The sequence below is a fragment of the Zeugodacus cucurbitae genome, chromosome 4 (assembly GCF_028554725.1).
Source record: "Zeugodacus cucurbitae isolate PBARC_wt_2022May chromosome 4, idZeuCucr1.2, whole genome shotgun sequence".
Taxonomy (NCBI): Eukaryota; Metazoa; Arthropoda; class Insecta; order Diptera; family Tephritidae; genus Zeugodacus; species Zeugodacus cucurbitae.
The window spans coordinates 36794624-36938802 of NC_071669.1; the positions used below are offsets into that span (position 1 = coordinate 36794624).

General features: G+C 38.9%; 4 protein-coding genes across 5 annotated transcripts; 3 read left to right on the plus strand and 1 right to left on the minus strand.

Moving 5' to 3' along the window:
* Positions 1-27743: 27743 nt before the first annotated feature.
* On the plus strand, positions 27744-107781 carry LOC105211553 (fringe glycosyltransferase). 2 transcript variants are annotated; one of them, XM_011183050.3, is made up of 7 exons: positions 27744-28502; positions 47809-48426; positions 73023-73071; positions 83669-83771; positions 106856-106994; positions 107062-107254; positions 107378-107781. In XM_011183050.3, the coding sequence occupies exons 1-7, from the start codon at positions 28374-28376 to the stop codon at positions 107611-107613; spliced, it is 1467 nt and encodes a 488-aa protein (XP_011181352.2). In that variant the 5' UTR covers positions 27744-28373; the 3' UTR covers positions 107614-107781. The 2 variants fall into 2 exon arrangements, with proteins under 2 accessions (XP_011181352.2, XP_011181351.2); XM_011183049.3 differs by having other exon boundaries at positions 27746-28502; positions 47806-48426.
* Positions 107782-125350: 17569 nt separating this feature from the next.
* On the minus strand, positions 125351-126622 carry LOC105211600 (uncharacterized). The gene has a single exon (XM_011183117.3). The coding sequence runs from the start codon at positions 126516-126518 to the stop codon at positions 125469-125471; it is 1050 nt and encodes a 349-aa protein (XP_011181419.2). The 5' UTR covers positions 126519-126622; the 3' UTR covers positions 125351-125468.
* Positions 126623-127103: 481 nt separating this feature from the next.
* Positions 127104-128505, plus strand: LOC105211554 (uncharacterized). The gene has a single exon (XM_011183052.3). It carries the CDS (start codon positions 127232-127234, stop codon positions 128387-128389), a length of 1158 nt encoding a protein of 385 aa, XP_011181354.1. The 5' UTR covers positions 127104-127231; the 3' UTR covers positions 128390-128505.
* Positions 128506-134129: 5624 nt separating this feature from the next.
* On the plus strand, positions 134130-135131 carry LOC105211601 (uncharacterized). Its single transcript, XM_011183119.2, has one exon. It carries the CDS (start codon positions 134130-134132, stop codon positions 135129-135131), a length of 1002 nt encoding a protein of 333 aa, XP_011181421.2.
* Positions 135132-144179: the final 9048 nt, after the last annotated feature.

Sequence of the window (144179 nt, forward strand, 5' to 3'; positions counted from 1 at the left end):
AATTTCTCCCTAAAACGATACGAATTGTGCAGACTGCTTCGTACATACCATACGAGCTTTTAAAGTATCGCTAAACACGTGAGTGCGATGTTCTTTGTTGCATGATTTAGCAAATTACTGCAGGCTTAGACGCAAATTATTGTGTTTAAAAGTGGCCTAAAAGAACCGTTCGCTACTATCGCATCCATTTAACTACTTCATGTGTGGATACATACACATATGTACATACCTATCACATGTACATACATATGTATGTATGTATGTATATATTACTCATTGCTTATTTGAGCTGCTTGTATTCGGAATGTAAATCAGATTTTTTTTGATGCTGGAAAGATTTGGAAAGACTCGCTTAGAGAGCTGCAAATTGTGTTGACTGACGTTCGGCCGCAGTCAAAATCACTATTAACTTGAATTCATTATTTTCGTCTGCATATTTTATTAGAATTACGAAAGTTGGGCCACTTGCTGCACGCAATGGTAATCAAAGCGGCTTTTAAGTTTTTAAATAATATTTAACCAATTTATTTCAAAAACTCTGCTAAGGATCATATGGACACATCACATATACAGCCAGCCAGCTTAAAATGCAATGCCAAGGTATCTTGACTTATAGACAGAATGATGATTTAAAAGCCAATAAAATCACTAGAATTACGTTTACTTCAAGGAATTATGATATACATGGTGGCTGATGAATTTTGCTACATTAAGAAACTCAAATAATTTTTTTTTCAGTGTATGGAATTCATTTTTCTTTTATTCATGTTAAAGCTCATTCAATTTTATTAAATATAGCTTAATTAGTTTTAAATATAATGGAATTTAAATGCCCCCCTGCTCGTTGATGCATGTGCGGCATTTTACCAAAAAGTTGTTCATTACAGCTTGGAGAGTTAAGACAGGAATAGCCGCAATTGTTTCTCGAATGGATTGCCTTAGTTCATTCAAATTTGTAGACTTACTGTTTGCAATAACCCCACAAGAAAAAGTCAGGTGCAGTAAGGTCAGGCGACCTGGGTGGCCAACGGAATGTGGAGTTTATGGATATCAGCTTATTGGGAAATTTTCGTCGCAATTCTGTCATAACATGTTGGGCTATGTGAGGAGCTGCACCATCTTGCTGAAACCACACAGAGTTGAAAGAAATTCTCATTCGGCGTAATTCTGGATAGAAAAACTCTCTCAACATGCTCAAGTAACGGTCTCCAGTAACCGTAACGGTGTGGCCGTTTTGTTCGAAGAAGTTGGGCCCGGCAATGCAGCGTGATGGAACTGCACACCACACTGTGACACGAAGTGGATGCAATTCCGTCTCATGGAGTATCTGTGGGTTGGAAGCACTCCGTATTCGACAATTTTGTTTGTTTATGTTGCCGTTTAAATCGAAATGGGCTTCGTCAGACATGAAAAGATAGTTCAACATGTTTCCATCCTCTTCCACCATTTAAAGCATCTTCTGGCAAAATTTCAAGCGAATCGGCAAGTCTGCAGCGTTCAGTTTGTTGGCCATTTCAATTTTATATGGCAATAAGTCCAAATCTTTGTGCATAATTGACTGTAATGACTGCTTATGGGTGTAAGCAGATAAGCTTCTTCTCGAAACACGTGGATTGAACTGAACTGAAGGGTTTCGATGGTAAGGTATTCTGTTGACTGCCCCATGCTCGGCAAAATTGTTTACAAGTCTCATTATGGTTCATCTGCTCGGAGGATTGCCGCCAAACGTGCGCCTATACTCTCTTTGAACTGAAACTACGGACTCCAGTGCGTGATAGCGGCGGACAATCCAAATTCTTGTTTTCAGTGTCCCAGTTATCAATTTTTGTTAAATGTAAAAGTCAATCTGCAAAATAAAAAAAAATTAACCAGACTCATTAAATAGAAAAAAAGTTATTTAATTTTTTTTTTGGTAGCGGCTTTCATCAGCCACCCTGTAGAAGGTCATGAAAAGCTCATTAATTTAAAAAAATAAAATAAAAATCTTAGTTGATAAACAACAAAGGCTTTAGAATAAATATCTTGAAACTGCGTTCGGCTTATAAATCCAGCAGGGTCTATTTAATCTTTTATTGTATACTTAAAGTACTTATTAAATGTAATCATTTGGGTTAAGTTAACCGGCCAACATATTTCCAAAATACACGTCTTTCCTTGCGTATTTCGGCGCTCTATACTTTATCACCGAACGCCTTTCTTATACCTGTTTGCAAATATTTCTACGTAAATATGCATATGTATAAGAGTATGTATATGTAGTAAAGGGTTGCATTGTTGGCCAAAGTGTTTATTTATTATGCGGGTACGACATGCCTCTTATGGCAGTGTCGGTGCATTTGTTGTGACATAAATTTATGACAATCACCGCTTCACGAAAAGTTCTAGAGCCCTTTAAAGTGTAAGTGTTCAATATGGTGTGCTGGTGTCACGCTGGTGGCGGGTGGTGGTTAGCCAGCACACAGGTTACATGGCTAACATGGTGTAAACACGTGCAGCGATGCTTCCGATTGTGATCGTTAATGGAGAGGCCGAATGATCGCAGCAGTGATCGTCTGCAGTAGTTCGCCACTAGCTTATTGGGTGAAGGTATGTATGTTGTAAGTGTATGGATCATAAATTATTTTACTAACTAAAATAGTTTGCCTGAAACCTTCTAGGTATAGAAACATATGTATATAGTACCTAAATGCTTATGTATGAAAGAGGAAATTTATTTTCAAAGCGCTACAATGAACGCATATTTTCTTCAAAATGCAGTAGAACTAATGTTTGATCATGCTTTTCAAACCTACATATATCCTGACAATATATCTTAATCTATTTTTATAATCTCATAGTGTATTGCATGTTTGCATACAGTGTTATATGGTTATTCGCATAACGGTTATTCGTAGCACCTGAAGCTAATCGGATTCTTCAGTAGCACGCGGTCAAGTATCCCTGTTACAGATGAAAAAATGTTCACTAAAGTTTTGAATTAGCAAAACGACAAAATCTATGCAAAAACTTTCAAAGACGCAAAAAATGTTATTTCAAGGGTTCAACTGGTCATCATCCAGCTGCTGGAATGGTTTGGTGGGCGTTACACCTCTTTATATATATATATATTTGGCGCAGGAACCGCTTTAAGCGATTATAGCCGAATCCACCAGAGCGCGCCACTCATTCCTCCTTTTTGCTTTTTGGCGCCAACTGGAAACACCAAGTGAAGCCAGGTCACTTTGCACTTGGTCTTTCCACCGGAGTGGAGGTCGTCCTCTTCCGCGGCTTCCTCCAGCGGGTACTGCATCGAATACTTTCAGAGCTGGAGTGTTTTCTTCCATCCGTACAACATGACCTAGCCAGCGTAGCCGCTGTCTTTTTATTCGCTGAACTATGTCAATGTCGTCGTATAAATCGTACAGCTCATCGTTCCATCGTCTGCGGTATTCGCCGTTGCCAATGTTTAGAGGACCATAAATCTTGCGCAAAACCTTTCTCTCGAAAACCCCAAGAGTCGTCTCATCGGATGTTGTCATCGTCCACGCTTCAGCGCCATACATCAGGACGGGAATAATGAGCGACTTATAGAGTTTGATTTTGGTTCGTCGAGAGAGGACTTTACTTTTCAATTGCCTACTCAGTCCAAAGTAGCACCTGTTGGCAAGAGTGATTCTGCGTTGGATTTCAAGGCTGACATTGTTGGTGTTGTTAATGCTGGTTCCCAGATAAACGAAATTATCTACAACTTCAAAGTTATGACTGTCAACAGTGACGTGGGAGCCAAGACGCGAGTGCGCTGACTGTTTGTTTGATGACAGGAGATATTTCGTCTTGTCCTCATTCACCACCAGACCCATACGCTTCGCTTCTTTATCTAGTCTGGAAAACGCAGAACAAACGGCGCGGTTGTTGCTTCCGATGATATCAATATCATCGGCATACGCCAGGAGCTGTACACTCTTGTAGAAGATTGTACCCTCTCTATTTAGTTCCGCAGCTCGTATTATTTTTTCCAGCAATAGATTGAAGAAGTCGCACGATAGTGAGTCACCCTGTCTGAAGCCTCGTTTGGTATCGAACGGCTCGGAGAGGTCCTTCCCGATCCTGACGGAGCTTTTGGTGTTGCTCAACGTCAGCTTACATAGCCGTATTAGTTTTGCAGGGATACCAAATTCAGACATCGCGGCATAAAGGCAGCTCCTTTTCGTGCTATCGAAGGCAGCTTTAAAATCGATAAAAAGATGGTGAGTATCGATTCTTCTCTCTCGGGTCTTTTCCAAGATTTGGCGCATGGTGAATATCTGGTCCATTGTGGATTTTCCAGGTCTAAAGCCACACTGATAAGGTCCAATCAGTTCGTTGACGGTGGGCTTTAGTCTTTCACACAATACGCTCGACAAAACCTTATATGCGATATTGAGGAGACTTATACCACGGTAGTTGGCGCAGATTGTGGGGTCTCCCTTCTTATGGATTGGGCAGAGCACACTAAGATTCCAATCGTCAGGCATGCTTTCTTCCGACCATATTCTACAAAGAAGCTGATGCATGCACCTTATCAGTTCTTCGCCGCCGTATTTGAATAGCTCGGCCGGTAATCCATCGGCCTCCGCCGCTTTGTTGTTCTTCAAGCGGGTAATTGCTATTCGAATTTCTTCATGGTCGGGTAATGGAACATCTATTCCATCGTCATCGATTGGGGAATCGGGTTCGCCATCTCCTGGTGTTGTACTTTCACTGCCATTGAGCAGGTCGGAGAAGTGTTCCCTCCATAATCCCAGTGTGCTCTGGACATCCGTTACCAGATTACCTTCTCGGTCCCTACATGATAATGCTCCGGTCTTGAAACCTTCCGTTAATCGCCTCATCTTTTCATAAAATTTTCGAGCGTTACCCATGTCGGCCAGCTTTTCAAGCTTTTCATACTCACGCATTTCGGCCTCTTTCTTTTTACGTCTGCAAATGCGTCTCGCTTCCCTCTTCAGTTCTCGATATCTATCCCACCCCGAACGTGTTGTGGTCGATCGCAACGTTGCGAGGTAGGCAGTCTGTTTTCTCTCCACTGCGGAACGACAATTCTCATCGTACCAACTGGTTTTTTGGCGTTGCCGGAGACCAATTGTTTCGGCTGCAGCGGTATGCAATGAGTTTGAGATGCCGTTCCACAGCTCCCTTATATCGAGATGCTGATGAGTGCTCTCAGAGAGCAGGAGTGCAAGTCGAGTAGAAAATCGTTCGGCTGTCGGTTGTGATTGCAGCTTTTCGACGTTGAACCTTCCTTGTGTTTGTTGACGGGCGTTCTTTGCTGCACAGAGGCGAGTGCGTATCTTTGCTGCTACTAGATAATGGTCCGAGTCAATGTTTGGTCCTCGGAGCGTACGCACGTCTAAAACACTGGAGACATGTCTTCCGTCTATCACAACGTGATCGATTTGATTGCGCGTGTTTCGATCAGGGGACAGCCACGTTGCTTGATGAATTTTTTTATGCTGGAATCTGGTACTACAGACAACCATATTTCGGGCCCCAGCGAAGTCGATCAGCCTCAGGCCGTTTGGCGATGTTTCGTCATGGAGGCTGAATTTTCCGACTGTTGTGCCAAAGACACCTTCTTTACCCACCCTGGCGTTAAAATCGCCAAGCACGATTTTGACATCGTGGCGGGGGCAGCGCTCATAGGTGCGTTCTAGGCGCTCATAGAAAGCATCTTTGGTCACATCGTCCTTCTCTTCCGTTGGGGCGTGGGCGCAAATCAGCGATATGTTGAAGAACCTCGCTTTGATGCGGATTGTGGCAAGACGTTCATCCACCGGGGTGAATGCCAGGACTCGGCGACGTAGTCTCTCTCCCACCACAAATCCAACACCGAATTTGCGCTCCTTTATATGGCCGCTGTAGTAGATGTCACAAGGACCCACCTTCTTCCGTCCTTGTCCCGTCCATCGCACTTCTTGGACGGCGGTGATGTCAGCCTTTAGTTGTATGAGGACATCAACCAGCTGGGCAGAGGCACCTTCCCAATTAAGAGTCCGGACATTCCAGGTGCATGCCCTCAAATCATGATCCTTAGTACGTTTGCAGGGGTCGTCATCAAAAGGGGGGTTTCTCATCCGAGGCTCGGTGTTTGTTTTCATTGGGGAGATTTTTTTTTATGTGGTGGGTCCCAAGCCCTACGCACAACCGCACAAGCGGGCTTCGCCTTCTCACTTTAGCTCGCCTCCAAACGGATGTCTGTTAGCTACCCAGGGGATACTTGGTCTAAAACCGGAAGTCGTGAGCTGCTTGAGTCATATGCAAAAGAATCGTTCCTGGCCACTCCCAAGTGAATGGCAATCAGAAACTTTCCTCACTTGCGTGAACTTCTACATATGACCCCATCATACACCTCTTTACTACTTTGAGAAAGGGGTTAAAACTAGGGGAAAAAGTTACAAGCAAACTATTTTAGATGGCGTGCTGAAGCATTTAAGTAATACTCTTTTCGATGGAGAGCACTGGATCTTCCAGCAAGATTTTGCTCCAGTACACCAGGCAAAAACCGCTGCTAGCTTAAAAGTAATATTGCATTTTTAAGTCCAGAATTGAATCCACTGGACTACAGTTTGTGTACAGAGTTGGAGAACAAAAATTTGGAGAGAATTAAAAAAATGGTTAGAATAGAGTCATCAATTCCAATATAAACTGTAGGTGGCGCCATTGATCAAAGGCCAAATGGTTTGAGGGCTTGTTGGAAAGCAAAAACATGAAAGATTATGGCAGGAAAATGTTTAACCCTTTTTTTGTCAGATGATGTTAAAAACAATAACTTAGTTATCATTTAAGCTATAAACTTTGTATTTGGTAAAATAAATCGGATCAAAATAGAATTGCTTTAATTATAATTAATATATAACTATCATTAATATTGGTGAACCCGCTTATATATTTGGGTATACATATCTGGACTATAACGTCCTGGTATGGTCTTCACCAATTGTTCTAGTTCTGAACTTAAAAAATACTCACTTTGTATGCCTGAAAACGTACACGAAAGCACAAAATGACTTAGTGATTATTCCAACTGTCAATGTGGGCATGTACCCCAGGCCCACATAGTAAATGCCCTGTTGTATATGTGAAATGCGTGTGTGGCAATTAATCACAGCTGCAAATCGTCGCGAGAAACTGGTGAGTTCCACAAAAGATTTCTTCAGTTCTATATGGGCAATATCGATGTATGGATGTGTGTATATCTGTAAAGTGTATATTAATTTATCGATTATTTTGTTTGTGTTAAATCGGCGAGAAAGTAAGTGGGAACAGAACAGCAGTTAAATTAGCCACCAGTTTGTCGAACGCCTCCTTGGCCGTCTGTTATCCACCGCCTGCGGCAGTTCGGAAGCCTGCTTTGCCTACACACGTGGTACACACACACACAGGCGCATCAAAATGTATATGTACAATATATACGTATTGGTAGTATGCCATTTACCAGTTTGAACAGAAACTATTATTCGGTGATATGCGCGATCGACGAAGCACATTGTGCCATTTCTGGAAAAATGTTAATAAAAAATGGTGAAGCCAGAAAATATTGCTTCTCGGTCTTCTCATAGGCCAAATTGTACCTAGTTAGCGACATTTTCCAGAGACTCATTTGTTTCAGCAAATAGGCTTCACGCCCTTACTCTTCACTTATTAGACAGCTAGCTAAGCCGAATACTAGCTTTATTGATAACTTTTCAGCCCATATAGAGAAAAATCACGGTTTCCTTAATTTAATCATTTTTGTAATTTTGGAATCTCTAAATATTATTTTATCCAGATGTCAGAGCGTAAAATTTAGCTAGTTTTGACAACTGTTGAGGCTTTCAACATATCGGTGTCAAGCATAATATATTTTTGCCCTCTCTTAAACACAAGCTATGCCTGAATCTGGTCCACTTAAATAAATTTTGTGTGCCACAGTAATGAAATCGACTTCTTTTCCGCTTTTCATACGTGACAGAATAGTATGGGTCCGTTCGCATTCCGACGATTTACTTCGCTATCGAACTCGCTTCGAATCAGTTGAATGACTGCTATGCTACTACTACTAATTTCCTTACCAACTTCATCCGTCGTTTTCATGGAGGATCCCGTGCAGCTGCGGAGTTTGTCGTCGCTATCACCGCGCTGCTGGTGGGCATATCACGCACTTCAATTGACACCGCACAAATAATGAGCTAGTGGAGCAACTTTGAGTGAAGGAGAATGGGAATATATGCATATTTGTTGTTGGCGTTTCTATCGATGATAATACATACATACATATATACTACATTTAGATAGATTTGTAGCACATAGCTCTGGTATCTACAGTTATTAGTCAGAAGTTTTCGAAAACATATCTCCAGAAACCAGGCAAGGTTTTCAACGTTTAGAAAGAGAAAATTCTCTTCCTAGCTGGAGAACTCTCAGATAGTTTTTAAGATTCTTTTTTTTCTAAGGTTTTATATTTTTTTAGAAAATGTAGAAATGAAACACATAATAATTTATTCATGGCTGTGTAAAATGGGTCAAGTTCAATCTCTCCTATAAATATAATTAGTTCCTAATAAGACACATATATTCTTTCCAAATAGACTACCTTTCAGAGAGCTATAACTCTACCTTGGTAATCTTTGCGGTTCTACAACATTCCTTTGAAAAAAGGCGCAACGTCCTAATATGTAACGGGTTTGTACCAGTTCGCCTTCTAGTTCTCCTTACAGAAGACTTAATTACTTAGAGCAAGTGGTCACACAAAGTATAATATCTACATATGGTATACATATATAAGTATTATATATAAGCATGTATAAGTGCCCACTTTTGGTATGCTCTCAGCACGCAACCATGAAGTTTTTAATTGGCGCTGATTGGCAAAAAAAGAGAAAACAAAATGTGTTAAGTAAACGAAAGAAAATTAGTACGAGCACAAATGCACAAACGCACAAATGAACAATGCGAGGCTTTGGTTGGTCCGGTCCAGCGACCAGTCTGCTGATTGCGCATGCGTTCATCAATTTTGCAGGCGTAGCCGCGTCAGAGCGTTCAAAATGCGAAGTGTGCGAGTGCAAATATATGTGTTTGTGCTTATTTACGATCTCACATTGAAGTCCAGAAGTTATTGATTCAACGTTTCGCGTTTGATGTGGAGTATGATATATGGGCATGTTCGGAATTGAAGGTATGTATGTATTATACTATATACATATGTATGTATGTGTTTTAACTCATTTACCTTATTTAATTAACTGTGACATGTTGGAAATATTTTTTCAGGCATTTCTAAATATGTTTCAGGAAATATCTATCTGTATATATTCCAAACACGCAAGGTTGCTCTCTTTGAGGACGCATTTCATTCCTGTTCAGGATCAACTGAGTTTGATCGACCACTTTTGCTATTTTCGTTTCCATCGTTTAAATTGTTACATTAGGGCATTTAATGAGAGTTATCTCTCCACGGGGAGTACAAATAATTACATTAATATTAGAGAGTAGAGTAAAGAGTAGACACACGCCAGAAATACACATGGAAGAACACTGTTTGTAGTTGCCCCAAAGGAATATCAAATTCTGTGGGAAAAACAGATATATATTTCGAGACGATTGATACCAAACTTATACATTTGTGGATAATGGTCTAGTTTTACACAGTGTCTTTCACATAGGCGATCATTGCACATAAGCTCTAGCTAATTGGTCGAATGCTTGTGGATGCTACACTTACGAGCATCTGAATGCCACAACTGTCGATTGGTGGACTCGGCAGTTATTTGCTTAGTAATTGTTAGGCTCCTCTACAGGCATTTTCATACATACATGCACTCATAATAAGAAACGTGTGCTCATAAAAAAAAAAAAAACAAAGTCAATTGTCTGTAAATCTAGTGCCGTCTCACTCGGCTAATCCTCCATCGGATGCACTTAAAGACTCTCGCACCGAGTAAATAAACTTCAATCAATGTTTGCGCTGCTTGGAAGACACCGACTGGCAGCCTAGACACACACATTCTATTTACGCTATCACACACACACACACACACATAGATATGCACCACATTGTTGTACATACGCTGAGGCAAGGAGAGTGTTGTGATTTCTTTCATTCGATTTCTTGTGAGATACACCGATTTATTTATGTACATATGTACATATCTAAGGTGTATTTGCCTTTTCATTTGCACTTTTATGCGCCTGTCAGTTTGTTTAATAAATTTCCAGTGTTGACTGTGCTCTCAAGTGCATTTTGGTTAAACGGCTATAAAATTCGTGTTAATTAGTTTTGTAAATTAGCAACATTCTTTTATAAGAGAAATGCCGCAATGTTTTCGGTCAACATTACGGACGCGATTTCGTTATTTGCTTCGAAAATTAACGAGTTTTATTTCAATAAATTAAGAACATTTTGTGCTTGTGGGAATTTACCACAAAGAACTCAAGAGTATGGTCTGCAAAAGAAAACAATAAGAAGTTCAACAACAGTTTTCGGGATATGTTGTTTTGGATGGTAGTCATAGCAAATGCAGGGCATTTGAGAATAAATAATAATAATTCTTGAAAAACTTTAGAACTGATAAAGGATGTATGTGTATATATGTATAAAGGATTTATATTATGTAAGTGCGCCATTAATTTCTCTTTCTCGCAATTTGGCCTCAAGCGACATCAGGTCGCTCTCCACTTGATCTCTCTACGGGATGGAGGTCTTACTCTTCCTCTTCATCCACCGGCGGGTACTTCATCGAACTCTTTCAAATCTGGAGTGCTTTCGTCCATTCAGACAACATGATCAAGCCAGCGTAGTCGCTGTCTTTTATTCGCTGAACTATTTCAATGTCTTTGTATAACTCGTAAAGCTCATCGCTAAATCGCTCATAAGTTTGCCGCAAAACCCGTCTCTCAAAAACTCCTAGAGCCGTCTCATCGGATGTCAACATCGCTCACACTTCTGCATCATAAAGCAGGACGGCAATAGTGAGGGACTTGTAGATGTTTTTGTTCCTCGAGAGAGGACTTTACTTTTCAATTGTCAACTCAGTCCAAAGTAGCATCTCTTAGCAAGAGTGATTCTGCGTTTGATTTCAAAGCTGACGTTATTGGTGTTAATGCTGGTTCCAAGATAAACGAAATTATCTCGATCACCACCAGGTACCTTATAATTTATTAACATTGTATTATTGTTGCAAACCTCCAAGAGTGAAATGTGAGTGAGAGAGAGGGCTACAGCAATGGATATTTTGTAAAATATTTTCGAAACTTCTAATGGTTGAAGGTCTTGCCACAGGATCTAGGGTAATGATCTCAAGCATAATTAGCGCGGATGAATTTTAAGAAATTTGGAAATCATCGACATAATTCATTTATATCATAAGTATTTCTTTTTTATGTAATCTCTAAGCTAGATTTAGTAAAAATCTACTTTTTGCCACATCACTCATAGGTAATTATGTTTTTAATTACTTTGGCCTTTCAATCAGAAGCAACAGTGGCACATCATTCTTGAAAGGTCTTCGCCAGTTCAATCAATGAACTTACCACCTCGCTGTTCGGAGAGCGTTTTCAGCTGACTGTGCGTTGCTTGTGAACACAAAGCCAAAAAGCAGAGAGTGAAAAACCAATTTCAGATGCGATCACCTCGAATAACGATAGCGATCAATAACTGTCAGCACAGCAGCAGGACCAGCATCGAGCTACAGCTCGTTCCGATCCAAAATCAACCTCACCTAAAACAACTAGCGAAAAGTAAACTTGTGAACCTTTGAGATGAGGTGAGCTGCGTGGAAACACGAAGGCGCTAGCTGCCGCTGCTCCCTCCTATACGGGACGGACGTGGTGAATTATTGAGGTCACAATTTGACGGGGACCACCTGAAGACATTCGTAGCTAATTGCATGAACAATGCAGCGCCAAAGCGAAGCAACAACAAACAAATCACAATGTGGCTCGATAACACGGCGTGTAGCAACAATAAAGAAAGTAAGAAAATATTTAATATTCGAATCGACAGCATCATCGCCAACAACATAAGACAACACAACACCCGTGTGAGGCAAATCAAAGCCACAGCGAAGGTGATGATTTCATGATGATCGCGCAGGAACGCCGAATTGTTAATTATTAAAAGTACGTGAAAATTCTGTAAATAACCGTGAAATATGTTTCTACAAACAATACGGTAAATGGCGCAGCGTTCCATTGCGGCAAGAATTTTGATTTCTAATGGAGGAAGCGGGAAGAGGTAGAATAGTACAAAAAGACAGCAGAAATCACCAAATCATTGTTTGATCATCATTACGTGCTTGGAATGAGAAAACAAAGTACTTACTTTGTTCATCAATGATTTTTGTGTTTCTAATCACGCGGACACATATGGAGGCATGTGTACCAGACCGCCGACACATATGTATCTAATTAATAGGATTTATTTCATCATTGTGCTGCATTACGGGCTATTTTGGCGTGGTAATTGTTAAGCGGCTTATGGGTTTGCTTTCCGCAAATCACAAACCATTCTGCGGAAGTCTAAAATATCATAGACCAGATGTGCACATGAACAAACTGGTTGACTATATAGACGACCATGCGTGTCAGTCACTTTGTAAGTCGTTTTTTTTCACATTCTAGCGATTCAAAACCACAGTGATGAAAGACTATTTTGTTAAAGTGATAGTTATATGATAAGGAATGTGATCACTTGTAGGAAGGATTTTCATAAAATCTTCGATTTATACACAACGCACAGATATCAATAGCAAGGATAACTGATATGAATTATATCAAATATTTTTTATAATTTTTTTGAAATAAAAATTCCGAACTGTAGTATACTTATATATATATTTGGCGTAGGAACCGCTTTAAGCGATTATAGCCGAATCCACCAGAGCGCGGCACTCATTCCTCCTTTTTGCTTTTTGGCGCCAACTGGAAACACCAAGTGAAGCCAGGTCACTTTGCACTTGGTCTTTCCACCGGAGTGGAGGTCGTCCTCTTCCGCCGCTTCCTCCAGCGGGTACTGCATCGAATACTTTCAGAGCTGGAGTGTTTTCTTCCATTCGTACAACATGACCTAGCCAGCGTAGCCGCTGTCTTTTTATTCGCTGAACTATGTCAATGTCGTCGTATAAATCGTACAGCTCATCGTTCCATCGTCTGCGGTATTCGCCGTTGCCAATGTTTAGAGGACCATAAATCTTGCGCAAAACCTTTCTCTCGAAAACCCCAAGAGTCGTCTCATCGGATGTTGTCATCGTCCACGTTTCAGCGCCATACATCAGGACGGGAATAATGAGCGACTTATAGAGTTTGATTTTGGTTCGTCGAGAGAGGACTTTACTTTTCAATTGCCTACTCAGTCCAAAGTAGCACCTGTTGGCAAGAGTGATTCTGCGTTGGATTTCAAGGCTGACAATGTTGGTGTTGTTAATGCTGGTTCCCAGATAAACGAAATTATCTACAACTTCAAAGTTATGACTGTCAACAGTGACGTGGGAGCCAAGACGCGAATGCGCCGACTGTTTGTTTGATGACAGGAGATATTTCGTCTTGTCCTCATTCACCTCCAGACCCATTCGCTTCGCCTCCTTATCCATGCGGGAAAAAGCAGAACAAATGGCGCGGTTGTTGCTTCCGATGATATCAATATCATCGGCGTACGCCAGGAGCTGTACACTCTTGTAGAAGATTGTACCTTCTCGGTTTAGCTCTGCAGCTCTTATAATTTTTTCCAGCATCAGGTTAAAGAAGTCGCACGATAGTGAGTCACCCTGTCTGAAGCCTCGTTTGGTATCGAACGGCTCGGAGAGGTCCTTCCCGATCCTGACGGAGCTTTTGGTGTTGCTCAACGTCAGCTTACATAGCCGTATTAGTTTTGCAGGGATACCAAATTCAGACATCGCGGCATAAAGGCAGCTCCTTTTCGTGCTATCGAAGGCAGCTTTAAAATCGATAAAAAGATGGTGAGTATCGATTCTTCTCTCTCGGGTCTTTTCCAAGATTTGGCGCATGGTGAATATCTGGTCCATTGTAGATTTTCCAGGTCTAAAGCCACACTGATAAGGTCCAATCAGTTCGTTGACTGTGGGCTTTAGTCTTTCACACAATACGCTCGACAAAACCTTATATGCGATATTGAGGAGACTTATACCACGGTAGTTGGCGCTGATTGTGGGGTCTCCCTTCTTATGGATTTTGCAGAGCACACTAAGATTCCAATCGTCAGGCATGCTTTCTTCCGACCAAATTCTACAAAGAAGCTGATGCATGCACCTTATCAGTTCTTCGCCGCCGTATTTGAATAGCTCGGCCGGTAATCCATCGGCCCCCGCCGCTTTGTTGTTCTTCAAGCGGGTAATTGCTATTCGAATTTCTTCATGGTCGGCTAATGGAACATCTATTCCATCGTCATCGATTGGGGAATCGGGTTCTCCATCTCCTGGTGTTGTACTTTCACTGCCATTGAGCAGGTCGGAGAAGTGTTCCCTCCATAATCCCAGTATGCTCTGGACATCCGTTACCAGATTACCTCCTCGGTCCCTACATGATAATGCTCCGGTCTTGAAACCTTCTGTAAATCGCCTCATCTTTTCATAAAATTTTCGAGCATTACCCATGTCGGCCAGCTTTTCAAGCTTTTCATACTCACGCATTTGGGCCTCTTTCTTTTTACGTCTGCAAATGCGTCTCGCTTCCCTCTTCAGTTCTCGATATCTATCCCACCCCGAACGTGTTGTGGTCGATCGCAACGTTGCGAGGTAGGCAGTCTGTTTTCTCTCCACTGCGGAACGACAATTCTCATCATACCAACTGGTTTTTTGGCGTTGCCGGAGACCAATTGTTCCGGCTGCAGCGGTATGCAATGAGTTTGAGATGCCGTTCCACAGCTCCCTTATATCGAGATGCTGATGAGTGCACTCAGAGAGCAGGAGTGCAAGTCGAGTAGAAAATCGTTCGGCTGTCGGTTGTGATTGCAGCTTTTCGACGTCGAACCTGTCTTGTGTTTGTTGACGGGCGTTCTTTGCTGCACAGAGGCGAGTGCGTACCTTTGCTGCTACTAGATAATGGTCCGAGTCAATGTTTGGTCCTCGGAGCGTACGCACGTCTAAAACACTGGAGACATGTCTTCCATCTATCACAACGTGGTCGATTTGATTGCGCGTGTTTCGATCAGGGGACAGCCACGTTGCTTGATGAATTTTTTTATGCTGGAATCTGCTACAGCAGACAACCATATTTCGGGCCCCAGCGAAGTCGATCAGCCTCAGGCCGTTTGGCGATGTTTCGTCATGGAGGCTGAATTTTCCGACTGTCGTGCCAAAGACACCTTCTTTACCCACCCTGGCGTTAAAATCGCCAAGCACGATTTTGACATCGTGGCGGGGGCAGCGCTCATAGGTGCGTTCTAGGCGCTCATAGAAAGCGTCTTTGGTCACATAGTCCTTCTCTTCCGTTGGGGCGTGGGCGCAAATCAGCGATATGTTGAAGGACCTCGCTTTTATGCGGATTGTGGCTAGACGTTCATCCACCGGGGTGAATGCCAGGACTCGGCGACGTAGTCTCTCTCCCACCACAAATCCAACACCAAATTTGCGCTCCTTTATATGGCCGCTGTAGTAGATGTCACAAGAACCCACCTTCTTCCGTCCTTGTCCCGTCCATCGCACTTCTTGGACGGCGGTGATGTCAGCCTTTAGTTGTATGAGGACATCAACCAGCTGGGCAGAGGCACCTTCCCAATTAAGGGTCCGGACATTCCAGGTGCATGCCCTTAAATCTTTATCCTTAAAACGTTTGCAGGGGTCGTCATCAAAAGGGCGGTGTCTCATCCGAGGCTCTGTGTTTGTTTTCATTGGGGAGATTTTTTTATGTGGTGGGTCCCAAGCCCTACGCACAACCGCTGAAGCGGGCACAGTGATGAAAGACTATTTTGATAAAGTGATAGTTATATGATAAGGAATGTGATCACTTGTAGGAAGGATTTTCATAAAATCTTCGATTTATACACAACGCACAGATATCAATAGTAAGGATAACTGATATGAATTATATCAAATATTTTTTATAATTTTTTTGAAATAGCCCCCAATCCTGAGGTGAAAACATCTAAACAATGTTATTAATAAAATTCCGAACTGTAGTATACTTGGGTGTTAAAATAAATAGCAATTTCAAGTGATCACGAGCTAACTGACACCGAGCAAGAACTGCTAATCTCAAGTATGATAAAATGCTATAAAAAGAGTATAAGAGTATATGTACATATATACATTCACACTATTGCAGCTTGAATAATTTGGAACTCAGGACTAAACTAAACCCTTACGTATTAATATTTCTTACCCGCATCTACAGTTATATTGTCTGGGGTTTAGGTGGGTTTTAAAATTTCAAAATTTTGAAAAAACGTTTTTGTGTTATTAAATAGGGCAATAATATATGTAAAATATTATCAAAAAATATCAAATCAATCCGAGTAATATTCTAAGAGATATACCCTCTGTAAGTTCCGCCAATCAGGCTACGTCAGTACGAATGTAGAACTTTAAAATCATTTATCTTAAAACTCGATTTTTCAACAGTTATCTAGTTAATGAAAGAAGGATTTTTATATTTTTATTACAACCATTTATTTTCGAGCCAATATACATATGCTGAAAATTTTATAAAAAAAGTAAGTTTTTTGGTAAAAATTATGTCAAAAATTCAAATTTCAATATTTTCTTTTTTCCTTCGTTCATTAACTAGATTTATCCATATACTATCGAAATATTTTTGTTTTATTCTTTTTAGATGAACCAATCCACCGCAAGACCTTATCTTCTTTAAATATGTACCTTTGATGCGCTGCATTGTTTAAATGAAATATATGTCTGTATATATTTCAAAAAAAGTTGTAAAAATACCCTTGTTTTAACCTCTGAAATCTACCTAACCCCTTAAATAGTTTATGAATTCTTACGAACTAATGAGTCTCTCAAGAAGAAGATGTAGCGATCGAAATTGAGATGAGTTCAAATTATTCACAATACAGTTAGATGCCTAAGTTCTAAGTTCGCTCACATATGCAAACAATTTACAATGATTGTTTTATTATACAATATGTCAACGGTATTCAGCCATTAACATCTTCTTAAGCTCCCTCCTAGTAAATTACGTGTTTGGAGTCAAACCATCACCTATTGCAGACTGTGAGCTCGAGTTGTTTGTCGAAACAATAGCGACCCTTGGCCACCTTTGTTCTGACTAAACTCCTACTTATTCAATGCAATGAGTCGCCGCATGGTACTAATAACCTCTTTTTATGCCCAACGTTTCCTGTAGCATCTCGTTTCCAGTTGTTGACCGTGATGACAATTAATATCGTATTTTACTTCCAAATAGGGGCTAGATATTGGTGAATTTTCGTATGTATTGTAAAGTGAAAACTTCTCATCATATCGTGTTTCGTACACTGTGGAGTAGTACAGAATATTGACAAATTGTATCTTTAAATGCCTATGCTTAGTAAAGTAGTTTGCCATTTATGAATTTATTTTATTAAGTTTGGTTTTTATTAGGTTAAAATAAATGACAGTTAAAATTAAATAAAAAATGTTAATATTTTTCTAGCGACTTATTGGTTTGATTGTCATTGCTACACTTGGCATAAATCATATATGTATTTACTGGTTAATCAAGTTGATGAGTGAAACTTCGTATTAATCTAAAATGTGCTAGACATTGTGGGTGAATACAAAATTTAAATCGGATTTACGATATATCACAGCGGCATCTGTCGGTCTGGTCCGATAAATGTTCTTCAACAGTTCCAGTGCTTGCAAAGTATGTGCATCGAAACTAATCTTAGTAATGTGTTCATGAGAGCTTCTTGGCGGATGGACATATTTAACAGAAATACACATCTTCAACATTTCGTAAGCTGACGATTAATTTTACAACTTATAATCGTACATGCAGGTTGATATAGTGTTTGCCACTTTTCTTACACGATTTTAGTATTTCCGACTGTCTCGCAAGGCAATGCGTTACATTTGCCGAACTTATTACCGTAGAAATATTCGAGAAGCGCTTGCCATACAAGCTCTCATAAACACTTAAAATGTAAACTACTTTCAACACGACCCACACGTCTTGACGGTGACTACCGACAATCGTAATGAACGCAAGCCATTAGGCGCTGAGGCAGCTCATCAAGTTGTCGTATTTTTGCGTACACAACCGCTTCCTGGAACATGTGTCCAGCGCCGAAGCTCTTTACAAACAAATATGATGCGGCGAGCGCAGGGTCCGCGCTGAGTAAGCGGAGCCGAGTTGGACAAGGAGTGATGCTCTGATATTAATCTGAAGCTGCTTAGTGTCAAGTGCGCGCATCTCGAACATCAATCGCGCGCAGCATCAGCCAGTCGCATCATCGAGGTGAGCAGCAGTAACAAAAATTTCGCTGCAAATAGCTACACAACAACAATGCAATGACAGTGAAAGAGTACATGTGCAACAAATGGACTGCCGGTAGGATTGGTCTAAATCCGAAGCGAAATAAATGCGTTGTTGTAAGCTTAAAACCTCCAACGTCCACTTTACATTTGTGCAACATGTCTAATGACGCACTAAGCCTTCGCGTTCGCTTGGGCGTCAAAACAAGTTTCGGAACAAAGCGCTGCAATGCGCTCGCCCTCCGCCCTCCGCCACCGCTGCCGCAGACAAATGCACTTAGATTCAGCGTTGGCTCCACAAAATGTGTATGTGCAACAGCCTGCCAAGTAAATGATTCAGGTGGTTCGAGTCAATTATTTCTGTAACTGCAACTAGGCCCCTGCCGCTAATGCAGTGGACCGACCCCAATCGATATGCTCGTACGGCAAGAGGAAATTACATTCGCCGGCGTATTGTAGTGCAATAATTTAATCCGCGTCCATTCGCCCAGTTGAATTTGCGGTCATTTAAATTGCAGCTGCTCGAATGCACCAACAAAACAACTACAACTTACAACAGTAGTTAACGTGTGTAGTTGGCGTAGCGACGGTGACGACTTGGCGTCTTAGCGTATGTCGGTCGCACTGCTCTGCTTTTGCCACTCCAAATGGGCAAATTGCAATCGCCGTCGGTGTCCACTATTTTGCGCACTCGCAGAACAGATTAGAATAATTCACCTTCTGGGCGGTTTCTGATTTGCCTTTCGAACGCGTTGCAACTGAGCAACAACACCAACACTCATACATGCGCCTAGCTACATTCATTTAATATTGTAATGCATATTTATGTACTGGCAAAGCGGTAGTTATGCGCGCAGCTGCTCCGCGCTGTTGCTTGGCTGCATTTGCATTTGAAATGGCTGCGCATGCGCAGAGCTCCGCCGCATTCGGGGCAATCAACAGCAATTGCCAACTGCGGCAAAGCAAGCAAGGTAGACGCTCTTGTTTCGTTATGAGACATGCGGCAGAGCGGGCGCATATTTAGCGCGTGGTCGATACACAATTGAACCTCGCCAAGTTTATTCATCGCTACCGGGGGTAATTTGGAACCCGTTGCTATTGAATCACCAAGCCGCTTGACTGGCTGGCCGTCGGTGCTCTCGACTACCCACCGCCGCCTGCACATTCACTTCAGACTGCGGTCTAGTGCGCGAGATTTGTGTGGGTTTGGGTCGTCGCTGAGGCGAAAAATGAAAATGTACTCCGCATAATCGTGTTGCACTTTGGCGTGTGTATGGGTGTATGCCATGTCGCGGGGTGTATGCAATGATTTTTGGCGAACACGAGTTGGAGCACGCGCAAGGGCTCAACCTAACCGCAGGGCAACAATAGCAAGAACAACGCTATATTTTTGTTGTTGTATCTGTTTGTCTCCTCACGTAATGCTATTGTCTTAGCAGTTCAGTTGTTATTGTTGCTGTGCCACTTGGGTTGTAATTCAGTTGTCCATTCGAAAAGTGTGCGCTGGCGTATCGAAAGGCTCCATCGCCGCGTTAGACATTCACTTTGTTAGCAACGTACGCCTCGCCTGCCACACTTGCCTGTCCACCTCTCCGGTTAACGAGCGGTCCTGTGCCCCGTGAAGCGTGTCAAAATTGGAGCATGGCTGCAATGGTACGAGATGAAGTGAAATATTGCTTTGTTTGCCTAGTGCATTACAAACTCACAGTGGCTTACATTACATATGTACTTACTTATATAAGAGCTTTCTTGCTGTACTGCAACCAAAATTACTCCCGATTGATTTTGCGGACCAAATACATACAGTTCTAACTAATAAAAATTGAGACCCACCCAGAGTGTAAACACCAGTTAGGTAATATTCTCAAGCGATATTGCTTCGCTCCATGGGCTCTTGAAAAGTTCCAAGAATATCTGACATTTTCGAGCTAAGTTCTGTTCAGCGGCGAGGCCAATTATCGCTCAATGGGGATGTAAACAAGCGAAATTGCCACATTTGGGACAAAGAGCAACCTAAAGAGATTCTGAGAGCTGCCATTTCATCCAGCAAAAACAACGGTGTGGTATGGTTTTTGGCCGGTGGAATCATCGGTCCATTTTTTCTTCAAAAATGATACCGATGGGAACATAAGCGTCAATGGCGGCCGTTATCGTTTGATTGGTTTCAACAAGACGGCCACTTCACACACATCGCATCTATCAATGGATTTATTGAGAGAACACTTTTATGACCAGATAATTTCGTGTTCTGGGTCGGTCGATTGGCTAAGATCGTGTGATATCGCACCGTTAGCCTTTTTCCTCTGGGCATAGACTTTAGATGCGGACAATACCGCTTCGATTCAGGTCTTGGAGCGCGTGTCATTCGGCAGTTACCAGTCGAAATGGTCGGACGAGTCATAGAAAATTGGTTGGACCATCTTTGACGTAGCGGCGGCCAACATTTGAAAGATATAATCTTTAAAAAATAAATTCCAAATAATGTTCTTTCGAATGATAATAAACTGAATGATGATGATTCGAACTTTTTGTGTTCTTTTCTTTAAATAAGTAGGGAACCTCGAAATGGATCCCCCTTTAAGTATAGATATATTAAGTATTATGTGACACAGACATCAAGAAAAATACCTCACAAACAGTAAGGAATGTTACTACATACTTCTAGCGAAGGACAATTTAATGAATATTATTCATTATACAAATATGTTTTTAAGACATCACAGTTTTTTTAGATATTATAGTTCTCACATAACTCAGAAGTCAGGTACCGTTATATAATAGTCGAAATCGCTTTAATATAATTAAACTTTACCATTCCACTGAGCCCGCGTCCAAAGATATCAAATTAGCACCAGTCTGAAAATAGCCGTAGTCGAGGCAATATGGCTCTAGTTTGTTTGAGGAAATGATCCCAAGTATCGAAATGTACATGCAAATGTAGGTAGTACTTTATGTAATACCAATATGCCAGATATGAGTAGTTGTGGCACAAGCGACATTTCTGCCTAAAAGCGAGGCTATGCACATACGGACCACTGAAGCGACACAAATATTGGCATGCAATCGGCACAAACGCGGCACAAAAGGCACATGCTCGGCTTGGCAGCTTGGCAACTTGGCACTGCATATGGAGAATAAATGAAGCAACCAGGACAATCGATTGTTGTTTAGCTGCAGCTTCAACTTCGGCTTCACTGCGACTCCGTTTCTGGTTTCAACCTTCGAGTTTTGCTTTTTTGCTATGCGTTGTTGCCATCCGACGAAAATGGTCTGAAGCGTTGCGCACAAGCCGAACAAAAGGTCCGCGCCGCGAGATGTTATGCTACAGATTGTGCGCCCACAATGCCACAATGGCGCAGAGCGGCAAAGCGTTGCCAAGGGTTGCATCCAGCGGGACAATCTCAAAAGCAACCATAGGGATTTCAGTTGATTTCAGCGTAGGCCGAAGCTTTTAGCTGCTGCTTAGTGAACTCAACAAGAAATGTCGCACCTCCCCCTGGGATTCCTATCCTTGACACTGGTGTTGTGTTTGGAAAATGACTGCGTGACAGTACGTTGGCGGGAGGGGGTATTAAATGGAGCGAAATGAAAGCAAACGCACAAACAAGACAGGAGAAATAAAATAGTGCGCAGAAAAAGAAGAAACGAGCACACAAAATATGCGTTCGATGACAACGATGACAGAAACGACAGCGGCCACAGCAACAGCAACAACAAAATTGTAAAATGTTGTGTAAATACAATATCTCCAAAGCAGCAACCACAACAACAAAAAGCGTTATACGAACAGCAACAGCAACATCATTTGAAACAACACCAACTAAGCATGCTGACAACAACGTTGACGGCGACAATAATTATGCGAGTTGCCTGCCAGAAATGGCAGCTTCAGCGGTTCGCCATAAGGGAGTAGAGACGAAGAAGGGTCTGCTGCCAGAAGACAAACAATGCAAACAACAAAAGCAACAACAAGGCAACACTTAAGTGACGCTGTAGTGTTGGCGACAAAAAATTGTGCTTTAACGTCTGTTTCGCAGCCTCGACGTACTATATCGAAAAGTACACACTCTCTTCTTCACATGTGAGTGGGAGGATGCGGCAAAGGAGAATCAATGGAGAATTGGCAATGTGACAAGAGTGAGGTAGATGCGATATTGATTTTATTTGTAGCGCGCGAGTGCGGAGGATGTTCAAGTGGGTTCGCTAATAATTATGATGTAACCACAATAATTGTTGCATATAGAAAAGGAACATAGGAGAGAATTCGGTTCGATAACGTGCCAATCGCTTTGGCTCGGGCGTAAGTCTGTTGACTGCCTCAAAATATATGCGAACCAGAGATCTGCAATGAGTAATAATGAAATTAGTGCACAAACTCATGAGCCAAACAAATTGGTGTAAATGAGTACTAATACAAATATCAAAAATGACAAAGACTCATTTCCACCAAACCAAAAAAAACTCATAGTAATTCTGCACTTATATGTGCCGTCAATTTATGACTCAAACGAGCGTATATTAAAAATTTCATTTTACTCACTTGTTCATTGGTCACGATGAAAATAAACTTGAATGAGCTCGCTACACTGATCGGCATGAGTGGAATTGTGACTTCGTAGCTGAGCACGGAAGTCAAGATACCCAGTGAGAACTTCGTCACATTACATGTTTCATTATTTCATTGAACATGCATTTTCGTGCGTCTTTATTTATTTTCAATACATTACTATTAAAAAAAAATATATTAGAACCTAAAAGTATTAACTTTACTGTCATTAATTAACTTAAAATATCAAATGTAATACACGACATCAAAGAACAAAACACATCGTTAGTCATTTCCCGCAGGGCACTTTTGCCTAGCGGCGGCACAGCCTTCGTCAGTTTTACTTTGATCCTATTCGTATCACTTTATTTATTTAGCTATACTATTGGTGTTATTTTGGTGGTATGGCTCATTTTTGTTTAACTTGACTGAATTATTGGCTCATGAGACAATTGAGCACTTCAACGATACGTATGAAGAGAAACTTACTCATTTTTCATTCTCTCGCTTTGTGTGCTGTGCGTAAATGTGTTTTAGTGGATCTTTGTGTTTGATGATTTTTGACTTATATGCACTAATACTATTTTTTGTGTTACTCAACCAATGACTCAAAAAAGGGAATAATTGCAGTTCTCTGATGCGAACTCGTATATGCGTTAGAACTGACGTTAGCAGACTCAAGGAGATTGTAACAGATTTCAAGCGGTCTGCCGAAACATAAGGTTCTTTCTGATCAATTAGCATTCTTTTGGTATCACAAAGGTCAGCGCTCAAAACTTTCCAAATGAGATTTTCCTGCGAACTCAGTAACAATTTGTGGAGCTTATTACTACTAGACAAGTTGAAAAATTCATATCGTATTAAAAAAAATCTCTTTATCTATATTATTTTTAATTTATTCTACGTAACTATAATACGTTGATTATAGCGATCTAACTTTTCAATGGGAATTTTGTTGCACGAATTGATTTTGTTGTAATCAGTTAGGACTCGATCCGGAGAAGGCGATGGAGGAGCTAATTCATTGCCACTTTCCACAAAACTTGAACAGACCTTAGGTACGATGCAAAACATTTTCTAGCATTGACTGAGGCTCTATACATAGTATAGAACTTTTACACTGTCTCCATTAACATCTGTTACGTGATGAAGACTATGTCCCTTTTAAAATCGGTCGAACTTGTTAAAGGTAAGTTGGATATAAAACCTTAATGACGTTGGACTTAAGGTATTTCCATAAGTCAACGGCAGTAATGCACTGTCTCTTAGTCATTCTGAAACCACTTTACTGGTTTTATCTGACAGCTTCTTCAATATGATTTCTTAAGAACTAATTTATTTGAGGAGAGTGCATGGCACATGTTTGAAAATGTCGAAACAAATATATCTAATTTACATTTCATGCAAATATTTAGTTTAGCAATTAAATTGTATAAAAGAATACACAACTGCAAACATTTTGATAATGAAGCATCGACGGACGAATTAAGGGAAGAATAGTAACAAAATGAAATGAATGATCGAACGCAGCACAATCCAATGAAATGAAAATGATGAATATCACAGCCGAAACAATGGATAATTTTTACGTAGAGCGTAAACGAATACTTGCCCATAAGTAATTTGAAGGATTCGTCTGCGCGAATGGTATACATACATATATAGCGACGATAAAATGCAGGCTCAGCTTGCTTGAATCTGTTTATGCATAATACATATGTACTTATGTAAGATCCGAGCCGCTGAGCGGACGGTACAAGCAACTGACGGAAAGAGCAGCACAAACAACAATAATGGGACGTTAAGCGATGCAATCTTCTTCTGTTGGGCAAACATATGCAAATTTCCTTCCACAGATGCATACTAATGTACAGTGGGACGAATCCGAGAGCATTTTCTGAATATTCAAAATATATAATAAGTGACCTCTGATTATAAAATTAAATGATATGAAGATAATGCTTATTTCTGGGCCTGAAATTCCTTTTCTATGGGATCTAATGAATTATTTAGTTAAACTTGTTTTGGATTACAGCTTTCTTGAATATTAAAACTTTAGAATAAGGTGGTTTTTTGAAAATATAAAAGTTTTAATCACTAGCTACTAAGGGATGGTTCCGTTTTTAAATAAAAGAAGAAATAGGAGCATCCCTGAATGGTTAACCACTTCGATATTCAGCTCTGAGCTGTTTGTAGTCTGCTATTTAGTTCCATTTTATTAATTTAAGCGCTCACTTCAAGTCAATGTTTCCAAAGAGATATGTATATATAGAGTTAGATATATTTCTGAAAATCGACCCATAAGGAATCCCTAAACCCTTTATTACGTTTTTTTATGCTCTCGCAACAAAAGTTGCTAAGAGAGTTTTATAGTTTTGTCCACATAACGGTTGTTTGTAAGTCCTAAAACTAAACGAGTTAGATATAGGGTTATATATACCAAAGTGATCAGTAAAGTTCAAATCCGGATGTCTGTCTGTCCGTCCGTCCGTCTGTCCGTCTGTCCGCTGTAACTTGAGTAAAAATTGAGATATCTTAATGAAACTTGGAACACGTGTTCCTTGGAACCATAAGAAGTTTAAGTTCGAAGATGGGCGGAATCGGACCACCTCCACGCCCACAAAATGGCGATAACCAAAAACACATAAAGAGCTATAACTAAGCCATAAATAAAGTTATTAAAATAAAATTTGGAACATAGGATCGCATTAGGGAGGGGCACATTTGAATGTAATTTTTTTGAAAGAATGGGTGTGACCCCGCCCCACCAATAAAGAAAACCAATAAAGCTATATAAACCAAACTTTTTACAGTCGTTTCTTTTAGCCGTTTCCTTATACAGTCCAAAAATGAAAGAAATCGGATAATAACCACGCCAACCTCCCATACAAAGTTTAGGTTGAAAATGACTACAAGTGCGTTAACTCACTAAAGAGAAATGTCAGAAACACCAAATTTTACATAAGAAATGGCAGAAGGAAGTTGCACTCAGATTTTTTTACAAAATGGAAAATGGGCGTGGCGTCGCCCACTTATGGGTCAAAAACCATATCTCAGGGACTACTCGACAGATTTCAATGAAATTCGGTATATAATATTTTCTTGACACCCTGATGACACTGGTGGAATATGGGCGAAATCGGTTCACAACTACGCCTACTTCCCACATAACTCAATTTTGAATCCTTCTGATTCGTTCACTTTATAATGTATACATAAGGAACCGATGAAGATAGCGAAATAAAACTTTACACAAATACTGTATTTGAGCTGTGACATCACTTGTGGAAAAATTGTCAAAATCGAACCATTACTTCAAGGCCCCTGATATCAAACATGAAGAACTCAGTGCCTAAGGGTAATTTTTCACCGAAAGTATAGGTAAATCTCTAAATAAATTGCGAGAGTATAAAATGTTCGGTTGCACCCGAACTTAGCCTTTCCTTACTTGTTAAAAGTAGTTCTTGTAGCTGTCACGGCTTCGCTGATCCTATACAATTATTTCCTTTATGACTAAATGAAATAATCCTACAATGATTTTGTAATTTTTTTTAACTTTTTTAAATTTAAATTGTCGTAAATAGTGTAGTAAATATTTCTCTTTTGAAAACCGATGGGGTTGCTAACCATTGACAACTTAAGACGGTTGAACTATATTTCTTTCTAAGTAGTGACAAATACATATGTAGACCTTTGCGATCAAAAGAATATTCGCGGGCTTAGCACAGTTTTAGGATCCAATGTTTTGAACTTGTGTAATCCTTTATTTTTTTATAAATTTTGTTAGCTCAATAGAAGTAAAAAGTAATATTTTTCATAACGTTACGTCTTTCAACGCGACAATTATAAATAGAAACTGCCCACCGTGCATTGTCGCCCTTAGCAACTTATCTAAGAGATAAATTAAGGAATTGTTTAAAAAAGTGCATTATTAGTAAAAATGCAAAGCAAATAACAAACCAGAAGGAGAAAAAGAATTCATCTTGATATCCACCACAAAAAAGTTGCAGAAAAAGTGAAGAAAATGCTTTAGAGGAAATGCTAGGGCCTCCGGGCGCCTACTGACTGGCCTCCACGCAAAACACTGACACCCGATTCGATAGGTAAGGGGAGCGCAAGCAAGACGAAGCAATGAAGAATTGCAAATGGGAAATGAGAGCGGATTAAAGCTCGAACAAAAGGAGCGCACATAAATTAAAATAAGCAAACATTCAAACGAACGTATTTTAAGTTCAGCTGGAAGAAAGCTAGTGGCGCATAACGAACTGCGAAACCTATACGTAAGTATTTGCATTATAAACTAGTATCTTACCCGAGCGCGCTTGTAGAAGCAGACAGGTGCGGAGAGCTCCCCTTACACCTACCTGCGCTAAGCCAGTATGCGATTCAATGTGACAATAGGCGCTGCTCTCATTGGAAAATTGCAGTTGTTTCAATGCAAAAATGTGTGCAGAGACACAAGTTCCAGCGCAAACAACTCACGATCCAATGTGAGAGAGTGAATTTAGAGCGCACTATAGTCAGCTTACTCTTCGGCATGCAGCCGGTAGGCGCTTCCAATTGGAACAACTTGCTCACGCTCTTCCAGGCGGCACGATCGCACAGTGACTTGTTGTGTACTTGTTGAGGTTTATTTGTGTATTTCTGTTTTGTTTTCGTCATTCGTTCGTGCAGCAACAATAATGGACAACGATCGGCTCAAGCCATAACTACAGTTGCCCGTTGGCGTGTGTGGAAGTGTGAGTGTGTAGTGTTACATGCGATATGCACCTCAAACATAGTGGATATCTGTTGGATACCGCAGTCGTAGCGATCAGTCGCGTTCAGACCCTGCTACACCACGGTTATGAGTGTACGCATGCGCGCGCTTCAAAACGCTACGCTCAGTGAGTTTTCGTTATTCCACTAGTTATACGCTTACTAATTGAAGTTGCTGCAGTGACTACACACGTAGAATGCTAATGAATAAGTAACGCCTGCACACAACGCCAGCTGACTTGTGAATCCATATGTGAATCGCAGCGCGACCTTTTGTGCAGAACGGACGTCGAGTGAAATAAAAAATCGAAAAACTACAGTATTCATCAGCTAATTAAAGGTTTACTAGTGGCGATTTTCCGTTCAATTGCAACCACACGTGCATTCAAAGTGTGCGTTTGTATTCTAAACAAAAACATAACGGTGCAAAACACAATTCTAATTATAAATCAACCGCAATAGTAACAGAAAAGTTCAGTGTTTGTGCGTAGTAAATATTTGTGATTATTTGAAAATAAAAAAAGCTTTGAAACATCAACCGACACACTCATGAAGCTTTTGCACCGCTTCATCGTGTTCAAAGAGTTATCGGTTTCACCGCAAAAAATCAGCAACTTTGCAAACCAACAACGCTTCGGGCCAAAATAATGAGTGTAATCCTGTTGTCATTGCCACACCGTTACAAGCGCGTTCTGCAAGCAATGACACTCGCCGTGGCCATAATTTACACTACACTGGTGCTGTATCAGAGCGCCTACGGATATCCTGATTTACAGGTGGGTAGTGTGCAACACAAAATTTGCAACAAAATATGATATGTTTGTATGTGTACGTGTATTTGTGGTGGCCCTTATGCGTGGGCATTTGCTACAGATTAAAAGATATTTATGTTATGCATTCGGCTGCATTTGAGTAAAGGGAGGCGATTTGTTGCAGCATCTGCTTCGAAGGTAATAAAAGAATCGGAAAAATCAGCTGATCCACTCGCCCGGCCCACTCAGCCGGGCCACAAAAGAAAAAAAAGATGGTGGCAAGTGTGTTCAAATTAATTACTCGTTTTCAGCATAAAGCAAACTCTGACAAACAATTGAAGAAAAACGGATTTTTTTGTGGAACTGTCCGTGTTAAAATACACATGCATACGTATGTATCTATGTGCGGACATATTTTGCCGCATTATTTTGCCGTCGGCATTTTTAATATTGGAATAATTTTATTTATTTTTTGTTAAATATTGATTCAACCGAATAAAAAGTTTTCGCTAGAATATGCAATAAAAGTATAATATAATTTCAAATAATATGTACAGTTTAACTTCCATAACTCGAACTCTATAATTGTCAATAGAAGTGAAATTTCATACAAATTACTTTCTATAACTCGAAGTCTCGCTAAGTTTTTTTGTGGATTAATGTTATTCGATTTAAGGATGTTCAACTGTATATATTTTCATATTATTAACTTAGTGATAGATAAATTTTCTCTTTGAGTATTTGGTTTGGCAAAGGAAATTGGATGTTGAAGTCAAACACTGATTTTTCTCAGCTTGGTCCATTGGCAAAGGTACTCTTATCTCAAGTCAAGTGAACAATGGAGCACATAATATAACAAATAACAGTACTAAGTAATAAATTACCTTCATATGCTGTTCATATATATATATGCTTATATCATGGTTATAAATTCGACTTCATTTCAGTTGAAATTTATAATTTGAAGGAACACAACTCAACCAGCCTAAAAAATTAAGTTCAGTTGTTATAGGTTTTTAACTTTGTTGGGGTTTTATCATTTTCAGTGGATTGTAGACAACTTCGTAAACTGATAACTCCTTACTAGCAGTTGTCATATAAGACTTTTGCAGTTCTTTTCAAAAAAATATTACTAGAAAGTGGAAAGTGGCTAAAAGAACCCCTTTATTATTTGCAACTAACTGTTGCACAAAGATAGAGAACAAATAATCTCCTGAAACCATTGTGTGATAAACTCAACAACAAAGTTAGCGGCTTGATTTCGATACAAGAGATGATGCGGATCTCTACTATAAGTGACGCCAGTGCTATACTTAAAAAGAACAATTGGTTTTAGTAATTAAAGACTCGAATCAAGATTAAATTTGTATCGTGTTCGATTCGCTACTCTCTAATTGCGATTAGTTGTAATAGGAATTGAGTTGTTTTAATTTCAATTCAACTGAGTGGGGTTGTAAACCCTATAATTCCAATTATACTATCTTTGTCTTATTTAGCATGCTACTTGGTGGTCTTTCGAGGCAAATATGAAATTGGAGAGCTTTGCAATTGGCAAAGAACAAATCATTTATTTATTTTAATTGCGAAACTGATCGTAAACAACAGTGCAACAATTCGCTCCGCTTTGTAGAAGTGAATCATTTGCAGCTGCAGAATTGCTTTCATATGCAGAAACAGCAAAATACAACACAACAACAACAACAAATACTGTAATGAGAGCGCACCGAGGACACAGCGCAAAGTTTACTCATATTTCAGTAAATATTTTGTCGTTTGATTTTACGAGCGCAATTCCAACTCCAACTCGCAGTCAGCAATGTCCGAGCCACATTGTGCAATGCAATAAATAAATAAACATATCGATTTTAGCATATTTGTTTGTTGTTGCCCAAAAGTGTTGCATTTGCATAAATATGAGGCGTGTGCAAGAGTTTGTTCACTTTATGAATGCATGTAAGCCAGCCGCCGGTTTGTAGGTGAACGGCATTCTGGCGAGTTGGTAACCCAGTAAATAATAAATTGCACACTGTTTGGGCCTTAAAGAGTCGGCCTTTGAACCGCTTGTGTATTGCAAAACTCTTAATTTTATGCGTATTTATGCAAGCTTAGCCGCACATACACACACAGCCAGCGCATAATCTAGATGTTGCTAGTGGAACGGATACAAGGTGCTTGGACGCGGTCTTAAATACCGGCACCGCCAATGGTGTGGGCGTACAGTTAATCCTTGAGCAGGCACTCTCGCCTCATATATACACCTACACGTGTGCTCTTGTGTTTGTTGTCACGACCGGCGCACTGACTTCGCAGAGCCCCACAGTACGTCCAATTAATTGCCAGCGTACGCAGCGCTATCCCCTCGGCTATCAGCAGCAATTATTTCTTCGCTCTCGAAATCGTTAACAAACGATAGCAGCGATGGCGCTGTTGCCCTCAGCTCCGCCTGTGCCACTGCGTCACATCCGCCATATGCAACAAATTGCCAGAAAAGTTCGCTCGTTGTCGCATAAATTTGCATAAATTCAACACGACAGGGCGCACACACACTCATACGTCTGTATGTACGTCGTCAGCGCACCGTACGAAGGGTCGCCGTGTTGCATTGCATTGCCTGTTGACGTTTCGCCTGGTCAACGGCTGTGATTAAGAATTAAAATTGCAAATTTCTTCAGAATGTGACTCGGCCGTTGAGAAACAAGTGTTTTCGCGTCACAGTCGCCACAGTTGCCGCAGCCATTACGCTGCGACCGGGTGAGTTTGAGCGCTATTTGTGCGCGCATTACGTGCCACTTGGCCATAAACAATGGCGCAACAGCTAGTTGATGGCATCTTGTGTCGTTCACCTATTCAGGAAGGTGGGTTGATCATTTCATGATTCGCAGTGTTTATATGGGTTCCTTGCAGCCACCCCAGTCCCACTTGCAGCCGGTTCAAGCCAAAAGCGTACAGTCTGTATTGCTGGTCGCTCGTTTTTGTCACTACAATTGACGCTTTCACACCTCCGACTAGTATCTCTTCTTGCATGCTGAAAAAATCGTGGCATTAAAGAAGTAATTGTGAATTTTGAACTGCGATTAGCCGATTTCGATTCCTAGTACAATTAAAAGTGGAAGCGTATCAATATAGTATGCATGATGTACAACGATAGCTGTGATAGCTGCAGAACCCAATAGGAAATCATCAGCTGACATCAGTTACTACATATCTAATGTGACACCCTGTGTTGGTAGTATTTACTGACCGCTCTTGTTTGGTTGCTGGCTAGTAGTCTGTGAGCTTGTGAAAGTTAGAGACGTTAGAGATAACACACATATATATATACGTATATATATTTGGATCTTAGCACTATTTATCCATTTATCTAACTGTACATATGTGCAAGTAACGCGAAGTGAATGGTGCGATTTTGGCTGGCAAAGGAATTGATTTTTGTGGTAAATCCATCACTTTGCAGGTACGTGCATGTGTGTGTGAGTGTCGAATCGATTTGGTACGCTTGCGCGGACATTGAGCGATTTATGCTGTTACAGTTGACTCGTTCGAATCGAACACTCTGGCGAGGTGGCTTTGGCTGTTTCCCTAAACTGGTCTGATTAATTACTTTTTAAATACACGCAATAAATTTGTTTTGTGCAGACCACCGCGACATGCCACATACTTTACACACACATAAACACACATGCATATCAATATATATGGGCTTGCGTGTGTTTACCTCATATTAATGCGTTTGAAATGCGTAAAATGGTCAGCAATTTATCAAATCGAATAAAAATAGATAAATGAGCGTAAATTGTTTGAGAAATCATGTAGCTGCAGCGTTTACCTAAACTGTTTCATCACGTTCGCCTCCAAAATTTTCGATTATCATTAGTTTCCCAGCGTCCTACAGTGGCCGCTTACACACACGCTAGCAAAGCGCAGCGGTCGCTTGAGTACCAGCGAGTAACTGCGTAGAACGAATGCGACTAACCGTTAAGAGTGCTGATGAAATAGTCAATGTAGTGAATTTTTTCGATTTATACTTCATTATAACGGGTGATTTTTTTGAGGTTAGGATTTTCATGCATTAGTATTTGACAGATCACGTGGGATTTCAGACATGGTGTCAAAGAGAAAGATGCTCAGTATGCTTTGACATTTCATCATGAATAGACTTACTAACGAGCAACGCTTGCAAATCATTGAATTTTATTACCAAAATCAGTGTTCGGTTCGAAATGTGTTTCGCGCTTTACGTCCGATTTATGGTCTACATAATCGACCAAGTGAGCAAACAATTAATGCGATTGTGACCAAGTTTCGCACTCAGTTTACTTTATTGGACATTAAACCAACCACACGAATGCGTACAGTGCGTACAGAAGAGAATATTGCGTCTGTTTCTGAGAGTGTGGCTGAAGACCGTGAAATGTCGATTCGTCGCCGTTCGCAGCAATTGGGTTTGTGTTATTCGACCACATGGAAGATTTTACGCAAAGATCTTGGTGTAAAACCGTATAAAATACAGCTCGTGCAAGAACTGAAGCCGAACGATCTGCCACAACGTCGAATTTTCAGTGAATGGGCCCTAGAAAAGTTGGCAGAAAATCCGCTTTTTTATCGACAAATTTTGTTCAGCGATGAGGCTCATTTCTGGTTGAATGGCTACGTAAATAAGCAAAATTGCCGCATTTGGGGTGAAGAGCAACCAGAAGCCGTTCAAGAACTGCCCATGCATCCCGAAAAATGCACTGTTTGGTGTGGTTTGTACGCTGGTGGAATCATTGGACCGTATTTTTTCAAAGATGCTGTTGGACGCAACGTTACGGTGAATGGCGATCGCTATCGTTCGATGCTAACAAACTTTTTGTTGCCAAAAATGGAAGAACTGAACTTGGTTGACATGTGGTTTCAACAAGATGGCGCTACACACAGCTCGCGATTCTATGGCCATTTTGAGGGAAAACTTCGGAGAACAATTCATCTCAAGAAATGGACCCGTAAGTTGGCCACCAAGATCATGCGATTTAACGCCTTTAGACTATTTTTTGTGGGGCTACGTCAAGTCTAAAGTCTACAGAAATAAGCCAGCAACTATTCCAGCTTTGGAAGACAACATTTCCGAAGAAATTCGGGCTATTCCGGCCGAAATGCTCGAAAAAGTTGCCCAAAATTGGACTTTCCGAATGGACCACCTAAGACGCAGCCGCGGTCAACATTTAAATGAAATTATCTTCAAAAAGTAAATGTCATGAACCAATCTAACGTTTCAAATAAAGAACCGATGAGATTTTGCAAATTTTATGCGTTTTTTTTTTTTAAAAAGTTATCAAGCTCTTAAAAAATCACCCTTTAATAATAAAATGCTTTCTACTTTCAAAAACTTCAACGATTGCTCCGAGTTTATACCTCAGTTGGTAGATATGTAAGTAGCGGGGTATCCAGTAATACATATGTATGAAGGACATACACACATATCCATGTGTGCCGCTTGTCAATCGTCCGGGTGCAACACGTCGACTCGTAATTCTCAGCTGATTTTTATCAACGATTACCATCGCTGATAAGTTCGTAAGCGCTGACTTAACTTGCTCTTGCCTTGTCCATTGGAACAATTTAATTTCTGTGTTTTTCGAGTGTATTATCTACTCACCGGCTTTTATTCGTCTTTTTCATTATTTGTGTTTCGAGAATGCTCAATTAAGTTGGTAAACTGGGCTACCGCAGCGTCGTGGTGGTCCACATTTCGCTACAGTTACCGCCTGCGTCCTTAGATATACTATTCTGTCTGCCCTGCACAACTAAAGGCGCGACGGCTCACTACTTGGCGCTGCCATCGTTATCGACGCCGTCGCTCGTACCGTTGTGGTTCAGATTTATGTTGTCGCCGCGTGGAAAACATGGGATAATACGCGCATGGCTGGCTGCCCAACAGTCGCACTAACCCTTCCCCAATCTGCATAGTGGCAGGCTTTTTGGTTGTCTCATTGAGCATTCTCCCGGTTAACTGCACTCGCGATGCGTTGTCAACAGGATGTCGTATTGTCTCTTTGTCTGCCCCAGGTCTGCGCGTCCGTCCGTCTGTTGATACGTGCGCCTGAGGTCTGTCTGCGGCACTTGTTGTCATTTCGACTGCGCTGCTGCGATTCACTGACCACGATTACGTCTCCATTGTATCTTCTTTATTTGCCATGTTACTTTTAATCAATTCCAACAGTGCTGCATTTTCATGTGGCCGTTCAAACATAACTGCAGATTTATATATTTCACTTTAGACATTGACATTTTTGTTAGCTTAATTCGGGAGCGACGCTCTTCCACTCTTCAACCCACTGCTGATATACTTTGCTTCAGAGCTCCGGTTGTTATAGTTTGAATCCCGACCTTTACTCTATCATTCGATCATGTATATTTTTAAAGGATCACAGGATTCAAGGTTCCGAAGCTCTGCACAGAAATAGAAGGATGATGAGGTTGGCCACCGTTAATACCAGTAATAAATTAATTATTATTTTTTCACTATGTTAAGTTCGACTTCGTTGCATCACTCCGAGTGGCTTTATCTATGAGGTTTTAATCCGATTCTTTTTGTGCTCAAAGTATGCAGTTGTCATGTACTTCGCTCTGAGTGACTAACCGACTGCACGACAATGTTGTATTTGCAATCAATCAAGCTGTCGTACATTTACCTGTCGTCCAACTACCGGAATACGTATTCTGTGTGTTTGCATTTACTACAAATATATATATATACATAAGTATATGTGGACACATGTAACTGCTCGTGGGATTATGTACATCAGTTTTTTGGTTGCTTGTGTTGATGAAGTGCGGAAAATATGCAAATAAATACGAAATCGTATATCAATGACATGTGGCAAAATTGATATGTGTAAATCATGCAAATTTAAACATTGCAGATAAAATATACATATACATACACGCATGGTCACCATTAATTTGGCCAATAATGAAAAACGCTGAAAGAGAAATTTGAATTTGATATGGATTGTTATTGTAGCAATATATTTTTGATGTGTTGAGACAAAGTTGTGTTCTCTTTTGAATTCAATTGTTTTTAAATAATTTAAGAAATTTAAATTCCGAATATAAAAAGCTGCGTGTTTTTCGTTAATTTTAACGTTTCTTATATATGTTTTAACTTCTTTTAGCCAGACTGAAGGTAAATGTAGATATTTATTATATTATATAATACGGCTTTTAATAAGAACACGTATAATATTTCTCCGAAAATTAGGGACACAATAATTTTTGACCCATACTTATAATTATGTTTTCAAATTGCGAGAGTAGGTTTTTGAAAACTCAATCGATATTTCTTTGAGCCTTAAACCCATCCGGTGGAGCCGAAATTGTTACGAAAAATCGGAATCTGGTTCGCTTCGATTCAAGTGCGAAACATTGCTATTTTATATTTCTAACAATAGTTCACTCACTAGAAAAAAGTAGCTGCATTGATGGTCGTTGTCTAGCTTATACTATATATACCATAATTTATCACTACACCGTCACATAATGATTCGAATGGGAACCAAGACACTTTTTATATACAAAACAGATGGTTTTGTTGTTTTATTAATATACCAATAATGCAGCAACACAACGGAAACAGATGAGGTAAAAAATACATGTTCTCCAATTAACCGTTAAAGAGAAAATACATTTATACATATTAATAAACAAAATACCAGTTGGTCGCAATTCAAAAACAAAACCGGCGGTGGCACTCGGCTGACTCGGCTTACACGAAAAAAGTCATAACTTTCTTTTACACTGATCAATGTGCACTTACATACATACAGAGATATACCTACACCTTGGTGGGACGCCAACGGAGCTGGGCAATTAAACTGAAATGCAACATGAAAAATTGTGTTGCTCGAAGAGGCGGCCGCGCAATTTGCATATCTAAAGCATTCCCTTAACAACCGCGACAACATTTCTAAAATGGTAGCCACCAACAATGATTAAAGCGCAACAAAAACAACTCTTTTAAGATTACTGCATTTTTCTAATTTCCATCATCTTTTCTTCGAGCTGAATTGAAAGAGCCCTTTGATGACCCAACGCAGAAAGAACGCTGAATGAAATAGATGAGGAGCAAAGCTGTTAAATGCGCTGCTGCAACAAGGTGTGCTGGCGCGCGGCATAGTTTAGATTAGTTTTATCGGCATTGACGGTGAAATGTGGTGTCGCATAGAGCGCGAGCACAATGCACCGTACAACAACTACATTTTACAATACAGAGAATACAACCACAACTGCAGGGGTTAGTATGTGGCCTGTGCCTTTCTTTCCGTCCAGTGCTTTCCGTCCGTTAGCGGCCACTTGGCGCTGATGACATATTTGCTTTCATCAACTTTAGTGCAGCCTGTTGTTGTTGCTATTATTGTTGTTTGATTATTTTGTATTGTGTTCACCTATGCCATTGACGTTCTGTTTAGTTGTTGTACTATGTTAGGTGTTTGTTTTTGTTCTCTTTCCACTTGGCTGATAAACAATCTTGCTGCAGACTAGCCTTGGCCACTCAGTGACTAGTAAAGCATCTCAGGTTACACACCAACTAAATGCTGTAGCTGAGGCTGAGGCTGAGGTTGAGACTAAGGCTACTGCTATTGTCTTCCTTCTTTTCTTATTCTGCTTTGCTCTTAAATTATGCAGTTGTTGTTGTTGTTGTTGGTGCGGCAGCTGCTGTTGCACGTGTGCGACTTAATTGAGCAGTTTATAGTTGCTGCCGATTTGGCCTCTTGCTTCCTTTTAGAAACTCTGGACTCCAACATTCTTTTATTTGCTTTAGATTTCTTCGTCTTGTTCGCACCTCGACATAGTCATTAGTGCATTCATTCTCTTACAAGCAGCCTGTAGCATTATAATAGCATTAAATACATATGCACCTGAGTATGTGTGCGGAGATTGTGTATGATCGTATGTGGCGCTTTGTTTTGCTATAATCGAACTCATCATTATTGTGAAACGGGTCTACTGCTGAAGGTGTAGTCTGAGAAGGCGAATATTGCGCTAATATTGGTTTAAATGATATCTGCAGCGGGAGAAGCAGTGGAAATGTAGATACGGAAAAGCCGGCTCGTTTGCTAGTTCAAAATCAGCGGCTTCACCAAGGAGTTCGGAAAATTATGTCGGTTGATAATAATTGCGATGACTGGATGTACTACTATCATTAGAACACCCATTTAAGCATCTATAGGTTTCAATGGCTGAAAATATAGATATTGGAGATACTATTGAAGCTAAGGATACTTAAAGTATAATAATACAGAAACGTGGCATACAAAAGTGATTCAAATAGAGGTACTTTTTTCAATAGCTATTAGAATATTCAACCGTTAGACTTAGAAAAAACAACTGTTTGGTGTGGTTAGTGGGCCGGTGGAATCATCCGCCTATTGAAGCTCGTGATCTCGGCGACATTTGGTTTCTACAAGACCGCGCAGTCTCACACATCGCATCATCAATGGATTTATTGAGAGAACACTTCGGTGAGCAGATATTCTCACATTTCTCCAGTAGGGAACCTCCAAAAGGAACACCCTGTTAAAAGGCTAGTTTTAAACGAGATTTCTGGCGATCTCCTGGACGTGTGGATCAAAGTTGAGCTAGAGAGAGCCGATTTCGGGTGAACGAATAATAGGAAAGCTGGAGACCACATTGGAACCGAAGCGACTGCGGTGTACTGAAATTCTACAAATTATAATACCATTTACGATTTTCTTTTTATTTTGAGAAGGAAACTTCAAATGCTTTATTTACAGTTTTTAATCACGCCGTTTATACCTATATGCATAGATTATTCTGTTACACTATCCGCAGTCAGAATAAATAATGATCTCAACGGCGTAAGTGCACAGATTGCTGCTGAGTCTGCAAGAGATCCGCTGAAAACTGGATTAGTTGCACGGTTCGAGTTCATTAAGTGTAGCCTGTCATAATTGTTGCTGTTGCAATTACTATATACTTGCATGCATGACGCGAATCACACACATGCTCAACTACGCGAGAAGTGTGTAAGCGTGTGTGTGGCTTTGAAATAGGAGCATACCACCGACTTGTTTTGTGTGTTGAACGCGGTGTTGTTGTTTTTGCCAGCAAATGTAGTGTGTAATTTATTCTGTAAAAATCAAGTCAACGCGCACCTTTCTTTCACCGGGCGCACTTGCGGAGCTAAGCTCTAATCTGCTATGTGAATGCAGTATATTCATGCAGACATATGTACGTGCATGCCCCCATACGCGTGTGAGTGTGTGTATTTGAGTTGCCGCGGATACTAGTTAAGCATGGAAAGGGAGTTCAGCAGCGGCTGTAGGCTAGAAACATCACAGCAAGTGCACAAATCTGCCACAGTTCGCCACTTTTTACCTTGCAGAAGCAACGGTCATACAGCTCGGCCAGCTCACAGGCACCCAAGTAAGTGTATCAGCGACGGCGGCTAAACAAGTGTCTGCCTTGGTGTAAGCAATAACAACAAATGTGTCTTCAGTCAGTTGTGTTGGCAGTCGATCGTGTTGCCGCTTCAGCACTTCAGTGCTTAACGCTTGCCGACTCCTCTGTATGCCGCTCGCCGCTTGCAAACTTTCCTTTCTAGACCACTGCGCCGCTGCACCGGTTCTTGTGCCATTTGCTGTTTTCTGTTGGTTTTTGCTGGTTTTGCTCGCCACATTACAAGTTGTGCTGCCTGATTGCTCCTTCGACTTGCTTGTAGTCTGCACCATTAACTGCAACCAAAAGTCTTCCTGACTCGATTTACTAGCATCAACTTTAACTCTAGTCGCCGCAACTTTATTTCACTGCCTCACTGCCTTCACTTCACTTGGTTGGGACTCAGCAGTGGCAGCCTCAGCGGCAGCTGGTGCACCTCATCATCGTCATCGTTTCATTGTTCGGTACGTTGTTTCACGTGTTGTTGTTAGTGTTGTCGGTTGTTGCCATTGCCATTGAAGTGGATAAATTATTGACATAATTTAAAGTTTGCCTTCTGATACGGAAGACATCGAACTACCAGCGCTTCGGTGATGTCTTACCACCCGCCCTCCTTCCTTACTGCGCTTGGTACAAGCTTGCACTTGTTCTTGCTGGTCAAAGCGCTTTCCGCTGGTGCAATCAGTTGCCACAACCTGCGACTCGATGGCAACAGCAGGTGCGTAGGTAATGTTTAATTTGGTTGTTGTTGTTGTTGGTTAAGCAGCCTTGTAATTTGCAGCTCGCTGTTGTTCGATGGTTATTGTTTTTGTAGTTGTTGTTGCCTTGCCAGTTATCCGTAAAATGAACTGGTTCCAATAATTGAAACTATGATAAGGCAATAAATTTTGAATGATATTGTACATACATATGTTCGTTTGCTTGTATGCTTCGGTGTTCGCTTGGTTACCTCGTATAGATGACCGCCGATCGTGGTGTACTCGGTGTTGTTTGTTGCGCAAAACTGTTGGGTGTACAAATTGAATAATTTCCCTTGGTTGTTGGTTGGTGGCACAAACATGAGAATGTTGAATTCTTCGTTGGTAGTTGTTGTTTGCGAGTGCGATCGTTTTTCGCGCCACTAAATTATTGCCGATAATGACTGGGCGTCTTTGAAGGTAAGGTGAACGCGATCATTGTGTGAAGTCATTAGGATATTTTGCAGCTTTCAACTTGTCATCATAATGCGAGGTAATTCGCAGTAACGCACAGGGCATTTCGCTAATGGGATGTGCGAGTACCGTGTAGTTTATTACATCCGAAATAAATAGACAAACTTCTGTATTACTGGGTATTTTAGGCATTTTAATGAATGAATGATCGCGGGATCTTCATCTAGTTGATCAGCCTTGTACCTAATTTAACATAATCTAGAATATTTGGTTCAAGACATTTCTTGTAGCTGTTTTTGGAGAGCGTGGGAGAGTGGGAGTGGATTACATGCCACTTAGCGAAACGCCTGTGGGCATGAGCTGGTGGTCAGTCAACTCTGCAATTTCTGGTAATTTAGTCAAATGGCATTGTGTTCGAAATAACTACTTGGAAAGTATCTAGGACTCATTAATTTATAATAGTTAAAATCTAATGTCAGTCAGTGTATAACTCTAATTTTAGCTGTATTCCGAAACTACAACAACTCAACTATTGGGTTCCGTCCATACATGAGGATCTGCTGATTCGCACCTAGATTTGCTTCACCAGAGACCGATGTTCACATTGGACGCGCGTGATCTCCGTCTCCATGATTAGCCTTGTACCCAATATAGCCTAACCTGTGTCTGATGTAAACCTTAGCCACTAGCTCGGTTGAGTTTGGAATAATACGAGTCGAATATAAAGCATTCAATCATTCGACTCTAATCGAATTCAGTTCTTTATGATTTATAAATTTATATAATGTTCGCTTTAGTTTCCAGATGCAAATGTTTCTACGAAATTAAGCCTTAATTGTTAAAAAAAGCTCTTGAATTAAACTTCTTCGTAAATGACGACTCCATTGTTATTTATGCAGGTCGAGAAGTTTGAATTACTCGCTCGAATAATTAAAGATTCAGCTAACCAGGAGAAAATCTACTTTTACTGTTTGTTTTAACCAAGCAAAAATGAATTGCAACAAGCAAAACTTAAGTTGGTTTATTGCTGACAAGTTGGGACACCTGTCATCTTGACACAAACCAAGCGTTCTACATAGGTATATATATGGGTACCCTTTTCGCAAAGAAGACGCTACAGCGCTTCCGCTGACAGTGAAATATTTGTACTCTGGAAAAGTGGGCATTGAAGAAGTTGTTCCGCGAAACTAATATTCGGAGCTCACTCAACGACACTTGGCACATTGGCCGAGACGTGCCACAACGAAGTAAGAAAACAAAGGAAAAGCTATTGCCGTTTGCTCATTTGCTCTTTCGCTGTTCAGTCGTTGTCGTTGTTATTGTTGGCATTTGTTGCCATTGCTACTAAGTGTTGTTTACAACATTTACAAACAGCAACGTTTGCTCGTCTGAAAATGAGACTGTAAACCCCACAGCAACAGCAACAACAATAACAAAACGAAACGGTTTGCTCTCGTACATGAAAATTGCTGTTTTACATTGTTGTTATGGATTCTTTTGAAAACCTGCACACACATGCTTATACCCGCGTACAATACATACGAGCTTGTGTTGTTTTGTGACTTGCTTGTATAATTATTGTGGCGCTGCAGCTTGGAATCGTTGGCGTTCCTACCTCGCCTCCATTCGTACCTTTTACGGGCAGCTGCATGCCACCGCTCCAGCATCCGTAAACAAATAAGGAAGCTTGAATTTGTACAACATTCCGCGCGACCCCCACTGTGTGCCCCCGCTCTCTGCTCTCTGCTCTTCTTGCCGCCGGCTAGTCGAGCTCATTTGCTCGTGCCTACTCCGCCGTCGTTCGCCGTTCGCCGTAAACATTCAGACAGCGCGACTTGTTTGTTGTCTCTGACCATTGTCTTTTGGCCGTACTTGTGTTTATTAGCTCTACAGCTGTTGTTGTTGTTATTGTTTAGCTGAAATTTGTTTTTAACTTGTTGCGCAGCGGCAACTTTGCTATCAACACCGTTTTTTGTTTTTCATTTTTGTCTTTCGTTGTTGTTTTTTGTTTGCTTCGACTGCTATTAGCTCAGCCAAGTGTTGTTTGCAGCCAATGACCGTCGTTGCTTGTTTACCGGCAAATGGACTGCACACACACACACAACTCTACGAAAAACAAATGGGTACGCGCCCGTCCGCAGTCCATTATAAAAGCGGCGAGTCGCCTCCAGCCGCTGCCGCCAAAGCTCGATCTAAAAGCCGTTAATTAATGCTTCCTAAAAGTCAGTTTTATTTGTATTTCGGTTTGTCCGCCACTGCCCATCGTCATGTTTCCGCATTGTTTACACCACTCACTTTTCCTTTGAATTGCTTGAGCGGCCAATGCACGTACAGTTATCTGCTGCTCCCAGATAAACACCAGTAGTTCACGTACAAATATCCACACATACCTGAGTACGGCAAGTTGCTGCTGTGTGAAAGTGTTAATGTTGCGGTAATAGAAAACTTTCAAGTGTCAACAATACGCTACGAAAATGCCCTGAGTATGTATATATGCACATATGTTTGTACATATATGTAATTATGTTAAGGTGTTAGCAACTGGTAAAACTGTCGCAACTGACTGGAATATTTAATTTTCATGAATGTATGTATGTGTGTATCTATAACATTTCAGCCTGGATTTCGTATTCAAACTTATTTTTGAACATCTGGCCGTATGTCTTAACTGAAGTGTGAAATGGTATACAACAAGAAGTCAAAATGCAAATGTTTTCATTTTCCGATCAGTGCGCTAAACTGCCGTTCAAAAGCCTTTGGTCGAACAATCTGGTCCAACTTTGACCAAGGCGTCCAATCGATGCAATAGCTCACAGTAATATTATTATTGATTCTTCTACTATGTTCGACATAGTGAATTAAAATAATTCCATGAGAATCTGAAAATATTCTGGATCGGCTGACTGTTGTGTTTTGAAAAGTCGTCCGATTTTCACCATACAACAACTATTCAGCGGATTGGACTCAGGTGTGTAGATATCCATGTGCTTTGATGCCCTTAACTAGAGAATGATTTAATGAGAAGTCATAGACCTTTGAATGCATTCTGGCGATATTACGAAAGATCTAAGCCTCTTTAGCCGATGTATAATATTTAAAATATTCATTGAGATCAACTCTTTTACTAGATATTGTTGTAGAAAAGTAATTTTAATAGCCTTCTGATCCTCAGGACCACATTCATAAGAATAATACATCCCTTTATTATTAGTTCAAGTCTGTAACTGTATTACTGGGAAAATATATATTCCAAAGCATTTTATAATTATCAAGTTTTATGCATTATCTAAGGTACCATGTCTTGAAAATAAAAATTAATAAAATCCATAAACGTTTTAGAATGTCATTCAATCACAACAGATAACAGAGACTTTTTTGTTTTGCAAACAGCACTCAAGCAGTTTAAATATGTTTTAGGTCTTATTGTTTATAACAAAATTCTTTGCACCGGTAACTTTTACATACACCGAGGAATTCCAGCCACAAGTCACGCACTAGAATACCCTGGGCTAAGCGACTGATATGATCGTTAATTGTCGCACTTTTAGCTACGGCAAACGAAACGAGTTTTAAAGCATAAATACCTACACACACATATACGAGACCTAACGAAGTGTCTACCTGAAAGTCGCTTACTGAACTGAAGTTGTCAAAGTTGACTTTCAAAATTGTAAAGCACAACTGCTTTGGTGACTTATTCATTTAGAATTAAAAAATTATTTTTTTAGCATGGAACGTGAGCAATTTTAATCTGACGCTTGTTGAAATCTACCATCAAAGTTGAGCAAATTTATTTTTGGTTTCATGAGATGAAAAAGAAGATATCTAAGTGCAAGTCCAGAAATAGTTGCTCTTATACATAAGGTTTTTAAAAGTCATGAGTTTGAACAAGTGTGTATGTATGTATGTATATAAAAATGGAGACTCTACATTCATTATTTTGAATCATAATTAGATTGTCACAAAGCGTTAGCAAAAAGGATTATTTATTATATAATATATCTAAAAGGGTACTCAACATAGATACTAAGGATTAACTGAATCCTTAGTTTTGTTGTCGGATAGTAGGCATGCATCAAAATAGGTTGTTAGGTGGTACGACTTCTCTTATGAGGACACCCATTAAATCTACACCCCAATTGGTTAGAGACTATAATATATTTTTGCATTGCGATTGGCATTGATATCGGTATAGTTGTAAATGCAGATAGTAATCCTGGGTTTACATTTTTGGAAGCATTTATTAAATTATTACAACACCGTGAAACAATACGTTTTCATAAAGCAATTAATTTTATGGAGATAAATTTTGGCCAATTATTCCATTGAAGCATTCGTAAATAAATAAAAAGTATACACAGTTTCTCTACAGATAACGTTGAACATTCTTCTAGCTAAAAACTCGCAAAATACTGTAGGTAATTGGTATACAGTCACCTGTCGGCAACTATACTTGGTCTAGTATAGAAACCCAATAGGGATATAATATTAAAATTTTTGTTTGTTGTATCACTTTCACTGGATTTTAAAATATAGCAAATATATATTAAAAATTAAAGACAACGCTGCTATTAAAGAAACCACATTTGTTCGGATAATTATAAATAAATTGTTGCCTAATATCATGAAATTTATTTTGAACCAAATATGTTAAAAGTGTTCCATATTAGCTTTCCGAGGTATTCCTTTAAAGTTTAATCACAATTCTTTGTAAATAATTTTATAGAACGTGCCCAAGGCATCTATCTTGATCTAGTGAAGATTGGGGTTTATATTAAATATATAAATACTGAATTTTCCAAATGACAATCCCTAAGATTCTGTCTGAAAAGAATTCGAGATTAGTTAACTTTACTTACACAAGAATAATCTAAGATCAGTTGGTATTTTCGAAGCCACGGTATTTGGAATCTTAAATTTTTGTAGGTTGTTAGAGGTCATATTGAGATAAATAGAAGCTACGGTCAAAAATTGTTGGTTGCCAGTTGTTTTGGCCTGTTACGGAGGGCTGGACATCATTTCAAACGTGTATTAGCTGGGTGTGGCGACTAATGCGAAATGATTGTTTCAGCTCATGAAGGTAATTCGTTGACAAACACAAATGTGATACATGCAAATTCTTATGTAGGCATGTATAAGCGGAGATAAAAATCTGTGTTGCGTAGTCGCGTCTGTGGCTTGAGATGACAGCGTGCGGCTCATACTAAACGGCGGTGGCACGTTTAATGTGCCGCTTACACAAATATAGAGTTCATATTTGGAACACACGTTGCGTTTTATGTGTAACAACTTCTAAAGAAATGCTGACATAAAAGAAAAAAACAATTAAGTGTACGTACGTGTTGAAGCCTTAAGTAGACGTAGGCTTGTCACAACCACAATGAAGGCGATTATATGGACGATAATGGAAAGTTGTACAATTTCAGTGAGGATGCCAAAAGTTACCGGATCAAAACTTGTATAACTGCAAATATGTACATATGGACATATAACATATATTTTTATATTAATCAGCAAACATGTTTAAAGACATACATCATATCTGCTCTGAGCCGTCTTTTCGCCGCATACACATACATATGTGCTGGGTCCGCCTATAAAGGTACTTAAACAAGCGCATTGCGCATGCGTGTGCGCGCTATTTACAAATTAAACAACAATTAAACAACAACACAATGCGAGTGAAGTGAGTGTTGAAGCGCTGCAAAGCAAATGAACCTGTTATCAGCAGAAATTAATCAAAAGCTGCTGCTGCCAAACAGTGTGGCATCCACACACACACACCTACAGATATACACTTAGTTGCTGTTGTTGTTGTCTTTGCTTATTCCTTGAATCGCGTTGCAACAAACTCTGAGAAGCGATAAAAAATGAAATGCGAGCGCTGGGCTCGCTTTGAAGTATTGTAAACATACTTTTATCAGATATGTATGTATGAGTGTATGGGCGTGTGTGCTTGCACACGAAAAGTACCTTTCGTTTCACATTTGTATGTCGGATGAATGCACCTTTGTGGCGTTTGTTTACTCTTTTCGTTATCATTAACAGCAAATGTTGTTTTATTATTCGTTTGAGTGTACATTTAGGCAGTGTTTGTACTTGAGTGGGGCAAGTAGATGCATATGTACTTAGATAAAACATACCTACCTAGTATAGTATTGCTGCTTTGTAGACGAGGCCCCCATATGAGTTTGCACGAGTACAAGTATGTATAGCGTCTTCGTGGAAGATTCTTATCAACTGCCCACATAAAGTGGAAATAAAATAAAAAAGTATATATGCGTCTTGTACACAAATCATAAACAAAGCAATAGTCATGAAACAATTAGTACATTCAACGGTCATTATGTACTAACAATAGATATGGTCATACAAACCTAGTACATTCTAACATATAAACTCAAACAAATGTTGAACAATGTTGATGTATAGTATATATACACAGATAGAAGAGAAGGATAACCGTTCTCTTCTATAATTAGAAAAACAATTGCGCTTCTTCAAAAATATCTTCTAGACGGTTACTGAATGGGAGAGCACCCGGATTTTTAATCGCTCGAGTATTTTCAATCGACAACGTTGCTCCAATATATGCGGGCAATAGCATCGAAATATATATCATTCTTTTGACAGTCAGTACTACTTAAGCACTGTTCTTTCAAAACAAGAAACAAGCTATATACATACATAGGTGAATTTAATAAAAGGGAGTATTCGAGACATAACGGGTATTAGAACATAATGCAAAAATTTACTTAGGATGGTTAAATTTGTAGTTCAGAAACGATAAAAATCTTCTTCCCTATCTAACTACTGCGAGTACGTTCAGAGAAAAATATACTATTTTAACAAATCCGAATAATTTAACTTCAAAATACTTTCAAGAAACCCATCTCGGCATACCACTTTAAATTAAAAAAAAAATCAACCTAATCTTAAGAGCGTTTATTTTTTATGATTTGAAATGGAAATGACTTGCGCCAGTTCAAATAGGATATAAAAAGGTCTGTCTCTGCATAAAAGCGTACATTTGTACTGAGCTGAGTGATTCCGCGAACGAGCTGTCAGTGCGCACGTCTCACGGCGACAATGGCAATAAAACAAAAGCAACATCAATCTCGAGTTGCACAACACACACTTTCTGAATATCAACCAAGGCACATACATACATGTATCTATACACAATTAAATATGTATGACGCATTTGTGTCAACGTACGACTATCTGCTCCTAAGATCTTCCGCTCGAAGCCTTGCAGAGCCATGCAATGCGCATGCGTGTGGGTTTTTAGGAAATGTGCGCAAGTAGGTAAACGCATTCGAAATGCACAAGCGATTCCCTGCGTATCCGACATACATATATCTGTGCGTATACATATGCACTTATGTTTGTTGCTGTTTGCTTAGCTAGTGTAGTTGAGCACGACGCGATATGCATCTTCGTTAAGTGGCGCGGAGGCGTTGGGTTGCGCTACTGCATTCTGGAAAGGGATTTTGCTTCTACGAAATAAATTAAAAATCGGCGTAAAGAACCAGATGACCAGAAGCTCTGTTAGCCTAGCTGGCAGTTCGCACTTAAATTGTCAGCTAAAGAGGCGGCCTACTCACAGCCCACATTTCAAGTCATACTTGCGCTCTGCCACACACACATGTACACAGCATTTACAACTCTTAATCGTCAGTACTTAATTGCATCATTTAATTCTTCTATTTTCTCCTTCTTCTTCTTCTTCTTTGCAGCAGCTGCCGACGCAAAAGCACTACGTGCTCGAGACCCAAACCGCTCCAGCTCCCGCCGCATTGGCGCTGTCTTCCACGAGCAGAATTGTAGCGACAGCGCAGCAGACGCAAGTGCAGACCAAATCGTTGCGTAAGAGTCCACAACAACAAAAGCTCACATCTTCCGTCGAACAAAAACAGTTTGAGCATAAACAACAACACAAACATGTGAAGAATCTGCCACAAGCTGAACTGCATTCAAAGCAGCCAGCCCATCAAACGGCGAACGCGAGGGCAGCGGTCGCACCTGCGCCACCCGCGTTCGTTCCCTCGCGTGCAGCCGTGGGTGCGCACACACAAACATCTTACATTATTCGCAAGGACATAAAAAGTTTCAATTTCTCCGACATCGAAGTAAACGAGGAGGATGCGACGGCGGCGGCGCGGCTGGACGATCTGGCGCGTCGCAGTCGTAACGGTGAGCTACTGCACGACTTGTGGCAGCGCGCCGTTACGGCGACACCACAGCCGCCGATCACTGAACTCGATGACATTTTCATTAGCGTCAAGACAACGAAAAATTATCACGACACTCGTTTGGCGCTGATCATCAAGACGTGGTTCCAATTGGCGCGCGATCAGGTGAGTGCGAATGCGATTGTCTGACTTCAGTTCGGGTATATACATACGTACATAGGGTGTAGATAGATAGGCACGAAGTAAAGTGCATGACTGAGTTCACTGCGATCGGCATGTTCGGTTAGCGAATTCGTTGCTGCTGGAGGATGACACCTAATTGGTGCAATTTAATTGTAGGGAAAACCACAGGCTTGAAGTAGCTCTGCTGATAGCTAATTATGACCAAACTTTTGCTTGCTATTGACACGGTGATCGGGGTCAGTTTTGAGGCGTTAATGAGGTTAAAGTACTTAATGGGACGCAAAGCGCGAAGATCGTGTCTGCCAATGCAGATATTCGATTTCACAAAGAGTCTGTGGCTCAAATTAAATCTCAACGTAAATGTTTGTAGTTTTAGTAAGATACCAGGAAAGGCTTCAGTGGTCCACCAGAGCAATGTTTTTTTCCCAATTTTGGAAGTGATTTGATAATCGTTACAGCGACTGATCGACAGCTTATAGGTTGTCAGCAGAGCGTAATTACAACCAATATGAGTGGGAAAAGTCATTTTATGTGTTTAAGAAAATTAATTTTTCGATTAAAGGCCGCAACTATTAGTTAATATTTACTTTTCAAGCAGATTTATATATTAGAAATGAATCAAATGTATTGGTGACAACTGACAGAACAGTGACAAGTGCGATTGTCTGGCTTTAAGGATGAACGTCTTTGTTCACTCTGCCGACTATTAATATCAATGAATGTTCCCAACAATGTTAGTCTGTACTTAAGTACATATGTCTAAATGTTATGTTAGAACATATGCGCTTAGGTAGCATTGAACTTTATGAACTAGTAAATATTTGTACTCAACGCCTTACCCCCGATTCCCACGCACCAAGCGATTTCAATTGACTTAGGGTGCGGTTGTAAAGAACTTTAGGGGAGCGAAATTCTTCTCACAGACAATCGAAGGATATTCATACGAATAAAACTCTTCTCCAAAGAGCAGTGGAAACTTCAGTTGTCAACGAATATGCGTATGGCATTGACATATGTATCTTAAGCGCCCTCTTGCGACTGCAAACACACACGCTTGAATACAGTTATACTTAATGTAGATGAATGTCATAAGGGGAGAATTGTCACACCACGAGGGCATATGGTCTGACAATTCTTTTCCACTGCAATTGTTGCGTTACAACTGCAGTGAGAGTGACACATCTACATATGTTGCACTTGTTTGTAACTGTGTGCATGCAATGGCGAAGTAAATATTTACACGAAATGTCGCTTAGCAATCGCTCGGAAAATGAGGGGAAACGCATTATTGTCGGTGCAACGATATGCAACAGATGCACTCGGATATATTTGATTTATGAAGTGGGAAGCAGAATTCCTCTGCACTTAATTAAATTTCAATAAGAAAGGGAGAGTAATAAGAAGACACTCTACCGCATATCAACGCACTTTCAAAATCACTATTGTTGCCCGTCTTTGTTGTTGTTGTATATGTAAATGTATTCTTTTCGTTGCTCCCAAAGCCAATTAATGACTGTTGCTGCTGAAAGAGACGAGCGTCGCGCAGACATTAATATGGATTTTGTATTGAAAGATTTGTATATTTGCTTTTGATTATTAAATTGTTTTTGTATTGATTTGTATGACAGACGTGAAAGCTTTCAATGCGACTATTTATAAGCTCATTAGCAAAACAAATTCGATGAAAACGGCGATAAAATTCATTATGCAAATAAGTGCCGCTGGGTTCTGGGAAACTTTGTGGTAGTGAGATTTACTCTGCTTAGGTGCCATCCATAAAGGCTTACACAAGAAGTAACCAAAAAGCATTTAGCTAAACATATGAAACATTTATAACCGACCTCATTAAAGACATTTGTGATTTGACATCACTTTTTATTTTTTTATCCAAGAAAATTGATTTCGTCACTTTTTTGGCGAATGTAGAGAACGACATCGTTATTTTTTTATAATTTTTATAGGATTAATGTTTTTCTCAAGAAATCTGCTTTAAATATTGTGAATATGTATACATATGTCTGTATCACTTGAGATGCTTATTTGGGTGATAAAGCTGTCAGCGATTGGCTAAGTGTTATGGACAAGTCAATAGAACGCACTATCCCGTAAATCAAAGAGACAGACAGCACTTATGGTGCCAGCCTGCGCTAAAATTTCCTCTTAATCATGCGCTATAGTGTTGCTCCATTTTCTTAGGTGGAGAAATACTTAAATCTCCGCAAAACTATATTTTGTCATCCCTTTGTTTCGAGTCTGTGCCTTATGTTCTATTTAATGAATTAAACTTAATTGTATTGTGTATTGTAATTTTTGTCAACAATTTTTCCTTTGAGTCGTTTTTACCAATGTGAATAGTCCACATATGTAAGGCAAAATTTGGCAGCACTCAGCAAGCGACGATAGAATTTTTAATGAGCTATCCGTATACTCTCCTGCACGAGTTCAAATAGATAACTTTGTTGTTGCTTTCACATGTAAAATTTTTGACAGGTGAGCAGCGCCCAAAGATAGCGAGCAGAGAAGTGACCAATCGATGACAGCTAAATGAACTTAAAAATTTTTCGTACTAATAAATTTATTATTTCTAAAATTATTTTGCAGAACTATAGGCTTCTTTTTACATGAACCCTAAAACCTTATAAAATCTTTTCGAAGATCTAACACTGTTGTGGCATTCTCTTTCATTGCACTCTGTTTCCTCACTGCATGGTTCCGAACCATCACTTTTCAGCTTCGATCTCTAAATATTTTCTGAGCTGATCTCGCTGTTAGCATTTTTCAATCATTTGCTATACGTTTTACGAATACTTCGGATGGGAACAAACTTTTGCTTGACTTTAGTCGGTGTTTTTTGTTACCTATTACGTTACAGAGCTGACAGCAGGTTTGCAAAAATATAAAAATTAACTTTGCTATTGCCTAATTCTGTAATGATGAAAAATCAAAACGTATGTATTTATCATTTTTAAGCTCTAAATGAAGTTTGTTTTTGGAAACAAAGATTTAGTTAGATTCAGAATCCTCTTCAATATTTAATAGAAGATTTCTGATACCTTCGGTGAGTCCTTTGAGGATGCATATCCATACATACATGTGTTGCACCGACAATAATGAAAATGTCGCATCGCAAAAGGGAATTTCACTTCGAGGATAAATGTCCGTGCGGAAAATATATGCAGACTCACGCATTTGCTGGGTTTGTTGAAAACATTTATTTGTTTACTGCTTATTTGCGTTGTCACATTGCATTCGTGGTATTTATTTACCACTTTTGTTGTTGTTGTTGTTGCATGTTGTCGTGTCAAGAATTAAAATCGAAGAGCGACGTGGCCGACACACCAGCGTTTATGCTTAATAGAAAAGTGCGGATAAACAGTGACAACAACTCATATTTTAGACGCACATAAACGCCTTGGCAAATGGCAAATAAACGTGATGAGCACGTTCGCCAAAGGCAACCGCTAACACACACACATATACACACGCAGAGAGATGCACAGACACTTATTTATATATGACTATGACTTTGACTGCTAAATGGTTGCGACGGCATTAGTTGCTACGCTGCTGTTATCTGCCTTGTTGTTTTGTGCTGGCAGTGCGAGACACAACAACAACTACAACATTGAAAACAACCAACGGCAACGGGCGACTAGTCAAATAAACACTACTTTGTGGTTGCTGCTTTCTCTGCGACGCACCGACTCCACCACCGCAGACCCAAGTCCATTCTGCCTTTGTAGTCGTATCTACTATTTGTAGATACATACATATAAACAATCGTATTTGAATTTTCTTTGATTTGTGCTTGTCTTCGGTGCCTAGCTTATTCGCCACGCTGCTTTTCCACTGCACTCTCCTGCGGTTCCAATGTTGCGCATGCATTTGTGTGTGTGCGCCGTGTTGACAAAGTACCGCGGGCTACAAAAGAAAAGCGCTGCGGTGCGGTGCGCGGCGGCAGCGGCGAGAGTGGCAATGAAATAAAAATATTTTCCAGCTCTGCGGTGCGTGTTTGCGCATTGAATATCAATAAAGTGTTGGCCACGAGAAAAATACAATACGGCAAATGGATGGCCGGTTGACGGCGTTGGCCAATGCATAATTTTGATTTAAATTTCGTTCCAGTTGCTTACACATACATACATATATAGGTGTATATGTTTTTGAGTTGGTTGTATTGGTAAGCATTATTAATTGCATGCCTCGAAGAGGATCCATGATTGTGCAATCAAATACCTGTGTATTTGTGCATTCCACAAGCAGCAATATTTGCAATCAAACATGCTGTAACCTGACGCTAATTTGCACAGGGATACACGCACACACAAACATACGCAAAACACGGTTTGGCATTCTGTTTGGCAGCTGTGTAAATTTGCTCCCGTGGAATGCTTTTTGCATGAGACTCGCATGCAGCAGGTGCATCATAATTGCTTTCTGTGTAGGCAATTATTTGATAGTCCAATTTCGATGAGATACTTCACTACTTTTCTAATCAGCACTGTGTTCCGTCATGCCATAAAAATCGCGGTGCTCACCAAACGCTCGGCGACTAAAGTGAAACGAACATCAGTTTAAGTGCGAGTCGTTAGTGAGGCCATTGCGAGCGGCGCAAGAAAATTGCCAACAACCAACCATGTAAGAGCAAGTAAGAGCAATTTTCGCCAACTAAGGAGCTCGTAAATCGTTCCACCATTTAAAGTGGAACGATGCAGCGGCGGCGGTCCATAAATTGTGCGATTTACTACTGGCATGGCGATAACCGGCATAGGTGCGCATGCGTCGGATGCTTGTGTGGACATGTGTCGACCATCGCATACAATGTACATTAGTATTATATATATATATCTATGTATATACATAACACATATGAATGCCTTTATATGACACGATAAGTATATATGTATTTTTCTATAAAGACATTGCAAGTTTCTGCTGCATTTTCGCGCTATGAAAACCATACATACCTCATAACATGTATGTATATGAATTACGTTCAATAAAGTATTCCGTTCGACTTGATTGCACCGCTTCTCATCGATCCACCAATTTGCACAACTCGATCTACTTCTGCATGCATTGCGCATTTTTGCAATTGTTAGGTGTTGTTGTTGTTTTTATTGTTTGTTGCTGCTGTCGTTGCCATCAAAGTTGCAGACAATTTCTTCTATAATTTTTCTATCTTCCATTATGGTGTCGCACATCTCCTTGGTCTTTGTCTGTCACCATCGCGTTCCTGCTGCCATCTTTGGTGACAACGACAACACTGCAGCAGTGAGAAAGGTAAGGAAAAAGAAAAACAAAAACATTGTTTGTCACAATGGTTAAAGGAAAATGGTCGCAGCACACAGTGTGCTGCTGACCATATCAATATAAATAATACGGGCCGCGTTCAATTCGCTAAGCGTTAGAGAGTAGCGAATCGAACACATTATATGTACTATTGAATGCCAGGAATAAAAAAATTGCTAAAGATGTCTATCTTATAAATGTCGAATCGATGATGGCTACAACATTTTCAGGAAAAACTGGACCGAAAGGGTATATGTGATCTGAAAGAGCTCCTTAATTGCATATTGCTTTGTGAATTGATTTTTAAATGACGATGAAACCTCAATAAACAATGCGATAGCAGACTTTTCCGGGAAAATTTGGATTCAGTTCTGTATTATTTTGTACTATCTTCCCCACAATTCTAGAACTCTCTTATTCAAGTTAGTTCAAACTTCTCTGGTGCATAGCGAATAGATTTCTTGCGCTCTAACATTAAATCAAATTTAATGATTATTGCAGTAATAACGCGTTTTGTGTGGATTTATCGCCTTCGTGTGTCACCGTACTCGTGTTGAATATCGCTAAATTGTTATTGGTCGTTAGTTGGTGGTGATGCCCGTTGATTGCGGTGTTGAGCGAGTGAGCTTTGTTTGTCACTTCTCGTCGCTTGTCCACCGCACTGCATGGAGTTTTCAATTATCTAGGTTTCAATGTATTTGCATTCAATGTGGTAACCGTTAAAATGGAACTATCTACTCTCCTAAGGCGCTTTAGTTAACTGTCGAACCACTCTATTCCACTGTAGCAAAATATACAGTTAGTGGTTGACGAAGTAGTGCAAAAGTAATTTTGTAACTTTTATGATATTGCGATGTATAAATTGCACTTGTTGCCTTGTTTATTGGTTGTTTGTTAGTTAAACAAAGTGCTCAATATTTAAATTGAAGCGGCTAGATAACTGTATGTGTGCACTTACATGCATGTATGTGTGGGTATGTGTACGTTTAAAAAATTTATGAAACAGTAAATGGAGGCTCTATTTTAATTAAAAATTCCAAATAAATTTATGGAAAAAATTAAAATATATAATAGTTTATTTATATGTATATACAGATGCGAGTATAAACACAGGACTGATTGGTGATACATGCACATTATTTAAAGATAAATCGATTAAAAATTATATAATTATTTATTATTTGCACAATGAGTCGGGGTTTGCCATTTAGAGTTGATATTTTATCTATTGATTTGTGCATAGTCCATTAAGACCAGTGAAATATTTTTTAAAACCACATATTAGTTAACTCTGTATTGTGAGAGACACGTAACTCCCCTTATTATGAAAGACAATTGGGGTATAGTTGACTACCTACTTGCACTGCCTACTATAACAGTGTTTTGTACATCGTGTGACTACTGTTTAGGATAAAATGAGAATATATTCCTAATTATATTTTGGGCAAGCTTAGTTTAATGTTGTAAACCAAAAACGATAATAAATATATTTTTCTTTAATTATTTTTAAGGGTCCCCTTAATCGATTTCCCCATTTATCGATTTCAAATTTTGACGACTCTCAATGGGCTGGCAAATGAATATAAATTATTTTTTAGGGTTGTAACTTTGTACATATTTATTTGAAGACTTAAAAAAAATAAAAAAAATTTACACAATTTTTTGTTGTTGTTGTTTTTTGTGATCAAACGAAAGCCCTTATTTTCGGCGACGCATGTGATTTCCGCTCACTGGTACATATGAAACCGAAAATTCCAACGGGATTAGAAAGAGTACAAGTTTGGCTCTGGTATGAACTATGATTAATAATTTCGCACAAAAATTAACCAAATGGCGGATCTTTGAAATTTTTTGTTTGAAAATCGCCTTTTTCAGCCACAAATCAAGTTTAAAAGTAAAAAAGATCTTCACCGATTTGATTTATTCTAGTTCATACTATATATGTATAGAATAACGTATTAAAATTTTGAACCGATTGGATTAATAGGTTTTGAGTAAACTCATGCACCAGTCGTAAAAACACTTTTCGAAAAAAAACGCGTCTAAAGTTTTGAGTTTTTATAAGACCTACCTACGCTTCCACCATAAAACGGTTATATCTTCAAGAGTTTTGAAATTTTCACAGAATATTTTAAAGAAACATTCTTGAATAGTAATAGGTTCGAATTAAATAACAAAAACGATTTTTTGAAATAGAGAATGGGGGGTCACCTTAAGTTGAAATAGGGAATAATTGGACATTTTAACGCAGAGTTGCACCACAAGTGCTGCCTGTTTGTTTCAAGAACTTGCTACTTTGTTCGATTGGCTTCTCTCCAACGCTTAGCTAACCGAAATCAGCTATTAACTACAAGATGTAAATTGTATATGTGTACATATGTTTAATGAATTATCTTTATTGGTAATTATTTGCTCGTATAAAAAATCTGTATTCACTGTCTGTGACGTCTGTAGCAGAACTTTAATGAAAGCATTTCAAAAAAGCTTTATTCCGATTTAAACTACATTACAAATTAAATGATTTTCAATCGTGCAGCTTTAGCACGGCGACCGTCCACCGCACAATGTCACAATTTTCAAATACCCAAGGGCTGCATCAAGTCCTTTCCCTTATATGTGTGTATACCGAAGACATTGAAGTGCGGCATTCACCGCAGCGGGCAGCCGCGTACAAAGTGCCGCCTTTCTTTCGGCGATCTCGTTAGGACGAATTAAATGTGGCTATGGCCTAAGGTGAATTTTAAGCAGCACGGGGACCCAGAAAGACTGCATCAACCACATTGTCGTTGCCCCAAGTGACCAGCTGCTTAACAATGTCGAAAAAGAAAATTGAAGGCGAAAGAAAACACGTTGAGGAAAACTCAGCTAAGCGACAATGCCAAGGCGGTGCATTTGGAAAGAATTGAGTTGAAAGTATTTAGAGTAGTGTGCTTACGAAGGCCCACAACAGCAGTATAAATATCAGCGACTCCACATATGCAGATACATGGTAATATGTTTGTACGCAAGGCAGCCAAGTGGAGTAGCAAACAATATGCCGTCTGTCAGCTTATGGATTTATTGCGCATGCGCGCCAAACTCGCGCAAATGCAGGAACAACAGTTTGCAACTGCAGAATGTGTGGTAAATGCAAAAGTAATAAAAACAAAAATACTTGACTGCAACGAATGGCTTGCTTTCTCTTGCCTCTATCCCGTGGGCACTCTTTTGCCATCACAAACACACACATATATATGTACATGTATTTGTATAAATGTGCGCGGCTACAGTAGTACTTGCGGCAATTGTGCACATTCACCATTTCCGTCTTTAAGCCAATTTGATTTTGTTTTACCATAAATTTGCATTTCGTCATACGTTGGACCGCTTGGCAGCCCAAGAGCACACAAACATACACACATGGCATAGCCTCATATGGCCGATTGAATGCGAATGTTCGCTTGTGCATATGCGTTCGTTCCTCTAAGAGGCCTCCAACATGGCTGGCAGTTGCAAATATTGTTATCTACATGAGCGCACATATGCGCGTACATCCGTGCTGACTGCAGGCGACTCTTGGCTGCCGCTGGAGCGCACATAAATTACCATTTGACATGATCATTTGTTCGAAATCGGTCGGTGGGTTTGCTGGACGCTTCATTGGCTGGGCCTTTGGTGGCCTCCTGCATCGGTCGTTGGCTGGCGTGGGTAGGTTTCACCGCTGACAGCCACTAATATTTGTCTTGCCATTGTTTTTCATTTATTTTGCAGAACTGTCTATTTGAATTCACTCATACTGGCTTAAGTGTTGGCACAACCACATTTTCTACAGGCGCATATGGGCAGCGGTGCTCTCGAATAAAGGGTTTCCTACGAAATCTCACCAATATTTGTTATTATTTTGAAAAGTTTAGCAGGACGGTGGCTTTCTCAATCTCGTCAATTGTCGTCTTTAAAAATATGAGAATCGAATTTAAACTTAAAATGCTTCAAAAGTACTCTCGTCTAATTAAGAGTCTACTTAAATTTTTACTAAATATTTCTTTGTGATAATCTCAATTTTATCATTTTCTGCTCATGGACCATGAAGCTTCATTGACTACTTAAATTATTTAAAAAAACTACGATTAATTATTTTCGATTAATTGCTTAATTTGTCTCTTATGTACTTATATGTAGTTGAACATCAAAATCCTTTCGATTCCCTTTAAAGCTAACCGTTAAGCGGATATATTGGTTATTCTACTCTCTAATCGTCAAATGAATTACTACTACTACACTTACTACACTTTTCTGATTATTATTTGGAAACCCTAAACATATAAGTATGCCCAAGCGTGGAGGCAAATACGTACATACATAGGTCTCCCGGTTCACGTGTACATATGTCTATTGGTAAATAGTCATGTGTAAACCTACTTACACATAGGCACAACCTTTAAGTTATTCTCTCATTTCATCATTTTTCGAGTAGCTGCAACAACAAACCACTTTTGGCAATAACAATTCATCGACAAGCCTTCACTCCGATTCCAACTGACAGACTAGGTTTAGCCAAATGAACGAGCCAGTTAGTCGTCCACCTACCTCGCTGTCGCAAAACTCGTCAATTTATCGAAGAATTACATGAATTTGTTGACGTTTTACTGTCATTTGTTGTGCAGCGTTTTTGTTGTATTCTTTATGTTATTGTCATTTTGTTGGCTGTCTCGTTTGAGGCATTCATCGGTCCACTGAATTGATGAATAAATTTCCGATGTTTGTCACAGCGCGCATTCATTTGTCTTGCCAACTATATTGGCATTTCGTTTCTTCTCTTCCTCATTTCCTCTCTGCCTCTCTCTTCCTCACCCACTACAGCTTACAGTCACAGTCTGGAAATGAAAATGAGGGAAAACTTTGCATACAAAAGACTGTGTTCTGTTCGCATGTATTTGCTTTTCGTATTTGGTTCATTGACAAAAATTCATTTGTTGCAATTTTATGTCAAATGTCAGCATGGCGTACGGTAATCAATCACCTTATGTTATGCCGTTTTGGCTGTCACCACCTTGACAGGCAGGCAAGGCGCATGTTGTAAATGTGTCACTTTTACAGTTACATGCGCGTATGTGGGTTGCGTTGGCGGTCTGTTGTGAAAACGCTGGCCACCCTTGTCTCCATTTCGAATACTTAAATAAACAGTTATATTGATTGGTATTTTAATAGTTCATTTAAGCATTTTTGGTAAGCACTAACTCTAACATATCAATCACACGCTGAGGCTATCCTGGCGATGCGTGCAATGAAATGCTTGTGTTTATTGAATTATTTAAAAGCTTAAATTATTGTCTATATCCAGCTTTCAGCAACTCACAGAACCATGTTTACATAGTTATCAACTTTAGCCCTTGCTATATTTTCTTCAAAGATCATGAAGTAACCGTTTGGTCTAATAGCCTTGACCGGCCGCAGCGTTAATACCGCTTAACTCCGCACTTAATCAGATTCGAATTTGTAGGTGACAGACGGCAGCAAAGCGAGTTTGAAACTCTCTTAAATAGCTGATTGGCAATCATATTTTCAGTTTTGTAGAATAAAATTGGATAGAAGGCAAACACTGCGGTCTCTAAAATTTTGAGAAATTTGGGAAAAAAGGGAGTAGATCAAAATTAGTTATGAATGAGATTGATAACAGGTAGTAGAATTAAAAAAAAAAGAAATAATTATGATGTTGGCCCGGTGACATGAAGCAGAATCGTCCTGAAAGATGACATCGGTTTGGTGTTGATACAGTTATTCGATGTAGGGTACATATTTGCTTCCAGAATCTTTGCATATTCCTCACCATTAACTTTGCCTTCAGACCCAGAACATCCCGCTTACTAGTTGCCGCACTGTTGTTTGTCGACATTCTCTGCAGAACCGTTCGATTGACTTTCTCCATACATGGCGGATACCATCTGATCCAAAGATATGAAACTTATATTCATCCGAGATAATTACGGTCTGCCACTTAACTGATCCACCGACCTATTTTTATGCACTTTCGCCCATTCATACCGCAGTTATTATCGTTGGGTCGGTCTTTTTGTAGGACATCGGTCGTTAAATCCCGCCCTTCTGAATCCCCGGACAATCATTGTTGTATCCACTATCACTACTATCGTATCATTTTGGTCCTTTTTAATATCTGGTGAGTGTTTAAAGCGATCCAGTAGACAAGACATTCGGATTAGTCTGCCTTGGGTGACTGTCAAGCAATTTATGCTCAACAGCCTTAAATTGTTTTAACTTCGATTTCCATGCCAAATTAATATTTTATCGATTTAATAAAGCAAAATTCATAATAGATGTTGTCCACACAGAGTGTAAGCAATTCTGACGTTGACGCCCGGTGTCAGCTGCCGTCCGATATGCATGTGGACACACTTGCTTGCAAACACTCCTCATGGTGATGGCCAAATTTGCCTCACAAATGTCACCTTAGTTACTCTTCATGGGTGTTTGCTGTTGTCGCAGAGGCAGTAAAAATACACCCATTCATGCATATTTGAATTGGAGAAAGGCAAGCACCAGAGGAAACGGAGGCGATGCGGCGTTATTAATGGTGTGGTGGATGACATTTGGTGGGTCAGTTAACGTTGGCTCATAAATGAAATGACACACATCACTTTTTATGAGAAAATAAACTAGCAATAATAATTTCATGGTCCAAATAAGCACACTGACGCACCCAAGTATGTGTGTGTGCCTGTGATCATGCATGTATGTATATATGTTTGTGCGTGATAAATGTGTACATGCAAATGAATATGAAGCATATTAAACCGAATTTTATGTGCAATGTAGGGGCATGCGAAATCCAACTAAGTACAATATGCGAGCTTACCACTGTTTCAGGGATGTGTGAATGTATGTGTTTGAACCATATAAAAATAATTAACACAACATTGTGTGCAAGAACTAAGGCAATTTGAAGCGCAACTTCTTCCATATCTAAGCATACATACATACACCCATATCGTTGTGAGCGGGCCAAAGTGATTGTACAACAAGAGCAGCAGCAGCAACAACAACAACTGCCAACGTACGAAACAAAGTAGTAGCGTCCATGGAAATTATTATGGTGTCTCCTGACTTTGTCCGGTTATGGGACATATTGAAGCGGTTACGGCAAATTAAATTAGCCACACGCACGCACACACTCACCAACTCATACGCACGTAATTTACGCAGCAACGCACAGCCGCACTCGCACGCTGCTGGGGACGGCGCAGTAAATGTCACACATTAAATGCACGTTTATGTCGGTAAATTGCCGCCATTTAAAAAGGCGCTCCGAACCGTCCGCTCAAAGGCTACTTGTCCGACCCTACGGCCGCACATGGCCACTGCTGTCAACTTGGCCGCTTATTGTTGCTGCCTTTTGTGCGTTTTTTCCTCCAGTGGGCCGTAATTAAACGCTCCAAAGCCGGTTTCACTCTGCCCACCTTAGCCAAGGCTTTTTTTTGCATATGTAGTAGTTCCGCCTGAGCTGCAGAAGTTATTATAGACATTACGTTTTTTATGTTTGGACCTTAAAATTAGCCATTGTCGTGGCTGTTGATGATCATAGTTATAGTGTCGTTAGACCAAAGTTTGCATAGTGTCCTTATTCATTACTTAGAAATGAGAATATTTTTAGAAATACACACTACTATTTAGTTGATCCAGTAGAAAATTAGCGGGAGATCAACAACAGAATTGCAGAAACAGCGCCTTCCTTGACCCTTGGGTGAGGGTATAATTATTAAAACATTGGTGGGCAATAGTCGGGAAAATCAGACTCCTCTGATTCACGCTTCTCGTATTTTTACTTGTTATATCAATGTTATATTGGTTGAAAAGTATTGGGTTGAACAATGGAAGAACGTTCTTTTGCTTCTTTCTAAGGGTCTTCTTTGCTATCCATATTTGGGAGTCTTTTGCTATCACCTTTAGTTGTCCAGGTGGGATCCACCGCAGCACCTATCGCGAGGTCAGTCTTTGAACCTAACCTACTTTCGATGCCGATTCGAGTGCATAGCTTCGATGACTTCTAAATAGACGTTGGACTTCATCATGATCTCCTCATTTGAGAAAAATCTTCTTATGAGACTTCAATTTCTAATTCTGAACGTTGGATGAAAAAACAATCACGGACGAAATGTGGAGAATGCGACGGATAGGGAAGTTGTAGTCAGAGCGTAAGCTTTTCATTTATCGATCGTACCACAAGTTGAATAAATGATGAAGCTTCGTCTTGGTGTTAATGAAGCGGTAACCCATGGGATATCTAACCATTCTAATTTCATAGTTTGCGCCATCAAGTATTCGGTATATTCGGCGTGAAAATTCCTGCTCTACACCATTAATCTGCTTTATGAATATTCTGCGATGAGTCTAAATCTATTTAGCAAGAACTCGCCAACATGTTATTAAATTTTTAATTTTTGTATTTGTTTCTCAATGAAATCGCGTGCGCTGAAAAACCGCTGATGAAACACTAAAGGGGCGAACACATTAAATGCCCTTGTAAAAATTCACTTAAGCTCCAGTACAAGCATTCCGACCGGCTAACAAAATGAAGACATCAAAGTAACATGATGATGACGGGGCCTTAAGAAGGTGTTGAAATGTTGTTTTCTTCATTTTTCTTCTTTTTTGGTTTTAAAATTTAAAGTTTGTTTTTGTTGTCTTTATAAAACCACAAAATAGCCGATATGGAGTAGACAGTAGCTAAATATACTCATTTGAAGAAATTTACCAGTCAGAGTGTGTATGTTTGTTAGACACTCGGTCTCACATGCGGACTTAATTATATACTTGCTCGTGCATGCGTGTGTCTTTGTTCGTATACGAGGCAAGGGTCAGGTCGTCTTAGCCATGTCGGCTACCGCGTATTAGCGGCTACAAATGCGATTGTAGCTGTGGTGAGTGTTTAAATAGCTCGAAGCGTTTACTTCAACTGCTCTTCAAACTATTTGAACTGAAGTATGAAGTATGAGTGTACTTGGCGGTTTTTGAGAAATCTTCAAGAGTTCTTATTGATGTTGGCGGCTAAACGGCGCTTGCTGTTCGAACTGTTATTGTTGTTGCACTTGCCATGTTGTCGATAATTATAATGTTTGTGGCGATGATTTCTTAATTGATGGCATTAGGTGGCGGCTGAAGCACATTAATTTTCGGCTGGTTTAGTAGAGAATTCTTTCGCTTTCTAAAATTATTATTTTTTCTTCGTTTGTTTAGTTCAAGATGATGAGGAACCGACCATTGCGAGAATGTGTGAAAAAATTTATGAACTTCTGAATTGAATTTTATGAACATTTGTTTGTAATAACTTTTTGTTTCCACATCGCCTTTTATTGCTTGTCGTTAAACAAAAAACACTTCACAATTCAACTGTTGCGATTTCACACTTTGATAGTCTTCGGACCTCCCATTCGCTTTTATTTCGGTACGGCGGCGGCAGCAGCAGCAAAGTCCGGTTGCTAATGTGGAAGGGTCCACTGTTTGATCACACACGCGTTTTTATGCTCTCGAAGACACACATTCGCACGCGGTCGTAACGCATCGGCTGTTGCTCGTACGCACTGCGGACTTTGATGTTCCTGCTGGAGTTGGTGTCGTTATTATGAGCATAAAATATTTTTATGACACAAGTTTTTGCGCCCACATGGCAGTCAGGCGCTCGGCCTTTGGGATGGGAAATAATCTCTTTTCGCTTTGCACTACATTCAGATTTAATAACACATAGATACATATGTATGTACAGGAACTATATGTTCATTTAGATGAAATTGATATAGTTTTAATTCTGTTTGGAACTCTTATGTATAAGTATATATATATGTATGTGCACATGTATCTATTACGATCATAAAATAGTGCTTAGCAAACTTACATTAGTCGCTTACTCGTTATAGTCAAGTGTGCGATTACTACTATATTGATTATGGGTTCAAATTCCCGGATCCAATAAATGAAATTTGTGTGTTTTTGGCATGAGAGCCGAAGAGTTCAGGCATCGCGAAGCATTGCATAGTAATGTTTGTCGGAACCCTTCAAGACGTACATACGTGTACAAACATTTATTGAATCGAAAAACCTTCATTCGAAAAGTTTATAATATATTGACTGAGTTGTTGTTTTTTCATAGCACGGATACTTTAACGTATGATTTTGATGAACGATTTTTGAAAACAATTTGTTAATAAATATATGACTTACGAATAAATAATATTAAGCAATGGATTATCACATCACAAATCTCTCAAAATAACGAGGAAAAGTAAGTACGAATTAAAATTTTCATTTACAGTATTCAAGTCGTCACACGGGGGGCTTTTCAATAAAGAACTGAAATCAATATCTGGCACCCTTGACCACAGTAAACAATTTGATAAATGTAATGTGCAAATTATTGTTTACAAATCGATACGCGCCCCGAACAAGGACAGCTATTGTACCGAAGTCAATGCCACATGTCATCAAAAGACGACCAATGTTACTCACATAAATTTACATTTCTATGTGTGCATGTGAACCATGTTATTTGTTCTTCATGTGTTGTTTCTTTGTCGCATGAATAATTTATGGCAATTATGAGTAATCAAAAGTTATTTTTCGTTCGCGCTCCCTCGGGCCAGCAATAGATAAATATTTGACTTTGCAGAATGATAAATGGTCATGGCACATACATACATACACATGAGAACGCAAACTTATGGTACATATAATTCATTTCGCAATTTGTTATTATTTATTGTTGAACTGTGGAACGTAACAGCCAAAGCAAATGCTTTCATTTCGATCCTTAGTAACAACCCAAATATTACACTTATTAGGTAATAATATATAGATCATAACATAAATAGGCTCAATATTAGCATATGCAAACCTAATAAATCTTTGTCCATTAAGATTATGATATATTAGTGTGCAGATTTTTTGGTTGATGAGTATTATTTTAAATATATTGTTGTAGTTGCGGAAACACTTCTTCATATAATTATTAGAAATACTGCAGGGTTCACAATCCTTGATCGGATATGAATTCGTATACCTTCCGGTTATGTAGACCCTACTGCCGTGGAAATGCGTTTTAGAGTCAGTCAAACAATTCAAGTAGAAAGATATCGTCTAACTTGTCAGATATTCGAAATATTTGGAAAGCTATAGTTTATTACGGAGAAACCTCTCTTAACGGACACCTCCCTTGAGCGACCATTTTTTTACAACAAATGACCCTTTCTTAGTCGGACACCTCTCTTGGCTCAATGAATTCAAGTATAAATACTTATGAATATGTACGTATATATACTTTCTCTCTAAAACTGTTCTTCCGCTTGTTACTTAGCGGTAAAGACATATAAAATAGTGCAATGATACTCCCTATCTGACTATATGAAAGCTGATTAATGTATAATACTTCTAAGTATGTACGCCAACCTCATACCCTGACCTCGTACCTTTAAATATTTAGTTAATCTTTAATCAAGTTGGTAAAACGATATTTTAACGGACCGTTAAACGTCGAAAATCGCACAGTGAAAGCATCATATTTCATAAAGCTGTTGAGCGGTTGCAAGTCAAAAGAGAATGCTATAAACAAGCTGAAACTGAAAATAACAAAACATAAAAGCAGGAATAAAGGAGTAACGGTACCAGCACCTCAGGTATCTATGTACCTACTTATGTATGGTATATATACGAGAATAATACAATAATAAGCAATAACAATGAATACTCATAACAATGGAAAGCAGCAGTGCAGTAGCAGCCAGCGTTAGCCATTCACGATGGACGCCATTGCGCGGAGAGGCAAGCGCTGGCTGTTTGTTACTGCTCCCTTATACCTTCCATCTAGGTGGAGAGCCGTTAGCCTGGTTCACTGCAGTGCAAGTTCCATGCTACTGCTGGAAGCTGCAAGTTTTTGGCGCCAGCATAGCAAAGCTTTCGACTTGCCGTTCACTTGCTAGTAAATACTTTGGGTTTTCACCTTATTCCACTGCTTGCACGTGAAATATACACATAGCTATATATCAACACACATACACATATCGATTTCAGCCACATATTCGGCTACTGACAGCTCTATGCTAGTGTGTGCCACACATCCCTTCACGTGTTTGCGTCGCTTTGCTTTCCACACTCCGCTTATTGTGTTATTGTAACCGTTATCTGCTGCAGCTATGTGTTATTGTTGTTACACCTTGGCGGCAGCCAAGCCATTTACTTCATTTCGCCGCAGTTGCAATAAAGTTCGTCTATTTTTTCCCCGATTCTGTTATGTCAACGATGCAAAACAAAACGAGCTGTTGAATTATGATGTGGACAATGCAATTCGTTGGCTATTCCATCGGAGATTAAGGCAATATGTACAAATCTTTGCGGCTATAGATGTGAAAATGGTAACGAAACAGAATGCAGCTTGTCGTTAACAAACGCCACCTATAAGGTGTTCACATAATAATAAGAATAAAAAAATGGTATTGAGTCTGGACCTACTAGGAAAGTAACTTACTTTAAATCTTCATATACAAATTTGGTATTTGTAAAGGGTTTAAGGCAATAGATAAATACATAAATATTAATGACATGACAAAACATTTCATTAAAATTTAAAATTTAAAAAATATTGAAGATATTATGGCACATAGTTAACAATACACTTTTGTTTGCTCTCCGCTTATCGGGTTTTAAGTGCGAACATAAAATTTCAACAAACGAATTTTAATTTGCCATTAAAATCAGCTAAATCACATTATGGCAGCAACGTCATAAATTCACTTAAATTTCAGTTCACGTCTCAGCGCGCAAAACATCTACCGCTGGGAGGTCTGGTTTGAAGTCAAAACAATTTACCTGAGTTGACTAAATGACTATGATGCAAACCACATACTTAGGGTTTTCTGCTAATTTATAAGCTCATAAAAGACAATGATAGTCAATAAAGCTTTGAAAATTATTTGTACCGACTCAAACATTACATATGTGATTTTTGAGGCTAAAATACGTTCGTGGAAGTTTTTGTGAGTGAGTTGACACACCATACTTGTATTAATCACTTCTGATTTATATATGTCATATTAGAGACTAAAATCTGTTCGTGAAGCTTTGGTGAAAGCCTAAAATCAGTTCATGAAAGCTTTTGTAAAGCTCTTTGGCACACCATACTTGTATTAATCACTTTGCGGTGCTATTTGCCCCACCAGGTTCAGCCTTAAACCGTTCTCTACTCACGAATCTAACCCGAAACATTACAGCCATTCAACCAAGCAACCATTCAAGCTGGAGTTTTGAATGACTCAGCCTCGGTATAGGAGCTTTGTATTTTCGCATGTGGGCACTTTAATATAAATCGTGGTTTTACAAAAAATCAACATTTAATACACATTTGTCATGCGCTTTGTGGTGTGGTCCAACTTTAATGAAAATTGATTACAAATGATTTGTGAGTATGTGTTTATACGGTCATTTATGCTTTTGTTTAATGTAGTTTTTGTTGGAAATAGAAATAAAAATTTGTGCACAAACAATTAAAACGCCACAAATTAGTGAGGAAATGCGCGCCTCTGCAGTCGCAGCCCACACTAAGCCCTAAGGATCGCTGCTGTGCAAAATTTTTATCGCAATGGCGACAATTTCATTTCAATTAACAAACGTCTCTTTAGAATGACAGCTATATTGACGTAGAAACACAAAAACACGAGTGTAAGAGTGCACTTCTGTATGTCAGCAGCAGACAGTGAGAGCAATGCTGCCAGAGTGAGGAAAAAGCATCGTGAGCATTAGCAGTTTTGCACTTCTGCTGTATTTGAAGCGACGATTTTTCTTCATTTTGTTTCATGAATTGAACTTAATTGAAATGAATTGAGGAGTTTAGCCACATACACACACACACGCACAATACAATAGCAGTACGAACTCACATATATATATATATTTCGGTATGCATAAATGCATATGCAATAAACAATCTAATAAAAAATGTTCCTCTGCAACTGCAAGCTCATAAAAATATATTTACACATACACATACACAAATGTATCTGTTATGTTAGTCACGAACTTAATTGTCCAAGCACAGCGCGTGGCTCATCAGCTTTAATTAATCGGCAGTCCAAGCAGACAACAGAGTTTTGAACAGAACCGCAAGCATAGATGCCAATAAGCAACATACGACTTTGTGGGAGGGGTTGGTGGCCCACAGTTATGAATCAATTCATTTGAATTTGTATGCAAGTTCGGCTCCGTTTTTACGATGCTTATCAATCACACTGCTAGAGCTTGGCGTTCGGCGCTGAAAAAGTGTGAAAGAGCACAAGCCAAGGCAGCGAAGACAACATCTATGAGGGTAAACTCATATGAATTTCAGACAGGAAATCAGCCACATTATTCCCCTCACGCTCAATGTTGGCTCTATACTACAAATCAGAAATAAAGAATTTCTAACTACTGTTTTTGAGTAATATTTGTCGAATATCTTATGTATGAAAAAGATCAAATTGTATTTGGTGTGAATCTGCAAGATCTTTGGATTCTTTCGCTTGCATCGCTGATTACTTGGAACACTGGACCGCTAAACCATCCCCTTGTGGCTTTTTCTCTGCCTACGAGGGATATGTGGGAAGGGAGAAGCCGATGGAGGAGAGCTGAGCTCTTTCACGAAAGGATCGAATGGATCGAAGTTCAAGGGGAAGGCGGAGTTTTCTGATGGAAACTCCCAATCAACATCGAATTTAGACTATCTGCAGTGTCCTCCAGGCAGAAGTGGGTGCGATCAAGGTAGCAGTAGACATACTGCTCCGTAGTGTGGGCTTTAGAGAGGTATGCATTCACTCCGTCAGCAACAATAATAGCATTGAAATCGATGACAGTACGCTCTAGGTTAGTTTAGGAGTGTCTCACATTCTTTTCAATAGCTTCTAGCTATTTTGCTATCCGACTTGTGTGAGTACCTGGCACAGCGAAATCATTGGGAGCGAGCGGCAGTCCATGGTCCACTTGTGCAAGAGCGCTGGACATACAGACATCGCATGAGCTCGCCATGCGCTGGACAACGATCAGGAGCTTTGCAGTTGCGGGGGGGGGGGGGGGGGGGCTTTCTCTCAGCAAGGTCCATATCGGCGTCATCATTGGTAGAGCTTATTCGACAATGATGTGATAGGCACGAACACGTTGAGACTAGGGATCCTGGGTAGTTCCCACGCTGCGCTAAAAACAGTTCCAGTGAGATCTTCTTGCAAAAGCAGAGGCAATTTTTCATATACACGTATTTGCTCTTACTTGGATTTCCGACTCGTTTTTAGATATTTAATAAAATCCAATTTTATTATTATTCATTTATGCCAACTTGGCATCCGTGTGACACAGTTTAATGGAACCTTCTATAAATAGCCAAAATTGTCTCAAAATACAATGAAAGAATCTACTGCCGAGAACTTAATTAAGAAATTTGCGGAAACTAAAAACTTATTTCTGAACACAAATCGAGAAACTTAAAATTAAACAAAAATGCCGTTTTTTTTTAGTTTTTCGCTTTATTACTGTCGACGTCATATACTTAGCTTACCTGAGGCTGTTCAACTTTTCCGCAAGTACATTTCCGAGTGCTCTCACTTGCAACGCCGGCATTGAAGAGGAGGTGATAATTAAGCTCTATGCCTGAACGCCTTCAAGTATGCATTGTGTACGTGCATATGCGGCTGCGGCCAGCCGCAACTTTGAAAGTCACAACAAACAGCCGCCAATGATGCAGTGCAACAACAATAACACAATGGTGTTTTTGTTGTAGTTTTTCAATTTTTTTTGTGTTTTAGCTGGCATTCTTTAGCAGCTGCGCTTGCTAGAGGCTTAAGAACTTATAAGTTACTTAGTGTTTTAAAATCCCCAATGAATGGCGTTGCCACATGGCAGCGCAGGGCTGCGGAGCCGAAGCGCAGCTGTGCTCACGCGCCATTGGTAATAAGCGGTAAACGTGCTGTCGCGCCGCGTCGCTTAATTTAAAAGTTACACACCGGAATTAAGTGTGACGTCGGCTGCAATCCCATTTGCAACTTGAGCAAAGTTGAGGTGAAAAAAGGCGCAGCGGCGCTTTATGCTGCAACTAATAGGCAGAACATGTTCAACGCGAGCATATTGCGCTACAAAGTGGTTACCAATGCGAGTCTTTAAGCAAAACTAAATTAGCTCAATATATGTATAAAGATCAATTTCGAAAAAGAATCCGTGCGAAATGTACAACTTAAATATTGAATAGCGTTCGGCACTTTGTTGCCAAATATTTCACAAGCAAAAACAAAGCCAGTGCAACAAACAGTAAATGAAGCGAAAATCAAACCAAGAGCCCAAAATCATTGCGAAAACAGTACAAAATAAATACGAAAGCGAATCGAAAATCTAGCTCGTGCGAGTGAGTAATTTGCGGGGGCGTCGTCCTGCAGCAGCTGCAACCGCAATAACTCAGTAACTGAAAGCGCGCAGAATGAACGCGAAAATCCAAATAGAAAACTGCTTGTGGCAGCAGCGCCGGCGATGAATGGCAAATCGTGTGCAACGATGACTGTGCGGCGCGCGGATTAGGAGTTGGCGCTGACCGAACAATGCATTTTCGTACTGCCGCGAGGCGTACGTGCGCCAAAGTCAAGCCGCACCCCACACTAGGCATGCGCGACAACAACGAAACACGAAAATTAAAAAACAACAAAAGCATAACAACTAAAAAGTAACAGCACTCGTCCTCAACAGAGTTGCTTGTATGTAGTGCAGGCAGTTATATATGTATGTATGTTCGTAGGTGGCTGCAGGCGGAAAAGCGCAAATTGCAAGCGAAGGCAAAAAATGTAAAATTGTAGATTTTGCGGCATAAAAACGAGTTCAATGATACGTTTCGGCGTTGTTTGCCTGCGTAGCCCCCTCTCCGTAATTTCGTTTTGATCGCGTACTTTGCGGTTGCGGTTTCAGCAACTAAATACTCATATATTTGCCAGTAGCTGCTAAGCAAACCCGTAGCTGGTCAAGAGTTGACGCCGCAGCGTGGCTTTGTACGCTGGTTGCTCGACAAGAAACTCCTCGGCAACAAACTCCCGAACGCCTCGCGCCACTGCTGAGGCGAGCACCCAAGCACAAATATAGTTTATTGCGGTATTTTTAACACCGTCAACTATCGCAAGCTAGTAATCCGCTGAAGTCCGGTGGCACGACCACAAGCATACTTGTACTCAGATTCAGGGAGTCAAAGCGCATTGCGGTTGAACGCTTGGCGTTCTTCTCTCGCGGCATACACTCTCTCTGCCGAGCGCTTGTTTTTCAGATGTAATTAACTTTCTGAATATCGACCCACCCACTGTTTATTTGTTTATTTATTTAATTAGCAAATAGATTGCTTACCGCCACGCTTGCCCATTGAACGCGCTCACATAAATACAGTTGTAAGAATGTTGCCGGTCAACAAGTGTTGGCTGTAGCTAATGCTCTTAAGTGGCATCAATTGAGAATCAATTTATTTTTATGAGTTGTTGAAGCGCAAAGCATTTGCCTCGGCAGTGAAGTTTGAAAAATAATATGGAAATGCCTCGCCATTTAGCTTGAAATCTAATAGCTTACTTAAAACGCTAAGTATTGAAAGCGCATTTGTGTAGGGTTCGTATATGTATATGAGGAAAAGAAATAAAAATCTCGTAACAATTCCAGCTATCTGGAATCAAGTCGCTCTTTCGGTTTATCAGCGCAACTCGAAACCAGAAATCTCTAAGTTTTGCTTTCCATATTAACGTGTTGTTTTGCCAATTTTGTTTTCCTTTCCATTTCCATTTTTCATTTATGGGGCGCCACATTATCTTTAATCGCCGGACTTTACACACTCTTCGCTCGTTTCGTCGTTGCAAACTTGTTGCGTTTGTCTGGCGAACGCTCAACTTGGAGTTGCATTTCCTAAGTGCAGTTTTGCTCGACATGTTACGAATCTGCGTCCGATGTGTCTATTAAGATACCTAAAAATATATGTACTCACCTTCGGTTGTGAAGGATTGTGCTTTGAGTCCGATTGGAGGTTTTTGTGCTCCAACAGCAATTCAGTTAACTGAGTAGATTTTACATTGTGTGTTATCCAGCCTGTAGTGCGTCAGAAATAATATTATTACCAATAATATGCAAATTTTATTATTTTATAAATTTTATTACATTCGAAAATCTTAGTTAATTATGACTCCTTGCACTTCCCTGAAGGCGTTATATAGCTAAGCATGAATTATATTCACTGCAATTATATTTTTTTTGAATGAAAACTCTTTCTTGACAATCTGGAACGAGGAACCTGATAGTATCGCAACATATGTAGTTTTGTACCTCAACTTGCAAGATTTTTTTGAGTTTATCAGACGATAATGTATTTTATCCTTTGACAGAGTCCAACTGAGAAACGAAATAACGTTATTTCTCAAGCAGAAGTTGGAATATTTTACTCGATGAGTGTTAGCAACCTCAGTACATTTCAAAGCTTCTGCTCTATGAGAATGTTTAGTTTTGACAACTGTATCTTTATTCGATATCTCTGCATATTCATACATTACACACATATTCGAATAGACATCGAGTCTAATTAGAATTCGCCTGTGTGGTGGGGCAAATTTCACTTTGTTCAATTTCATCACCCCTATGACTTTGTTTGCATTGTAAAATATCATAAAATTGTTTGACTTCAATGCAAACAAACCAATTAAATGGAATGCCACCACCATCATCATTCTCTTCGGCAACAACAATGTTGGTATTCTTAGGAGCTGCATAAATTTACATTTGACAGGAAGGAAATGTTGCATATTGTTGAGACGAGCCAGCGATGCGTTACACTCATGTACATGTGGGCCCTCTGCGCGTTTATTTGTGGGAAATTTCTTATCTGATTCGGTTGGTTTCTTGTAAGAAAATATAAGAAAATTTCCAGCGTCGAACAAATGACTTTTCGTCACAAGTGGTGAAGGAATTTTCCACTCTACAAATGCATATAAATACACGTACATACAAACGCAGGCATATACAGGTACTGTAAGACAACTACAAAGTAAATATTTTACATCGTTTAAGTGTATGTGTCTGTTTGTAGTTGTCTTCTTTGGCTTTTCTTGTTGTCTCGAAATCAGCGAGCATGGAGATTTATCACGCAGCGGGTTTCCCACAATTACGTGTGCCATCACTCCCCCCTCGCAGTTTAATCTTAGAAAGCAACTGCACTCCACTTATTACATTTCCATTTAATTACTTTAAACGCATTTGCATTAATTACTATTTTGATTTATTTTCAGACTTGGTTCTTCACGGATACCGACGACGCTTACTATCAGGAGAAGACAAGTGAGTAGATACTAATGTGACCTGCTTTATATTTACAGAGGCTTTGTGCCTGTGTGTTAGGTTTTGGTAGAAGTTGGAATTGGAATGATGCAAATGGATTACATATTGGGCGATTACTTATTACTCAGAAAATTTACGCCTTTATTATGTTAGACAACTGGTGTATACTTGTCAGGAAATGCAAAACAAAGTGTAGATATTTTCTGTAAAGATATTAAATGAAGTCATGCTTCGAAACTCGCCGAAACTCGAACTTCATAATGCAAATTTCGGCATATAATTGCTTAGCGGCTTAGCGAATAATCTGTACTTGTTGTCATACATAATGGATTTGTTAAATTTAGATTAAGAAGATGTAAATCATCAAGATTAAAGTTCTTCTTATGTGACTAAAGACAACAGAAACAGCAACTCATTTCGTAGAGATCACGACTGATTATTTGCTCGTTGCTTAAGCAGTGTTTCAAGTATTTTGTTGCTTTAACTATTATGTAATCATACAAAACTTTCCTATTCTCTGCCAAAATCACGCTTTGTATCAATTTCTCTTCTTAATGATTCACAAATATTTAAAAGTACAATATTTGCATTTGCATTTCGTTGAAAGGGTTTGGTGGTGATGATGATTGACCAATATACAATATACGTACAATATAGGCGAATGCGATATATTTCAATTATAAATCAAAATAAAAGTAAAATGATAAAATGCTTTCAGAATTGTGTTAACATTCTTTTAAGCACTCCAAGCCACTCAGTCGAGTGCGGCCGCCGAAAAGCATTAAAAATCCGAATTTTGCTCTTCATTATCTTATTTTCGTTTATTGTCTGTTCATTGTCGTCCAGCCAGGGAGGTTCCCCCCTCAACATCGCCAGCCAACTCAGTCGCAGTTTGTTAATGAAATTCAGCAGCAGCTAAAAAGACAAAACAACAATAAACACTGAATACTTTACAGATTACTTTTCGAAAACAATCTGCGCGAAAGCCTTTCAACGCATTCGAAGCAATTTTTGAACTTATGCCTTGCCATTTGCATCTTCGGATACGCGTACATAGGAGTACGTTTGTAAGTATGTGTGTTTATATATGCACGAATGATGGGCGAAAAGGGAGATTGCGTAAAATCCCAATTTAGTTTCACATCAATCTGCTCCGCCTACTTGACCGCCTAATTTTGGCCACTGTCTGTCGAGTATTCAACTCCTAAGTGCTACCACAAGACGCTGCCCCCATTCGCACAAATGTACCCACACACACACACACTTACTCCCATATATGCATACATCCGAATGAGTATATTTATTGTTGTTGGTTTGGTATGCGTAGGAGCGGCAGTGTGCCTCCTTCCACACGCGCTTTTGTGTTAAAACGTCCAAATTCTTATTATCAGTGTTTCTCCTAGTCGTTTTTTAACACACGCAACACCGACAGAAAACTGATTAATTTTTTAATGCAAAATACGGTGTTTTAACAGTTTTTTATATTGCAAAAATAAAAACAAACAATATACGCCACTAAGTTGCCAGAAGACGGCGCACGCATGCGCCAATGTGGAAGAGCGCAGCACACAGCCTTGAAAGGCTCAACTCTTATAAGAATTTTGTGGAGTTGCTATTGTTGCGGGTAACCATTGCACGGAACCTGGGTTCGATTTCTTCTTATTAAAAATGCCATCAGTGCTTGGAGATCTGTAGGCCTCTCCATTTGTCAGATGATCTCAATCCGATATGTAAACACCAACCACATATATATATATACATCTCTCTGATTATTATCAGTATTACAAGCCATGGGACTATTTCTCCATTAGTCGTGTTTACAATAGACTTCCTGCTTTGGATAGAGAATCGATCGGCCCTAAACAACGTGGGACTAAACCCCATCTAGAACCCGTTAAAAGACTTATTTACATGACTCCAGTGAATTGCCCAATCGACGAGAACTCTTAACTGCGTATAAGCTGTTTGCGTTGTGGTTGCATGTGAAGTTCTATTTTGCCAAGGCTGTCATGTATATGGGGCCAAAGCTGGACTTTATCTTGCTAAAATAATTTTCAGATCAAATTTTGATGAAAATTTCAGTACTTTTCAAAATTTGCGTTTTTTCCTTTATAATTATTTTGATCTTGGTTCCTTAAACTGGCTCTTGTTACTACTAACTGCGGTGTATGTCTATGTACATTGTTTAAGACGTTCTCTACAGCATTTTTTTACAAATCTCTCTTCTCTTCGCTCTTCTACAAAAGCTTCTACTTTTGTATTCACTTCAGCACTTGTGTGTTCGCCGTCCTAACTGGCAGTCTACAAGTAATTCATATCAACTAAAGACCAGACTAGTCGGCATTCGGACACCTACAAGCAAGTACACCGATTTATTCATTTATTTCACTTTTTTGTTGGTTTGCATCCTTTCATTTCGGACTATTCATGTGTCCGTCAAAAGTCTCGTCCATGCTGCGTTGATTCATTTGTCTGGACGCGTCTTTGTGCGACGGGACAATTTCAACAGCCACGGCTGGCTGAAAGAACCGTCAATCAGTTTTTGACAGTTTTAAGTAGAATTTTATGAAAATTGAGTCGCGCCCAGTGTGTAAATTGCGATCGAAAACTGCATTTTGCAATTTGACGCGACGCACTTCATATAAATTCTTTACGCAGACTGGAGTAAACTCCCTTTATGTGGTGGTTCTATGTATTTCCACGGTGTTTATAGACTACTTTGCAGTTTCCGGCTATTATGCAAATTTTGGGACCAGATCGCAATTATGCAAACTTTTCAAATTTATTGCCAATTCACCGACTAATTGAAATGGTTCAAAGTAATTATATTTGTATAAAACCGGTTATTTTGGAGATACGATATTATAAACCCAACTTAAAAGTTCTTCTTCTTCATAATACCTTCTCACTTAGAGTATATCTGTAGACCATTGTTTTTGTCTTCTCAATAAAGCATATCCCAGATACAAATACTTTGATAGAAAAGGCCTCAATTATAATGCCGGAATTACATGTGCAGAATTCTAAATATTTATTTTTGGGCAATGTTTGGAAGCATACTGATTGCACTCAGCTTCTGTTGCAATTAAGCAATTTTTTACTTTTTTGACCAAATATTTTATTGATTAATTTTAAAGATGTAATATGATATATATGTATGTGATTGGCGTTGCAACCGTTTATCCGGTTATAGCCGAATCGATGATAGTGCGCCATCTCTCTCTCTCCTTCGCAGTTCGGCGCCAGTTGGAGATCCCAAGTGTAACCAGGTCGCTCTCCACCTGGTCCCTCCAACGGAGTGGAGGCCTTCCCCTTCCTCCGCTTCCTCCGGCGGGTACTGCATCGAACACTTTCAAGGCTGGAGTGTTTTCGTCCATTCGGACAACATGACCTAGCCAGCGTAGCCGCTGTCTTTTTATTCGCTGAACTATGTCAATGTCGTCGTATAACTCGTACAGCTCATCGTTCCATCGTCTGCGGTATTCGCCGTTGCCAATGTTCCTAGGACCATAAATCTTGCGCAAAATTTTCCTCTCGAAAACTCCTAGTGTCGTCTCATCTGATGTTGACATCGTCCAATCTTCTGCACCGTAGAGCAGGACGGGAATGATAAGCGACTTGTAGAGCTTGATTTTGGTTCGTCGAGAGAGGACTTTACTGTTCAATTGCCTACTCAGTCCAAAGTAGCACCTGTTGGCAAGAGTTATTCTGCGCGGGATTTCGAGGCTGACAATGTTCGTATTGTTGATGCTGGTTCCCAGGTATACGAAATTATCTACGACCTCGAAGTTATGACTGTCAACAGTGACAGACCCTCCAGACCCATTCGCTTCGCCTCCTTATCCATGCGGGAAAAAGCAGAACAAACGGCGCGGTTGTTGCTTCCGATGATATCAATATCATCGGCGTACGCCAGGAGCTGTACACTCTTGTAGAGGATTGTACCTTCTCGGTTTAGCTCTGCAGCTCTTATAATTTTTTCCAGCATCAGGTTAAAGAAGTCGCACGATAGTGAGTCACCTTGTCTGAAACCTCGTTTGGTATCGAACGGCTCGGAGAGGTCCTTCCCAATCATGACGGAGCTTTTGGTGTTGCTCAACGTCAATTTACACAGCCGTATTAGTTTTGCGGGGATACCAAATTCAGACATCGCGGCGTAAAGGCAACTCCTTTTCGTGCTGTCGAAAGCAGCTTTAAAATCGACAAAAAGGTGGTGTGTGTCGATCCTCTTTTCACGGGTCTTCTCCAAGATTTGGCGCATGGTGAATATCTGGTCAGTTGTCGATTTTCGGGGTCTAAAGCCACACTGATAAGGTCCAATCAGTTCGTTGACGGTGGGCTTTAGTCTTTCACACAGTACGCTCGATAGAACCTTGTATGCGATATTTAGGAGGCTGATCCCACGGTAATTGGCGCAGATTGTGGGATCTCCCTTTTTATGGATTGGGCAGAGCACACTGAGATTCCAATCGTCAGGTATGCTTTCTTCCGACCATATTCTGCAAAGAAGCTGATGCATGCACCTTATCAGTTCTTCGCCGCCGTATTTGAATAGTTCTGCCGGTAATCTATCGGCTCCCGCTGCTTTGTTGTTCTTCAAGCGGGTAATTGCTATTCGAATTTCTTCATGGTCGGGTAATGGTACATCTGTTCCATCGTCATCGATTGGGGGATCGGGTTCGCCATCTCCTGGTGTTGTACTCTCACTGCCATTCAGCAGGTCGGAAAGTGTTCCCTCCATAATCCCAGTATGCCCTGGACATCGGTTACCAGATTACCACCTTGGCCTCTACATGAGGATGCTCCGGTCTTGAAATCTTCGTTAAGTCGCTTCATTTTTTCATAAAATTTTCGAGCATTCCCTCTGTCTGCCAGCTTCTCAAGCTCTTCGTACTCACGCATTTCGGCCTCTTTCTTTTTTTGTCTGCAGATGCGTCTCGCTTCCCTCTTCAGCTCTCGGTATCTATCCCGTTCCACAGTTCCCTTATACCGAGATGCTGATGAGTGCTCTCAGAGAGCAGGAGTGCAAGTCGAGTAGAGTATTTCGTGGCTGTCTGTTGCGATTGCAGCTTTTCGACGTCGAACCTTCCTTGTGTTTGTTGACGGGCATTCTTTGCTGCACAGAGGCGGGTGCGTATCTTCGCTGCGACCAGATAATGGTCCGAGTCTATATTTGGTCCTCGGAGCGTACGCACGTCTAAAACACAGGAGACATGTCTTCCGTCTATCACAACGTGATCATTTTGGTTACGCGTGTTTCGATCAGGAGACAGCCAAGTAGCTTGATGTATTTTCTTATGCTGGAATCTGGTACTACAGACGACCATATTTCGGGCCCCAGCGAAGTCGATCAGCCTCAGGCCGTTTGGCGATGTTTCGTCATGGAGGCTGAATTTTCCGACTGTTGTGCCAAAAACACCTTCTTTACCCACCCTGGCGTTAAAATCGCCAAGCACGACTTTTACATCGTGGCGGGGGCAGCGCTCATAGGTGCGTTCTAGGCGCTCATAGAAAGCATCTTTGGTCACATCGTCCTTCTCTTCCGTTGGGGCGTGGTCGCAAATCAGCGATATGTTGAAGAACCTTGCGGATTGTGGCAAGGCGTTCATCCACCGGGGTGAATGCCAGGACTCTGCGACGGAGTCTCTCTCCCACCACAAATCCAACACCAAATTTGCGCTCCTTTATATGGCCGCTGTAGTAGATGTCACAAGGACCCACCTTCTTCCGTCCTTGTCCCGTCCATCGCACTTCTTGGATGGCGGTGATGTCAGCCTTGAGTCGTATGAGGACATCAACTAGCTGGGCAGAGGCACCTTCCCAATTAAGGGTCCGGACATTCCAGGTGCTTGCCCTTAATCCTCAATAAGGATAATATCATTATCCTTAAAACGTTTGCAGGGGTCGTCATCAAAAGGGGGGTGTCTCATCCGAGGCTTTCGTAGATTTTTCATTGGGGGGTGTTTTTATGTGGTGGGTCCCAAACCCTACGCACAACCGCATAAGCGGGCTTCGCTTTCTCACTTTAGCTCGCCTTCAAACGGATGTCTGTTGGCTACCCAGAGGATACTTGGTCTAAAACCGGAAGTCGTGAGCTGCTTGAACCATGTGGAGAAGAATCGTTTCTGGCCACTCCCAAGTGAATGACAATCAAAAACTTTCCTCACTTGCGTGAACTTCTACACATGGTCCCATCCTCCATGATATAGTGGTCTAAAATAGCACTTAGATACTTGCAAATTGCTACTATTTTTTCGTTCTTTGTAAAAGTAACTCGTCAATGACATTCCTATTTTTTCTGATAACCAGCAGATACTAGCGAAACAGTCTTTCATATACAATACGAAGATATGCTGTGGAATTTTGTGCAGATCTGCATGCAGAATATCTATATGCACATGTAATTCCGGCATAAGGCTTTGCAATGATATTGTCGGTTGTATACTACAATTCTCTTGTGTTTAAACCCACCTTACTGAACTCTTTGATAATACTGAGATCCTCTTGTTGATTCACACACCTTTAATTATTTCAGCGAGTATTGTTTTGTAGTTCGCTTCCACGAGAGCATTGCTATTGAGTGCACAGATACGAGTACTTAATTGCGAGATGTATTGCTATATCATTTCCATTGAAATCATTGAGTCTCAAAACGTTCTTTTAGCAATGAAGAATAAAGTGAACCAGATTTAGTAAATTATCATTTCGTGAATTACAAGTTTTTTCTTCAATGTCTCTTAAAAGGAGTAACAATAAAATCTATTAAAAACAACTTCTGTATTTCGATTAGTTATTCATTAAATTTAATTTAACTGTTCTTAAGTGGCTTGTTAATTTCCCGCTATTCGTTTCCTACTTTAATTGCTGCTTTCACTCTTTGTTATTGTGTCTTTCCTAAATATCTTATCAAACTTGTCTGGGCACTTGTAGCTACAGACCAAAAACAAATAAAACTATTTGTTGTTGCAATGCATACTTCTCTATGCCGCGAACTATTCGAATTTCATTAACTGACAATTAAGGTATTTAAAATGAACCATCGCGTTTTGGTTTAATTGTGTGATTGTTGTAGTTGTATCGTAAATCAACCGGTGCATATATATGTGCATATATAAACGACTAACTGGTAGGAAGGCCATAAAAGTGATGATTACAACAAACCCAATTACAAAGCTAACTCCAATGCGAAGATAAGTATCGGTGGACATCATTAGCTCATCGATGCAGTTTGACTGACTTAAGTGAGTGTCTTTGAGGAGGCGCGTTAATTCGTTTCGAATCTGTGTGTTGGGAACGCGACGGTTTTAAGTCACTCACACATCAATCACTAACTCAACTCGTACGCAAATGGTTTACAGTTTTACAGCCGATTGAGTAAACTTATATATATGTACATATACATATGTATGCTCAGGAGTTTATATACAGTGGTGGTCAGAAAAATGTTACAGTATAAAACAGCTTTAATTCTTCGTTTGGTTTAAGTTTATATAGAAGGTTTTTTATTGAAGAATATTCGTTTTGATAACAAAAAAATATAATTACATATCTCATAAATACCTTGAATATTGTAAATAAATAAATTAAGTTTGTTTTTGTTTTTGTTTTCTCCATACTATGTTTTAAACTAGAGTAATCTTGTTGATTGAAACTAGTGATGAGCGATATTGATGATTTTAAATCACAATGATTTTACATTGTTATTGCGATCGCCACGAATTTATGAGAATTTGTACTCCTCATTTTCTTATAATTATTAACATTTTCATATTTATTAATTGACAATATCCAATCTTTTGTAATCACTGTAAAGAAAACATTCTTGTCTGTTCCACTAACACAGACCCGACTGTTGTAGGAGCGGTATGAAATATTCTTCGGTAGCAAAAAAACATCATCGAATTAATGAACATGGACTTGCCCTTTCGCTGTGAGTGGAGTCTATCACGATATATTAAATTGTATTTCAAGACCATAAGTTCAGTTTTTTAGCATTTTCTTAAGATTTAAAAATGAGCGAATTTCTAGTGCTCGGACTTTCTATGAGAGAACCGCTGTAGCTTTAATCTAGCCACGAATGTGAATACTAAAATACCCACTCGAGTTAAGCACTTCGGCTGACTTTAAGTTTTATGTCGCTTTAAATGAAGTTCCTTACATTGGCGTTCATTAAATTCGATTTAGGAGTTGTTAATTTACCATTTTAATTGCGTTGATTTACGAGGCGCTCTTTTGACGTTTGCGCTCCAACTACAGTCGAATGCAAGCAGACACGAATCAATGCGGAATGAGCTGAACTGCAACGTCTTTTAGTGCATATGGGAATGTTTACTCACATACATATGTATATATGTATATCATGTGTGTGTGTTGCAGTGATTTTACAAAGTAGACAAACAAAAACTGTTACTTAAAGTGCCGTCCAATTGCCGCACACGTGTGTATTAATCAATTTCGTCGCCCATTTATCACCGCAGTTTTTATTTTTTCCTGGTATCGAACACACCTAGGTTCGTACATAAAGCAATCAAATGAACGCATATGGCGAGGCTAGGCGTGTGTATGTGTGCCTGATTACTTGATTCATGCGTCAACTTAGCGTACTTTCGGTTCAGCGGTCAGCCAATGACGCGCTCACATCGCTCCGCTGACCTCCGATTTCGGCAGTTTTTGTAACAAATGTCAACACATCAATTTTCGATTTGGCTGATTGTCGCATCGTCGATTTTATATTTTGTGGGCGAGAAGACATGTTTGGGTTTATTGTTGTTCCCTTGTTAACGGCTTGTTGTGATTATTGTTGTTGTTGTAATCGCCTCACATGAGTAATAGAGTAATAGAGGAAACATATAGAGCGACTTGTATACGAATTTGAAAGCAGGTCAGATATCTGCTGGTTAACGTAATGAGTGCTTTCTTTGAACTGTGTTCTTTTCACTAGTATTTACCACACAAACAACGAGTATAACCACCATTATTTAAATCAGACTGAAATGATTACATGTACCCACTCCCGATTTAGCTAGCTTATTCTTATAAGAACTTAATACTATTGGACGCTAATGATTGACGAAAAGAATATTCTGTGCATAAAGAAGTTTCCAAAGTCCGTTTTCGGAATAAGATGAGCGTTGCTCAAAGGTTTGTTAGTGAAGTACCATTTTCATTACCGTTAATATAAATAATAAGTTATTCCTCTTTTAAGAGACTCATTATATGACTCTATAAACTTAAAAAAGATAATGATTTATCTTAAGTACAGGGGTTTTCACCTCTTCTGCAGGCACTTCGTTCAATAGCTTAAGGATGTTTCTTTCTACCCACTATACTCCGTTTTTCTCCTTCGATTATTGAAACAATCTTCCATCGTTCCTTGCAAATTGCTTTAACCCGCTGTTGTTGTATTGTTGTTGTTGTCACATTTCGGTATTTTGATTAATATACCATTTTGAACAGACTAATGAGGAACCTTCAACGGTCTTCATCGCCCCTGTCAACTGGTTGCTTTGAAGACACACACACAACTCTGGAGTTATTGTTGAGTTTCGCATAATAAATTAAAAATCAGCAAGAAGATCTGGTTTCGGCAAGTCTTGTGTCATTACCGAAATATCGTTTATCGCATTCTTGGAGGTGGCTCACAACAGAACCGAGCGCAATGCAAGCCACGAACCAACCGGCCCGTCAACTAGTCAGGCTGCCAGCCAGTGTGGCTGCCGACTAGCCGCTAGGGGAGGACTACAGTCTGTGGCATGAGAGGGAATGTGGAATAAAGAGCGGTAACACAGTGTGCGGTGGTGATGCAGAGAGACATCGGCGTGTGTTCGCGGCAGCCGCATCACATTCAAGCATCCAAACGGAATTTTGATTAGGACTACAACATGCCCACTGAATTTTTGTTAAACGCGCGTTGGATTTTGAAAAATGTATGTATCCTCCTGCGACCGTTGATTTGCCCAGCCTGTCACTTCTCCGCTTTGTTCTCTTGCTGCGCCAAGTTCTCTTAGTCTTTTTTCATTAACCTTCATATGTATTTGTGTGTGCGCCAATATGCGTAAATCTTCGTCATCTCAAATGGTTTCGCTTTTTAATAAGCGGTGCGGCAAAGGAGCAACCCAGTCAGGGTATACATACCATATACATATGTGTACATATGTATAAGGATTGTGCCAAGAGGCGATTTTAAATATTCCAACAATTTTCGTCCAATTAAGGTGTATGTATGGCGTATGGGGCACGCACTTGCGGTATGACTGCGCGGGCATTCGCGACTGTGTACGGCGTTTTGTCCGTATCAGTCGCTGCCAAGCTACGCAGATAAGCTCCATACTCGGTACGATTCTCCGGCGCTGGGAACATTTTGAGATCAGTTCTGTGACTGTGCCGCGGCTCTGCCCGCTTGTCCGTTCGGCCATATGTGACTGTTGTGCGCGCATGCGCCATGGCATTAGCTACCGTTTTTGCCTCTGCTTAACCGGCATGTTTGCCTTGCTTTTTTATTTACTCATATTTATTTGGTGGAGAATTTATCACTAATTAAGCTGATTTTCGGTGATATGCTTTAATCATGATTCTTTTGGTATTTGTTTACTTGCAGAGGGACATCTAATTAACACAAACTGTTCACAGGGACACTTTCAGGAAGCTTTGTGCTGCAAAATGTCGGCGGAATTGGATGTCTTCCTGGCCAGTGGAAAGAAGTAAGTCAAAAATTATCTTTTTTGTAACAGTTAAATTTACTTATTTATATCAAATGGCAGTGATGCGTGCGGGTATGGGTCTATCATATTTTGTTGACATAAAAACTGGGGTGTCATATGTCTTATCTTTTAAAATTTAACGAATTTTGTAGTAGATCTGTTTCGTGTAAGCCATGCTCATTAATTTGGGGCGTGGTAGCAAATCAACGATATGTGGAAGAACTTCGCTTAGATGCAGATTTTGGCTAGACGTTCATTCACCGGGGTGAATGCTCGGTTCAGGACTCGGCCACGGAGTTTCTCTCCCACCACAAATCCCACACCAAGTTTGAGGTCCTTTATATGGCCGCTGAAGTAGATGTCACAAGGACTCACCTTCTTCCGTCCTTGTCCCGTTCATCGCAACTCTTGATTGGCGGTGATGCCAGCCTTTAGTCGTATGAGGACATCAACCAGCTGGGCAGAGGCACCTTCCCAATTAAGTATCCGTACATTACAGATACATGTCCTCAAATCATGATCCTTAAAACGTTTGCGGTGGTCGTCATCAAAAGTGGGGTTTCTCGTACGAGAATTGAATAGGCTTTTCATTGGGTTGGTTTTTTTATGTGGTAGGTTCCAACCCCTATGCACAACCACTTCTCACTCTAGCTGGCCTCCAAACGGCTTTTTTTGTGGCTACTCAGAGGATACTTGGTCTAAGGCCGGAAGTCGTGAGCTGGTTGAGCCATATGCACTCCCAAGTGAATGGCAGTCAAAAACATTCTTCACTTGCGTGAACTTCTACGCATGACCCTATCCCCCTTAGTATTAGCTTTTCATATTATATATCTGCCAAATAATTTACTTCGCATCCTGAGTAAAAATGTTCCACTTATTAATTTTAAAATCGTCTAAATGCGCATTGCATGGATTTTCGCCTTTAATCCATTGTTTGCTTTGCGCTTGCATTAACAAAAGCCGGTTAAATGTTGCAGCAACAGCCTCCCAGCAGCAATTTCGCAGCTACAGTTCTCGCTATTGTGTTGTGCCTTGTCCAACACCAGCGACTGGTGAGTCCCTCCATTGCGACGCAGACTGCAAGGGTAACCACAGCAACAACAATAGCAGCCACAACAACAAGTTTGTGTGCAACATTGCGGCTAAACTGTTGACCGCATCTGCATATAAAATTACCATCGCCAACGCACAAACACTCACGAATAGTACGCGAAACCTATGAATAGATAAAGCGAGCATCGATTGCATTGCGGCAGCGGCTGAGCAACGCCAGAACAGCTGCGGCGAGTGCAACAACCGACACTGGTTCGAATGGGGCGGATGGTGCACTGATGGAGCAGAGCAGCATTGCGCGGGGTAGGTGAGGAGCCACGTAGCCATTGTCATTGCCGTATTGTTGCTGTCACACATAATACAAACATATGAACATGCAGTAGCCCACCGGCGTTTGCAGAAAGGTTGCACTCACGGCAGGCGGGTGCAGCGTGGTTCATTGGCCTTGCGATGTTGCTAGTGGCATTGTGGTGGTGATTTGCATTTGATCGATCGCATAATTACGGGCTTAAAGCACACGCACAGACATGCACCTTGTTGCACACGCATGTTCGCACGTACGTGGCATGTTACAAGTTCGCAGAGTAGTTGCCTGTGACATGTGTCACAAGTCAAAGTTCACAAGCTTGACTGTTGTTTAGAAGGAAGGGTTGCCATCGTAGGCGGTCTGTCACTTGACAGTGATGCCTTAATTCATCGCAACCCCTCACCGACGTTCATATGCATGCTGCGGTGTTTTGCTGAAGTCAGCAGTGTTGCAATCTGCAATCGACTTTTGAATTATGTACGATGAGCCACTTCTCCTGTGCTGTCGCCTGCTTAAGACCAATTAAGGCTTTCACCGGCGCGTATTAATAAAAGCTGCGGTAATTCAAATTATATACTTTGTGTTGTACATAATAGAAAAGAGGCTCCTCGCTAGTGTGTCTAGTGAAGTGCGAATGAGCGGCATTCGAATGAATGCACCGCCCCCTTCTTTGCTGTCACTCACATACTGGCAGCTCACACCGCCACAGACTAGGCGCTTGCCACTGTTGCATGCCGCTTCATGTGTAGGACACTCTATTTAACTGATGGAATTGATGGCAAAATTATTGCAGTTGCCAACTTTAACGAGCCCAAAGTCAATTGCCTCGGTGATTACACGAAATGACTCGGTGGAATCTCAACAGCGCACCATTTCTCCTGCACCATAAACTTAACAAGCAATCCATTAAATCATCATCAGCAACAACGTCGGCATCGGCATCGAGTGTCTGCTTACGTAATTATGCATGCGAGTATCTTAGGTGAACTCGAAGCAAAGGTGCGCTGTGTCTACGCCATTCATCTATTCAGAATAGTATGCTTCTTGGCAAATGGGCTTTAAGCTCTATCAGATTAAGCGCTGACATTGCAATTTGATTACTTCTTTGATTCACTGGTTAATCAGATGAGGTGCAATCACAAGAATAGTAGTAATTTCATTCTAACTGTATGTCTGCTCCATATTTAATGAGTTTAATTTAGTGTTCTACAATTGTTAAGATATATTAGACTTGCTTACTTTAGAATATGTCTCATAAACCTTAAAGAATTGCAAGTTGTTGACACTGGAACGCTTCGTAAGTCATTTTGTTGTATGGATAGTGATGAATCGAACAAATTCAATTGATTGGCTTTGTCAATTGAAGTCACATGTTATAACAGCTCAGTTTATCTCAAACAAAACTAACATATATGCGACGAATCGAAAACGGCCTGCAATTATAAAATGCAATTAAAAAAAAATTAATTTAAGTAATGTATATTTTTATTTAATGAAAATATATGTCTATAATAAATTAAGTCAAAATACACCTTTTTCGAACTTTCGTCTAAGCAGTACATCAATCCTTTGTATGGTTGTGCTGAAACAAAGTTTATCAAAATTAAACCGGATGAGTCAAATAAGTACTACAAAAAAATCAATACAAGTAAAATTTAAAGGGGGTTACATTGTCACTTCCAGGGAAAAAAGCCTATAAATATTTGGTCAAACTTGTTACTGTCTCAAAGATACACATTTAATGGTTAGGTTAGTCTGGTAGGCCAATAAGCCACAAATAGCCCAGTTTTGGTCCTTTGCGATACTAGATCGAGTGCCGGCACTAGGAATAGTCATCCTTTAGGAGGCGAATTTTAAAAAGTAATTTTTGGTAGCAAGAGCGTAACTACCATAGAGCACATATAATCCTAATTACCCTGCGGGAAAATGTTTTAGCTGCATGAAATTATGTAAAAATGGCATTCATTAGAGATAAACTATACTTTCTTTATTAATTTTTGAGATATTTTTCTTTAAATCACAAGTCTACGATTTTTCAATTTTGTAAGCACAAGAAGCAATATATAATACATACATACATAGCTGAATTCAAAACAAATCTGCAATTTATTAAAAATTATTTATTAAATTTTTAGAATATTAAAAATAAGTTTAATTAGCCTCCAGTCTCTTAGATTTCATAATTCTCCGAATTAGTAACAGTTTGAAACCAGAGACTTTTGTGGCTGATTACAGTTTTTCCTACGGTGCCGCCGATTTGTAAAACGTCAATACGGCTGGAGCTATGCAAATAGTTTGCAACTGCACTCGCTACCACAATATTGCTGTGGTGTCTAGTACATGGATTGGCCAATCTTATTGCAACGTAACCAATAATTTCGAGCATTGTGTATTTGCAAAGCTCCATATACAAGCTGGCATATTGAAAAGAATGTACACAAGTATTCGAGCATGTGAGCACTTTGTGGCAGCTGTTGCTGCCCACTTTGGCAACTTCGGAGTTGCATTTGCATCTATGAGACCGCATGTGCGCATGTGAATGGTTAAATGTATAGCTTTGCTGTTGATTCACGTGTTGCCTGCAAGAAGTGCACGTGACCAACATTTTACAAAATGAAAAGTTATTTCCCTCCGACGCAGTGCGCCCCCTTCCCTGTTATTGCGAGCAAACAAAGCACGACGGAGTTGACTGCCGTTGGAGTTCCGCTTTGCAACAAAGCATTGCAGTTTTGCATTTGTGGCATTTGGCTAAGAGATTGATTTACTGATTTGCCGGTATTTATGTTCGAGTTATGACTTTCAGCTGGGCACAAGCAACCGTACACCCAAATCTACTGCACAGTTGCCAAAGTAAACACTGGTTTGCGAGCTGGCAGCTGAGCTATTAAATTCAGACTTTCATAACGCAGATTGGAACCGATAAAATCAGCATATTTATTTGTTACTTTTTTAATTTTGCCCGCAGTCGATTACGTTTAAGTTGTTGCAACAGCTTATGCCACACCTATTAGTAAGCATGTCAGCCTTTATTTATAGCTTTGGTTGTGAGACCAGAACTGGTGCAGCCAGTCGAGAACCTTGGCCGCTTGGGTTGCAATAAATTAATATTAATTGCGTTGCGAAATTTTTCGATTTAATATTATAACAATTAAAAAATAAATACACAGCACAATTAATATGGGCATTTACTGACCTCCAAGTATGTTGTTGCCCAACCCAATCATTGGCTTACCAAATACTCCCTTATTCATCCAGCTTTATTTGATCGTAGAGAAAACGATTTCAAATTTTTTGAGTGAGAATTTCAGATCATCTACAAATCCACCTCTCAGCCTCTAATTGTCGCTTTTCGTTAAAGACAATGTTATGTTTTCATCAGAGTTTTACCTCAAATATAGATTTTACTATACTTATTATGATCTCACGAAGAATAAAATATGAAAACCAGTTACAAATTAACTTTGTAAAAGCAAATCAAGTTTTTTTCTACTGAATGAGTTAAGCTTGGGTTTGGAGAGTGTCGAATCGAACAAGCAACTGGTATAAAGACAATAACCTGGTATAATGGGTATAGGTCAACATATGTACATCTCTCGTATTGAATTCGACTGGATAACTGTGTTGTTGCTTTTAAATGATGATGATGATCATAAATAAATTGAGCAGTGCAGTGACGCATCCTAATAGGCTTTTAAAATGGTCGGTTAAATTTGTTGTTAAATAGATGTTCGAATGGATGAAAACACTCCAGCTATGAAAGTGATCGATGCGTTGTTGCTAACTCGGTTATAACCGCGTAAGCGCTGTCTACGTCAGTAAAGAAGAATAATAAATTTAAATTTAACAAAACGACCTTTATTTGAAATAAATTAAAACCGTATTTTTGGACTTTCGTTCTAAAATTTAGCAAACTTTTTCTCTCCGTGCAGTTGATTGAAATCGCAGGCGCTGCTATGCATGCAATATATGAAAGAACAGTTACTAACTGATTTATCTGTACAGCTAAACATTGAATTGTTTTTGTTTCAAACTGTGTACATTCACCAGCACAACACGAGCTAGGCAAAAGCAAACAGCAACATGCAACAACACCAACAACCATTGCACCATTTTAAATGAGCGATTGATTAGCGTTTGCTGAAGGACGCGATCGATGAATTTCATTGCACTTTGGGTGCGCAGTTTTTCTTTTTGTTACACTCTTTTCGAGATTAGTGTTGCGCTGACTGCGCTTTGCACTGGGTGTTGGCCCATTAAAGTGGCCAAAGCGTGACTACAACTTTCACTTTAACCATAGCCGGCTCTCGAGTTGCGGCGCGGCTGGCCAGCTGTCAGCGTAGAACGCGCGAGTGCGGTTGCTCACAGTGACTGGGTTGTTGTTGTTTTTTCTCGTTGGCGACTTCGTTTTGTACGTTTGCATGTCTCGCTGGCTGTTGTCGCCGCTGCTGGTGTGGCATGTCTAATGCTGAACGACAACAGCGATAAATCCGCTTGTGCCGTAATTGGAGTTGATTCGACAGTTCGACTGTGGCGCGCCTGGCCTGCTCGACAACGTCAATGCTGGACTGGCGGTGGCAAGAGCGCGGCGTTGAAGGTGTGTAAAACTCGAAGCAAAAAAGCAGCTGAGACTAATTGGAAAAGGAATACTAAACCAAAAGAAATATCAAACACAAACATACAAATGCCCAGGTGTCACTTGAACTGCTCCAGTGTCGACAGTGGTGGACTCAGCTTTGACTCGGTTACAGTTCAGTTGGAAAACAAGCAGCAGCAACAACAGCAGCGTGACTCTTGCTGGTGGACAATTGCTTAAGAGCGGTTGTCGCCCAATCGCCACTTCTCGGCTCTTGGCTGTCTGCGCGCCTAGGCAGCATTCCATGCCTTTGCCTGCCTCGTAGCTAAAACGGTGCTTGGTAGGTGTGTGTGTGTGTGTGTGTGGTTGCTGTTGACTACTCGTTGAAGTATTTTTTCTTTCATTGTTGCAATTTGGTTATTGTTTTCAGTTAGCTTTGCTATGCGGTTGACATGTTTTCTGGGCTGAGTTCGTGCCTTTGGCACTTTGGCACCCAAAATGTTCGACAAGAATTCCCGTTTCTCTTAAATTGATTGTGTTGAGATTTCAGTAGAAATTCCTGTGGCATAGATTGGCGCTAAGTCGCAAGTTCCAGACTAGGCTGCATGTCAGTGTGTCAATATGCTCCAAGTGAGCCTCCTTGGTAGTAATGTAATTGCGAGTACTCGTATATCGAAGGAAGCACACAACATCAGTGGTACCGAAAATGGTTTCAATTCTAATGAAATTGTTAATGTGATATACTCACAGTGACCACTATCTGTATATACTCCTATAATGAAATTAATTAATACAACCTTTCGCTATCTGTTAGACGCCACAGTTTTAGTTGTAGCTCTATATCAACTGACAAAATAGTTATAAAACTGAAACAGACTCGAGAGGTATTTCAGCGATGTTTTCTAACCTAGATTACTTATACAACTAATTTCCTAGTTTTGAACAAATTTATTTAATATCAGACGTGGTGTAGATACTTTTCAGTTTCCTTTTCTCTTAGTCTTGAAAGACCAAAAATTAAAGTGTTTTGAAGCCGATCATTTTAACATTTTGTTAATAATGGTATTGAATGTAAACATTGCCATCTTTCCATTACAATCACATCATGGGTACATATATGACTTAATAATACAGTCGTGTTCTCAATCTGAACTAAAGGGGATACGGCTTTCATGAGTACCCTCCAGAAAAAGTCGAACAAGATCATTTTTGACAAATTTGTATTTTGACTTTGTTTAAATAATTTTTAGTGAAATATAGAGATGTAATTTAATATATGCACCATCGACATTCATATGTCATTAATTTCAGCCGGTCCACAGCTGTAGCCAAAGTCAGATGCATAGCTTTCTGTCGGCGCTGCAGTAGAGAATGGACCAGGAAATATGAAATTGTTATGAATTTTTGAAAACAATAAACAAGGTAATATAAAAACAACAACAATGACATACGTACATATATATGGTACATGGATGCCACATGCTTTGTAACAAGTTTCGTAAGCATCACCTTTGAAAATAATAATTTCATGGCGAATTATTGCATTAGTTTACATTTGTGGACGCAGCTGCCAAGCCAAGCGCAACGGTGGTGTCTGCGAGGAAGCGCGGCGCAGTGGTCACTCGAGCGGTCATAAATATGCATTATATATAGATACATACATATACGAGTACAATATGCACTTAAATGCAACGGGGCACAGTTTATACATATATTCTACGGCAATTTGTGGATCTGTGCATTCTTATGTATTCCAGTATGAATATTCACAATCGGCGTGGAATTGTATTTGCAGCCGTGACCGTTCTTGACTTTACTCTTGCGAATTATAGCTCAGAGCTCAGCTGTTGCGGCAATGTGGATGGAATTGTTGCAAATGCGCTTGCAGTCACGGCTGAGGTCAAACGAAAGCAATGACGCAAGTACGTGCAGGAGAAATGCACAAAGTGAAAATAATGCGGTAAATATGAAATGCACATTTCTATGGAAGAATATTTGTTATGTATGTATGAAATCACTGCAACACCTTTAAAATCGTTCAATTGGTTCTCTTTTAATAATATAATACAAAGCCTTATAAAGCCAAGCTACCGTTGACCGAGGCACAGATATTCGAGAACTTTCGTCAATTAACGGTTGTTCCGGCGTAGTGTGGTCTTTCGATCCAACCATGAGAGAAGGTTCCCTCTATTTGTAACGAGTTCTATGCTCATACTTTTAAAAGAGTTCAATGGCCAGTCGATATTTCGTCAATTTGCTTCTTTCAAGTTTTCATATCATTTAGAGATCATCTGAAAGAATTCAACTGATTAAATTATGATAGCCAATCCCACCAGATGATAAACAAGTTCGCGCGTGGGGCCTGTCATTAATTAAGGACAACTTATCGAAAGGTCCATCAGATGCAAAGAACTTATTAATTATGGAGTTCTGGAGAATTATGATTTGAAATGAGCCTACTGGGAGTCAAAGTAACTATACGAAATGTTGGGGTATGGACTACTAGTACTACTTTGAAACTAATTCCGTTTCGAATTCATGTTCATATTCTGTTCTAAAACATAAGCTAGCGAATTTAACTATGTAATGATCAAGAAAGTCTTTATTGATATGAGAAAGGATGTGTCAGTCATAAGCGACTTTATCTCTGATCTTCGTAAAGCTCTGCGTCTCTTAACTCCTATATGTACATGGATAAGTGTTTACATTTTTTTGTTTATGCACTCAATTGAAGTGATGTTATTCCATTGAAGCCCATTTCCCCTAACATCAACCACTTTAGTGTAGATTTTATGTTTTTCAATTACTACAAATGCCAACCGGAAGAGGTGGCCATCAAATCACCGCCGAGGTCCCAAGTAAATAAGTGAGTGCATTTCCATCAACTTCATCAGCTCTACCGTTTTCATTTCGAATTCGATTGCGAATGCAACGTCGTGCTGCTGTTGGAGCTGTGAGTCCATGGCCACTGCTCCAGTTCTTAGTGTCAGTGCGTGAGAATCAAACAGCAATCACCAGACGCAAAAACACAAACCCCAACAAGTCACAACAACAGTTGCGGCTGTGTAGCTGTTGTGGAGGCTCGCAATGTCACAGCGAGAAAAAGAAACGCTTCATAAAAAGCAAACGCCATCATCTCCACAGTCACGGGTACAGTCGCTGTCGCTGTCGCCATCACCAACACCAACACATCACCAATGCCGCGCAGCTCCCATCTATTGTGGCTAGTGGCAAATGTGGTTTGTGTGGTGTGGTTCAGTACGCTTGGCTGCTTCAACTGCTGCTGGAATGCGAGCGATCGGTTGGCCGTGTATGGCAGGAGGAGAGGTAAAAAATTGGCGGTGCTTGTGTGGGGACTTAATGCTGGGTGCCGACGGAAGGCATACAATCGTAATTAGTGTTGTGTGCAACTTGCTGGCTGCGGCCGGCCACACTGCTATTGTAACGGTGTCGGCAATCAGAGTTGCGCGCATTTTGCGACAGGCAAATTAATACGTGCAACAAATGATTCTGCAGTGCCGGAATGCGCTGAATATTGTGTGGCATGCAACGCTAGAACGGCAATCAAACGCCGCAATTAGTTGCCGCAAGCGCAGAACAAAATGGCGCTACTAATCGCTCGCCGCCAGCGTTCTCCTCGCCAGAGAAACTCGGCGATTTAAAGTCGTTGACAATTTGCTATTATTTCGTGGCGCTTCATCGGACACGCAACACGACAATAAGAGTGTGTTTAATTTGTATTCTCAACTTGAAGAATTGCATGTGCGTTTGCGTGTCCAAGAGTGGGTGTGTGTGTATGTGTGGCAATTGCGACGTGTACTAACTATTTACCAACAGTCGGTGGGGCTAATATGAGCTTAAGGAATTAGCTCATGAACTGGCTTGTGTTGGCCGGAATTAAAGTCACCGCTGTGCACATGCCACTAAGCAACAACAAACAGTCACTATTACTAGGGAAAATGGAAACGGAGCAAGAGCGGCAAAACAAGTGTGTGGCAAGCACTTTTTGCACGTCGTTTCCTGGCTTCGAACCGAAGTGTGGACCTAGTAGCGCTTGCGCAGTTGATGACCGCCAGTAGCCGCTGCTGTGCCAAACGTAGTTGCTATTGCAGTTGTGGCGGTAAGTGTGCCCAGCCGTACGCCAAGTGCCGAGCAAAGTGCAAGCATCTTGGAAACCCACAAGCTGTACTCATGTCCATATGCGGCAGGAGTTGTGCACCTTGTGGCTGTGGCTGTTGCACACTCCACTACGATTGTGGCAGGTGTAATCTGGTTTTTGTTGTTGCTGTTTCTACTACCTTCGGTGGCATCAAGTGGCATTCAACCTAAGCAGCGCTCCATATGTACTCGTATTTTAAGACCCTGGAGGACTTCACCTTCCTCAAGCCTCGGGCAAGACGCCGTTGCTGAAGTAACAGCAACAACCAGTCAGCCACAGCCAGCACGGCGAGAAAAAGAGGTTAATTAGCTGGTACGTAGCCGGTAATTACGGCGTGTTGCAACAAGAACATAGCTGCATCGGCAGCAGTGGCAGCAACTTTCTGGGCTCAGCTGAGGGTTACGACTACTGCTGTTTGCCTTCACACCGCAGCTGTAAACATTGACTGACTGGTGCCGTAACTCCTGCTGCCACTGACCAGTGCAAGTGCTTGCTGCAAGTGGCAAGTACATGTGCCCAAGTATGTGGTTCCAGGAGTCTTGTAACTGCAGGGCGAACTTTCCAACATACTCAGTTGCGCAAATTGCATTTAATTTAGAAGACGAAGCATAAGGAAAGAAGCGACATTAAAGCTTGGCCAAGGCATTCACTTAAAATATAAATTTCATCAATTACAGTCAACTTTTCGTAAAATGTCATAATAACCGGGAGCGGTCGCTTCACTAGGCGCTTGCTACATGGTTTGTGAAGGCAAATGTTATATGTGTTCCTATGAAAAAGCCATCCTTACAGACTTTGTGAAAACTGGAAATACAGAAGGAAGTAGATGAACTGAAGTGAATGGCGATCTCTACTCGAAGTTCCTTCATGGATAAGTTCAGATCCTTTAGTACTAAATTGTTTTGAACTGATTCGGCAGTGTTTATGGGTGACTTTGTCATCCATCTAATGCCAATACGATGCTTTCCGAGCATTGTCGTTAACAGAGGTAAATGGTTGACTCGTCTGGGGAAATGTTTTACGATCTCACGCCCCCCATTTTTTTAATATATTAAAATCTCAAATCTCGTTCAAACTTCACCTGAATTCAAAGAACAGCGCTCCTTGTCTAGAGAAGAAGGTTTCGGGTTCGAATTGATGAGTACGTTACCAATTTGATCAGATGGCATATCTCAAATTAAACCGTTAATTCTAATATGCTGCTATGGTTTAATAACGTTTACAAAAACAAAAATAAACACAGAGGTTTTTTCTTACCTCTTTAAAAACGGACCACAAATATGCATACACTGAGACACAAAGGTAAATACATGTGTCTGCGTATGACTTCTAATTTGGGTTAAGGCACGTTTCAAGCCAGAAAATAAACAACCAATGCAATTGTTATACAACAATTGACATCCGTAGCGGCATAATCGACAATACCCCGTTGACAATGAATCAAAAGTGCTCCAGACAATTAAAGCGCGCCCAACGCTGAGTAGATATGTACATATGTACTTACATAAATTATACATATGTATGTATATATATACAATTAAACTACAATGTATATACATATATGGACAATCATTTCATTATTGGCTACTTTCGCAGCTCGCAGCATTTACATTGAAATGAAACATATGTATTTTTATACAATGTATGTGTGAATCCTATATTCTCCACAATGACATACAAACACACACATATGGATTTCCATTTTCAAGTGCAATTATGTGTTTTCGTTTGACTTGTCGGCCGCACGTTTGCCTAATTGATGATATATTCAACTGCCTTGTGAATTATTCGCACTCAGACAGCCAGCTGCCGCGTTGTTACGCCAGCCGCTTTTGTATGCGATGAGCTGCATTGGGCACGTACCGCTGACAAAACTGGCTTGCGCCCACACACGCTCCGGCAGCACAATGGTTAGTCACCTTGCGGAGGAAGAAGAGCTCACCGGCAGCTTATTGTCTGCTCACAATACAGTTATTTACAGACAATAGGACAATTGCAAATACATATGTGCGATTGCACATTTTTATCATTAGCTCGTTCCACATATTTTATTGCGTTTTATGATTTCCATTTTATTGATAATAAGGTTACAGTATTCTTTTGATTTCGAATGCAAATTTTATGGATTAAAAAGCCGAATTTCCAAGAAAAGACAGTTGCTGAAATCATGGCTTAAAATGTAGAAATGTGGAAGCATTAAAATCTTGTCAATTGGTTCGGGAATTGAACCCATCAAATCTCCTATCTAAAAATTTAAGACATCTTTGCATCAGCAAATCATCTTCGGGCTCGAATTAAGGTGTTAGATTCGTATGAATTTTAGAGTGTGGATCCTGATGGGACAATGGCTAGTAAGAACTCTTACAACTAAGGAGAGATAAACATTACTGAGGGCGAAGAGCTCGGTAGACCGGAAGGATCTGGCGACTGCGCTCCTACATACTACTAATATTGAAACTGACGTTCCTGACCTTGAAAGTTCATCAGCCTTACAACTTACCGCAATTCCGCTGCGACCAGGAACCTAGACTAAGGGAGGGTCATTTGTTCTAAAAAGTTAATTTAAAACATGACGCATTGAAAAATGTACGGAGGTGTCCGTTAGAAGCGGTTGCTCTGTATATAGAGTTTAGAGAGTTTCGAGTTCACAAATGTACATGACAAAGACTTGCACTGGAAAAATATTTGAAAACTATTAAAATTTACTTCTCTGCGCAACTTGTGTTTGCACACACATATTTGTATTTCCAACTGCAACTCTTGGCTCCGCGGTTTCACCAGAAAACAGTGCGGTTTTATCCATTGAGCCCTGTGACACTAAATGCGCGTTTATGAGTAACTGCGAGTGATTTCAAATCGGTTCCCAGCAAACGGTTCTCACAGCTATAACGTCACTCATTCCCAGACAATCAGTCCACTCCAGCTCAATTATGCCGCACGCATCCATCATGTATGACTGATATGTGTGTGTGCGAGTCTAACGGCATCTATATCCATTTCACGGTATTTAGCAGCACTTCTTCCGTTTTGTCTCACCGCTGAAGCACCGCGCAGTTGAATCGGTGTCACTTATGGACATAATCGGCGAACTTGCTGTGGCTTTATGGTGACAATTTCCAACAGAAAAGCAATAATGCACACACGCATGTTGGCGCAAGAACAAGCACAAAGCGGATGCATTGTAATTTACGCATAAAAACACACGCTCACACACACTTACACATGTCACTCTTCATTGTGGTGGGATCAAGAGCACCATTGGAGCTAAGCCTGCGCAGAAGCCCACAAACAACATAACTTGTAATGTTAATTGAAACAACAAAAACTCCAACAACTGTCGCGCATCAATAATAAATACAAATAAGCACAGCGAACTAGTTGAATTAAGCGGCGGTAAGGTCGTCCATGGCATCGAGTGTCTCATCAACAAACAATGTCACACACACACAATCACCGATTGACGCTTCCACAGCGGTTGCGGAGAGTCTCCCACAGCATCAATGCCACCGCATGATTACGAAATTAGTCTGCTACATTTCAGACTGCTCCGTTAGAGCGGGTGACGCGCCGCCAATATTGTCAACAATGATATTTGAAGATTGTGCGGCGGTGGCGCACAAGTGGCAGCAACAACGGCTACCGGCAAATTACCCACGCGGGCGGGGGAACCGCCGCAGCTCAGAAAGCCAAACTGGCAATCAAATGTCAGAACGCAAATGCGCAAACAAGTGTCTCTGTCTCTGTCTGTATTAGTGTGTATGTGTGTGTGTGTGTGAGTTTGTGAGAATATTGTACACTCGTGTGTTAATGTGATTATTATTGCTATTGTTGTTGGCGCAACATCCGTTCTGTCTCAATTATAATGTGCTCCACATTTCGTGCTATCTACTTGGTTGTCTTTATATGGGAGTGTGAGTGTCTGTTTAGTTGTTGGGGTTTTGCCTAAACGCTGTTGTGTTGGCGCGCGGAATATAATCAATTTCAAACAATTGCCAATTGCCACATGCCTCCAAATACGACTCACAAATGTATTCACTCATAAGTGCATGCAACTGTCAACGAATACCCACTTATTTGCCGCGACTCGCGACTGTTCGTTGACGAAATTACAAGCCATTATGCACACATATACATACAAACAAACATACAAACACATTTCAAGAGCAAATCCTCGAGTTATGTATCTGTATTTGGTGATGTAAATACTTAATGAAATGCATTTGCATAGTTGATGTGATGCTATTACTTACATTTGTGTTTTTAGTTCTTCAGGTCTACTTTACTTTTGACGTAGGCAACCGCGACCAGAGACACCAACTGGATGCAACACCGGAAAATTACGATGTGGACTCGCAATTTAGATATATTTTCGAATGCTCAAGCAATTCTGATAATATTCCTTGCAATTCGAATACTGACTTGCATGGAACCTATTCCTAGCACCCTTAAAAACTGACAGTGACCAATATCTTTCCAGAATGAATGTATACAAATAATATATAATAACAAAAAATTCTTAAAATCCATCGTTGCCACCGGATAATGGCCTTCGATACATTCTCTTCAAGTAATTGAACTGAGGCAATATACATATTTGAAAGTTTATATAGATTTTGAAATCAAATCAATGCTTTACTAGGCATAAAATATTACGAAAGTTTTCTCTTCAGTTTGCTGAGAGAACTAATGTTCCCCTAGATGACGCTGGCGACAAAGCCAAATCAAGAGCTTTTGAACAGACAAAAAAAGTATTTCTTTAGCGATGTCAAATTTTGATTAAAATTCTTTGAACATATTTCGCGTTGAGTGGGTTTCAAAAATCTGAAATTAAGAAACTTTTTTTGCCTTACTATCGTACAATATGTTTATTATCCAAAAATATCAAATCCATCCGAGTAAAATTCTAACAGATAGAGCCTTTGGAAATTTCGCCACGTCAGTTTGATTGTAAAACTTTAAACGCGTTTATCTTAAAACAAAATTTTTCAAGTCGGTAGACACGATTTCTCGAAAAGTTATGAAGCGATTTGGTTATAGTTTTAAAGATATCTTTGAAATATCATTATCTAGTTAATAAACGAAGTTTTTTTATATTATTACTAGCAGACTGTTCCGGCTTCGCACGGGTTTAAACAAACATTTCAAAAGTTATAAGTTATAGGTTTTGAAATTTTGTTGAGCAAGTAGCTGCGAGCGCTCGTTCCTCGACTTTATGGCACGCGATTGCGATACGAAGAGCATTCTCTTTTTCAGTTTCAGATTGAGATTCTCCATCACGGAGTCTTTTTGATACCCTCACCTGCGAACTATTTCCAGAAAGTTGAGATGCTAGCAATAAATATAGCCTATGTTACTTGGGGTGAATGTAGCTTTCTAATGATGAAAGAACTTTTGAAATCGGCACAGTAGTTTTTGAGTTTATTCATTACAAACATACATACAAATCTTTCCTCTTAATAATAGTAGTATAGACAAATATTTTTTTCGAGCCAATATATGGCGAAAATTTTACTAAAAATGTGAGTTTTTTGTTAAAACTCTGTCAAAATTAGAATTTTAATATTTTCCTTTTTCATTAGTTCATTCACTAGATTTACCCATTTACTATCGAAATATTTTGGTTTATTGATTTGAGAGGTAATGAGTTATGATGTCCACGGCAAGAGATTTTGTTTGCATGTGAGATGAGGTACCAACGGCTGAGTTTTCGGTATTTGTGAAACAATACTGTTTAAATATGTATGTATGTATATTTAATATGCTAAATTGTTGAAATGAAGTATAATATATGTTTGTATATATTGACAAAAAATTATTGAAAAAATACCTTATTTTCTCAAAAAGTTTCCTATCACCGCCAAATTATCGTAAGCGACAATTTTTTCGAAAATTAGTTTTTTATAGAAACTAGTAATTTAAGACGTAACGGACCTATCCCTGTTGATGTTTATCATTCAATTATATATGTAAATGTCTGAAAAGCATTAATGTATGAGAAATTTTAAATTACTACCACATTAATGGTTAAAAGTATTTAAAAAAACCTTCTCCTGTAAAGTTTGGTTTTTGTCGCTTACGCTAAAATGGCGGTAAAGGCTCGATAGGCTCTGATTCCAAGGCCCACCAATACACTATTCTCTACGAAATGCAATTGAAAGTTCTCGATTTTCAGCGTGGCAATGGAACATCAACACGCTCAGATAAAAAAAATTTGTTTAAAAAAGATTTTCGACATCAACTTAGACGAACTTCATCTCAATTTCGTTGTGTTTTTATCATATAAGCAAACAAATATTAACCAAAATATGTCCAAAATATTGAAAGCGGAATTTGTTGAATTCGTATATACATACATATGTACCATATATTTAAACCAAAGAACCGCTACTGGTTTCCATTACATTCGACAAAAGCAGGAAATTTGATTTAAAATTGCCAGCCTTTCAAAATCTCGCAGTTAATAAATACTATTAGCGCTCGAACTAGAAAAAAGCCACAATAATAATGAAAAATCTCAAAGTGCCACAGCTAATGAATTAAAGCATAACTCAGTTTTACCCCTGTCCCAACACTGTTTTAAATAACTCATTCCTTGAGCGGATTAAATGGACATTCCAATTTAAAAATTTGGTTCCGAAAGGTGTGGCTGAGTAATTCTTTAGTTTTTTTTTTGTTTTTGAATCATTTAAATGCGAATGCATTTCGTATTCATATTTTTCATTTGATTTTTCGTTGGTTTTTTGCGGTGAAAACAAAGCCGCTTGTAAACCCATAACACCATATACATACATACTCTCAAAATTAAATCTATCGAAATAAATCTCCTGCACTCACAATTTGTATCATCCAAATTCGCTTTGGGTCCGATCGTAACAACAACAAATACCAACGGAATAATTGTCTCACACAGTGGGATTCCAAATCTAACTAGCGCTAGCAGGTTTGGATGTGTGTCTATAATCGTACAATCTCAAGGCAGAAACACACGCTTTATATATTATACATCCAGACATATGAATATGAAATACCGTATAAATGGGTTTTCTTCCATTCTAAGCTCATCATTAGATAAAGCGCTTTTAAGTGTAATTTGTTGTTGTTTATCGGGTATCCATTGTTGTTGCGCTTTTAAAAATCACTCATTTGCTTTCTTCGCCTTCTCCCGAATTAGTTGACTGTTGCCTTGCATGATTTTCGCTGCTTGATGTTTTGTGGTTTGCGTCCATTAGTGTTGATACATACATACATACATATGTATATATGAGTGGGTGTGTGTGTGTGTGTGAGAGTGCAGTCTGGACAATCTGGTGTTAATCCTCACTGTTGAGGCGCAATGCTGGTGATTACGATGATGATGATTGATTGTCATTTGAACATCGTAGACCTCGAATAAATGTATATGCGTAATGAAGTGCCCAAAAAGGCGCGGGCGGGCGTCTTTAACAAATTTGGTGTCTCCCCTGGTCTTCTTCGCGTGCGTTTGCAGCGCGATTTGTTTGCCCGTCACCAGCTTATGTCAATAGAGAGGCGTCATTAAGAAACACATTATTGTAAAAATAATGAAGTCTACATGAAGTGAATAATTCCACATTATATTCTCCGAATATCACAACAAAAACACAGACACGCACATGTGTTATGGTCTTACGCCAAGCGTGGTTTAGCGCGAGAATTTATGACTGCATTTCATTGAATTGAATTGAAATTGTGCTCAGGTGTTTAGCAAATAGATTAATCATTCGCTCAACTGGTTATAAATTATTGTACATTTGTAGCAATTCTAATATTAAATCAATTGTTGAGATTTGTTGTTGTTCGCTCGACATGTGTTCTGCGAGCATGTACTTTGTAATTTCTTAATGAACTGAACAACCCTACAATTGATGAAGATATCACCAGGAGGCTTCGGTTAAGGCACATGAAAAATTACATAAAATATAAAAACGAAATTTTTCAAAACAAGTTAGATTTAGGTATAATGATATTCGTAAGGCAGAAGATTTGAATTGATCAACAAATATACCCATATCATTCTTAATATTAAGATTTGTCAAAGGTTTTCCCTTAGTAAGATCACTGTATGTGAACTAACGAGACCCTGCAGAAAATGCAAAATCTCCTGACATAGATTACAATAGAAACCCTCTGCCCAATCTATCCGAGAATGTATGAGACGAGAATAATAGCGTAGATACCAATGGCGCCTCTCTTTCTCGCAATTTGTCGCCAACTGAAAATAACAAGAGAAACCAGGTCGCTCTCCACCTGATCTTTCCAACGAAGTGGATGTCTTCCTCTTCCTATGCCTCCACCGGCGGGTAGTGCATCGAACACTGTCAAAGCTGGAGCGCTTTCGTCCGTTCGAACAACATGACCTGGTCAGCGGAACCGCTGTCTTTTTATTCGCTGAACTATGTCGATGTCGTCAAATAACTCGTACAGCTCATCGTGTCATTGTCTGCGGTATTCGCCGTTGTCAATGTTTAAGAGACCACAACTCTTTCGTAAAAACTTTCTCTCGAAAACTCCTATTGCCGTATAATCGGATATTGCCATTGTCCAGGCTTCTGAATCATAAATCATTACGGGAATGATGAGAGACTTGTAGAGGTTGGTTTTGGTTCGTCGAGAGAGGACTTTGCTTTGCAATTGCCTACTCAGTTCAAAGTAACGCCTGTTAGCAAGAGTGATCCAGCATTGGATTTCAAAGCTGACATTATTGTTGTTGTTGAAGCTTCTTTCAAGGTTATCCGAGAATACTTGTTTAAAAATTTTGAAAAAACAAAATTCTTCTCAACTTTTTCCTATGTTACATACAAATTATGGATATACTTCTAATGCAAAGCTATGTATATCACTATACCTACAGTGGGGAGCAAAAGTGATTCCATGATCAACATTTTCGTGTTTGAGCGCGCATAAAAAATAAACGAATGAAGTAAATGACAAAAACTTTTGGTGCAAAACTGAGTACATGCCGATTTTTTTGGTTTTTGTATTATAACTATGCCATTGCCTCCGTTACTATTTTGCTTTTTACGCCTAATTGTTACAAATAAACTAGATATTCAAGAAAAAAAAAGTTTTTGTCATTTACTTCATTCGTTTATTTTTTATGCGCGCTCAAACATGAAAATGTTGATCATGGAATCACTTTTGCTCCCCACTGTATATCAAATAGAATACATGTAAAGAAGCTTACAGCTGAAAAAAAACACAGTGAAAAAAGATTGGCATTCTTGAAAATTTTAATTCCGTTAAATTGTATAATTGTAGAATTGAATAGGATAGGTATATGGTATTTTAAAAATTTTAAAGAAGCGTCATAAATTTCTCAACCGTTTTCTACATATCTGGTTTTTTTACGGCTGGTTAATTTTCGGCTCGAGTCTCGAACCCTTATATTTCTGACCAGTTCGAAGTTAGTCGATTTATCTTGTCATTTTTGACAACTTTCCACCATAGATAGACACCATAGTGTATATATGTATGTATATTGAGTAAGTCCTGATGACTTAGAAGCACGTTCCACCAATATGTAACACTTACGAGACACAAATTCAAAAATCACTATTTTATGAAAAAAGTTAGTGCAACTATTGAAGTTGAGTTTAAAAAAAAATTTAGTTCGGCTGCTTGAAATCCCCACACAGTGAAGGCGCTCGGCAGTCTAAGCCGTGGCAACGAATATTGAACAGCAGGCGACGAGAAGCAGCTTGTAACCATATAGTTTATGGATACATTTGTGAATGTATGTATGTCCATGTGTACACAGGTATGTATATGTTTTAAATATATATGTACATACTCAGTACATTTGGTCCGCTTCAATGCTGTCCCAAAAGCACTGGAGGTTCGTGCGGTGAACATAATAAAAATTGATTGACAGCGGGCTATCATGAGAATGCATGCGGCATGAATGCAAACTCACATGCTCGGTATATATGGATATGTGAACATATTTGTTTAAAGGAGTATATACTTAACTACACTTCACGTACAGCCATAAGGGGGTGTGTGTGTGTGTCTGTGTGAACACGTTTAAAATAAGCTGATGGATGCCTGAGTTGCTGTTGTTATTGGTGCTGCTGCATTTACTCCATTATATTTGTCGAACGGAGGATTGCCGTTAAAAGCTTTTGCAATTGTTTGCAACCACATACTGCAAAAGAAACACAAAAGCGAAGGAGAAGTGGGCAAAAAACCGAGTAACGATAAATTGGTTACACGTCACACACAGTGTGGTTATGACAGCAGCAGCAGCAGCAGTAGCAGCGGCAAGCTACAACAACAGTAGTGCGTGTGGTAGCGGCAAAAGCATTTTAAGATGACCACAGAGCGATAAGTGGTGCAACGGCGGCGTGCAATTTCGGCGGCGTTTCGTTCCGCTTCAATTTGACAACCGCACCAAACAACGAATCACAACAACTCTGCGGCTACAAAATGTCAAATTGTATATATGTATATCTACATATACATAAGTATGTGTGTCGTGGCTAATACTTCAATTAGGCCACTGAACTGTTTACACTGTCAGCTGACAGACGGACAAGGCTATCGGCAGTTGGCGAGCGTTGTATTTGAAACTTCGCCAGACGCGGCGACGGCCTTATCTGCTCACCGCAATCGAACAATCGGATAATGATGTTGTATCTCGCACTCTCATCTTTTTTAAGTGGGTGAAGTTCAATGCAAGCGAGCGCCTGAAATGTAGAAAACCAAAATGTAATGGATTGCTCCGGACAACGCGGAATGTCAATCTAAAAGGACACAAGTAGTAACGCGTATGTCGAATAAAGTGGACGATATTAAGCTTTTAGCATCAAGGAACCTTAAGTGAAATGTCTGCTTGTCATATCCTTTGCTCTGAATTAACTCGGGAGATAAGGTATTACGTATTTGACTACTCGTCAAGTTGGCTTATGAAACGAGCTTACAATGATTTGGGTTTTCGATAATCAGCTTCTGTAAGATTCTTCTTAATATTTGTAAAGCGTCTATTATATCTTATAACGTTCTCTTATTGAATTCACTCGGACGAAGCAAGAGATTCCTTTTTTGGGACCATTCTTTATGATTTTAGTGGGTTCTTCATCAAATTACCTACATTATTGAGCATACAGAGATAGCGTCCGGTTATATAGATCTCAATGGGATTACATTTTTAAGGTTTTTTACACGAAATTATTTGGAGGTAAATTTCTAAATTGGCATACTAGTTCCCGATTTCTCGTATTTTTGAATTTGATGTTAATTGAGAAGACGCTATAACACTATATCTTCTATCCGCTAACATCTAACCGGTTGACTCACGAATGAGAGAAAATTCTCTTAAGACACCAAATGAGAGCAAGAAAGAAGAGATAGATCAACAAGCGATGGAAAAGTCGCGTAGTGTTGCTTAGAACTCCACTAATATCTCTTGCTACTGGCAAACTGTAGACTCGTTACAATTGTTGTACTACAACTGATATGGCAGACAGCAATTAGCTCGACAATTGTTGTACCGAACCAAAACAATAAAAAATGGAAGAAAAAACATGAAAAAAGTTGAAGCGCAATAAAAAATTTCCTGTTTTTCAGTGGCGTTGCGGTTAATGATGCCGCTCCAATTGCCGTCACTTGTTTCCTGTTTGCATTTTTCCGTTGCTCTCGAATAGCTCATGTGTTTTTATTATGGCAACAAAGTGTTGCGTTGGCTTTCGACTGATTAAACCCATTAAGCTGGGCGTTAAATGGTTTAATGGCTCTGGGTTTTTTCGTGGCAGCATGTACATATGTATGTATGCTAACGGATATGTACTCTTATTGCCAAAGCGGTATGTGTGTGCGTGTGAGTGTGGCAGTATTTAAATTAGCAACAGTTTTTTCAACTTTCATAATTTTAATAATAATTAAACATAATTGGTTTTTCATAAAGGCTGCTTAAAATCGCAACAACAATGCACGGCGGCATTCACCAATAAGTGGCCAATAATTAAGAGTTGATAAAGCGCCAATCAATTGTGTGGCAACCGTAAACCAATAACGGCATGCATTTGTGTGTGTGTGTGAATTTATAATTAAATAGTTTTGTCCGCCAAGCCACAAGCCTTTCATTCTTAGAGCGTTTGCTGCCTTTCATTGAAATATAATTAATGTTAATGGTTCTTAATTGCCGCAAATATTTATTTAACACAACTATAATTTATAGACCACATTTACTTTTGCAACAGTTGTTATAACAGCGTTTCAATGGCGCCATACAGCGTGGGAAAAATAATTAATTTTTATAACTTACTAGTACAACTGAAATAATTTAGAACCCAAAACTTGGAAATTATTGAAAAAATATATGCGCTTTTATACTACTGAAGGATTACTCAATATGCTCAAATTTGATTTTGAAAGTAATTTTGTTTTAATTTGACCGATCTCAAGATGAGCAATTCGTCTTGTAGAAAATTTTAATTTATCATCCCGCCGCATAGCCCTTCTTTAAGCCTATAGCTTTAGCTTTAAACCGATGATAAATTGAATACTTATTGACCGTAGCGTCTGAAGATGCACCCGTGATTTTTCTGGGCACAATTTCAAATAGCTTGAATTATGGAAAAATCTTTCTACTTCCTGGTACACAGTAATAAAAAAAACAAAACATTCACATATGGTTGAGAAACGGTTGACAACCAGTATCGTACATAACGCGTTGGAGCCCTTAACTAAAATGAATGAATATTTGTTGAGCCACTGGAGGAGTGAGTACCAAGCTTTAGCCACAATCGCACAAGTATCAAATTCAAATGTGTGAACGAACTATCAGCAAGTACCATAAGTGAGCGATTGTATGCAGTTATGAGTGCGTGTGAATGATATAATTGAGCGATCTCGCGGTTATAGCAGCACACATTTCCGCATTTACTGTCGTTTAGTTAACGTTTTAATTATAAAAAAGTATTTACAGTTAACATATATATTCACGCTTATAACATACTTTTCCCATTTATTTACAGGTGGTTTTGCCATTTCGATGATGACAACTATGTGAATGTGCCACGGCTAGTGAAACTGTTGGACGAGTACAGCCCGACAGTTGATTGGTATCTGGGCAAGCCGAGCATTTTTTCGCCACTGGAGATACACCTGGATAGCGTGAGTTGTTGTATTATTACTAATAACTAGTATGAAAAATTAACGCATATATTTTTGTTGTTAACAGTATCCTACGTCAACTCACAAAAATAAAACTTCGAGCGAGAAGATTTCCTTTTGGTTCGCCACGGGAGGTGCGGGATTTTGCCTGAGTCGTGCACTCACTATGAAAATGTTGCCAATAGCAGGCGGTGGCAAATTTATTAGTATCGGACGGAAAATACGATTCCCTGATGACGTCACTATGGGCTTTATAATCGGTGAGTTTGTCTTTTTCCATGAATTGTAATATTATAAATATCCCATTTATCATTTAAAACTTGCAATTTCTTATTTACATTCGCTTCTGAGAGTTTTATTTAATTGTTTCTTTATTCTTTCAGAGCATCTGCTGAAAGTGCCGCTGCGTATTGTCGAGAATTTCCATTCGCATTTGGAGCCAATGGAGCACATACGCCCAGATACATTTCCCGATCAGGTTTCCTTCAGCTATGCGCACATGCGAAATCAGTGGAATGTCGTTAAGGTGGACGGCTTCGACTTGGCAAAAGATCCCAAGCGGTTCTACTCGCTCCACTGCAAACTGTTTCCGTACTTCAGCTTCTGCCCACCCAGATGATTCTGCTGAATTCGGGAGCACAAGAAGTCTCCAGCAATTCTAACTTTCAGAAGTTTTGTAACTAAAACTCAAAACTGTGATGTAGTTTAAGGTGTAAAAATATTCCCGTGTACATAAGATATATAAATCTAGAGTTGGCCTTACAGAAATAAGAATTAAAACAATATATACTTTAAGTTAAATTTATCATCGCAAGTAGTCTGAAAAGTATGTTTTGTACTAGAATTTTGACAAAATGACAAACATTTATGTATAAAAACTTTTGACTTGCGTTAAACAGTGGCAATAGTAAATTACTGTATTCTTCCAATATGTCTACTCTAATTAAGTGTTTCCTTTAATTGTTAAGAATCTTTTATCAACTTTAACTAATTTCTAGTCTCCGTAAGAGAATAAATATATCAGTGTTGTTGTCGAACTTTGCGCAATATATCAAATTCATTGTAAATATATGGTATCGTATTTGTATATAGTAAATACATACATACACATAGTTTTGTAGTTTAGGTCTTCCATTTACATCAACTCTAACACAAATTCAGAAAAGTATTCACAAAGCAAAATATTATTTAGTTAGTCCTTACTTATACGGATACATATACATATACCTATAGTTACCTATTTAGCTATAAACAAACAAAAGTTGTGTTAAATATGTAATAATAATGATTGATAATATATTCTTAGACGGAAATAAAAAGTTTGTGTTTTATTAAGTACTAGCAGACCGCTCCGACTTCGTACGGGTTTAAACAAACGTTTCAAAATTTATAAGTTTTTACACACTTATACACACTTTCCGATATATTATATACAAGCAGACCCGGCCACACGTTTTTGTGGCTAAGGTATACATTAAATTAAGTTGGTCCAATCTTGGCTTCGGCGACGATATTGATTACTCGAGGTCGATTTATGTTACGCAGCATGATGACAACTCACACTACTTTTAATTGCAAAGTGAGTGGTGATAGTACAGGCAATTTTAAATAGTTTGTGTAAATTGACTACGTCATCCTGGTTTGTAGCTGTGTCAACTCTCTTGGACCGAAATTCTAAATTGTCGCATTAAGATCATCGATATCTTTTTTTTACCACCAATATAGGTCATTCAATCAGTCATTTATGGTTTTCATATTGAGGCTTCATGTCAGGAAAACTTCTCTTTCGAGTCAATGAAGTGACAGAAATCTGTTGGAAATGCTATTAATCCATCGAGGTGTCAACTGCCAACTGCTTCTACAATCGCAATTTGATATTGTTGCAAAAACACTCATATGTTAGCTGTTAATTGGCGATTCTTTATGTGGCGCCACAAATTAAATGATTTTAGGCATGCGATTAGCCCGTCAGTAACAGTTGATCCAGGAATAATTGGAAGAGTCTGGCGTAAATCACCTGCTAACAGAATCCTGGCTCCACCAAAAATGTTCATCGACAATCAAGATCTTTTAAAGTTCTGTGCAGTACCTTCAGCGACTTCTTGAATATTTGGAAAATCTTCGTTATAGCGCTATTTTTGGCGATTTTGCCGACTGGTGTTTTGTTCATTTGCAATTTAGGAGTAATTTCAAGGCCGCATGTGTCGTTTGTTTGCCTACTAACAGGTGCCAAGTTGCCCCTATTCCCGTTAACCTGGGTGGTGAAAATGAGTGAAATTGGTTCTGGAATTACATCAGCCCTCATATACTATATATGATGATTTTCTATGGGACTTTATGCCGAATATATAGGTCAAATTGTGTGTTATCTTAATAAAAATTACATCAATAAATTGCGAGAGTATAAAATGTTCGGTTGGACCCGAACTTAGCCTTTCCTTATTTGTTACAAATTGTTTTGGGCTATCGACACAACCTTATACAATTGAACAATAACAAAAATATTTTAACAAATCAACAATGATAACCTTCAACATATTATTTTTTTGTTTTCTCTTTTTATATTTTTCTTATCAACTTGAATCAAATTCTCTCATTATTATCTTCCTCGCAATTTTTTCATATTTACTCACTTTCTAATCTTTTTCTGGCCTTCCATGAATACTTCAAGACTAAAATTAGCCAGATCGGTTTGGCCGTTCTCGTTTTTTTGCGACACAAACGAACAGCAATTCATTTTTATATTATATTATTATCAAGCGACAATTTTTTTAATTCCGCACACGACCATTCAGTAGGGAGCCGACCACGCGAGTGATCTTAACCATACCCCCATGCCCGAGTGACGCCTACAACTCTACAACGCATAGTTAGCCGCCGAGCGGCTTTTCAAAATATTTAACTCGTGATATCTTTTGAATGGAATGTCAGAATCTAATAATTCAAAAAGTTATATAAAGGTTTTGAAGCGATCATAAATAATAATTTATAATAATTTATTTCGATAAGGATTAATACTAAGGTACAAATAAAAAGCCTTTTCAAGTAGTGGTATTTTAATTAATTTTTTTTATATAAAATCGTTTATTGTGACAAAACTATAATAGTTAGAGATAGTCGCGACGTTTTTTGTAGATAATGATAAGTTCTACAAAATTGTAGTACATCACTTTGTTATATCTTCAATTGTTTTCGCTGCGTTCGCGATTAAAGAAAGTTTTTTGGTATTAATTTTATTTTATCGGAGTTTTGGTAAGGAACCCTATTTTTTTTTTAAACTAAATATAGCCTATGTCACTCAGGGATAGTATAGCTTTCCAACGGTGAAAGAATTTTTCAAATCGGTTCAGTAGTTTCGGAGCCTATTCGATACAAACAAACAAAAAACAAACCTTTCCTCTTTATAATATTTGGTATATAAGTATATAAGTATAGATATTATAGATGTATGTACTTTCCTGTTTCTTGCGTAGGTTCATATAAAAAAAGTAAAATGAGGAAAATTCGAACATGAAATTACATTTTATTTGTAATGAGCTAAAACTTATTACGACCTCTACGAACGCTCAGATTTCGACTGCCTAGAGCGAGCTTGTATATTTCTAACATTTTGTTCTTCAAGCCGCTGACACCTTCCATATCAACCCTCAAGCGCGTACTTGGGAGGTTTTGAAATTTTGTTCAGCAAGCAGCTGCGAGCGCTTGTTACTTGCGACTCTCTGGCACGCGATTGCGATGCGAAGAGAATGACTTGCAAGACGATTTTCAGTTTCAAAATAAGATTCTCCATCACTGAGTCTTTTTTATACGCTCACCTAAGAATTATTTCCCGACTGAACGTAGCTTTCCAATGGTGAAAGAATTTTTGAAATTGCCACAGTAGTTTTTGAGTTTATTCATTACAAAGATACATACAAATCTTCTCTTTCAAATCTTCTCTCATATAATCATTTTATAATAGTAGTATAGATGTAATGATCTCGACTAAAAAATATATTGTAAAGTTTGTTTGGTTCAGTAAAGCTATCCTAACTATAGCCTTGGCATTAGAAGTGGTCAACATTGTAACTATGAATTAATAGAACTTCTGTCGTCAGAAATTATTACATAGGGATCATTTTGTAACGATTTATCTTCGTGATATCCGAAGTGTTATAACAGATTTCCTCAAAGCTACCAATTTTTGTTTTACAAGTTGTAGAAAAGTTAATTTTTTTGGACCGCTCAAATGGCAAATTACTGTCAAGAATGAAAAAAATATGTACGAGTAAGTCCAGACTATTTGAATAACTAAAGCGCACGTTCGCAAACGTGAACCAATTAACACCAAGACAGTTCACATTTGCGAATTGTTCATGTTTTCGAAAACCCGAAAATATAAGAAATTGCACATTTAAATGCAGGGTTTTGGCTTTTCCTTTCCACAATAAAGCATTCTATTGCCAGTTATTATTTCCCACAAGAATAAACAAACGATGAATAGCTTTTTCAATTTAGGGCAGCTCTAAATTATGTAGTGCTTTCATTTTACAATGGTCAATGCATAAAAAAAAACTTTATCTTATATTGGAAAATTAAAAACACTTCCACGTTTTAGAGCGTTCATGTTTTCGAGCGTGCGCTGTATAAAATTTTATCATACTAGACCATAGAGATTTGTTCATGCTAGAATTAAACAAGTAAGGAAAGGCTAAGTTGAGGTGTAGCCGAACATTCGCTATTTATTAATATTGTTTTATTAACCTTTATGTGCTCGGGATTGTAAACTTACGTTGGCGGTCGGAAGTCTACATTTGTAGCAATTATGTATTTGTATGGAGAACTATGTCAACATGTGAACAAAAACACTGGCACGGAGAGTTTTATACTTGAATGCATAGTTATTAAGTAATATATGAGTTTTAGATACATGGTTAAGTTGAAAATGTTTAAATATCAATCTTCGTACAACATTTACCCAAAGTATATGTTGTAGCATGTGTGTCACATACAGGTTTTTTACACCAACTGCAAATCTTGCGTGTGGTTTCACGCTTTCCAGCTTCACAATTATGACAACGAACAGTTTGCATAGGTTGAAAGCCGTTAGCAGGACAACTACCGAGTGCCATTTCGATAGCCAGGCGTGTTGGAGCATGGCCTAACATCCTTGGATTTTCAGAGCGCCGTTCAATAGCTGGCATGAAAACTGTTTTGCAATGCATCGCAGGAACTTTCGTCGTTTGTCTGTTTGTTGTTTGTTATATAATGAAACCGGCTAGAGCGCTTATATCTAGCATGTTAAAAAACATTGCTAAAGGCCAACGGAAAGTTTTCCATTTAGTGGAATATGCAGAAAGCACTTTGTCCATTGCATCGACGACTCCTTTGGTAGCGTTGTAGTCAAGGATATACTGTGGCTTGCTTTCCCTCTCAGGTACAATAGCATTTGTCAAGGACGTACTGGATAGTAGTATAACAGCTTTTCCCTTTTTTGGCACGTAAGATACCAACGCAAATTTTGATTCGAGAAAGCCAAAAATTGTTGACTGTTCTGCTCGTTTGCGGTCTGCTTTCATTTCATTTGGCACAAATATTTTCTTTTGACGAATAGTACCAAGAAGAGAGAGCCCTTTCGACATCAAATGCCAGATTCAATGAAGTAAAAAAGTTATCACAGATTATGGTTCTTCCGGTATTTTGCCAAGGGTAAACCAGTCTTTGCACGACATTCTCTCCAAACAATACGCCTTCTATTAGCTCATCGGATCGAATATCGTCTTCTTCAAGTATCATTTCGTTTTCGCCATCAGATTCTTCGGGATTTATACCAGGTGTTACGTAATCATCAGTAGAATCATCAAAATCTAGGCCCTCTTCTGGTTCTTCATCTACCTCACTCAATAGATTCTCAATATGGTTTTGAAGCCCGAGAGTATAAAAATGGGCATCGGCCAAAAATTGGAAATCGGTCTGATACTAGTTCAATGGGCGAATCTTTAGGATAAGAGCAAAGAACTCTTTTACTGCTGCAATAACAAAGAATTTTTATTACAATGCTTTACTGGGACCAACCATTACTTCCGCAGTAAATTTGTTATCGATACGGTAGGATTTGTGATCTAAAAATTTCATTCAATAATTGACTCCGTCGATAATCTGCTTTACCACAAAGAGAAAAAGTAAAACCGCTTTGTCGACAAATTTGAAAAGTTTGAATAATTAAATTGTCTGAGCTTTTTGTTTCGCTTCTGTAAATATTTGAAATTGACACAAGCTTTAAATTTAAAAGATAGTGATTTTCAAGGTGAAATTGAATACAAATGCATATAGAACGCAGGAAAATATTTAAATTAGTATCCATTCGATTAAGGATCCTATATGTGAATATTCAATTTTAATTTGGGACTCGCAATAAATTGCATCAACTGGTCTCTTGTTTTCATCCGGAATATTTATTGTGAATATTTCTAAACAAAAAGTATATATTTTACGCAACTCACTCACCAACGTACATACATATATATTTCGGCGAAATGAGCGTCGTCTATGAGCCGCGGAAAGTATTTTATCAAAGCGATCAAAACTTTTAAGTTGCTAGTTTTGTTCACATAACGGTTGTTTGTAACACCTAAAACTAGACGAGTTAGATATAGAGTCATATATACTAAAGTGATCAGGGTGACGAGTAGAGGGTTAAGGTTAAGGTTAAGTTGAAAATACTAAAAGTGGGTTAACTCACTAAAGAAAAACGTCAGAAACACTAAATTTTACATGAGAAATGGCAGATGGAAGCTGCACTCATATTTTTTTTACAAAATGGAAAATGGGCGTGGCGTCGCCCTCTTATCATATCTCAAGAACTACTCGACCGATTTCAATGAAACTTGGTTTGTAATAGTTTCCTTACATCACAATGATATGTTGTGAAAATAGGCCAAATCGCTTCACAACCACGCCTACTTCCTATATACCAGAACTTTGAAGACGACCTGAATCGTTTACTTTACAATATATAAAGTAAGCACTAGTGAAGATATCGGTGCAGAACTTTGCACAAATACTATGTTTATAGTGTGTCAACCACATTCTAAAAATCGCCGAAATCGGACCATAGGTTTTTAAGGCCCCATATATCGAACACGAGGACCTCGGTGCTTCTAACCTAATATTATGGTTTCCAACTTTCAATGGACTTTATACAATATATATGACGAATATGTGGGTCAAATTGTGTATTATATGATATAAATAATGTTAAATAAATAAATTGCAAGAGTATAAAATGTTCGGTTACACCCGAACTTAGCCCTTCCTTACTTGTTTATATCTATTTTATAAATGAATATGAAACCGAAAATTTATTTATTTAAATGTTTCATTTGACTTGTTTTGTAGCTATGGTATTATGTTACAAAAAAACAAATCTAAAGTGTTAATAGAATTAATAAAAACATTGTTGTAGTGCTTTATTATTATTATTATTATTTTTTCGGTAAATTTTGTTACGTACATGATACGTACATAAACCAATCCAACACGTTAATAAATAAAATGATCTAAAAAATGAGAAACACGTGGGGTACATATATGTTTACAATAGTGTACAATACTATTAGTATAGGCATTGGTATATATCAGCTGACTCTTTTTTCGGCTAGGGAGACAACTTCCTGTTTTACCTACAGTTACATTACAAGAATACAAGTTTGGCGCTAGCGTTTAAAAAGCCGCTGCATTTAAAGTTTGAAGTTGATAAATTTTTACTAAATTACAGAAAATCTCGAAATTTTGGGAAATTAGGAAAATTAACTCTATGCTCATTTCAGCTAAGAATTAATAATTATCGGAAAGCCGGAAAAGTAGGAAAACCTGAAAAAAAAAATATATACTATATGCTTATAGCTTTAAAAAGATCTACATTTTTATTTTTGATTATAAGAAAAAACTCGATAGATGACTCCACTTATGAGGATGAAGTAGAAAAAAGAAAACAAAAAATAAAAGAATATGATAATCGCTTCAGAGGGAAACACCCACATAAGTCAGACTTGCGAAACAAGCGAACAAAGATTATTGTAAACGATACATAGATAAACGAAGAACGTTAAATTTATTATCAACTGACCAAACGTTTGTATAACAAAGTGTACCTCCTTAAATCGCTGGTCCATCTACCAGAGATGTGCCTTATATACCTCAATTCTCATTGAAATTATGGATGAGAATTGATAAATTTTGTATTTACTATTTACTAATATTTACTCATTTAAATAAAACCACTTCCTTCGAATATAGTTTCTATATTATTATACCTTATGTCCATTCAAAAAGTGCCCACATTGCTTTGAAAAAATTGATTTTTTATGTACAATTTCGCATGTCGCGAGCGCACCTAAAAATGTTCACCCAAAAAAGTGCCCAACGCGCCATAAGTTCAAGTTTTCACTTCTGCCTGCACTCCCAGAGTGCAACCCCACTCGGTTTTATTTTATTTTCAATACGGTTTCAATGATTTCAATGTAATATTTAAATATTAAGAAACGTTTTCAATCATGATTCAATTATAACATGTTTGGTAAGTAGTGACAGCTAAGATTTGACACTGCGTTACAAAAGGTTGTATTTGCGAATGAAAAAAGGGAAAAATTAATTCGCTTTTTTTGTGAACGTAGTAAAAAATATATTCTAAGTAAAATAAAAATATACTACTATTCTCGAACCAAAATTAATAATTAGCATGAAAATATGCCCTGTTTTCTTCTAATAATGGTTTGAATTTTTAATTTTTATGTAGATGAGTGCCGTCTAGTGAAGAGAGTTAATATCTATTTAATATTAGTAGTCATAAAGAATAGAATATTTAAAGTTTTTCTCCATGAAACAAACATTTAATTTTATTTTCGGAAATTGGTATTAAAATTATATAATAATTGATCAGACACCTAACAAATTAGTCTGGCAGAATTTGACCCACACATTTTGATTTCGTTTCAAGTGAAGATTGATTACATGACCATTCAACGAGAGAGTTACAAAAAGAGGGTTGAAGATGTAGTCTCAATTTCCTTCTGTGGAAAATAAAACAACGGTAAAAACAATGAAGTACTCTAGATTCATTGTGCGACTGCTCTGAAGAATTCTAATAAAAGTCTCAAAATGTATTATTATATATATTTATCCAATAATATTTTTATCCAATACTTTTATCTTTGATCAAATATTTAGTATGTATGTATATTTCTACTAAACTTGACAGTGTTAATTTCGGGAATGTATACGAAACCTATGAAATAAATCCTTAGATACCTGAAAATCGCTTGGTTCTCACATGTACATATGTCTAAATATTACAGTTCCACTTCAAGGAGAAGGAAGAGATCAGTAAAATAATATAAGGGTGATTGATTACATAACCTTTTATTGGGAGAATTGCAAAAGACAATGGAAGAACTAGAGTTCGAAAAATATTCCTGATTTCTTTATGCGAGAAACAAGCAAAACAGCGAAGTACACTGAACGCTTTTTATTTAAAATTAGGTTTAAACAGTTGTTACGTAACATAACTGATAATAGATAACTGGACTTCTTTAAACTCCTTTGTTCTTCCAATCGTGGCAGTCAAGTTAATCTTCTTATATCTCTACTTGTTACTTTCTACTCTCTTTTGGGGCGAAATATCGGTATCCAATCCCGAAACCAATCTGCAATCCTTGTAACTGCGCCTTTTTGGCAATCGACTGTTTTGGTTTTTCTTTAATTGCCTTAATCGCAATACCCAGATTCAATAAAAAACGCGATTAATTATCTTCTACATTAATTTCATTAATTTGGAAGAAGGAGTCGAACCACTTTAACCTGTTAATAAACCGTAAATAACCGTCTAAATATTGGTGCAGTGAGCTTTAATTCGCTAATGTTGATTTTAAGGACTTGGAGAGAAAAGCAATAGCGCTAGTCTTGGCAAGAGGCTCGTCGCTTATACAAATATAATATATATATGTATGTATGTAGATAGTATTTGATGACAAAGCTTTTCTAATGATGCCCGTTCCCCCTAGATTCTTGGGTGCCGAAGAAAACGTTTGTCGGTTAGCGCTCTTGACCTTGTTATCAACACGTGGTGTTAAGATCTCTGGCCAAACGTCGCAAAATCTCCGCATATAGAGCTAATTTAAAAACCAATGATTGTCCACTGACTGAATGAGTTCGAAGTGAATGATGTGTCGATGACAATAAATGGTTTAAAAGGCTGACGAACTAACTAAATTTACTCTATATTTTATGAAAATGGCGGCTGAAGCGCTACTTGTTTACTTGATAGACTCTGAGAGCAGTCTAATCAGCCTCTCGTAAATTTGTAAAGAAATTAATTGAGATACTAAACTTAAATATGTGATTCTATTAGCCTCATCAGTTTTTCCATTTAATCGGAAAAGGCACTTAAAAGAATCCCGCTTTAGTGCCTCGAGGCACTTACCAAAATTTTACTTCAATACCTCGATCGTCTATTTTTTCTTTTACAGTGAAAATTTTATTTATTTAATAACAATAAAAACAAAAATAAAATATAAAATTAATATGTGTATGTTTCAGTTTACACAAAAATAAGAACTTAAAATAAATGTTTATTCTTATATATAGTGTACAGATATGTATGTATGTATGCACTAAAAATTGTTTTGCAGTATGAGATCACATTTAAATTATTTAATACATCAATATGAAATTAATGTACACTCAATTCATTAAACGGTTAATTAATTGAAAAGTTTGTAATTTTTTCTGATGAAAATTTAAAAATCTGCTTTTATAAAGTCTGTCATCCATGCTTTATTTTGCGAATAGTATAACACTGGAGGTACTTTTCCCTTAAGACACCTTGGATTTCTTGATTTTCCGATTACGAACACTTTTTTAAAAGTACCATCAGCGTTACAAAGAACGCTTTCGTCTGTGTTGAAAATATTACATGGTTCATAATCTTTTAGCATATCTTTTAATACTGAATCTCGAAAAGTTCCTGCCTGCGCGTGATCTGCATCAGCTACCTCACCTTGTATTTTTTATATCGGATATTCTCCCTTCGTTGCCAACGTCATAACCAACCATTAGATGGGTCAAAGTCGCAGTCCATTTTAATTGCAAAATCCTTAGCTTTCTGTAAAACTTGAGCACTAGATATTACCGCGTTCGCCGCCCTCATTTGGTCAAAACCCTGTATTAGAGTATTTTCTACTCTGTTGCATGAGCTTTGGCGGAGACGGTTGCGTTTTAAATTATTTCTGGTAACAGATAACACCAATTCTTTTTGGTTTCTTAAAATCCGGCGAATAGTCGAAACGTTGCAATTGTATTTTTAAGCAACCTCTTTTTTTGATATTTCATCGTGGTTAACTGTATTTATTATCTCGATCTTTTGTTTTATCATTAAAGTGGTAATTTTCCGCCCTTTTTAGGCATTTTACAGAATGAGTTTCACTAATTAATTTACTTTTGTTACGCGAAAACCGAGAAATTTAAATTTGACATTTAGAGATGGACGATTCTTTTCGATTACACAACTAAATAGTTGAAGAAGACGACGTTACCACACAATTAAATATTTGTATGAGTTTTAAAAAAAAATTAAAAAAGGCACTTAAAAGGGGAAAATTTGCAAATATTTTTTTCATTTATGGTCAAATTTTGCAGGCATTTAGGCGGGAAATGCACTTAGGCGAAGGCACTTAAAGGGGGAGGTGTATATGTAAATTTAGAGAAAAAAGAACGATGCCGCAAAATATCGTCACTTAAGCGGGAAAGGCACTTAAACGGGGAGGCACTTGAGCGGGGATCACTGTAGTATGTACTTATACTAACTGCAAATATTTGCCTTATTCTTACCTCCTGGTTGCTATTGATTTCTTAACGCGTGACCTTAGAGGTCAGTGGCTCAATGCTAAGCCATATCTACTTTTCGATTTGGCCAACTTTATTAAGTTATTTAAACAAATTGCCAACTGTAATGCAGTTAGATACAATAACAACAACAATAACATCATGAATTACAATCACAACTGTGCGCTCAGATATAGTTACATATGTATGTACATATGTGCGAAAGTAAAAAGTAAAACTCAAAACAACAACAACTATCGGGAATGTATGTATTGCCTACAGCGATTGTTACTCTACTGAACACTTTGTTAGCGTGTAAAACCCTTTGGCTGCGCTCCAACAGCGCCGCAGCTGTACGAACGCGGCCAGCGAGGCAATAGAAAGCTCATTCAAGCACCCCATTTGGGCTGCGATTTCGAAACATTTGTATGAGTGTAGATGTATGTGTATAAGTGATGACATACACATGTACGTACAACATGTGCTGGAACACGCTGCGCGTAACGGGTTGCCGAAAGTTTGTGCAACACATTGTTGTCAAAAGCAAACAACTGAAAGCCAGCAACACCAACAACAACGAAACAATCATCAAAGTATTGTAGCAAATAGAGCGGCGGCACAAGCATTGTTCCACACTTGGCGTTGATAGGCTGACACGCGAATTCGACACAACCGCTTGGGCACGCCGCCACCTCCCCGGCATTCAGCATCAGTTCAGAAAGTCTTATTGCAGCGACGACACATTGTTGTTCCACCGAATTTCGTGCAGAAATCAAAAAGTTGTTAAGTTGCCCATTCAACAAATATAGACATACATATGTAAAAGTGTGAGGCGCGAAAGTAGTTGCGGTGGCGTAAATGTGGGTGAAACTGGAGCGGGAAACTGCGCACAACTGTGCATTAAATATTACTGCATGTACATATGTGTGATCCAACAATACAACAACAGTGCCATGGAAAAGAGAGCACTAACGAACACATAACTGTATATATACGTTTATGATGTCACCTGGTAGGAAAATATCGGATTGAGAATATCAAACCATCTGATCGCAATCATAAACTTTTCAGAAGAGTGCCTACGAATTATCATTCGTAGTTTGAGAATGATTCAGAATATGAGGGAAAGTGTGATACATTTTAAAGTGAATCACAGAGAATATTCAGACATAAAGATGCATTTGGTTACTTACCTGGTTGGTTAGAGAGTATAAAATTTTACCTACCTTGACTGCTTCATTCATATCGAATCGATCTTTGTTTTATTTATTCGCTTGTTTTCTTGCAGGGTCTCATGTGCACAAAAATATTTGCTTATTACACTTGATCCTATCGGAAATGTGCCGCACAATTTTGACATACGGATGCAAAAGCAGCTGCCCTAGGCAGTTTTCAATGTGTTAATTCCGACAGCATAGAGACAATCGTAATAATTGACTTGTCAAAAAAATTCCAAAAATTAATGCTTTGTGGCTTTTCTATTAATAGAAGAAATTTTTAACAATTTAATTGTTTAATGAATCTGAACTCTACAAATCTAATACCAAATTATTAATTTTGAATTCTAGGGACATGTTCTTCGTCAAGCGGTCGTTATATAGAACTTAACGAGGTATGTATATACATATATAATTCTCGCATATACTACGAGTCTGCGACTGGGCATTTCTCTGCTCGCTAAAGTTTTTGCAAAAGTTATCCAATTGAATATGTACAATATCAAAATTAAAATCATTACCACAAGCGATTTTAACCAAGCTTACTGCAGACTGACACCTCATGTAACCCTTCATTATGACATACGGTATATTGGTCTGGTCGCCAATAATTGATAAAAATATCGGCAAGCATATGCGTCAGTAGAGCCAGGGATAAAGGGATGTCCAACTTATTCCAGTGTGAGAGCGCCTCAAAATTTGCGTTTTTTATAACATTTTGCATTATTACCAGATCAGACAAAATACTAATTTTTGGGCATTTTAATAAAAATACCCAACATTTATTATGGTTAAAAATTATTATATACTGAATGTTTAATATAAAATGTACGTTTTATATTTCATTTAGCGATAAAATGGTATATTAAAATAGCCGGTTTTCGAAGTTTCAGTAATAAATATGGTCAATTATTAAGTGTGAACTGAAAATAAATCAATTTCTTTTATAATTTTCCATGAAAAATTAGTTTCTCGATGCTGCAATTGACAAAAACATTCTTAAACCACTTTTAAATTACGCGTTTTCATTGATATTTATTGTTTTAAGTTCTTATTAGTGATCTTGCAAGGCGGCTAAAAATGTCTCCATCGCATTATTTTTTTTGCAACATTTCAATCTGGCCTTTCCAGTTTCCCAATTGCGAATCGTCAAAACCTCCTCATCTCGACAAACTGTCAAAGTTTAGGTGGTTTTGACGTTTACAATTGCGCTCTCACTTCCAGTGATATGAGAGTTGTACATCTCTTTATCTCTGGTAGAGCTTTTAGAACAACTCCAAGTCAGGCACTGGACGTTGTTCTCTATCTACTGCCCAGAGATAAACTACTGCCTATAGACTTATTCTGTAAGCACCTGGCAGCGATTGCGGCACTTAGACTAGGGGAATCCTCTCCTCTAGTCACCAATAATAAGGGACGCTCTAATATACCTAGCAAGTTCCCAATTCTACCCAACATCGCATATTTTCGTAATCCGTCAGAAGTAAATCTAAATTCGTCCCTCAATATTGCTTTTCCCACTAGAGAGGAGTGGGATAGGGGCGAGGTTGAAAAAAGGGATAAGTAGACACACATTTTTATCGAAAATATCAGTAAATCCCTAATAAAAAGAAATAATAATATGTCTCTGTACCAAAAATGAGAGAAATCGAGTCATTACTTCCCCTAGCTCCCATATACCTACCTATCATCGATTAATATGTGAGATACCCAGCAAAATTAAGTGAACATAAAATCTTAATATAGTGTAGGTCGGTGGCGAAAATGAGTGAAATCGGTTCAAGAGAATTACCCCAGTATTCATATACTATATAATAGTAATAATATAGGGTGATTCATTTCGATGTTCCCTTATTTAAAGAAAAAAAACAGACAATTCAAATTTAAGAGGGAATGTTTAACATTATTTGGCATTTAATTTTTAAAGATTATCTCTTTCAAATGTTGGCCGCGGCTACATCTCAGATGGTCCATCCGTGGAGTCCAATTTTCGATGACTTCGAGCATTTCGACTGGTAACTGTCGAATGACACGCCTGATGCTTTGTTTCACGGTTAGAGAAAGTCTAACGCCGTGATATCATACGATCTTAGCCCAATTCGTTAAATTATCAACTCAATGAAGAGCTCCCAATAAATCAAATGTCGCCGAGATCACGAGCTTCAATTTCAGGCATCAAATAGTCGATTAGTACGCTCAGTAGGCCGATTATGTTGACCATAAGTTGAGAGAAGCGCGCGAAACACATTCTTTACAGAACATGAAGTGAATTTTCGTAATAAAGTTGAACAATTTGTAAACGTTGTTCAGGAGAAAGCCTTTCCAAGATGAAATGCTTGACACGAAACACCCGTCATCTGTCAAAAAATTGGTTGGCAAATATCTCCCTTGCGCCTTTTTGCTCTTTATTCAATGCTTTATAAAATGTGCAACTTCATAATACCGCCCTCGTAGAAGCCCCTTCCTCCTTAATGGCGAAAAACTGGGACAGCCACTTTTCACAAGCCTCTTTTGAGGTCAACTTTGGCCATAAGGGAGGAGCTCATAGTGGATGATTTCCTTTCAATCCCACCAAACACACAGCAAAACCTTCCCGGCCGTCAATCCCGGCTTGGCCACTGTTTTGGACCACTGTTTCAGTTTCGCTTGATATTGTCGTATGTGATCAGAAGGTCTATTTGCGTCAAATCATGCGGCACCCAAACATCAAGCTTTTTGTGTATCCAGCCTTCTGCAGATGGTTTAAAATGGTTTGGTGACAAAATTCCATTTCCTGGGCGATGTCACGAGATGCCACACGCCGGTCTAACTCGATGTTTTCCATGATTTGATCGGTATTCGTCGTCACAGGTCTTCCGCCGGCTGGTTTATCCATGGTGTCGTTTTCACCCGCTCTGAATCGTCGAAACCATTGCTCCGCAGTTCGAAGTAATAGAGTACCATCCCCCAAAACACCATTAACCTTACGAAACGTTTCTCTAGTGGATTTGCCTTTAACGAAGGAAAACTTTAAAATAGCGCGGATTTCGGCGTTAGTGAACTCCATGTTTACATGTACATATATAACTGTTGAACGCAATATCCAAACTAATCATGCATAGATACGAGTTCTGTAGCGCTTTATACATAGCCGCGAAATTCAAGATTCAAAAATGCGGAAGGGAGATATTTTCCAACCTACCAACCAATATATTCTTTTATAATAAATAATTGGCTTTATTTGGACAAATTTGGAGAAAGTTCGGGTGCACTCTTGAGATCAAGTAGGATTGTGGCATAATGACGGCTAGTGACGTGCTATATGCATAATGACGGCTAGTGACGTGCTATATGTATATGTTATTTAAAGCTCCTCTAAAGCAAAGTGCACAGAATCGAATTAAATCTAAAAATGCCCCTAAATAAAATTTTAATCGAGATTATTGTGAAAGTGACTTAAAGATAATAAGCTGTTGGTCAGAAGTTCTACTTCATAAATTCCATTATGCCAAAGCAATTCGTTTCGGTTTGTTGGCTAACCATTATTAAGGTAACAACTCGTAGACATTTTTTGTTAAACCATATGAATACATAGTATCTTTCGGGACTAAAAGGAAGTACGCAAACACTGTTCTACACATAGCATTAAGGCTGCAAAGCACTTTCTCCTTGTCAATGAGTATTTTGTGAAAGGGTGCCTAATAATACTTTTCCATTCCAAATTTCACGCTCAGTTAAACAGCCTATGTAAACCAGCGTTTGCGTTTATTCATACGAGTATACATATGTACAAATGTATGTGGGCTCGAAGTCCACTGAGCAAACATAGGTCATACAAATATCCAATTTCATTTCATGCGAAAAGAAAAATATATAAAAATGCTCGCTTTATTAAATTTTGTTCTCTTATTTATTCTTTTGATAATTTATTGTTGTTGTTTTTGTATGTGGACAAAATATGTGAACGAAATTCGATCCGCGCATCAAATGTGTCCTCATCTGCATCAAAATGGATTTATTTGCGCCACTTCTTTTGCGCGTTTTTTGGCAAACACAACTTTATTTGGGTTCGCCGTTTTCGATTCATTAACTTTCCAATGTTTGAGGTCGTACCACGATCTGCGAATCGTCATGCTCATGTTATGGCCTGAGTTTAATTCGAAAAGGGCAAACCTGCACGCAACTAATCACATCTTCGATTGAACCATGAACAATACAAAGTCACACACATACATACACATATATGTACATAAGTACGTATTTTTATGGACTTAATTTCATCAAAATTTCTGTTACGAATTTGGGAGCAATCCCAATCTCATCTTGAAGTCATGCACGCGGTTATCTGGAGCATTTAGTACTAAACTTAACACTTCTCTCCATTCAAACTGCCAACATATGTACATACATAGATGCTTAAACATCGGCGCAGTCAAAGGATAGCGCTTTCGAGAATGTGTCATGTTCTTATTAGTTTAATTTGAATGTTGCTGACATTTTGACATCTTGCTGTTATTGTCGCTGATGTTGTCACCAACATTATCGGCCCTATTCCCGTTGTCGTTGTCGTTTTAATTGTCGTTTCGTTTCAAAATTCATATTCTTGAAGTGAAACGTAACACCAAAGAAATATATATATAGTATACTTTAAAGACTTTTCGAAAAACTTTGGCATATAAAGGGTATATTTCCATTTCAGAAATTAAAATTTAAAACTGTTTCCGATTTGGAATTTTCATCTTCATTTCAAATATTCCTTCAAACAACCGCGTTTCCAAGTCCCTCTCAATTATAGCAACGACAAATAACGACTGTTTCTATGTCGTTTCTATATTCTTTTCAAATTGGGGAATCTCAATTTATTTTCGATAAATGTCGAAAACGCCAACAGGAATGCCAAATAGGCGTTCTATGTCGTCATTTTGTGGGCGTGGCAGTGGTACGTTTTCGCCCATCTATAATATAAACCTTCTTATGGTGTCAATGAGCACATGTACTGAGTTTCATTAAGATATCTCTTTACTTAAGTTATAGCTTATGCAGGCATCCGGACTCTATTCATCACCCTGATCGTTTTGGTAAATAAAACTCTCTATAATAACTCGTTTAGTTTTAGGACTTACAAACAACACAAACAACTGTTAGGTAAAGAGAATTATTATACTCTCTGTGAACATGTTGCGAGAGTATACAATTTTTGCTTTGCAAAAAATCCATGAATGAAGATATCTACAGTAGGTATTAGCTAAAAGCCGTACAATTAAATATGAAATTAAAATGTAAGCATTTTGATTATTTGTAAAAAAATATGAAACGGTCTTATTTTCTTCCTTTGGGAGTCGTAGAAACCTAAAAGATATATGCAAAAAATTTAAGCGTCTTATTACAGATATACAGATGATGACAGCTATATTTCCGATTATGAAATTTGTGTATTTTTTATCGGTGGTGTTGCATTAGACTTTCGCCATTGGGTTTCGAGAAGTGTTTCAATGAATTTATTATCTATACGCCGCATGCGCTCAAGTAGCTTTTGTTCTTTAGCTAATTGTAGGTGGACACCATCACACGAACATGGCGTTTTCGAAATTTTCTTTGGCGTCACCGCGGAAGCCGGCATCTGTTTTTCGATTACAATAGCTGAAGCCCTCTGGCAACGGCCTTCAATGCCCAGTTTGTTCAGTTTTAGCCAAATAGCGTCTAGGCGTTCGGTTACGTACTCCTTTAGCTGTAGCATTTGACATTTGTTGACCTTTGCATCGATTATATCTTGTATTTCATTTAGAGCTTTCATAAAGCTGCTATGCACACGGTCCAATTCGCCACGACACCATTCAAACTCCAATTGTACAACGTTGATTAGATGAGAATTGTCAAATGTTTCGTCCACCCGTTTGATTAGTGCACATACCTCACCCTCAAGCACACATAATTTCTTTTCCATAGCATGGTAAGCTTTCAAGATCGGATGGCACATGCGCATCAATATAGTCTTCAAAAAATTCGATCTGGCCAATGTCTCACAAGCGATTTTGATATCTGGATCCATTGTACTACACAGATCCTCGCATAATTCATAGTAATCGTCATCGTCGAACCGACATGGTTCTAGTGTTTCGAACCTTTTTAAAAAGCGACGAATGCCAATCAAATGCTCACTCAATTTTTCCTCGGTCTCATTTAGCTGCTTCTCCAACTCGTCTATATTGTCAAATTTCTCTAAAATCACATCGAAATTCTCCTCCTTGAAAATAATGGGCGATATAGAGCTCGTGTTCAAAAGTTTCTCTATTTGCTTGGCTTCATAGCCGCTTATTGACACTTTCTCGTTTTCACAATTTAACTTTTTCAATAGAAGATCCAACAAGCTGTGCAGTACCATTGTATTGACACTGGTCAACTGCTCTCCTCCAAGCGCCATATTCGCCAATTGTTGCAAGGTGAAGTGTCCCGTTGGAAGAGAACCCATTAGCCCGTTACTCAAAAAGCGTGTGAAAATATATATTATTTACAGAAATATGCATGACAACTTAATAAAATTTTCTTCCTAAAATGTCTTTCACAAATTGCTAGAGTGAATGTCTCTATTATGATAAGATTGAAGAAATCACAAAATAGTGAGCCATTTTGTCTGAAATCTCTTTTGGTATCGATACTCTTTTCACACGTATTTTCCAGAATTTGTCGCAAGTTGAATATCTGGTCATTTCGGCCTCATTATTTATTTTGTCTGCAAATGCGTATCGCTTCCCTCTTCAGCTCTCGGTATCTATCCCTACCTGCTAGTGTCGCAACGTTGCGAGGTAGGCAGCCACTTTCTCTCCACTATGAGACGGTAATCCTCGTCAGACCAGCTGTTCTTTCAACATTTTCGAAAGCTAGTAGTTGTGATTCCTCTTGGAGTTCATCAGTTATTAATATATGGACTATTTACAGTAGAAAGGCAAAAAGTTCTTAAGATAAGATTAAGAATAGGATCGACAGGGAAGTATGTCTAGGTCTACTTACAGAACTTCCTCGATATTTTAGCATTATTTGAAAAGAAAGTAAAGTAATATTGCCTTGGATTTTACTGTTTAAAGAATTAACAATATTGAAAAATAGTGTTGTTTTAAAATTTTGTCTAAATTGAAGAATAAATAATCCAATATATATTGATAAAAGTTTTTATGGAGCACTGTCATGGCACCTAAAGCGCAATTCACTCTGGAGGAATTGACCAAAATTGCTTTAGGCGCCCCAGAATTGACCAGCACGAGTGTCCATGTACTTCATAGTCTCATTAACACGATTCTCAAAAAACTCGATTGCCAGAATGATATTGTTTCGATTTCTGGCGTAGAATCCGATTGCTTGGCTGGGCTGTTACACAAATCCAAATCGGCACCCATTACCATGGACGATAAACAAATATCAATCATTGGACCGAAATTGTATGCTATAACAGAGATGGAAAGATCAATCGACGAAGTGAAATCCAAGCTCGATAACCATATACAAACTGCTCGAAAGTTTGGGCACTTGTCACAAATGAAATATGACCTAAAAGACTGGGAGAACTTTAAAGCTAACGCTGACAGTACGTGCATTCCATGTGTTGAAGAGAACACCTTTGCGTGCTTTATGATTGGGAATATTGATTTTCTGAAAAAGCTTCAGCGACGTATAGCTGAACCTATGGTATTGAATCTGTTTGAATTTGAGCAAGAGATCAAACATCTCAGTGAAGATATGAACGAGTTGATCGCCAATGCTTCAGCCAATTTGGAGAAACTAGCTTTGATTGAAGGTGCCCTTCGTGCAGTTGAGGACCTTAAAGACCAGATTGAACAGCATAATTTGAGATTTTTGGGCACCATGGAGGAAGTGCAAGATATCTTGGACTTCAAGTTAGATAAATTGCAGATTCCGGCACTTAAGCGATACATTACCATCAACCTACACCGCGTTGAAGCACGCATAGCGCTCATACAAAATAAGGTCGACTGTCCCAAGCCACCAGGCATCATCAGTAGCGGTCTGCGTTGTTTATCCTGTGGCGATCGTCAGGTTTGTGCTGAGAAAGGCGTCCATAGGATGAGTCTGCTACCGGATGCACACGCCGTCATGACAGCGCGTTTGCCGAAAGTGTGCAAATGTACGAAAAAATCCATAAACCTGGCTGAAAACAGACGGCAAAGCGTCTTGAATCCAAATGTGATTCCTGAGCAGATTAAGAAAATGAAAGCAGCTTCAGAAGTGCCTACTGCAAGTGTTTATATAGACGACTGTAAAGCGATTTGTATTGAAAACTTCAGTTTATTCGAAGGCACCGATGGGAATTTGTATCGCAAAGGTTAAGAACTCTCACAGTTCTTAACCTTTATGCACAATACACGCCATATATTCGTATGTGTATATGTACAGTTATTTATTAAAAATATTATCGAAATATATAACATTTATTTTCCTATCAAGTATCTGTATGGTGTCTTGTAGAGATAGAGTCCTGCGTCCAACAGTTAGTGTACAACTAATGTCGAAAATTATTTGTTTGTTAAATGTAGTTGTATCAAAATTAGTTAAACCTCTAATTTTAGTATTAGTTAAATCTCCGCCATGCAAACATGTCACACCCATTAGTCTATTTCACTTGACACTTCGTATAGTATATCTCGTGTAATAAGTGAGATATTTCATTAAAAGTGGTGAATATATGTACATCCTACTCCAGGACCTCAACTATGTAATCTGGCCATAACTAGCGCACATAGATGTAAATTCTGCTGTCTCTGTGACATTATGACTTAAAGCTTGAGTAGCTGTGAGCAAAAAGTAAAGTAGCCAACTGGAATAGATTGTGTCGGGAAATAACACGCTTTAGAAGAAAAAAGTGTACTTAACAGTTTTATGCAGGATACCCTGGAATATCCGTTTATAACTTCTCGGCATGTTCAGGAAATAGACATGTTGTGGCTGTTCTTGAAAATTCTTTAGGACTGTCCCAGCTTTCTTTCTTATGTAGCATATTGCATACTTCATTATTTTTTTCCAATTCGATCAAGTATGTATGTACTTCTTCAACGCTTATCTGCAGCTCTTCTATGTTCTGGAAGGACATTTTTATACTCTCGCAACAAATGTTGCTAAAGAGAGTATTATTGTTTTGTTCACATAACGGTTGTTTGTAACACCCAAAACTAAACGAGTTAGATATAGGGTTATATATATCCAAGTGATGAGGGTGAAGAGTGGAGTTCAAATCCGAATGTCTGTCTGTCCGTCCGTCCGTCCGTCCCTCTGTGCAAGCTGTAACATGTGTAAAAATTAAGATATCTTGATGAAACTTGGCACACTTATTTCTTGGCACCATAGAAAGGTTGCTTTCGAAAATGAGCAAAATCGGACCACTGCCACGCCCACAAAATGGCGAAAACCGAAAACACATAAAGTGCCATAACTAAGCCATAAATAAAGCTATTGAAATAAAATTTGGTATGAAGGATCGCACTATGAAGGGGCATATTTGGATGTAATTTTTTTGGGGAAGTGGGCGTGACCCCGCCCCCTACTAAGTTTTTTGTACATATATCGCAAACCAATAGAGCTATATAAACCAAACTTTCTGCAGTCGTTTTTTTAGCCCCTTCTTAATACAGTCCAAAAGTGAAAGAATTCGGATCATAACCACGCCCACCTCCCATACAAAAGTTAGGTTGAAAATTACTAAAAGTGGGTTAACTCTCTAACGAAAAACGTCAGAAATATTAAATTTCACATAGGAAATGGCAGATGAAAGCAGCACTCAGATTTTTTTACAAAATGGAAAATGGTCGTGGCGTCGCCCACTTATGGATCAACAACCATATCTCAGGAACTACTCGACCGATTTCAATGAAACTTGGTCTGTAATAGTTTTCTTACATCCCAATGATATGTTGTGAAAATAGGCCAAATCGCTTTACAACCACGCCTACTTCCTATATACCAGAACTTTGAAGACAATCTGAATCGTTTACTTAACAATATATAAAGTAAGCACTAGTGAAGATAGCGGTGCAGACTTTTGCACAAATACTATGTTTATAGTGTGGCAGCCCCATTCTAAAAATCGCCGAAATCGGACCATAGGTTTTTAAGACCCCATATATCGAACACGAGGACCTCGGTGCTTCTAACCTAATATTATGTTTTCCAACTTTCAATGGACTTTATACAATATATATGACGAATATGTGGGTCAAATTGTGCATTATATAATATAAGTATGTATGTGATTGGCGTTGCAACCGTTTAGCCGGTTATAGCCGAATCGACGATAGTGCGCCACCTCTCTCTCTCCTTCGCAGTTCGGCGCCAGTTGGAGATCCCAAGTGTAACCAGGTCGCTCTCCACCTGGTCCCTCCAACGGAGTGGAGGCCTTCCTCTTCCTCGGCTTCCTCCGGCGGGTACTGCATCGAACACTTTTAGGGCTGGAGTGTTTTCGTCCATTCGGACAACATGACCTAGCCTGCGTAGCCGCAGTCTTTTTATTCGCTGAACTATGTCAATGTCGTCGTTTAACTCGTACAGCTCATCGTTATATCGTCTGCGGTATTCGCCGTTGCCAATGTTCTGAGGACCATAAATCTTGCGCAAAATTTTCCTCTCGAAAACTCCTAGTGTCGTCTCATCTGATGTTGACATCGTCCAAGCTTCTGCACCGTAAAGCAGGACGGGAATGATAAGCGACTTGTAGAGCTTGATTTTGGTTCGTCGAGAGAGGACTTTACTGTTCAATTGCCTACTCAGTCCAAAGTAGCACCTGTTGGCAAGAGTTATTCTGCGCTGGATTTCGAGGCTGACATTGTTCGTGTTGTTGATGCTGGTTCCCAGATATACGAAATTATCTACGACCTCGAAGTTATGACTGTCAACAGTGACGTGGGAGCCAAGACGCGAATGCGCCGACTGTTTGCTTGATGACAGGAGATATTTCGTCTTGTCCTCATTCACCTCCAGACCCATTCGCTTCGCCTCCTTATCCATGCGGGAAAAAGCAGAACAAACGGCGCGGTTGTTGCTTCCGATGATATCAATATCATCGGCGTACGCCAGGAGCTGTACACTCTTGTAGAAGATTGTACCTTCTCGGTTTAGCTCTGCAGCTCTTATAATTTTCTCCAGCGTCAAGTTAAAGAAATCACACGAGAGTGAGTCACCTTGTCTGAAACCTCGTCTGGTATCGAACGGCTCGGAGAGGTCCTTCCCGATCCTGACGGAGCTTTTGGTGTTGCTCAACGTCAGCTTACACAGCCGTATTAGTTTTGCGGGGATACCAAATTCAGACATCGCGGCATAAAGGCAGCTCCTTTTCGTGCTGTCGAAAGCAGCTTTAAAGTCGACAAAGAGATGGTGTGTGTCGATCCTATTTTCACGGGTCTTCTCCAAAATTTGGCGCATGGTGAATATCTGGTCCGTTGTTGATTTTCGAGGTCTAAAGCCACACTGATAAGGTCCAATCAGTTTGTTGACGGTGGGCTTTAGTCTTTCACACAATACGCTCGATAGAACCTTGTATGCGATATTTAGGAGGCTGATCCCACGGTAATTGGCGCAAATTGTGGGGTCTCCCTTTTTGTGTATTGGGCAGAGTACACTGAGATTCCAATCGTCAGGCATGCTTTCTTCCGACCATATTCTTCAAAGAAGCTGATGCATGCACCTTATCAGTTCTTCGCCGCCGTATTTGAATAGTTCTGCCGGTAATCTATCGGCCCCCGCTGCTTTGTTGTTCTTCAAGCGGGTAATTGCTATTCGAATTTCTTCATGGTCGGGTAATGGAACATCTGTTCCATCGTCGTCGATTGGTGGATCGGGTTCGCCATCTCCTGGTGTTGTACTCTCACTGCCATTCAGCAGGTCGGAAAAGTGTTCCCTCCATAATCCCAGTATGCCCTGGACATCGGTTACCAGATTACCACCTTGGTCTCTACATGAGGATGCTCCGGTCTTGAAACCTTCGTTAAGTCGCTTCATTTTTTCATAAAATTTTCGAGCATTACCTCTGTCTGCCAGCTTGTCAAGCTCTTCGTACTCACGCATTTCGGCCTCTTTCTTTTTTTGTCTGCAGATGCGTCTCGATTCCCTCTTCAGCTCTCGGTATCTATCCCATCCCGCACGTGTTGTGGTCGTTTGCAACGTTGCGAGGTAGGCAGTCTGTTTTCTCTCCGCTGCGAGGCGGCACTCCTCATCGTACCAGCTTGTTTTTTTCGGCTGCAGCGGTACGCAGTGAGTTTGAGATGCCGTTCCACAGTTCCCTTATACCGAGATGATGATGATTGCTCTCAGAGATCAGGAGTGCAAGTCGAGTAGAGTATTTCGTGGCTGTCTGCTGCGATTGCAGCTTTTCGACGTCGAACCTTCCTTGTGTTTGTTGACGGGCATTCTTTGCTGCACAGAGGCGGGTGCGTATCTTCGCTGCGACCAGATAATGGTCCGAGTCTATATTTGGACCTCGGAGCGTACGCACGTCTAAAACACAGGAGACATGTCTTCCGTCTATCACAACGTGATCGATTTGGTTCCGTGTTTCGATCAGGAGACAGCCAAGTAGCTTGATGTATTTTCTTATGCTGGAATCTGGTACTACAGACGACCATATTTCGGGCCCCAGCGAAGTCGATCAGCCTCAGGCCGTTTGGCGATGTTTCGTCATGGAGGCTGAATTTTCCGACTGTTGTGCCAAAGACACCTTCTTTACCCACCCTGGCGTTAAAATCGCCAAGAACGACTTTAACATCGTGGCGGGGGCAGCGCTCATAGGTGCGTTCTAGGCGCTCATAGAAAGCATCTTTGGTCACATCGTCCTTCTCTTCCGTTAGGGCGTGGGCGGAAATCAGCGATATGTTGAAGAACCTCGCTTTGATGCGGATTGTGGCTAGACGTTCATCCACCAGGGTGAATGCCAGGACTCTGCGACGGAGTCTCTCTCCCACCACAAATCCAACACCAAATTTGCGCTTTTTATGTGGTGGGTCCCAAGGCCTACGCACAACCGCATAAGCGGGCTTCGCCTTCTCACTTTAGCTCGCCTTCAAACGGATGTCTGTTGGCTACCCAGAGGATACTTGGTCTAAAACCGGAAGTCGTGAGCTGCTTGAATCATGTGGTGAAGAATCGTTTCTGGCCACTCCCAAGTGAATGACAATCAAAAACTTTCCTCACTTGCATGAACTTCTACACATGATCCCATCCTTAAATAAATAAATTGCGAGAGTATAAAATGTTCGGTTACACCCGAACTTAGCCCTTCCTTACTTGTTTATAGTTTTTTTAATAATTCGAATTCATTTTAATGTTTAATCATGACTATATACTCGCATATAGATATTAAGCAAAGATACATATGGATCAATTTCTATAATTAACCGATATAATCGGAAATATGTATGCATGATAGAAAAGATGGGTGAAAATCTTAAAATTAATTAGTTGGAGCTACTCTAACCTATTTTATGTAAGTGCTGAAGTAATTTATTGATCGTAATCTCTTTGTTTTAAACATTCATCTTATTTCATTAAAATATCTTACAAGGTTGTTATCAGAGATTGGAGCGGCTCTAATATGCATATGCGACACCTTAAGGATAACACCAACTACCACACTAAATATCATCCAGCACGCGGCACCTCTAGATCTAGCCGAAAGATGCATTGCGGCTAGGGCGATATCAGACTCAAAGAGGCTGGTTACATTTCATTACATATCTTCACATTAACCGATCCTATAAAGGTGTGGTAGTAATCGGATTTCGTACCACACTTACGTAATAACTCTACGATGCTTCCGATATTTTTCTTCACATTTCGAGTTTGATACTTTTAAAAGCTCTAAAGACAACTTTCACAACATTTTGTTGAGTCAAATCCACCAACAAAATATCTGAATTGACAACACTGTACACCTGTCTGTTCGGTTCGGTTTGAAAATGTAAACAAATTTATATTTTGGGCAATTTTTTGTGCTTGAACATAAGTTCGTGGTTAGTAAAATTAAATAACTTTACAAAAGCCCTAAATACCAAATTCAAGACGTATTTGTTGGTGGAAATTCGACGAGATGGCAACAACATATATTGAATTAACGCTGCGCGAGCTATTGCAAATCGCTTTGGGTAATCCGGAAATTTCCAGTACTCACTTATCTCTGCTACAGAGTTTCTTTGATATACTGCTAAAGAAGTTAGATTCGCGCACTGAAAAGATTGAAATCGTCGGCAAGATGAGCACCTGCATGCAGGACATTCTTAGAGAAAGTCGTATATCACCTTATCCATTTGATTGCGCCAAAGTCCAAATATTTGCTGAGAACTTGGCAAAAGTGGAACAGCTCAAAGAACGTGTTGTTGCACTAGAGAATAAACTAATGGCACACTTTAAGCAAATATTAAACGACGAAGGCAAGCAAAGCTTGCACTACAGCACCAACAATTTCGAAAGGTTTGCCCAGGCTTGCGAGAGCTTTTGTATACGTCCTGAAGCCGAAGACGCACTTGCCTGTAAATTAGTAACAAATCCACAATTCATAGTACATTTGATTGATAGCGCCATATCGCCGCTACTCCGCGAAATGGATGACAAGCGAAAAAGACTTGCGGATCTGCATGCGAAGTTTGTGGATTTAAAGGATCGTTTGAATAAGGCGCTTACTGCATTAAAAGAGAATTACAAACGCTGCATCTTCATCGAAAAATTACGAACAGATTTTGAAAATGTTAAGGCCACACTTGAGAAGACAACGAGTGAGATACACAATATGCTGTTGGCTAAATTGGATAAAACAGAGTTGACTTTTATTAAAAGAAAATTCCATGACCAACTTAGAAGCGTAGAGACAGATTGGAATAAACTGAAAACTTTACTTAAGAGAGAAGTGGAAGTTAAGAAAGATATCGGCCCACACCAATGTATTTCATGTTTGGGACCGATCCACTGCACCAGGGAGCCAGCTAAACCGAAACCTTTAGAAAAATGTGCAGAGAAGAAAAACAATGAAACACGAAAGGAAAAGAAACTTTCAAAAATAAAAACATGTGCAAAGGTACACCTAGATAGCCTATAAAAGCCTCCGAAGACAAATTTAAATTTGGAAAATATATTTTAGCGTATTTGTACGCAATATCCATATCATATAGCATCAGGATAACGAAATTGTGTTATATATAAACATTTTATGAATGCTTTGCAATAAAACCTAGAAGAGAAAGCTGTAGAGACGTATTACTTACTATCTATTTATATACCGTTATCAGATGATTTGTCTCCTCATTTTCAATTACTACTGAGATTTTGTTTCCTTAAAGGGGGTCAAAAAAGTTTTCACAAAGTTTTAACTGAACGTTCTTCCTTAATTATGTTAATGAAACCCCGGATAGCTTGACTTACAGCGAGTTTCAAGGAGAATACTGACAATAAGGTGCATCTATAGAATATTACCTATGATTTTGTCTTTGCATATTCATACAAATATTATGTCATAAACTTTGCCTTACACTTTAAGCGGTAACTGAGTATGTATACCTATGCATTTGGCCACCACAGTCATACTAGATGATGCAGATTATTAAGAGGACACTCAATTTACTTTCTTTTTCTTCATTTTTCTCGTATTTTTTTGTCGTTTACGTGTTCGGATATATAGCTTCCTTTCAATTTCTCTGCCACCACTGATTTTACCGCACACGACAAACGTTCAGTCTTAAGACTGTATCCGCATCTACCGCAACTGATAAACTAAATTAGGATGCAGAACAATTTTGCACTTCCTTCATAGCATCCAGTAAAATTGAAGAGAGAATTAATATAAGAACTATTTAAGTAATGCATGTGAATTTACCCAGTTTTATCTTCAATAAATTAATTTCTTCGACAGGCCATTGAAACGATTGCGATTAAAAATTTAATAAGGCAAATTTAAAATAATGTTCAAATCATATTCATGTAGATATGTATGTGGGAAAACTATATATATAGATAATTAAACATGTTATGTTCGGCATTGCCGGTTTTACTTGCAACCAGATATATCATGTTGCGATAGATGGACGACATGTCTCCAGTGTTTTTAATGTGCGTACGCTCCGCGGTCCTAACATCGACTCGGAGTACTATCTTGTAGCAGCTAAGATACGCCCCCGCACCCGCCTCTGTGTAGAAAAGCGCAAACAAAAATAATTAACAAAACATATTTATATTTTAGGTTAAAAGTCCTGAGTTGCTCAATATGAGAAAAATATAATACAAAGCTCCCACGATTTTTAACCAAAAATGTTTGAAGAAATTAACAAAACAAATAGTTTTTTTATTTTTTGAAACAATAACTCCCAACGCAAAATATATTATAAACTGAAAAATCATAAAAATACCCAGAAAGACGAGAAAAAATAGTGGAGGCTAATATAGACCAGCTAGTTGTAAGGCAGGAAGGTTAAAAACATTGTGAGCTGAATAATTAATATGGTCGATTTCATTTTCAAGGGTGTCAAAAAAAAGGTATTCACATAATATAATATTTAGTGAAACCTCGTGCTCTGGCCCATGAAGTTCCCGTTGGAGAGCAGAACGCCAAATTTGGGTTCCTCTTTAAAAACAAACTCATCCAATGAGTGCATGACATTTTTTTCAACCAGGTAATAGGCTAAGTACTTAATCCACTAGTCTATATTAGCCTCAACATGTGTTGGGGATATAACTGAGTTTAATTCCAATCTGAGCTATATTTATTAAACTTTAATCATTAAAAATTAGCAAAAAGTGATCTGTCAATTTATTCATTGTATAATAAATTTTAAATAAAAACGCAAAATTCACTTACTCACAAATAATTATCAGCAACAGTGATTTTACAAAAATCACTATCTCACTACTATTGCTCGCTTATCCGCTGTTGCTGAACGATAAATTCAAACCGATAAAGTTTGTGCGAATATACGACGAAATCGAACGACAATGACGGAGGATTTAACAACTGGAATTCAAGATAACCCACCTTTACCCTACTCTCGTTTTGCAATAATCTTCATCGAGAAAGGAAAATACGATTAATTTCACATAATTTTGCCGTTGTTAGGTTGTTAGTTGAAATTTTTAACACCAGAAGAGGTATTAGTGATTTCGATTACTCCACCGTTTGTTAATTGTAACACTTGTAGCCGCTGACTAGAATCTTTAATCAGAATAGACAGTAAATGTCATCAATAAATATACTACTAATAAAGAGTTTAAACAGAAAGAGTTTACTTTGACAATTACCTCATTATATTAAATATTATACCCAAAAACCAAACGAAATAATACGTGAGTCCTTAATTATTGCAAATTGCGGTAGCATTTAATTCATATTAAAATTTGACGTTGCAATTAATAAATAATCCGAAATGGCAGTCATCTATTTGCGGTAAGTAATCAACCAAAGCCTCGACGTTCCACTTGGAAGCCAACCAAAAAGTAATTCCACTAATAGTACAAACCATATACATACATACATACATTCATATGCACATATGTATGTGTGTATATTTATATATATTTGCACATATTGCGGAAGCTCTTTTTTCTATTGTTGCCCATTTCAAGCAGCTCATATGTCTGTAAGCAGGCATGTCCTTTTGCCTAGGTTTGCTTGCTCTTGCAGCGCGAAATCATGCATGCACACGCTCACTGCCACGTCACACATACTCTCAGCTCATGTATGGTTGCATTTATGCATGTGACGTTGTGTTGTTGTAATGTAATCCAACAACTCGCTGCTTAGCGCAATGGGTTTGCCCGCTGCGGGCCCATTCGACTCCAACCTGTGCTGTGTTTCTGGCACAGAAAGCGAATACGAGCACTCGCATTGTTGGATTGCGCCCTATTAGGCCCCGCTCGTCTGGCAGCCGCCACATGCAAGTCGCTCGGTTTTCCGTTCTGTTGACATTATTGGCAACAAAACATGCCTGCCACTCACCTTCCCCTCCTCTCACCATCGCCAATCGCAGCGCCTTATTTCCGCATATCCTCTGTCACAGCGCCATTCGCTTTCATTTCTACTGTCCTCCGTACCGTTGTTGTTGTCCTTGCATTTCGTTCCGCTGTTGGCCTAGAATGGCACAGAATCACAAAATCTTTTACTTAAGGTAATCATCGTGTTCTAGTTTTGCATTGATTGCGAAAACATTTTAAAAACTTTCTCGCAAATTTGTGTCACCGCTCTTTGTTGCAAACGATGTTCGAAAGTTGATTTCACTTTCGCTAAATGCCGCCACATGCTGCAGCTGGAATATTTATAAGGCCAATTTGGACATCGGTGGCCCAAACGCGCCGAACAAAACACTCGTAATTAAAGTTTGGAGAGTGTTTGCATGGAATTGGCGCAATCGTGTCCAACACAAGCACAAAAGTTTTCTTGTCTTTTCGGCGAACAATACCCAACATTCGAGCATACGCCAGTCGGCACATAAGGTCCCGCTGGTGGCCAACAGTCATTCCAACTTTCAATTCACTTTATTACTTCATATGGCATATTACATGCGCTGAATTATTGAAGACAATTGCTCCCTTGACAGTCTGCCATTGAAGGCCCGACTGTTGCGACTTGCCACTCCTGTCCGAAGCACTGTGTATCACTTACACAAGTAATTGGCCGCTTCTCTTTTGCGCTTACTTGCTCTCTTGCTGGGAGGCAGGCAGTTCGTCAGCCCAGCGCACAGTGCTGCTTCAAGGTCACAGTTGTCAGTGAATTCATGAATTCATGCATTCGCAAGGCAGTTCCTCAGCCTGAGTATGGTAGTCTACTACTCGGCACATCTGTAGTACTCGAGCGCCATTGACAGCGGGTGTATTGACACAAAAACCTACTGAGCCAAATGCTCATTCGCCGTGTACCCGCACAACGCCCCAACAGAATGTCTTACGTTTAAGCTCATATATGTATATGTATATATGTACATCCATAAAGAACAATACAAGTGCATACTTATATACATACTTATGTGTGTAGGCTTTTCCAACTTGTGAACGAGGCCTGCGTCCCACCAACCGACGCTGAGCGAGCAAAACAGCGCTAATAAGTAACACAGGTGCTTGAAATTTACAATTTAGTTGCAAGAAGTATGTAAGTCACCCAAGCATTTTATAGAGTTTTCTAATTTTAACATTTTGTTTGGCTCGTGATAAAATACAAATACCCTTCTCTTGTTTTGTGGGGTTGAAAACTAACAGTTACTGTTATAATGGGAATTTATCTAATTCGCCACACCGTGTTGAATTGAGCGCCAGCTATTGCTCTCTTGCCTACAACTTATACACCTACATACATATTTATGTATGTTCAAGCTACGGTGTTGTGATTCTGTTTCGTAAATATACATACATATATATGAACTTACATACATATATGTATGTATATGTGTTTGTATAGATGAGCGTATTACTGTGATACAGCGCTGGGTACATATATATATACATATCAATGTGCGTTAGTACAGCTGTTAAAATGAGAAAAAGCAAATATGCAGAACTGTTTAATATGAAATTAGAAATCGGTTCTTCAAAATACCGTTAGGTATCTCCAGCGAAGTGCCATTGCACCTGTGACCCCTATAATATCTCATTTTATATTTTGAATTTTCGAAAACGAAAATTGTTTACTAAGATACAAATTATTACATACATACAGACGTATGTGAAAGTTTTATTGTACGATGTTGGTCTGACTTTTGTTTGCACTTTGGAACTCGTGAACTTATGGGTGGGTTTCAGAGGCTAAAAGCGAGGGTACAACAATTTTTATTTAAATATATGAAATCATATATTGCAGTTAAACAATCAATCATGTCAAAGATACATATTTAAACATTACAAATTCAGAAAACTCGACATGTGGCTTGTAAAAAAAGTTATAATAAATATAAAAAATACTTCGTTCATTAAGTAGATGATGTTATTCCAAAGATATGTGCAAAATTTGACGGAGATATTAGCAAATGACCTACAGACTCGCAGTAGTCAAAAGTATTTACTCAACACAACTTGAAATGGAATATCCTGTTATTATACCCTGAACAGGGTATATTAAGTTTGTCACGAAGTTTGTAACTCCCAGAAGAAAGCGTCGGAGGCCCTATAAAGTATATATATAAATGATCAGTATGTAGAACTGAGTCGATTTAGCCATGTTCGCCTGTCTGTCTGTATATATACGAACTAGTCCTTCAGTTTTTATGATGTCGTTTTGAAATTTTGCAGATGTTATTTTCTCTTCAAGAAGCTGCTCATTTGTCGGAATTGCCGATATCGGACCACTATATCATATAGCTGCCACACAAACTGAACGATCGGAATCAAGGGCTTGTATAGAAAATTTTCGCATTTGACGTGGTATCTTCACGAAATTTGACATGGATTACTGCTTAAGGTAATAATATAATCTCCGAAGAAATTGTTGAGATCGGTTAACTATATAACCTTAATGTTTCCAGCAAACAACCCGCCTAAAAAGAATTAGTAAAATGTTTTCTTTTTTTTTACTTACTTTTTCTTACGTCTTTAGATTTGCTTATACACATACATAGTTACTAAAAGAAATGCACCTGTGAAGGGTATATTAGCTTCGGTACATCCGAAGTTAACGTTTTTTCTTGTTTTTTAATTATATTTTTTCAATTTTAATGTTTAGTCTAAATACTATTACTAACTAAGGCGATAAGTTCATAACTGGTTACATCGCCTTTGCCATCAATAACAGCCTATTTTATGGTCCGAATTGATTCAACACAAGTTAACTATTAAATGTCGGTAATTTCGGCGTTTTCGGTTATTATATCAATTGACCTCTGATATTTAACGAAATCCCAAATATACAATATACAATTAAGTTTAGGTCGGAACTCTGCGGAGGTCAACTTGATTTGCTTCACTTACAAGTTTTGTTGGTAGCGATCCTTAATGAAACGGAGCATTGTCCTGTTGTAAAATGTAGTCAATAGTCACACTAGGCCGTTACAATAGGCCGACTAACCACTACAATGGCATGTTCATGGATGATTTAGAGTCACTAAATTAGTACCAAATCTCCAGAACGTAAGTAAGGAAAAATTCCCCAAAAAATCATCATGTCACCTCCGACTCTGTTTAGCGCCTAAACTGCATATTTCTTATTTTCACGTGGTAAATGCATAAAGCGTTTGCTAAACAAGCCCTGGAACCAAAATTCAGCATTATCTGCCCACGACAAGCTCCAGGATCTCATTTAAGGCAAATGACTGGCATATCACTTTCTTATTTTCGAAAATATTGACCAAATTGACCAATTTTTGCCAAACGTCAGGTATTTATGTTAACTTTTTTAATGTCCAGAGCAGTGCAGTATCATTGACTGTTCGTGCAATATGCTGATTCGATGCTGCTGCAATATTAACAGGGCTAATTGTGGAATTTTGTATGACAGTTCCTACTAATCTTCTGCATTCTCTTTTGTCCTTTGTCCTCGCTTTTTTATTATTAACCCAAACGATTACCCTCCTCCCGCCCAACCGACGCGTGGGGCTTAGTCCGCATACGAGCGGAATTTGCCGAGTCTAGAAAGGCAAGAGATTTTTAAGCGTCCGGTTCTCAAACTGCTCAGCTACAGAAAGAAACATTTCAACAGCTGAGATTTAAAAATTTATAAAAACAAAAAGTTAAAAATTTCTGAATATTATTTATTAAGAGAAGACAAAATAGTTTTTTTGATGCTAAATATTGAGTCAGATGGATCAAATGTGCTGGAATGCGAATTAAAATCATGACATATTCGGCAGAACGGTTCATTTAACTCAAAATTTTGTTCTAGAAGATTTTAGAAATAATGGTCTAAACTGCCTGGATGAACGCAATGGGACATTAAACTTAATATCAGACAAAAGGAATGAACTACAAACTAAACCATTCAGAAGTTTTACCAGAAAAATTATACCTAGCATTTCTCTGCGACTAGTGAGTGTGGGTAGATTTATAAGTTTTAAACGACTAGTATACGGGGGAAGATTCAATCTTGAATCCCAATGTAAGTGGCCTAAAGCAAAAAGTAAAAATTGTTTTTGAACGGACTCAAGCTTATCAGAATGGGATTGATAGCTAGGATTCCATACCACAGTACCATACTCCAATATAGGCCTTACCAATGTAGAATTTTAGTAATATACGGATCACTAAATTCTTTAGACCAACGTTTAACAAAGCTAAGAGCACCTTTAGCTTTTAAGACAATTGAATTTACATGAGAATTAAAATTTAGTTTAGGGTCCATATTAACTCCTAAATCAACAAAGCTAAAAACTTGCTCTAAACTGAAGTTATTTATTACATAGGGGGAAAGATCAACAGTTCTACGGGAAAAGCACATCGTTTTACATTTTTTAAGATTCAGTGGCATATCATTTTTGTGACACCAAGAAACTAAATTATTTAAATCCGATTGCAACTCAGTCCTTTCGTTATGAGAAGTATATGATTTAAAAAGTTTTACATCATCCGCATATAATAAAATTTCTGAAAACTTAATTACTGAAGGTATATCATTGATGAACAACAAGAACAGAATCGGGCCGAGATGACTACCCTGTGGAACCCCTGAAGTGACACTAATTGAATCGGATAATGTATTATTAAATAAAACTTGTTGTTTTCTGTTAGTAAGATATGAGGATACCCATTCAAGAAGTCTTGGTTGAAAACCAAGAAGATTCAGTTTTTGCAAAAGAATTGAGTGGTTTACTCTATCGAATGCTTTACTAAAGTCTGTATATATAACATCAGTATTCTTATTATCCCTAAAACCCCTTGACACATGGTTTACAAATTCAAGCAAGTTAGTTACTGTAGATTTCCCTTTACAAAATCCATGCTGAGAGAATGAAATTAAAGGAGAGATTAAGAAAGTTATTTGGTCAGTGACAATAGCTTCAAAAAGTTTGGGTATAGCTGACATTTTAGCTATCCCCCTATAGTTCTCAACAGATGATCTAACTCCACTTTTATGCAAAGGTAATATAAAAGAGTTTTTCCACATTGACGGAAAAATACCTTGTTTAAGAGATAGGTTAAAAAGCTTAGTTAAGGGCAGATAGATATATTTTGCGCAATTTTTAAGAAAGCTTTAGGGAATCATATCAGGGCCATATTTAAACGAATTTTTTTAACGTAACTAAATAATTTAAGACATCTGTTTCAGAAATAATTGGTGTATTAATTACAGTACTCGGACATAACACTTGATGATATGGCACATTCATAGGGTAGTTTGAACAATAATTGGATTTGAAGAATTCTGCAAACATATTAGAAATAATATAATTGTCACATGACATTGTTGATTTATATTTCATCGCGGACGGAAAATTTGAAATCCTGCGTTTGGAGTTAACGAAACCATAAAACAATTTCGGATTACGAATAATGTAGTTTTTATAACATTTTTTGTTAAGTTCCTCAAACTGACGACGCAATTTAGAATATTTTAAATAGTCAACAAGAGCTCCAGTTCTTTTATAAAGTTTAAAAGCACGAGCTTTTTTATTTTTTAATTTACATAGCTCATTCGAATACCACAAATTTGAACTTTTTCTTTTGATAATAAAACATTTCGGAACAAATCTTTCAAAAATATTAAAAATTGTTTCATTAAAATGTGATACATTTAATTCAATATTACCACTATAATCAGGCCAAGTCAATTTAGAAAGTTCACAATTAATCTTTTTGAAGTTAGCTTTCGCAAAGTTGAACCGAGAACAAAGGTCCTGTTTGTTGCATACAAGTAATTCGTCTATGATTTCGATATTAATTTCCAAGGCAGGGTGATAAGAGTCCTCTGGCAAAACTAAAGGATCAGATCGGACCACAGAAACTGTTGAAGTATTATCAACAAAGACCAAATCTAAGAATTTACCAAACTTGTTCGGAATTAAGTTAATTTGGTTAAGACCCATCCCAGACATTTCTTCCAAAAACTCATTAAAGCTTAAACGAGTGCAAAAAGGGGTAATGCAATCGTCAACAGATTTCCAAGATACACACGGTAAATTGAAATCGCCTAGAACAATTATGTAATCAGTATTCTTAGCAATTGAAAAAACATTATTTATTAAAG

Bases quoted from the DNA above. Each gene is read 5' to 3' on its own strand.
- LOC105211553 (XM_011183049.3), top strand. From the start codon at position 28,374: ATGAGTGTAATCCTGTTGTCATTGCCACACCGTTACAAGCGCGTTCTG. The intron at 83,772-106,855 runs GTAAGTCAAAAA...ATTTATTTACAG, and splicing joins TTCCTGGCCAGTGGAAAGAA to GTGGTTTTGCCATTTCGATG. The intron at 107,255-107,377 runs GTGAGTTTGTCT...TTATTCTTTCAG, and splicing joins CACTATGGGCTTTATAATCG to AGCATCTGCTGAAAGTGCCG.
- LOC105211600 (XM_011183117.3), bottom strand. From the start codon at position 126,518: ATGGGTTCTCTTCCAACGGGACACTTCACCTTGCAACAATTGGCGAAT.
- LOC105211554 (XM_011183052.3), top strand. From the start codon at position 127,232: ATGGCACCTAAAGCGCAATTCACTCTGGAGGAATTGACCAAAATTGCT.
- LOC105211601 (XM_011183119.2), top strand. From the start codon at position 134,130: ATGGCAACAACATATATTGAATTAACGCTGCGCGAGCTATTGCAAATC.